Genomic DNA, 144179 nt, shown 5'->3' with positions numbered 1-144179 from the left:
AGGTATATACAATTTAAAAACAACGAAGTCAAACATTTATGATTAGGGGTAAACGGAGAGGTTGCACAACTCAAACAAACAAAGCTCCATCAAACAGCAAGATGTCCAGAGCAGGTCCCTGTAATTTAAATGTAAATGATCGAAGCCACATAGTACAACATCAAAGATCGCCCCCATCTACAATGACTGCCAGCACGCACGTGCCCTTTCATTACCTGTCTTCTGTAACCTCCTCCCCCTCCACCCAGGTTCACCCAAACCCAACCCCGGAAACTAATTTGTATCCCTCCGCAACCAAACACGGTTTCTGTGTGCTTGCAAGACTCTCCTTTGCACTGAACCTGAAAATCCAATGCAGGACGAAAACGTGGAACTTGTCGGTTACAAATTGGTTTGGCAGTGTTTGGGAGGCCAAGACTTTCTGTTATTCCCAGGGCTTCAGCCCTTCCTCTGGCGAGGCTTACCGGGGATGTTTGGGAAACTCAGGCATCGCTACACCCATCGCTCGAACCTTCCCACTGATTTAAAGATAATTTCAGATTTGTTTTGGAACCGAGGGCTATTTTGGGGCACTTTAACCTGTTCGGCACGATACGACTCTCTGGCACGCGTCAAATGAATCACCAAGCAAGGGACGCCAAGCGGGAAATGGTTAAAGAAAACTGGAAATACTTTTCTGAATCCTGCTTAAAACTAAAGCTAAGGAAATATATTTTATTTAATTAAAAAAAAAAAAAAAACAACGTGTGTTTGAGTGGCGCGTCAATCTTGGATGAGAACTGAATTTTTTTATATAAATAAGATTCTCCATCAACCTTCCTGGTCCAAGAAATAATTTTGTAGCAAGAAGCTCGTGGCTTAAAGTGTTACCATCATTATTCACTCGTACACCTGCTGTTCTTGTTTCTTATCTAATGGCAGGTTTTAGTTCTCCTGGTATAACTGTATTTTTCAGAAAGTGTAGTAGTGGACATGTTTGTAGTCAAGGGAAAACAATTGTCACAGTCTACCCACCACTCCATAACCTTTTCTCTCTTTGTTCTTTAACTCTCCTAGTTCAGCACACTTAGGAAAATCATCTGATGATCTGAAAAACACGAGTGTAAATGTTAATGATTGACAGGAAGTTGGTCTAGGTATACCACAACCCCTCGTGTCCAAAATTTTCAGTAGGTTCCATTGCAGCAGGAAAGATGCTAGTCAAAGTCCGAAAGAAGACAAGAAATTTTTTTTTTAAAAAAAGAAAAAAAAAAGAAAAAGAAAAAGAAAAAAAGAAAAAAAAATGAAAAAAGAAAAAAAAAAAAGAAAAAAAGAAAAAAAAGAAGAAAAAAGATAAACAACTTTTTTTTTCTAAAGAATGTCCAAGAGAAAGCTTTGGAAGTTTCTGAGATTTTTAAATGTCTTGGCCTCAGCGGCAGGCCTTCTGAAGCTGGCAACTCACAGGAAGGAAGGACACCTCAATGCCTGGTTATAAGGCCAACCGATTCTCTTAGTTTGTTGAATGCGGCGGCGCAGACACTGACAGTGTTACTGTCACAACAAACGCTGATGGATCTACGGCAAAAACCCGCAGACCTGCAGACACGGGTACAACAAAAGTCGGGTGTCAGCGCCCTTAATGATTTTTCCTGCTTCTGTGAAAGTCTTTCCCCTGCAACTTCCGGTTGCCGCCATGTTTCTCCTAACTACTCCTGCCTCCCCCTTGTGACTAAACGTCTACGGCCCCTTCCCGCTCACGTTCAAAACCCGGCAGACAAAAGATTTTTTTTTTTTTTTAACTGAGTGGAATGCCATCAAAGACTGAGACATAGCACACAGGTAAATATTCCTGCTTTGAAGGACAACCCGCCAAAGAGTTTTTCTGTGTTCAAAAGAATACCTCAGTCGATAATAAAATTTTATTATGAGTACAATCCTTCTTTTTCTCTCTCTCTAAAAGTATGCTTTGAAGATTTCTTGCAATTATTGTCAAAGTTACCACTGACAATTGGTTCCACTCACAAAATCGCCTCCCTTGATTTCCTTTCTTTTCTTATTACTGAGATGTAATTATCTCCCCATATTAATCAGACAGCGTTCTCTCGCTGTCTACACAATCCAAAATCTAGAAAATTATCACATTTGTCTTACATCCGGGTTCATTTCTCTCCTAATTCTCATCTCTACCTTCAGGCACTACCCTCCTCCCGTCCCCAAGGTCCTGAGTTCAATTTGTTCATATAAATTTTAATTAAATTTACTTTCATTATGATATTGTTTACGGGTTATGAATGACAGGGATATTCAATTTTGTTGACCTCGCCAAAACTGTTACGCCAAGTCTGCACGTGCGTATCCGTAACATGACGTAGCACTGACGAAGCAGCAGGCCCGTTGGTTCCCCCGACTCCCTCCCAACCAAGCCCTCCAGTCATTTTGTCAGCTGTCGGGCACGGATCGCTCATCCTGCCGAAGCTGGTGAAGGGAAAACTAACAATCCTTTTGACAGTGTACCCAAGAATATAAGTTTTATTTAATTAAGTTTGGGGGATGTTTCCCTCCACCCACCCATCCTTTTGCGGGGAAGGGGTATAGGGGTATGGAAACGGTAATGACACACGGATGAGTTTAGAAAGAGAGGATAGTTTTGTCATCATTTGTGATCTCGCAAATTTAATAATAATAATAATAATAATAATAATAATAATAATAATAATAATAATAATAATAATAATAATAATAATAATAATAGGCAAAAATTGTGACTACCCGAGTTGCGATCTTCTACTCGCGGAGTGACAACAATACACAAAGCAGTCGCACAATCATCAGGGAGTGAATACATTTTGTTAACCTTTGGTCAAAGATTTTTCTTTCGTCATTTTAAATTTCAATACTGATTAAAACAACAAAAACACAGCAGCGCACCACTCAACCCGGAAGCTGTCTTGCATTTTTAGTGCCGAGGGCAACAGAGGAGAACAGATGGAGTAGATGTGATGTTGGTTAACACGCTCCATCAATGTTGATTTCGTCTGGGATTCGATACAATATTGAATATTTTACAAAAAAAATTTAAAATGGAGTAAGTTTCACGTTTTTCAAATTGTCGTCCTAATCATGAGCTATGCGATTTCTTCCTCCAAACCACACACATACATGCTCCTCTCAAAACTCCTTGTCAAAGTAACCATCAACCCTTCCATCCTTGTACATATCCTATTTTTTCTCTTTAATCTTCTTTTATTGTAACACCTATGTTTTGTAGTAAAGTAGTGCCTCAGTTTGTTAGCTCAAAAAAGCTGAACTTTTGCTTATTCTGTTACTCTGGTAAATAAAGATTTGGTATGTGTCATTTGTCTCTCTCCCCCACACACACACATTTCACTCCCCTGACCGAAGTAGTCGCTCGTCCTTGTCGATCTGATATCATTCTAACCACTCGTTGAATAGAGAACTGGACCAAGGAGTCGTGCACACCAGCGCCACCTGAGCTGAAGGGGAGATCACTCTGTGTACAGCAAGCAGTTCCGAAGGGTCCAAGACGACTGTGCGAGACAAGACAGACGGCGGGTGAGGCAAGGAGCGGGAGTTGCAGGTGTAGGCCTCGTGTTCCTGATGTTCCCAGACCCAAGATTTATGACCCGCTCGTCTTGCCATAGTCGACTTACAGACAGTTAACATGCGCGGACGGCCTGTAAGTACAGACGGCAGAACAGCTAGGGGAGGAAGAAGAAGAAAAGAGAGGAATAGAAAAGGAGGGAGAAGGGAAGAGAAATTCAACTTAAACCTGTCAGACAGCACACAGGAAGTGCCTTCTGGTGGCAGGGTTTTTTTTGTTGTTTTTTGATGTTGTTTTTTTTTAATTTTGTTTGTTTGGGTTTTTTTTTCTTTTTGTTTGTTTGTGTCTTGTTTTTTGTTTTGTTTTGTTTTTGGTTTTTGGGGTTTTTTTTTTTGTTTTGTTTTGTTTTTCTTGTTTTTTTGTTTTTGGTACCCCAGCAGTCTTAACCTCGAGGTTCTGACTCCCACTGTGCGTGAGCAGAGTTCAACAATTTCAAGTCCTGCCAGGGTTTTCCTTCTCACCCTACCCACGCATCTTTACCGAGTTCTCGGGCTTCGACAGAAAAATCTCAGGTTTCACATTGAAAACGAAGAGGAGGTCTGTCCGGTCACCATGGAGACTCTTCGCAATCATCTGTTGCACCGACCGTCCTCAGCTCCCGTCTGCTAGCGACTCACCATCTTCCGAGGCAGTGGCATCAACTGTCCTGTCATCTCGCAAAATGACGGCGGTTATCGCAGGCGGGTGCGAGAATGACAATATTATCTACCACCATCTTCATCCTGCTCACGTGTGCAAAACTTTCTGAAAGGGCGGGGATGGGAAGTGTGTGGGGGGGGGAAAGGGATGCTAGACCAGTCTGCAATCAAAGCTATGTATCCTCTGATTGTTTAGATATAGGTAGTCCTGCACGTGATAGAAGAACCTCCTTTGCTTTTTTTCCTTCCAGGTGGTGTGACACGAACGTTAATTGACAGAAGGGTCAAGGAAAGGGAGTGAAAAGGAAAAAGCAGATGAGAGATGTTTGTGCGAGCATGTGACCACACGTGCAGATCAACACAACACCGTCACAGCCCTTCTCCACCATTATTTCCGAACTCCACCCTAGTAAAACGCTAAGTGAACGGGGAAAGATATGTAACGGAAGATTAACCCTTTCATGCTTCTGCGGTTCAAAGGTTAACATTTTTTTTCAGAGGGGCGTTGTAACAAAAAATTCTTACGACGACAGAACAAATCCCTCCTACCCATACATTCATCAGCTGAATGCTTGACCTGCTTAATGTCAAACTCTGAAAGACGTTAAACATTTGAGCGTGACAAGGTCTTAAAGTACAGTTGTGACGTCACATGAAAGACAATACTGACCCCACCGTCTTTCACGCTGACGTCATCGTTTGGTGGAGGGATGTTTGTGTTCCTGAATATAAAATTTCGTTTTCTTTTAATCACTTCATTAGCTATGTCAGTGCATAGAGCAGTGAAGTAACTAAGGGAGAGAATGAGGAAAGGGAGAAAACCGACCTGGTCTGAGAAGAGGTGCTTTGGCAGGAAGAACTCTCCGAGACTATGATGCATGGTCTACGGGTGCCCACTACTTGATGTCGTTAACGCCTTCACCCCTCCCATCCCCGTCTCTTTTTCCAGCCGACGATTTATTTTCACACTGACGAAACAACCTCCATCAGCGGATGGCGAGGGTAGCATCATCGCTGCGGCCTATTGCCGAGGGAAGGGGACAGCTGGCACAAGATAATAATGACTTCATTTAGACGATGTTTGGCGAAACCACCATGACTCGATTTCCTGTTACCATTAAGCCACTCCACCCACGTACCCTCCACCACCACGACGACGCACACGTCCATGTACCCGCCGCCACCACGACTCCCAGCAAGGCAAGCCCTCGACTGGAATGCCGCCCCGACATACAGAAGTGGTTCAGATGAGAACCGGAGCTCACCCACAAGACCGAGCTACCCGTGCGAAATCTGAACGGCTCACAACAGCCTCTTGTAGTGTCGTTTCTAAGTTTTGTAGTTATCTCGAGAAGCTTCTAGCCATGTTGTGTCTTCGTTTTTAGTGTTTGCTATTTTTCATATTATCCTCTCCCTTTGTTTTTTTACCCCCTTATCTTTCTTTCCTTCGTTTGGAAACGGAGAACCATAATCTACCATATCCTTCAGGTGATATAAAAAAAAAACCTCTTCTTTCTAAACAATTATAGTATTTTTTTTTTAATATTCCCAACAACAGATCAGGGAGCCAGACTTCTAAATTGAGAGAATGAGAGGAAACAGAGGGGATAGGTAGTAGCTAGTGTCGTGCCGATACAAGATTTTTCTCTTGTGCCCTCCCTTGATGAAATATTAGTGTGACGACCTATGTCCAGAAAATGGTTACCCAAAGGAACGATTTGTTTCACCTGTATGAAATTTATTTTGGGGAGTTTGTAGATGTCAAATATAACTGAGGGACGTTTGCATGTAGAGGTCTTCAGGCCACGTGACTGGAAGAAGGTGAGAAAAAGATGATGACGATGGGTGTGGTCTCGTCATCGCCGACGAAGAAAAGGGGGGAATTGGTGTCTTACACCGAGCCAGGAACTAAAGTTATATCACGGCAAACAGATGCCACATGCAGAGAAAGAACAACGTGCCGGAGACGAGAGCTGAACCCAGGACAGCCAACCTTCACTGTGTTGGTGACAGGCGGCAATGCTATCCCTGAAGGTAACTATATCAATTCTCTAGTGTTTCTACGCATTCATTGATTCTGTAGAGGGTAGAAAAAATTATTCCTCGAAAAGCAAGCATTGGCACGAGAAAGATCCCAAGCACCTGTTAAAGACGTGTTGAAGACGTATTGAGGACGTGTTAAAGACGTTTATCCTTTCCACATCATTGTCACGGCGTAATCATGACACTGAGGATGAGAGAAGGAATGAAAAAAGAAATGAAAGAGAGATGGTAGACTGTGCAAGCAACCTTTGATCAAAGGAAAAACTTCAATCATATGCTAATGAGGTGTTACCCAATCAGCAAACCGACAGTTGTGACATCACAAGAAATAACGTCTTGACCCTTTTGAAAACCCAGGCGAGAACTGAAATATTCTCGTAATTTGAATAGAAAAATTCAATCGGATTTAGAGAAATTGTGTATTTTAATAACAGAACCCAGTCAACTGGAAATAATTTTCAACCTGGACTAGCTCTTTATTTAAAGAAAAGGAAACAACATGGAGGCGTCAAAATGATGCAGAACCCAGCAAAAGGTCTTCTCCATCCAACCCTTACCCTGACAGGCTTACTGACAACCCACGATAAAATTTCCGCGTCTGTAGCTGTCCCAACAGATCCCAAACCTCCATTCCTTTCAACCAGACATTTTGCCAAACATTGTCAGCTGCTGAAACAAGAGGCTGTCTTTGTGAGCCACACGGAGGGTAGTATCTCGCGGTCACAGAACAAGTCCCACATTAATCAGGCGTGACCCCACTTGGGGGGTCGGGACCAGTCGACGCTGAGAGCAAGAACATTCTTTGCTTATGTAAGGGGGAAGGTGGTGCCAGCCTCCTACTTCTGTTACCTCTTTGCCCATTTGCCATTTCAGCACCAGGCGTCCTGATTGGTCCGTAACAAACGACGATTCTGGAGCTGAGAAATAAGTCTTTCTTTCTCTCTTTCTCTCTTTCTCTCTCTCTCTCTGACATGCGCGCACACACACACACAACAGAGTGAGCACCTTTCTTCAAGAATGGGGGTTTCTTGTTGATGCACAAATGTGAAACTGATATCATATTTGCTAAGCATCATATCTCCAATTACCCAGTGGACATGGCGGCAGTCAAGTGAGCAGATGCAGGAAAGTTCGAGCGTGGAAGGCGAGAAGAAGAGATGAAATCTTGTCTTATCCAAAACAAAACATGGCGCAGCCTCGCTAATAATTGCAAACATTTGGATACCGGTGAATGACTGACAAACACTTCTTTCACCGCCGACTGTAAGTCGTCGAGTGCAATTATTCTGATTTGTTTTGATAAGGAACTGGGACACTACCATGGGTATCCCTATTGCATACCTACTGGCGGTGTACCCCTTCATGACACCTTTTTATATATATTTTTTTTTGTCTCTCTCTCTTGCTGGTGTTTGTTCAAGGAAAGGATGCAAACTGTATGTCTACTGTCTGAGGTAGAACAGTCGACAGTCTTGAATCAGAATCAGTTAATACCCTCGGACAAACCTTTTCCGTCTGTTCGTGATTCAGTCTACATACACGGATAGGAGTGAGCAAATTTCACCGCACATTGTATAGGAAATAAGGATCAGGGTACTGAGGTGAGAGAAGGGACCTATAACATACGAACACATCGAACTAACTGGAAAAAATAAATATAAAGAAATAAGGGAAATGAATACTCGGGAATTTATTCAAGTTCAGCAGTTTTTAATATGCTTATTTTCTTCCGTACTACATTCATACCTTTTTCCCATTCTTTATTTCTCTTATTTCTCCAGTTCACCACTACACCATTGTTCACTGATTCATAAAATTCTGCAGAACCAGAAATATAGTATTACAGTAAAATACAGAAGCAATGTTACAATAGTAATGTTACCATCACACTACAATAGTAATGTTAGAAATGTTACAGCAGGAATATTATGATAGCAATGTTAAAATACTAATGTTATGCCTCCCTTCGCCACTCACTTCTTTTCTCTATCTTTCCTCCTTTACATCCGCTGAAATCCCGAAACACAAAAAACTTCGGTGCTGCAACAGCTTGATTGACGGAGACACTCTCCAGAATCTCCATTTTTCACACAATGCCTGTTTTTAACATTTCCTGGAAAATCGACAGCAGGCTTCAACAATTTTTGATGATTTTAATTTTTCGGAGTTTCATTTAATCAGCAAGGGAGGAAACACAGTTGTGGAGGGAAAAGTGCTGCCCCCTTTATTCAGTTCCTGGGTGATAGTTGGTGGTCCTGTCCCACGATCTTGTCTGATTCCATTGTTAGAAATTCGCTTGGATGATAATTATTACTTTAAAAAAAGAATTGGTTGATGGAATGGGGACAGGGACATCCGGTTGGAATGCCTGACAACAAATATGTCGACAACAAGACTGCAGTAAACAACAACATTGTCCAGTAGACATGATGACCAAACATCGGCTTTCTTGTCTTTCGTGATGAGTACTACGACCTAAATTCTTCCAGACCCCTGACCCTCGACCCCAGATAACCCCCGACCCCAGTTTTCTTTACATAATTCGGAGCTCATCCTCCTGATTTACTGTGCGTTGTAAAACTCTGTTGGTAACGAGAGGAAGAGGGCCTTGCAGACTGAGGCAAAGAAAGATTATTGAAAAAAGATGAACTGATGAAGGAAAGAAGCCGTATTGTGTCTTTCTTTCTTATTTTCTGTCTTTCTTTTTCTTTTTCTTTCTTTCCTTCTTTCAGAGAAAGAGAGAGAGCTTGTTAAACAGATCAATCAATCAACGCAGGCCACATTTGAGGGAAAACTCCGGGAGGCGGGTTTTGCTTAAAACACACGTTGCGCGGCAGTTCTTGGTAAGCGCAGGGAACTACCCTGTCACCCGAGCCAGGAACAATAAACGGTCGGGTGTTAGTCGCCGGAATCTACCGCAAAGCTCCCTTCTCGCCCTCCCAACCCCTCCCAACACGAATCCATCCCCTCCTCCAAGCCCTTGGGGGGGAAGTAACTCAGGGGGGCGTGAAAAGAGGAAGGCGATGGAAGCTGGCGAACCTCCAGGGTTGGGGGTTGACTGTGGTTGGGGTACAGGTCTCGCCTGCTTGCTTGGTATGTTACCCAAATATAAGGCACCATCGTCGAAAATATTGACTCGCTCAAGTCCTTCCCCTTTGCCAGCTGCGCCTTACTCGATAGCTGTAATGTTTCCCGAAAAACAAACACAGCCCCGCAGCCCCACAAATACATCAATATCCCTTGCCGTCCCTCCCAGGCCTGTTGCCGTTTTGATAATATGCATAAAGGGGCTGTCTAGAACCCATGAGAAATGCACGGATTCTTTCCAGCACAAAGGAGGCCAATTTCTCAACCACAAAGGAAGGATTGGAGCACTTGCAGTAACTTAGACAATATTCATCCACCCACATTTTCCGCTCTCCTCCGACAATTATGAAATGATGCGCTCGCTCACTCCATTTTTTTTCCAATGTCTAGAAATCAGTACTATGTTTGCAAAAAAAAGGGTAGATACTCTAATCTGTTTGACTGTCCTCGTGGAGTCAAACAAGGATGTATTCTATGTCCCTTGTTTTTTCGGTTTTTTTTTTTAAATTAACGAGCTAGTTATTGAAATAACTCTTACAGGTAAACATGGTCTTTGATGGCACTGGAGGCAACCGAATTGTTGGATACTTTGTGCGGATGACAGTATTGTTGTTCAGAACAACAAAAATCAGTCTGCAAAACCTGTTATGTAACTTATAAGAGGATACAATCGACTACAAATAGTAGCTATTGTTTTTCAATTCCAGGTCATGAACTCACCTCCCTCCCACTGCGAATGAGCAGACGATAAGATGTCTTGACAATTGTCAATATCTATTGATATGTTTATAAGTGAGCACATGAGCACCACATGTCAAGAATAATATTGTAATCACTCATTATCTTGATTTGTATATGTCAAAAAATAAAATATACCAATGTCCCCCACTCTCTTTCCTTCTTTCTAAAACACATGAAGTGGACGAGTGATACATTGATAAATGCAGAAAGGAAAGCACCATCTTTATTGGGTGACTAATCAAAACATGTTTCCTAGCGGTAAGACAGACACACTTCTGGAAAAATTAGAATTTGCTTCTGAACCTCCAAATCAATCCCTCTTTGATTGGCATGCAATCAGTCGGTTTCCTAAAAAAAAAAAAAAAAAAAAAAAAAAAAAAAAACAGAAAGGAAACACAATTCAAAAGATTAAACAACGGAAAAAAAAAGTTCAAAAGGTGAAACAGCTTTTATTTTAGGAAAAATGTTTAAATCAGACATGCAAGTTTCCTCAAAGTTAGACGAAGACAGTTAGAGCCCTCCCCACTCCCTGACTTACACTCGCGCTCACTCAGTTGTTTACTGGCTGATTTTTTTTTTTTTTTTTACGGTTTAATTATTTAGAAAAGTAATTTAATTATTGGGAAAACACTTAACTTCTGTATGAAAAAGTCATTGGAAGGTTAGGCAGTTAATTGTCGCACCAGTGTTTACAACCTGCGGCCACAAATGTACTTTAGTTATTAAGCCATCCACTCGTCCGTCCACATTCCACACGGTTCATCGGCAAGAATTAATCCACAGACTGACAATATCAAACGCGCAAAAGCGCCCTCTAGAAACCAGAGTCTGACAAGACTTGGAGAAGATGGAAGGACAGCGTCATCTGGACCGTAGGACGTCAGCCCTCGACCATCTGGACGTCCTGAGCGTCAGAGTCTGGTGACCCTGCAGGAATGAGCGCAGCGTCACGTGTCTGTTTGCAGAGCTGGCGCTTCCCAACTCCTCCCACCGCTGAGAAGACGTGCACGAGGAATCCCATAATCTTCTGCTGCTCACGTGTTGCCCGCGACCTGCAAGAAATGGGCGACGGAAGTAAAGAGGAAAACCTGTGAGGTGCCAGTTGAAACAACAGACCGATGAAAACAGAAGGACCAGGTAGCCAGACGCACAAGACGGACATGAACAAAGAAAGAGAAGAATACGAGCTTGGCAATAGAGTCAAGCACACTTAATGAAAAGAGGAAAAAAAGAAGAAAAGTAATGCATAGTGTGTAGAAATCATCAATCAATATTCAATCAATCATATTCATTATTTTTTTTCTTCTTCTGCCAATTACTTTATTCATCCTGCTTCTGGTGCTACTTCTGCTGCTTTCTTTTTTTGAATATATACCAGTGTTTGCACATCTTTCTGATGGCAGTAGGAGGGGAAGGGGAGGGCAGCCCACTTGTTTCCGTTGTACTCAAGGGGGAGCACTCACAGTATGTCACGTGCCTGACGTACCATTGACCTCCAGGGCCCTAATGCAGATACGGCCACCCACCTCGAATAAGGATCACAAGAAGTGCTTTGAAGATGCCGGAGTTATTCCCGAGTTGCACAATGAGTTCCGTCCCTTTTGTAAAGAAGAGCACGCCCTCGTGCAGGGTCTCTCTCTCTTGGTGTGCGACATGGTGGTATAAAATATAAGTATTAACTGGCGAGGAGTGGGCATGATTTGAAGCTGTCCTCTCCAAATTAAGGAATTATATCCCGAGAATACTGGGAATATTTCTAACCAGAACAATTTCTGTATAAATACATCTTTCGCCAGCAAAAAAAGAAAACAAACAAACAAAACAAAAAACAAACAAAAAACAAAACACACAAACAACAAAAAAAAAAAAAAACCAACAGAAGTAGGGGGAGAAAGAAAATGGATAGAAAACACTCCAGGGTATACATGACAAATACACTTTGTTATACCAATGAGATACCTACCCTGAATATAACTCGTGTTTCAGTTACTATGGAGACTAGACCGTTTCTCTCTGCACGTGGAACAAGAAATCTTCCCAGACTCTGATTCTGTCAGCTCCATTGCTAAAAACTCTGTATTCACAACTCCATTCCGCTCTTCAATATCCATCAAAAGGTTTGGTGTGGTGGAAGATGACGAAAGGAGATTTCCTCGGCTTTTGACTGGCGTTTCCCCACTTCCTGTGCCAGGAGGTCAGCAGGTCACGCGTGTCTCTCGCCCTGTCATTGGCGGCTCTGTGATGTGATTGGTTAGTTTCTCGAGCTCAAAGATTACGACATCAAATGTTTGCAGATAGCTTTCTTTGCCGGCGTACCCGTCTGACATGGACAATTCGCTTGAACAGCCTTTATTATCTACCCTTGTTGAGCACGAGACCAATACTCGGCATTATTTCTCTCAAAGCTTTCTGCACGAGGTGCTGCATCTTCCTTCCGCCACCATCTCTGATCATACACACGAAAAGTCACTCCTTGTACATTATTAATTTGTTTTATAATTTTTTTTTTTCAAAGGTCAATTGTACCTCCACGCTATTCCAGAAATTGTTATTCTCAAATGAGAGACTTTTTAATTATTACTCATTAATTATCACTCATCAGCTTGACTCCAGCTGCATTTCAAAGACTTTCTTCTCTCTTTTATTTGTGTGTGTGGATAAACTAGAAGGAGCGATCGACGGAAGGATGAATAGAGATCAAGGAAACATGTTGAGCGTATGACGGGCTCAGCCAGGTAGTCACGTGACCTGTATGTCCCGCTGGCCAAACTAAACAAGAAGCCGAGTTGGTACAGTTGCTACAGCCATCATCTGCCTTCCTGCTGAAGAGCGCACGTGAAGTCACCCACAGACTATGGAGCCCAGAGATGCCGAGAACAGCAGTACCCGGAACCCCCCAAGTTGACGAGGGTCTAGTTACACAAAGGAAATCATTTGCAGATGTATGAACTTAGAAGAACCAAGATTACTTATTTAACAATGAGTAACGTGGTTAATTAGAAAAAAATGTCCGTGGAAAAATGCATCAGTCCGGAGATGAATGTCTTCCCCAGGACCAAAGTTAGTCCACAGATTTCTTCGCCAGCGGGAAACCACGCGGGTTGTCTGTAAGTCTTCCTACCAAGTAGGTAACAAGTCGTCGAACCACAACAAAGAAACATCTTTATTGTCAGTAAACAGACAACAGTTGAATTTCTGCCGAGCATGCGTACCAGGTCTTAAAGTGCGTGACCCTGATGACAAGGGAGGTTGGAGCAGACCTCAACAAGCTGGTAATGAACATCAGCTCGCGAGTGTGGATACCTGGCTCACCTTGTCTTCAGACCCTCTCAAGCTGTAGTAGTGGTGGGGTGGGGTAGGGGAGTGAATCGTTTGATGTCGTTCAACAGACCATTCTAGAAGCCTTGACTACAAGACTGCCAGATCGCTCAGCCACCCAGATACCCAGACCTTTCTCATCTTTGACTTTGGGTGATCCGTGTGGGGTGGGATGGGCTCCACCTGCGCGACCGGGTGATGTCGGGGTGGGGGATCTACATCTGCACAGTCCTCGCTTTCGTCATCAGATAAGACAGCAATGTACTTAGCTAAGTAGACAGGGAAAAGCTGGCTGGCAGCAGGCTGTAGCAAAGTGGGGGCTCAGCGAAGACGATAAGAGATGGATGCCACTCGTCTGCCCGCTAATCAGGACACGGCTTTCATGCGTCCTCTCCTCTTGTCTTGGACCTGCCCTCGTGTCAGCCTTTTCTAGAATTCCTCCATGTGGAGCACAGCTTATCATCTGGATTAGTCCCTGGTCAAACTGAAGCTGTTGGAGTTAATCCTCGACACCGAGGTAGGCATGGGAAAGCTTCGCGAAAGAATATTCCAGCCTCGCTTTCGCTTGTTCTGGAAACAAATGGTCATCGGTGATGCGTGACCTTTATGGTGATTCCGTGGGTTTGTTTGTTTGTTGGTTGGTTGGTTTGTTGGTTGTTTGGTTCATTTGTTGGTTTGTTTGTTTGTTGGTTTGTTTGTTGGTTGGTTGGTTGGTTGTTTGGTTGATTGGTTGGTTGGTTGGTTTGTTTGTTTGTTTGTTTGTTTGTTTGTTTTTGCTTCATAACGTGATCCGATTTTTCTGGATACGAACATTGGCTATAAAAGTGTGGTCTCATTGTCGACTGTCGACTACGAGAAGTTCCCTGAAAGTATTTGGAAAGTATTACTTATCAATACATAACAATTCACAGTCATAAACCTGAAGGTGCGGCAAGAATTTTTCTCTACACTGAACTTTTCTATCAAGTAGATGTAAACTTTTCTGGTTTGTTCTAGTTGTTTCAGGTCAATCACCATTTGTAAAATAGATGAATAAACTTGCACTGCTCGGACCTATCGACTAACCCACTGCAAGACGCGATGTAGCTCTGTGCTGCCATGGATTTATGGCCGAACAACACTGCAGTTGCATGTAGGGACGAGCGTTGGCGAGCAGAAGGCAGACAATCTGGCTCGATAGGTGATGTGTGGGGCGCGATGACAAGCTCCACCGTCCTGGCTGTGGGCAGATTCTCTCCCCCCTCGACTTCTAATCTGCTCCCTCACTCACGAAATGCCTTCCCGAACACAAAGCACGGGTCTGGCCAAGATGGGTGTCGCTTCTGTGCCGGAGCCCCGTTCATGGGGCTATCATCACCATGCCAGCACACCCGGAGTTGCGCCGCCCGTCTACTGCGGGTTCGACCCTTGGTATTTGCCGTCTGACTGCGATACGTCGCGCGCACATGGCCGGGTACCCGCGCGATAGCTGCCCCGGCACTCGCTTTTCGCCGGCCTTTCACCCGTGTTCCACCCATTACCCCACCCTACCCCATACCCCCCACGTCAGCTCCCCCTGTGGTAGAGGTCTGTGGGCGCGAGGTTTGACACGCTGACCTTTAGCGACAACCGCACTGGGTGAGCTGTTGATGTTGATGAAGTGTTCTTCTGTCCAGGACCAGGCGTTCATTGCTAGTGTCCAGTTACATTGTCCTCAGTTTATATTTAATTGTAAGAAAAAATATCAGCACCTACTGTTGTATTTTTTTTTTTTATCTCGAGGTTCAGCTTTAGGAAGGCGGCTGCACTTTTGCAGTAAAGAAGGAGGAGAACAGATGTGATAGATAGAGGAACATGTCAAGCAGCGGTCGACAGACTCCTGTACAACAAAGCCACTCAAAGAACCTGCAAAAAAATATAAAAATTAAAATTAAATCCCGCGAGAAAAACACAAAAGCTTAAGCCTGTATTAACAGCTTCTTGTCCTTCTACAAGTGTCATATCTTCGTTCTCTCTCTGTCTCTGTCGGATTTTTAGTTTTCTAACCACCAGGTCCACATTGCAATGAGGAATCTATGTTAACTGATTGTGTAACATGAATCAGGTGTGTAGTGTAGTGGTTTCTGACTTTTTTTAATTTGTTATTAGCACCACACAACTTCCGGCTTAAATAGCTGAGAAGTTTTCACCGTATCTTGATTAGTTTAGTTTTCGGATGAAAAACAAGTGGACAGACCAGCCTGGAATGCATGAGAACTGAGATCGATTCCCCTCACATGACGAAGATGGTTTCCTGGAAAATCGTTAAAGGGCCATTCAACGGTCTTTTGTGATATCGAACTCGTCCGCCACACGTATTTTTTATATTTTCCCTCATCGAATACAACGAAGATGCGAGTTTTTTCTTCCATTTTAAACCGACACCACCTGTTTGAAACTATTTCACTTCTGTCCTTTGATACACTGACGACAGTTTCTCCAGCAGACAAAAACCTTTTTGCACAGACTGAATGGAAGAATGTGGTTTGTGAAGGTTTTCTGTTGGCTGGTCATTGCCCGACCCCACCTGCCCCTTGCCGACCTCACATGATACCCGTTGCCATGGGAAACTGTGTCTGCAACCAGGTCGGTGACACATACCAGGAATATTTTGTTATAATGGAAATTTTGTTCCCTTTGGAATTGAATTTAAATTCATTGCATTAAAAAACCGTTATATTAAATTTGTGATTCCTTTTAAACTGAGATTTTTGGGGGAATTCGCCAGGACTTGGGGAAAAAAATTTGTATTGTAAAAATTCATTACATCGGAATTTGCTATATCGAGATTACTTGGAGTCTAGCAACTCCTGTCATGGCTACCGGTTTCTAAGGTTATCATATCTCCTACTACTTATAAGTATTTCTTCCTGCTTTATACATCCACAGTTTTATATGTCCCATAATTATAAGGACCAAGTGATGAAACGAACGTTCGGGGGAGTTATTCTAACAGAAATTTCCCTCTGCCCGTGCAAGACGATCATGGGACAACCTTCAGACCATGAACTTGTTCCTTCATGCTACAGAAGTGTTCGTGGGGGATGGAAACTCGACCTTCCAGTTAACAAAAGGCATTAAAGCATATCCTCCCTGCTGGTAATTCCAGTAACACGATATTACAGTTACACGTGACACCTGAACGGTCCCCTGTGCGGCTCTTGTTAAAAATTCTTTTAAATCATCGATCAACGTTTCTTTATTTTTTTATTTTATTTCCATTTTTCAGATTTTGATTAAAAATTCAATGGAGGTAACTGCTTGGCGGTGTAGGGGGCGGGTAGGTGAGGAAGGGGTGTAGATGGGAGATTGGCGTGCGCACCCCACCGATCACCCCACCTCGCCCGAGAGTGAAGATCGATCAGCATCGCATGAGAGGCTCTAAATTTTTGTTCCTCAGTTTGGCGGCGCATACGTAATAACGCAATGTCTGCGCGACCTTTGACCCGCTGTCAGTTCGCCCGCAACGTGAAGGGCGCTGTGCGATGAGAAACGGTCCGCTCTTCACCTTTGAACCGGAAGTCGGTCCGGGCGCTGATTTCTTGGTTATGCGGCGTCACGACTCTAGGGTCCCGAGGAAGGCGACAGGAAGCGAGTGTGACGCGCATGCGTGTTGGCGGGGATGTTGCCAGAACCTAGAAACCTACCCCGAACTCTTAACATGTTAAGACGCTATGCGTGTTTCCCATTACGGACCTGCGAGCCGGGGGTAAGTGTCAGACGTTTGGGGAATAACTGAGAAAATAAAATAAAAAAAAAGAAAGGAAAAGAGGGTGGGGCGAATGAAAAACCCGAACACCGGTAGGAACCGACGATATTATCGACGTTTCTCCCAAACTCCTGAGATCACCGAGGAAGGGTTGATTCATTTCCTGCAAGATGTAATCTGCTTGATTCAGCTACAATAAACTGGTGCCAGATGGTGTAATCTGGTTTGTTTTGGGAGCGAGGTGACGCCATCTTAGCTTTCTTGTTCCTTAGTTTGTTTGTTTTGTTAGTTTTTTTCCCCAGCCCATTTTCTGCAATTCCAGAGAACTTACGTTCATAATTCTGAAAATAAGAAATGCAAAGATTTATTTAACTAATTGCTTTTTGAGGTTCGATAAGTAAGATTTCTGTTCCAATAGTATATACGTTGTCTGTTTTAGGCAGAAGGGGGGAATAGTTTGGAAAAACCAACCCCGACATTCTTATTTACAAACCAGGTCAGGTCCTTCTCAGTGGTAATTGTCACCAAATTCACTACAGAGCTGATTTCAAGAGAGGCTCGCCCCTACTTTTTGTAAGTGTGGATTCTCCGCCATCAATCGCCGACTGTCTTTGAAATAAACGAACGCTCCCTTCCCCAAACATGTGCTCACCTGCCTTCTTTGTCCGTCTGTAGCGACCTCCGACCTCTGACCCCTGACCCCTGCTAAGTAGGCAAACTCCGACTACAAACAAGCCAATTTGGCAGTGCATTGTGGGAGGTTTCCCAAGTCCACGCGCAGGACAAAGAGGTTCCGTGACTTCAGTGGGAAACTGCGGCTCACGTGGACAATGCGCTCGGCGGTGGCGTCCGTCCATCAAAACCTCCCAACCGGGAGCCTGACCCACACCAGTTCTCTAGTTTCATTCAAGCCGTACGAGATCCTATAGTCCCATAAGAAAGATCCACTTTTCAAATAATAAAAAGGAAAAATAAAATAAGTTCGTTATTAGCATATCATTCACCTTTCCTCTTCAAACCCTCATAGCCAAGTTCACAAACCCAACAATGACTTTTAATTAAAACTTTAAAAAAAACAGCGATGGAGTCGGGGGATAGGTGTACTTTTTACAATCGCTTTTATGCTAAATATTATGTAGCGATTGTGTCGCTATTTTGAATTGTTAACCTCGATTTTATGCAATCAAAATGCATAAAAGTATGAAAGCAATGGCGGGAGGGATAAGTGTTTCTGGACACGTACGACCTGCAAACTATCGGTGCAGGAAATCTCTTGCGAGCAACCTGATTTCCATGTCCACCCTTCCTGCTTCCTGCTTCCGGTGGCTTACCTTCATGCAGACCACGTTCGCAAAACTTGCCAACTCAAAGCTGGTTGACCTTCTGACCTCATCGATGAACGACGAAGTGTGCATCCTATGTTGCTAATAGCTGCATTGCCGTGGAATAAATCTGCCGAGGATAAAAACAGGGTCATGAGAAATGTCAACATCGACATCCCCGTTCTCTTCACGGCCCTTCAGCATTTCGTTCCTCTCCCTCATTCCCCCTCTCCACTTGCCAGTCCATTTCTACTTTTCCTGCCAAATCCATCTTTAGCGGGCATTAGGTTGGAGCTGAAGGGATATAATGGCCCGATGGCGTCCTTCCTCGTATAAGCTGCATCCGCTGGAACTTCCAGAACTGTCTTTTTCTTGGAAATACGGTGAAGCAGATTTACACCACCATTAAGTCCGCGCATTGCTATTTCGTCTCAAGAATATTACATTTTGACCAAAGCGCAGTGCTTTGTCATCCTTCTTTTGTCTCAGTTCCCATTGTTTCCGTGTTAGCCACTTCAGGAAAACAACATTACTGCGATTCTCGAATGGCTACAGCTTTAAAAAAAAATGTAAAACTATCGTTAGGATCCGTCATTCATGAATATTTAACATGAAATGTCATTGGATATAAAAATTATTCAATTAGGCATTAAATGTGTTTGAGACCAGATCGTAAGGTCAGACCATGATCAGCAACCTCCAACTGAGTTCTTCACCAAACAAGACTTTTTCTATGCTTCAGCCTATAAGGCTAGTGGAAGTTAGCGGGCGAGAGTATGCGAGGAACGCTAAAGCACTTGTATCTGTGACTGGCCAAACAAAGCGGCTAACTGGAGGTAGTCATTAGCGGCGCTCATCACTACATGATTTGCTTACCGAGGTTTAAGCACTTATCTATTTTAGGATCAGGCTTCGCTTCTCCTGTTCCGCATCTTCGCTTTCAAAACGTAATTTTCTCTCGCACGTGCGTCACGGAGCTTCAGAAGCGGCTGACTTGATAGATACGTTACCCGCGGCACGCACACGTAACCCGGCTTCTTCTCCACCCCGCCACCCCGCCACCCCAACACCCTCTTTTGCGCAGTTCGTACCCGGGCAGTGGTGACGAGTGCCACGTGCACCAACAGCGATAAATCACAATGAAGTCTGCGCAGCGCTGCAGATGCTATCTACACATCTACTTCTGTGTTTGCCTGAGTAGAAGGTGCTGAGCTACTCTTTGGAGAGGAGTTGAGTTTTGATGAGCTTGACTGTCTTGTGGACTTCCTGGGTGAGCTTGACTGGCTCATGGACTTTCTGGGTGAGCTTGACTGGCTCATGGACTTTCTGGCTGATCTTGACTGTCTTGTGGACTTCCTGGCTGAGCTTGACTGCCTTGTGGACTTTCTGGGCGAGCTTGACTGTCTTGTGGAGTTCCTGGTTGAGCTTGACTGTCTTGTGATTTTTCTGGATGAGCTTGACTGTCTTGTGGACTTTCTGGGTGAGCTTGACTGTCTTGTGATTTTTCTGGATGAGCTTGACTGCCTTGTGGACTTTCTGGGTGAGCTTGACTGTCTTGTGAACTTTCTGGATGAGCTTGACTGCCTTGTGGACTTTCTGGGGGAGCTTGAGTGCTCGACGGACTAGCTGAACTTCCCAGCTTCCTTTTCGTCTCCAGCACTGACGACTGCCTTGTGACATCCTGTCTTCGCCACTCCACTTCAACCTCCTCATCCCCTTCACTTTGTGATTCCTGAGCTGCTCTCCGGAAGTTACAAGCTGATCAAATGATTCCCACAGGGCGGTCAGTGTCTATCTAGTTTACTGACTGTGACCGACGGTGTGATATTCTTCTCAACCTCTCCCACTCTCACCTGAAGACCTCTGGGACTTTGTTTTGATGGCATCTGAGCCAGTCAGACGCTGAGATAGTACTCTTATCCTCTGACCGCCCACCTTTCGGTCCCCAGCGGGTCCTGATCAAGGAGGAGGGAAGCAAAATATTTAGATGATCTTTGGGCAAGTTTGTCGTCCTACCGTGCGCATGCGCTGTCTGAGGGTTCTCCTTACCAGCGGGCAGTTGCTGTGTTCCTCATATTTATTTCAATGTCTGTCTTTAGAGGAAAATTCTTAGGAGTTTCTCTGGGTGGCAGTGGAGTTGAACCGCAGGACTCCGAGATTTCTTCTTCATTAGAAGACAGAAAGACAGACCGACTATGAGACAGAGGGAAGGACGATTGGGAGCTGACAACAAATAATTATTTTTGAACCACTTTACATGCAGACTCGCCTATAAATAATATTATTACAGCAAGCACTCATCCATAAAAGATGACTGGCACCATTGTTTCACCATTATCTTTTCTCGATAATGACTCGGTCTTTGAGAGACAGAGACAATACCACCATGACAGCCAACAGCTAACGGCTGTCGATGTCTTCCCGTCCAACCAACCGCACAACTGGCTCTTGCCGAGAATTAACTGAGAGAAGAAGAAGAAAAAAAAGAATAACAAGAGTAACCACTTCTTCCTCCTTGCACAAACATTCGTTTGCTCATTAAAATCCATGTCGCACTAAACAATAAAAAATTCCTGACATTAACGACAAAACAAATACAGTTAAACGATTTCCTGACAATCTTTTACCCCATTGGCTTGATATCGATGGCAGTTATAGCCTTTATTAATCTCTTTAGAAACGAGCATTCTGCTGATGAAGTAACAGTGAGTCATTGTTTGTATTCATGTCGACTTTGTCTTCAAATCAGTGATTGACGAGAAGATAGGATGCAGATAACTTAGGGTCTATCTTACAGGCATTTAAATATAAGCATCTGCTACCAAAAAACAAAAAACAAAAAAAATTAACAGCATTTTCATACTTAAACATATCCTTTTATTGTTTTTGTGGCCATGTCCAAGGGAAAAAAGTATAAAAGTCGGGAGAAGAACGATGGGATACGAATCAGACTGAACCATGTTTCTCATTTTTTTCTGTAGGATGTTGAAATATTCTTTAAGGATGCATCCCAAGACTCCGCCAGTACCGGGTTCTGAGCCCTTGGGACTACCCCACGACGGAGCGAGATTTTAGGGCTAAAAGAAAGAAAAACGAAGACGACATTCGATCCCACGTGATTCTCGTTCGCACGCGAGACGAAAGAGAGAATGGGAGTCTCACTGGTTAGCTCTCTCGATCTCTGTCCGTCGGGCGATACGGGTGTTTGTGCAAGCTTCAGACATCAAAAGCAGCAAATAGGAGCCAGCCTGCCTGCGGAAGAGGTTGCTTCGGTCCTGACTGCAGTATGGCAACATGTGATCTCAGCTCACCCCAGCTCACCCAACCTCTGCTCCCCAACCTCAGACCTGTTATTGCATAAATCGCTGCCAGAACCCGTCCTCGCCGTCCTCGTCAGCTGGGTGCACTCGCTAGAGCTCGTCTCCAACCCTCGGTCCCTTGCAAACCTCGGTCTTAAGTTGTTTTGCACTTTAGGGTGTTTGTTGTTCTTTAAATCCCTAAGAGGCAGGGGATCTCGAGGCGCGAGTTGGATTTCCGTGGACTGATAACTCTGATGATAGAGGGCATTGTTGTCGTCGTGGGGTGCTGAATGTTATCTCCCTTGGGACAAATCCTGTCAGCCAATGGAGACTGATGAGCAAGTTTTGAAGTGAAGGAGAAGAAGAAGACCGTTTGTTTGTAGAGGAATATAATCCATCGACATCGACATCTATGATGACAATGGCAGTGGCTCCAGCATCCACACACACACACACAGAGGAATGGATAGACACGCGTGAAGTGCCTGTGTGTGTGTGTGTGTGTTTTAACGCTCTTTGCAAAGATTAAACGATAATATTTTTGCGAAATATTCCTGCACACGTCAATCAACATTACCAAAGAAAGCTGAGAAGTGTTCACAAAACCCAAACCGAATTTCTTTGGAACAAAGAGACCAGAGAGTTAAAAGCCAGGAACATCTGGAGAAAGTAGACATTGTCTAACATTTTTTAAAAGGCTAAAAACAAAACAAACAGAGCAACAAACAGCAAAACATCTGCGAACAACATCCAATTTTTAACTGCATTTTCAGGTCTTTGCAAAAAGACTTCCTTTCACTCTGATACAGACTAACCCTGACACTCACCTTAATTTTTTGTGAAGCTGTTAGTCTGTCAAAGTCATAACAAGATGTGTAAGTGTGTGTGTCTGTGTGTGTGTGTGTTTTCACTTTGTCACCTTTGTTCACAGTTCACACGTACTTCCCATCCACGGGTCACAGCGACACACTCAGGACAACAGATAAAATTTCTTGCAGTCGACACTGGAAACAGCGGCAAGAGGAGATAAGCTGATGGAATGAGACAACCACGTTGGAAACACATTAAGTTCACTCCTCCTGCCCCACCCCATCATCCCCACCCTCACAAACGATCATTCAGTTGGTTTCTTGGTGTCTTACGCAAGCATCACCCAACTGTCATGTTTGGGGGAAAAAATGGGAGACAACCTGGAGGCTGCGGGTAACAGGCAGGACAGATGCTGCCCTCCAGTCGACGATTCCCTTTAAGATTAACAAAGTAATTTCATTTACAGAAGCTGGCTCTTCGTGGCTTTCTACATCTCTGTATTGTTCCAGTCACAAACTGTCAGAGGTTATTATTCCGTGCGAACTGGAAGAATCCTTTTGTACGGTTAGAAACTTTTTGTTTGTGTACCATGTTTACATTACTTTGGTGCGATCAAATTTGTTAAAAACCAAATAACATTTTTATATATAATAAAATATTGAACATTCTCACTGAAAAATAGAAGAAAAACAATGTAAAGGAATACAGAAAAATTCTTAATCAGAGCTGCTCAATGTCGAGAGAGAGAGAAGCTAACTCTGACAAGAGAAACACACCAAAGGTCACAGGTCACAGCCTGGGGAATGGAATCCACTGGTCTGTAATATCTATGAGAAACACTGAGCAATAATTTTGATATTTTGTATAAAATGGTCACGTATATCTAGTTTGAATAATACAAAAAGAAATTCAATCGTGGTCCAGGAAAATAAACATGGCGCATGGACAGAAAATGAAATGTAAGAACCTCTTCATTGATAGTAACTACTCCCCTACTTCCCCGCGTATTATTTATTTTGTATAATCTTTATATCATCTTTATATATTGATCAATGGATAGCTGATTATTTATACATCCAAACATACTAAGGAGTTCTTACATATGAATAAAGCCATCTACATCTAATACACCATGGCCGCAGTTTCAAGCAACTGCCAGATGCTGGGATCAAAGCTTCACAGCTTAAATATATCAGAAGAGGCACTTCCGGTTGAGGCTGTTTGTTAGTCCAGCGGCAGATTCCAGTCTGACAGATCTATGCGCACAGATACAGAGCTGCTTAGTCTTGTCTCCAAGCCAGTTAACCGCTCCAACGTCCGCACGAGTCCGCGTGTATACAGGGAAAGTAGCTCAGACATACATCACACCCATCAGGCCCGCGTGCTGCGCGCGCATGTCAAACAAAGAACGCGCTCACTTCACCTCAAAACCAACTTTCTTCAATTTACGACGCAAGGGAGTCGCAGGAAGCCCATGTGTTTACTCCCGCTAAACAACCTTTTCCCAAGGCCTGCCCCTCCAGGGACTTCACTACCAGCCCCGAGATGAGACGCTGGGTTCATTCCGAGAATTACGGGACATACTTGTTTCCTCCCATATGGAAACAGATACGGCACATGTAGACATGGCCTGTCCCCCCGGCGCAGACGACTTCCAATCGCTGGCAGCGAGACAAAGTAGTGTCTATTCATCCTTCTTCAATCTCCACCGGCGGACGCATATACGAACACGTATTATTTATATATTTATACACGCAATATCACATTAAGTGGAATTTCTTGCTGTGTCGGACAAAGGTTGGATTGATTCTCTGTATCCCTTATTCATTAACAGAAAAATAACAGTTTCATCCGACTTTTCCCGTTTATTTATTTATTTTTATCCTTTCTCAATCACCTTCTGGAGAAAGACTAGCGATATGTATCTTTGGAAGCTTTGTTTATTGGTCCCAAGACATAAACAAGTGCAAAAAAGGAAAACTTCAGGTTAAACACAAACAGTTGAAGGAATGTGATTGGTGTTTTACGCCGAGCCAGCAGCTAAGACAAGACAACAAGCACACAAACAGTTTAACACTTGCTATAAGTGTATACTACTTGAGTAAGTAGTGGGGCCGGTAGGGGAAGAATTCACTGCAGTCACCATCACCCAGTAAAAATAATAACCCACCTACCAATCAAAAAAAAAAAAAAAGTAGGAAAGGTTGGGATTTGAATCCAACAAGAACTGAGTTAACAAGAGTTAACCGCAGCCACCATCACGCCAAAGAACAGTAAAAATAATAACCCACCTACCAACCAAAAAAAAAAAAAAAACTAGGAAAGGTTGGGATTCGAATCAAAGAAGAACTGACAAGACGCTACTACTATCACACTGGCCAAGGATGGGTGAAGATCACACTGCTCCCACTGTTGAAGCAAATTAAAAGCCGACACCTCATCTTGTCAAAAGGTCAGAAATCAAAAGTAGACACCACAGGTCATCATGGCTTGGTACAAAGTGACCGCACATCAATTTTCCAACCATTCCCCTCCAAAGAAGTGTCCAGGTTCTAACTCCAACGGAAAAACTCAACAACGAATGCTACAATGTAAAACCGATGCCAAACATCGCCAAACCATTTCACGGACGATCTGACAGAAAGATAGGTAGCAACAGGTACGTCCACCCAGAGGTAAGGCGATACAGGAGGAATGCCAAGTACTAAGCGGGGGAGGGCTGCAGCAGTTTTTATCAGACTTTCCCCCCCAAGCCGGGGCTGCGGAATGTCAGAAAGCCTTTGATGTGATGCGTGTGGTTGATACCTGTAGTGGCGGGCACTGCTAACTAAGTTACCTAAGTAACCGTGCCACTCTACACCCCGCCTCTCCACAGAGCACGTGGTCGTGGCCAAGAGACCCTCCTCCACTACCTAATAAGATTAGTGGTATCTTGTACTTATGTTTAAGTAATGCCTTACTCCACAAAAATGAGTGGTTAGCATGGACAGGGGAAAAAATCTCCGAAGGGAGACTATCAACCTCTAGGCTGTGGGTAGCTCATGGCTCTGTATTCCCTGTTGAGGACCTTACAAAGAAACTAAAATATGAATAAATATTAATGAATAATATAATAAATATAAATAATAATAAATACACAGGTCTAGCGGACAGGTGGTATAGCCGAGTGACCATTGACCTAAGGCAGATGGCTGATATGTAAATGTATAGACTATACATGGTTCCCACCTGTGGAAAGCTCCCCTTACTCACCCAGCAGGTGCAGGAGTATGGACATTAATGACTCGTAGTTCTTCAGTCTTTTCAAAACGAGGCTTCAAGTGCCACGAGCTATCAGGAACGGTAAGGCTCTGCCTGCCAAATGAGGACATGCCTCTGTCCTGGACACGATGAGCCACTTTAGCTCTCCTCGTTGCCTCAGAGCAACGATTTGTCCCCCCGCTTCATAGCTACGGCCCCTGGAGGTAACCGTGAAAAGCAAAGGAGTAAGTCTGGGGACAAATCTTTAACTTGTTGACAAGCTGATTATTTAAATAAGTCAACATTTGTGCTGCTAGGCCTCGATCATGTAGCTCCGATGAAATCAAAGAAAATTAAATTTAGTTTAAAATAAAACAACGGGAGAGATTAAGGAAAGAATGTTTTTTCTGGAATGAACATCTCAAGAGTTCTTTCAAATTTCAAATTGACAAATTTCTTATTAATTTCAATTATCGCATGACAGCTGGTGAAGGTGGCAAGGACGGGGTTTTGAAGTAAATGTCGTTCACCCGATAACTAAATGGCGAAGTCAAGGTGTTAAATTCGCAAAGAAAATAAAACGGAAAACAAACGTGCGTTCGACTTCTTGTAGCGAAGTGCACGAGCACTAGTGTAATATCATCGTTGGTGTATTTTTCTGTGTGCTTGTGAACATTAAGGTCCGTGAAATTTAAGAGGAAGATTGCTTTTTGCCCCTACCTTACTCCCTGCTCCCATGTCTCTCTCCTCTAGTGCGTCAGTCCCGAAGACATAATGAGAAGGACATCAACATGTAATGAAGACTGAGGTCAGTGTCTTACTTTTTAGTTGTTTGTGGGGGAAGAGATTTTGCATGGTCATAGTTGAAGAGGTCGCACGTTCTCGCACTTGATGGTTTTCTCGACCTTCCAAATCTTCCATTCAAGACTCCCTCCCCCCTCTCCAGTACATTAGCCCTGAAGACATCATCAGAAGGACATCAACATGCAATCAAGACTGGGGTCAGTTCGTACATTTTTAGTCGTCTATGGGAGAAGAGATTTTGCATGGTCATAGTTGAAATGTACTCCCTCGTACTCAGTATCTATTTCCGAGGGCGGATTTTGCCCTCCTCGTGTAATGGACATTTATTCCTTGTCATTTTTTTTTTGGCACGCGGCACACAACAATAAGAAGTATCGAAAATGTTGCACAGTCATAGTTGAAGAGGTTGCACGTTCTTGCTCTTGATTGTTCGCTCGACCTTGCAAATCATCCATTCAAAGCTGATTTTTACTGAGGATACCTGTGTCTTACTTATTCAGTTTTGGGACAACGTGTCTTTGACAATCTGAGGTATTGTTACAGCATTGCTCTCGTGTTTGGACAAATTGTCATGTAAGGAGTTGGGCCCGGGTGCAGGTGTCCACACTGACTGGATGACCGGTGTCACTTAAACCCGCTCATACAGTATATCTAACAGTTTCATTGACTTACTATGCACCTTGCACCATTATCACCAGGCAAACACCTTGAGTTGTGAATAATAATAATAATGATGATGATGATGATGATTGATGATGATAAGAATTGTCGTAATTCAGAATATATGTACTTCGGATTTTAACTACAGTCAATGTACACAGCAGTCCATGTTTCTTAGCTGTATAATTTCCCACGAAAATCGTTTTCTTTGAGAAGTTGTTACTAATTACTTTCCTTTCTGTCTTCTTTCCTTTTTTAAGGGGAAATAAGCGACGACACACAATCACACCCTATCTGTTTCATTGTTCTAGCTAAGGAGGATTTTACCCTTCACCGTGTGAGGATATTCTACACCTGGTGCACCTGCTCGTATCTGAAATCCAAGAGGAAGTGAGGTTGTTTTTTAGCTCAGAATTATCAACGAAGAAGTAATGAGAAGGACATCAGGTTGCAAGTGTCGCTTGTGACAGGATTTGTGTTGCACTTGTTTCTTTTGTTTAAAATCTTGCACAGTCATAGTCGGTATGACAGACAGACAAACATTGGTTTGTTGTTTCCATCTTGTCATGGACGTCTTTACCTGCTAGTCTGAGTTTTGAAGGAGGAAAAAATAATGACGAGGAAATCAATCCCAAATGTCAAACCCCAACAATTTTTATCCCATGGTAGGAGGGTGGAGGTAAAAACATTTTCCTATTCATCGTTAAAATAGGGAAACAAGAATTTTCTGCTCCTCTCTCTCGGCCTTGAGATATATCACATTTCAAAAAGATTTTCAAATGATAGAGTACATCAGATATTTATTTATTTACTAGACAATGTCAATGTGTCTTTGAAGTTACGGAGACCTCTCCCAACAGTGATTACACATGTTTCGTTTTCATTGTTGAAGTTCAACAATATCTACATTATAGATGGTCTACAAGAATACACTCCGACAAAGCTTGTTACCATCGTCAACAAGGACCATAACTCACAAGATGGCGCAAGACCCCGAGTAAGTCTTCACCGGCATCCGAAGAACCGTTATCAGAAGCCCTATACTCAGGGACTCAGTCAGGAGACAATACAAACTGTCTGCTACATTGTCTCGACTTGCTTATCACCGAGGTGCTTCTATTTCCCCCCGTTGCCCAGAGCAAGGAGTCAATGGCCACTTGATCCTAACTGCTGGTAGAAAGCCGGCTTATCACAGGACAATAACATTCAGAAAAGTTCATCAATATATCAGGCTGTCCTCACGCGCATCTCTTGAGTGCTTGATGGGTGGAATGAAACCTTTTATTGTCCTTTGACTTTCTGGAGGAATATGAATGTTCTCACCACACGAAAGCAATACGAACGCGTAGTTAATAATAATAATAATAATAATAATAATAATAATAATAATAATAATAATAATAATAATAATAATAATAATAATAATAATAATAATAAATAATAATAATAAAAAAATAAAAAAATAAATAAATAAATAAAAATAATTAATAATAAAAATAAAATGAATAATAATAAAATAATTAATAATAAAAATAAAATGAATAATAATAAAATAATTAATAATAAAAATAAAATGAATAATAATAAAATAATTAACAATAAAAATAAAATGAATAATAATAAAATAATTAATAATAAAAATAAAATGAATAATAATAAAATAATTAAAAATAAAATTAATAATAAGAGTAACCAGTGGATTAGGGTGCACGTGCAGGAATCAACAAGATAGGCCAGTCGGGTACAAGCTCAGTATCACCTGTTCACCAGGTATGAGAGGTCGATGCCAGGCAGTCTGTGCATTGTTTACATCGGTGCCAGAGCAGGCAGGACCGCAGTTCTGTGCCAGCTGCTATCTCACAGACGGTCTGTGCATTAAATGTCAGGAAGTGTTGCAGCATCCCCAAGTGCGACAGCCCCCATAATTGTCGGGTGGGAGAGCTTTCTGCACCTACCCGAGGGCTTGGGCTTGTCATACACAAGATTGCACAAGGTATCTCCCTTCTCCCAGCGACATTTTTACATGACAACTGAATAGCTCGCTACCCCGGGCCTGACTGGTGCTCGTGCAGGGTGTGGGATGGCTGCTGATGTTGTCTTCTCTTCGGATTATGAAGCCTGTTCCATCTTCTTTTATAAGGTGTTATGATTTGCCGTCTGCTTGTGGAGGAAACACATCAAAGAAAGTGCAGAGAACATAAATGTGAGTAAATGTGACAGTTGTGGCTTTGACTCGGTGTTCGTGAAAAGATTCTTCCTCTGGTTCTGTGTGTGTGTGTGTGTCCGTGTGTGTGTCCGTGTGTGTGTCCGTGTGTGTGTCCGTGTGTGTGTGTGTGTGTGTGTGTGTGTGTGTGTGTGTGTGTGTGCGTGTGTGTGTGTGTCCGTGTGTGTTGTTTGTGCCTCTCCTGAACCAGTGATACAGAAATCCCTGCGTTTCCCTAGCGAATCAACAGCTGAGGGTTCCAGACCTGTAAGTATACAACAGATAGCGGTGGAGGGCAATGACAGTTATTACTGACTGGTAAAACATCCAGCTGCCCGTTACCACGTCTGGTAACATCGACTACACCAACCCCAAGAAGAAACACTATCCTTGTGAGGTCGGGTACTGCACATCCGACTTCGGAACTCAAGCTGCAGGCAGTCGTCTTGAGAACCCTTGTTTTTTCTTTGCTCTTGTTACTCTGGAGACACTTTGGCAAATGCGGAGGATGGCAGACGAATCCAGGTCCTGACATCGGAGTGCACAGTCCGATGCCATCTCAGAGTTGTCGCCATTCGTTGATAGTTTGCCAGGTGAGCTGCTCAAGCAGGTTGGGGAAGATTCTACAAAGGCCCTCATTGGTCTGCGCCAAAGAGTCTGGGAACGCAAACAATGACCCCAAAAAAAAAAAAAATGGACGCAGTCACTAGTCATACTCGTCCCTCCTTTAAAACAAGGAAACAGCGAACGGTGCTAGAACTGCAGAACCAGAAACCTTATCAACCAGCAAAGCAAAGTCATTCTAACGGTCACACGGAACGGCATCAGCAAGACCTCAGAAGAATTGCTAGCGGAAGAACAGGCTGGCTTCAGACCATGTAGAAGCACAGTTGAGCAGATCTTCACTGTCGCATCCTTATAGAAACACGATTGCCACACTCGTAGGACACCAGGAACGTCTTGCAACAGTCAAGAGATGTAAGCTGGTCTTCTTTGGTCATGTGACCCGGCGAGACACCCTGTGGAAGACTATCAAGGCACCTTGGAGGGAAGTCGACACCGGGGTGGTCAGAGGAAGAACTGGTTTAGGAAGGTCAAAGACTGGACTGGTCGACATGCCTGTTACCTGCCGCGTCTATCCATGTCCTCTTGACAGGTACCGGTCAAGGGACGACTGACTGATTGACAAGGGCGGGGGAGAAGTTACGGAGGAGAGGTCACCGCCAGGGTTACACAAACGTCTTGTGATTGAAGCAGGCGCCTGACTTTCTAGCGGTCTACAAGACCAAATGTCCACAGTAGGTTTGATAGCCATGTAGGTGTAGGGGAAGTGGGTCAAAGTAAAACAGAAATACTGTTGTACCTCTTTGTCACAATCACAACCCAGAGACCAAATCGTCTGCTGCGGTCACATGACAGGAAGTGTGAGTGTAGACTTTGTGTTATTGCTGTGTACACAAATATTCCAGCATACATGACTTCTACGGTACTTTGTTTGCTTACATTCATTTGCTAGCATCCTAATTAGTTGGAACTGATGAAACTCGTCAGGATGCAGTAAGCCACGAGAGGGCGCCGCTGGTCAGCCACGAGGGTAAACACAACCTGCCAACTGTCCATTAACCGACCCTCCCACCTGAGCGCCACTCCCCCCAGGTCGTGGTGGAGGTAGAAAGGGGAGGGATAAAACAGACCAGGAGGAGGGGGTAATGAGATGTGACTGGGGGTGAGCAGGATGGGGGAGCCACCATGCGCATGCGTGCGTGTGTGCGTGACGTGGCGAGCTGTATGGTGTGTAGCTGTGTGTCTGTGTGATGAATAACACCGCAGCCTCCACAACCGCTGTCAAGCACCTACAAACGCCATCACACGCGCGTGCTCACATTTACTCTCGCCAAGCCGCATCCACCTGGCTCAAACACAGCAAAATCGTTCGAGAAAGACAAGATGAGGGGAAGAGGGAAAGTCTGATAAATGATGTCGGTTACTCATGTCTTCACGCCATCTTTTTCGCCGTATCCCTCCCCGGACCGCAAAGTTAAGATTTCCAGTTTCTTACCTTCCTCCCATTCCCTTCCCTCCTTTTTTTTTCGTCTTTCTCCACCATTTTTTTTTTCGGTCATAATGCTCAGTTGTCGTTCCTGCCTTTGTGGCTTACTCGGTCGTCGTTGTTGCCTTTGTGGTGCAACGCTCAGCTGTCGTCGGGGAAAAAGAGGCCGTGAATTCCACCCATGCCAGCGAGCCAGGTGTTGTGCATGGTCTGCTAGTCACCAGAATAGAAAAACGTGTAGAACAAACAGAGAAGATTCTTGCCATACATCCAGTAATACGGGTAGCTAATCCACCCCCTCCTCGCCTCTCCAAGCACGGAACTCCACTCTTTTCTCCTTCACCCCCACCATCCCCACCACCACCACCACCACCATCACCCAATCTTTTTCGCTTCTACCAGTTGACATCATGCAATGATTTCATTTCTAAGTAGGTAAATGTAGCAGTAGTTGTCGTTGTAGTAGCTGTAGTCAAAGTATTTGTAAATCGCATACCCCTCCCCAACTGACGGGAGGAGGAGAGGAATGGCGTTGACAAAGTGCAAACAATATACTTCTACACCTCTGACTGTCTGACATGAAATACTTGTCATACATTCCAACACAGAAGAGCCAGTCCTCACACTCAGTCCCTATATATCTCTCTAACAGCCAGCCAGCCAACCGACCCACAACAGATGTCATACAGACAAACAATGAAACTACACGGACATTAATTGTAAGTAATAAAAGTATACTTTCGGTTTCCAAGGAAGCGGGGGACTGGTATACAAAGATAAAAAATTAGTTTGAAAAGACCTTTTGAGGCTTTATCTGGATGTCAGATGGTGAAAAGGTTTCAAACTTCAAGACTGATGTCAAAGTTTTGGGGTTTGTTTGTTTTGTTTCGTGTTTTATTTTTTTTTTGAGTCGAGGAATCAGAGAAGATCAGATGAAGATCGCAGATTATTCATACTTTGGAATAGCTTCAAAAGATAACAGTATTTTCACACTGCAAATGCTGCACCCAGGGGTCAAACAGCATCATCTTTCACATAAAGTGCTGCTAACTCGACTTGAAAGACAAACCGAGATTTTTTTGTTTATTTGTTATTTTTTGCCCATCCATATCGCAATTCAACACTCTAGAAACTCTGTGACCCGGGGTGTCAGGGCAACGACAAAGAACGTTTTGTCAAGCACAGAAAATTTCATTTTTGATTGGCTGCACCACATTTTGCACCCAAGGGTACCCGTGAAGATAAGAAAGCATCGTGCGCAGGCTGTTACAGTAAAAAGTCAGCTGTGCTCACCTGTCCACCCTTCTCGTCCTCCCTGTCTTCACCTGTCCACCCTCCTCGTCCTCCCTGTCCTCAGTCGCTGTCTGTGAACCGTAGGACGAGTACTTGTCGTCAGTCCACGCAGTCTCTGGCCCGTCGATCATCATTTCAGTCATTAATTCCCTCATTGTTTCAAGTAATAATTTGTCATTTTCACTGTCATTATTTTACTTATTGTTTTACAATACCCGTAGTAATTTCGGTCATTATTTCAGTAATCATTTCAGTCATTACTTCAGTATTACTTCAGTCATAATTTAATTCCTTATTTCAGTAATGATTTCAGTCATCATTTCTGTCATTACTTAGGTAATAATTTAATTCCTTATTTCAGTAATTATTCTAGTGATAGTTCCAGTCATTATTTCAGTAATAATTTCAGTAATTATTCTAGTAATATAGTTCCAGTCATTATTTCAGTAATAATTTCAGTAATTATTCTAGTAATAGTTCCAGCCATTATTTCAGTAATAAATTGTAGCCATTATTGAAATCATTATTTCCGTCAATATTTCAATAATAATTGAAATTAGAGTTGACCTCGTACAGTCTCGCTGTGAGCGAGCTTCTCGTGATGCCATGTTACTTGTACGACAATAACATGCAGGCACTGTGTTGCCATGGAAACAACAATTGAGAGTAGCTAATACAGCAGGCCTGATAGCCTTGAGGTTACTACTCTCCCTTGAAACAGAAGGTCGGAGATTCCAGTCACTGTGAACATCAACCGTTCAGTCCACATATCATGTACCTAACTCCGAACATGGACTGGAAAACCGTTCAGTGCACACACCTGTGTAGGTAACTGACTGAACGGTGGCGGAGCGGATGTCGAGGGGAGAGGTGAAAGGTCAGCGGGTGGGGGAGACAACAATACTGGAGGCTTTCAAGAGTGTGCCCTAGTCACGATGAATCACTTAAGCTCGCTTTCCTTCTGGGCACGTGACACCTTTATCTTCTTGACTAATACGGACAAGTAAATCCAGTTTGGGTACGGGGCCTGCTTCAAGGAACGCGCAAGACAGCGCAACCAGACCGTGACAGCCTTCCTCCCACCTCCTACCCATGTATTGTGCTTTGTTATTGCTAAAACCCGTTTCGAAGCCATGTGACAGGAAGTGACACCTTCATTCACAAGATCTGCTCAGCTGCAAAATGATGCACCGCAGGGCTGATCCCTCTCCCGTTGTCTTTTGCCTGCTTCAAATCCGGGCTTAGCTTGGACATAATCGCAAATCGAGTAAAATAAAAATGCTTGGAAACCATCACCAAAGGAACACCGTGCAATGTATTTAATGAAAGTGAGAAGTCCCTGTCCCCTTTTTTTCAGACTCGCAAAGAAGACACCTTGCCAGCAGAAAATGGGAGCAGACGCTGACAAGAATACCCCCGTAGTAGGACTTGGAGGTTTCCTCCCACCGATCTCTCCCCCGGTCGTCAACAAATTCCAAGTAGTTTCAGTTTGTGCAGTCACTCGGAAGGAGGTTCGTTAGATCCTTGAAGGGGTAGGGGGGTCTGGTATCAGTTTTCTGTCCAAATACTGTGCATCGCCCAAACAGCATGACAGGGCCCTGATGGCTGGTTGTCTCCCAGTCAGACAGGTCGCCAGGCCCCTGAGTGTGGACCCAGACCCTTTATTGTACCAGACACCCGTCGTGGTGACGGAGCGGAAAGGTGTGTGAATACGTGAGTTTACCTCCAGTCACAAGCTTTTGGCGGCTTTCCACTCAGTCGGAGATTGTTTTTGAGGGACGAGTTTTACCTGGCTTCCCCTTTCTGGAGCCGGTGAGTGAAGCCGTGGGGGTGACCAATGGGCGAGTCGGCCTTTGTCGTCCAAAGTCCTCCCTCAGAAGCCATTGTACCAAGGGAGGAGGACATGACTGCTGTAAAGGGGACAGTCCACTCAGAGCCATGATGCCATCGGGTGCTCTATAACCGTTCGAGCATACCCGGCTTAACAAAACCTGTGACGGATTGCTTCTCGCAGGTGTGAATACTACCCTTGATCAACGACACTATCACGATGTCTTCTGTATGTTTTTTTGTACTTTGCCTTTGTAAACATTTGTACGAAGTTCCTGTTATTAGCATCAGCCTGCAGCTGTGTGTGTGTGACATCCATCACTACGTTGCCATCACGTACAAGAGGTCAAAGGACGTGACCAATCACACATTCTTACCCGAAGACTCAAAGCGATGGCGTCTGACGAATCTCTCCCCTCGTGGAAAGCCGTTCGGCGTTAAAGACCCATCATTTGATATAAGTGCTTATAAGTGTTTCTCCACAGCACAAACACCCTATCCATAAGCGTAAAACACAAAACAGCGCAGCACCTCCAAAAAAAAAACCGTCAGGCCAGAAGGAAACCATTAAAGTTAATGTCAACGGAAGCCACCCCTCTGTTTCCCCTCCACCCAACTTTCTGGTTTTTCTCGGGTGTACTTGTGACACGATATCTGCTGCCACACAACGCCTGCTTCCTTATGGAGTGTGGGAAATACTCCAGCATCCTCTCCTTCTGTGCGTGCGTGTGTGTATGTGTGTATGTGTGTATGTGTGTGTATGTGTGTGTGCACGCATGCCTTTTGGTTGAAAGAGATTTTCACTCAGCTTCATTTTTTTTATCAATAATTATTGTACATAAAGACTATTCCAGAAATAATAATGCTAATATACTTACAGCTTTTTAAATACTAAAATACTTTATTCTAATTATTCTAATTTTATTTTTAATTATTTTTAATTTTTATTCTAATTTTATTCTAATTTCAAAATGGGTTTTGTCCTTTTGGGGGTAGAAACGAAAGAGTTGATACAGTCTGAGGACAAGTAAACAACAGAAGACTTTTAAAAAATAATTATCAAGAAAGTTTGGCAGACATCTCAATGCCAACTGATGAAAATAACCTGTGTGGTTGTAGGCGCTGGGTGGAGTGAAGAAGGGAGAGACAAAGTGAATGAAGGCGGTAATTAATGAAGAGGACCAATCTACATTTCCAAGACCTTGTTATCGGGTCTGTAAACCATCGAGTCTCCCTTATTCAGCCTTGCCTGCGGTCTTAATCTTGCAGACGACAGTGTTGGCAATAGGCATAAGCTATAAACCTCGTTTCATCGCTTTCCAGTTGGACAAGTAAGATGTTTTGTCTTATCTTCTCGTTTCTCGAGTGGATTTGGGGATCTTATCGTGATTTGTAGAGGAAACCGCGTCTGGAGCATCGTGCGGTTTGTAATTTTGGTGATGATAAGGATACCACCTGACAATTCTCTTTTTTTACCTGTAAGTCTTTACACAGACTGAGACCTCTGACCTCTGCTCATTGAGTTTATGTGTACGACGGTGTAGATGCGTGTATTCCGGAGAATATATTAGTGTGTGTGTGTGTGGGTGGGACGGAAAGAGAGGATAAAGTTAGACTAGAAGAACAGAAGAAATATAGAAAGAATAAAGAAATAACATGTTGGGGAGCTTGATCCCAGTCCTCGTGTTTCTCACCTTGCACGTGCAGCGAGTTCCTAAAGACTGTGTCTGTTCATGGTGATGAAACAAAATGTTAACGAAGGAAAGGAAGTAAACAGACTTACTTGAAAAATATGAATTCGCGGTAGAAAAAAAGAGGAAAAAAAAGAAGAAAAAAAAGAAGAAATACAATAATGCAGTAGGAAGAGAGAAGAAGGAAAAATAGGACAGACAAAAAAAGCTTGTTCATGTGCATGCTTCTTACATGCATCACGTGTTGCTTGTAAGCTTGGACAATCACCGTACAGTCACGTGTCCACTAAATCACGTGTCCACTAAATCACGTGTCCACTAAATCACGTGTCCACAATCACGTGTCCACTTGGACAATCATCGTACAATCACGTGTCCACAATCATATGTCCACTAAACTTTCGACACACAACTACATGTACACGTGTTAGCAGCTTTTCAGAATATCTACCTGCAATTTGTTACGGTGAGCCTCTCATGGCATTCAAGAAGCTGGACTGGGACAGAAGTGGAGACGAAGTTGACAGCAGCTGGCGACAAATGATCGCATCACGTGATCCCGACGGATGATGACTGGATGGGCTGACCGCCATGACTTGGACAAAGCTGTGTGATCAGTGTCAGCAGCTCGCGGCCAGGTGTCATACACGTCCATCTCTGTCTCTCCCTCCCCGTCTTCTCCACCCCTTACTTCCACAACGCTCATTCCACCCACCCATCCATCCATCCCACCACCACCCCAGCTGTTGAAGTGAAGGGGAGAAGGAGAAGGAGAAGGAGAATCAAGCCTCGTCTCGCATGAGCTCGAATACTTTTAATTTGTCAGCGTGGATTTTTCACGCTGGGCTGCTCTTGGGGCACGTAAGTAAATAAATATCTTGTTACAAAGAGGAGATTACTCATGTGTCAGGACCATCACGGCACATGTTACCCACAACACCCTAATCCGGGTCCTGTAGCGGGACTGCTCCCCGTTGACGCCAGTTAATTCCGGGGATACAGGGAGGGTGGGGTACATGTCCATGCCCGCTGTCGGTCCACTGGGTAGGTGGCAGGGACACATGGACCCCATCACCTCCCGGCCTGCACGGAGGCTTTGCTCCCAACTGTGTGACCCCAGACATGTCGACCTCACGTTACACAAGAGTAATAATGTAACACGAGCAAACTTTCTGGGTCGGGGGGCTCGGTCATAGGACTGGGGATGCCAGACCAGTCTCCTGTTATTTCTCTTTTTTTTTCAGAACGAGACACAAAAATTGTAGAAGAAGAAAGTTCAAAGGTCAGGTAATGGCCGCGGAAGCTGCTGGTGCCATTCAGACATAATTTCATTTACAGTTCCTTAGCTTGTACTCTCAGGGTCTGACGCAGGCTTGCGGGGCACAAATGTAATTTACTTCCAGCTTCATCGCTCGAGGTAGGCAGGATCACACTGGAAGGATAGGACCAACGGAGCACAAAATCTTTCCAACCATAAATCTGTGAGGAGGATGCTTCAGGTTCCCTGATTACTGCTCATCTGATTACCGGTCTCAGTGTTTGCTTCTGCTGGCGGCACACAGTGACAAGTGGAGGATGCTGATGACATCAAGCTTCTTCTGCCACCCTTCAGCGAACCCAACCGATGTTACCGCAGGAGAGGGAAGCCACACTAACCGACAAATCTTAGGAAAATGGTTCAAAACCCATAAAATCGGGTTTAAAAAAATTCCTGACTAGACTATCGGAGGGAGAAAAAATAAGGAAGATAACAAAGTCGCCAAACAAGACAGCCATCACATTTAGTCATGCTGCGACAGGACAGGCGCCATGAGATGAAATATGTTCTCTGGAGACTGGCAGCAAGATTAAATTCAAGCTTTCCATGTATCATGTCCATGCAATCTGCTCGAGGGCTGGGGCTGGCTGCACGCGCGTACATACACACACATACATGCACGCGCACGTGTCCCCGCGGCGCTTTGTCGCATGTTGGTCAGATCTGATGATCTCAGTTTGTAATGCCGAGTGTTGCTATCTCTGTCTCTCGTTTTCCTTTTACATTTCCATGACTCCTGTGGCTTCTGGTCTTGTTGATGGATCACGCGCCATCTTTGATGTCTGTGTGTGCGTGCGCGTGTTCATAAATTTTAACCTGTTTTGAATTCTACATTATCTGCAAATACGACATCTGTGAGCTTTCTGAGGTTTGAATAATATTAGTACATTATATTGCCTTTGTTTGTTTGTGTGTGTGTGTATCACTTGTTTGTTGTCTGGTTGTTAACAATAAGATGCAGACGTGCGCTGTGTTGGTTGAGGCTGCGCAAATCCAATAAAGAAGATTATCATTATAAATCAATTTAATGAGCACAATTTTTAAAAATTACAATTTACTCATGGCATGGTTAGAAAGACGAGATTATTTCGAACAAAATGGTCTAGTTTTGTTTTCGTTGACAGCTGGACATGCAACACAAACACAACTCCACAATCTATAGGTTCTTTAAACTTGAAGACAGTGATTATATAAAGAGGTAGAGAAAGGCTTAGTAGATAAAGATGGCTTGATAAATCACAACTTCAAACTGTTCTTTCTTTCTTTGTTTGTTTCTTTCTTTGTTTGTTTCTTTGTTTGTTTGTTTGTTTGTTTGTTTGTTTGTTTGTTTCTTTGTTTGTTTGTTTGTTTCTTTCTTTCTTTCTTTCTTTGTTTCTTTCTTTCTTTGTTTCTTTCTTTGTTTGTTTGTTTCTTTCTTTTTTTCTTTCTTTCTTTCTATGTTTGCGTGCGTGCGTGCATTAAGATTCATGTCTTCGCCTGGACCTCTTTGGTCTCAAGACTGATGTCGTCCAACCTCTTTCCTCCTCTTCCATTCTCCACTGGTCTGTCAAGACTGGGCAGTGCCAAGACCTGAAGTGCTGATCCAGCTTCCAGACCTCACAGGTCCCCCCTATGACTGTATCCTGACGCGGCCAGCAGACGGGGGTCCCGAGAAAATACTCCGACCCTGACCCTGCCGAGGGTAAATTAGCCTCGTTCTCACTATCTCCGGCACACCCTACCTCCTATCGCCAGTCTTCACGGTTATTGGCCATTGTCGACGATGTGGAGACGAGGGGAGATGATAAACTCGAGATCTCCTGACGTGGCATCGATAACCTCCCCCCTTGTAAAGGGGGAGGAAACACGAACCTCGGTTCTCTCCCCTTGCATGTAAGTATTTCTTTTGTACTGTGTGATGGAGGAGGAGCTTGGTGATGAGGGCGGAAGACTTGGAAAGAAACCAACAAAAGAGTGTCAAGACGGTTCCATGGAAAGAAAATGTGGGTAAAATTGGTAAAATATCTGCAGCATGCTTCTAGCGACCGGATATGACGCTGAGCAATGCCCACATTACAGCTGAGATGCACAATCGGTCTGCTGGAAAGCTTTGGCCAAATTGATAACAAACGGCCTGCCAAGAGGCACGCGGGGAGACGCAAGCCAGTGCCACGCCGCAGTGATTGGATTAAGTGCAGTCTCCTCCTAATTGCTGCGGCGTTAAAACGACGGTAGGGCCGGGTGGAAACGGGGTGGGAGGAGTGGGGAAAAATTGGTTGTGTGGAGGGGGGAGTAGGTGGAAAGGGTCTGAGGAAAGGGCGGAGGTCGGGTGTCGGAGGAAGCGCAGGCACCAAGCACCGAGCTGATTGAGAGTGGAAGCTCGAGCCTCCTTCTCTGTTGAGAACTGAACAAGAAAGCTGATGGAGGGGAAAGGTCACCGGATATTGGTGTCGCTACTCGTGTAGCTGGCTAACGACGACAGGCTCGTAAAATGCCTCACCTGCCTTGGTTTATCTGACCGGTAGCTCTCGGTAATTCGTTTGTTGTCCCCTGCTGACCTTCTTTAAAACACACACAAACAAACAAACACACAAACATATAAACTGGAAAAATCTTTTTCCTCAAAAAGTCCCACAATTTCAATCTTTTTTTCCTTTTTTCTTGAAGATAATAATATTTCCTTGGCTTCATCGCCTTCTGGTCTGCTGAAATGCCGGTTGGTCCACAAGAATGAAGAACGCGCGAGGAAGATGAGAAGAACAGCTGCTGTCGCACGAGGATGGATTGCACGAGCGTCACGCATGACCTGACGACGGGAATACAGCTCAATACAACATCAGTGGAGGGTGTGTTGCCACGACGAGGGAGCGGAGCCGTTGGTTGCCCTGACGGCAGGTCGTAAAAATGGCGCTAACTAGCTGCACACTGAGCACAGGTATAAATGTCACCGCTTTACGGCCTGCAATTAGTGTAGGTGGAGATGAAACACCGCCAGTAAAATTGCCTGATTTTATTCATCCACGGCGAACCCACACACCTTCTGGCTCGCTTTTCTCCTCCTACATTCTCTCTCTCCATTCTTCCTTTTATATATTCCTCCCTTCCTCATGTGCTGTCTTTCAAATGTACGTGTAAACCAAATACTCTTATGGGTGTTAAAAGTATAAAATCCTGTCAACTGTCAATCTGTACTTTGATGTGTATATCAGTATGTTCACATGTTGGTATCCGTACTACCGTGTACACAGAGTAGGACTGTTGTGGGAGAGAGAGAGAGAGAGAAAGAAAAAAAATAAGCCAAAGGGTGTAATAAATACTGACCAGATGCCACCATCCAGAGTAGTTACAGAAATGTCCCTACGGAGATATAATTGTGTGAGTCGATAGGTCATCGTGGTAGGGATGCACAGAGAGGAGGATGCTGGGTATTTTATTTGCCGGTGAGACAAGAAGACAGGAAATTATTTTCTACTATTTCCGGAAGTGACCGGAAATAGACTGAGGTCAGCTTTGTATTTATTCCCAGACCGTGGCAGTGACCAACAACCTTCTGTGTCCAGTCGGTCTCGGAAAAATATTTTTGGAGAGAAAAGTGCGCTTAGCCACAAGACAATACCTACCTGACCCTTGTGGTCACGTGCACCCCGTTATAGTACCGTGCGCACACAGACATGCACGTGAGTGCAGGTACGTATCAAACACAAAGGTACAGACAAAAATCCTCCCTCCTACATATTCCAATGGTACCTAAATTTTTAAAAACAACTAATGACCTGTTGTGTGTCTTGCAAACACCAACAGGACAGGAGAGCGATGAGAGGTGGAAGACGGTCTGAAAGGACATGCGTGTGTGATGCTAGCACACCCGTATTAACTTACATTTACTGGCCCAGGGAACCACCATCCTCTCGGCACTAACTTTGCAAAGTGCCAAGCTTCCCATGAGTCACTAGCCTATTAGCGGAGGAGATAAGGATTTCTCTAACAGCAGCAAACAATTACTACCAAGGCATTCAGCTCGGAACATTCTTTGCAACCTGCAGTCTCCCCGAACAGACGGCAGCAACTTCTTTTTGGCCTGGAGGACCATGTATGATGATGACTCATGGTGACCTGTACAGACCTGTTCAGATGATGAACAGGTTCGCTTGGACATCAAAGGTGTGGTTATTGTTAGTTCACTGTTCAAACAATCTGGAGCAACGGCTTGCTACAAAATTATGGTCGACGACTGAATTTGTTGGGCAAAAACAACTTCTTCAATCATTAATGATACTGTCTCCTCTTGAAAGTTTTGAGATACGGGTGTGAGTTGTTAGCTCCAGCCTAATCACTCAGATATTTTCTGTCTCACCATTTTATGGAGAGGGTGGGCGGAGTGTGTGTGTGGATCGCTAGCTTTACATTCACTACAAATGCAACAGTAAATATATTTTTTGAAAACCTTAATATTTTCTCATTCCAAGCTATTTACAAATTACAAAATCAAAAAGAAAAATGTACCTTTGATGAAAATATGTTCTTACAACTTTGGTTTTCTCTGATAACCACAAACAAAGTCAAGTTCGTCAATTTATTTCCCGTTTTCGTGAACAAGACCTTAGTTTCATAATTGAAACATCGAATATTTTAGCATCCATGGTTTCACCGACTGAACCATTTCTCTATTCCGAAGTAAAACTTTTCAGTTTACAAAATAAGAAGCTTGTAAAGACTGAAAAAATTGTTTCGAGGAATGAAAGCTAGTACAACAAATATACACTGGAAATGCTTACAGCAAAACACATGTTGGTGAATATCATTGAATAATCTCGGATCATTGCAAAAGGATTTAGGGTGGACACGTTCTCCAACACAACCATCTCTCCATCATAAACAGTTTTTGTGATGAGAAGAGCACAATACCTTTAAATTGGCCTCGTTAAGTACAAGTGTTTAATAAGTCGAACCAAAACAACCCAAACCAGACCACGAACTCTCTTTGAGTTGAAAGGAGAAAGCCAATTTCTTCGAGAAGAAACTAAGAAAAAAAGAAATGCTTTTCTCATGGCATTCACCAGAATCCGCGAGGCACGAGAATCAGAGATCAAGGAACCGGCCTCGTCCACGGCTTACATGAAAAGCTGTCAGACAGACCAACCCTGACAGACACGGGCAATACTGTGATCAAATTGGAACTTTCTGGACCAAAAAACAAGACCAAGACCGGATGGCATCATGATTGGTATGTTAAGACATGCGAGATGTCGCTGCCTTCTTCTATTCAACCAGACCGGAGGAAAAAAAAACAAAAATAAGAAAACAAAAAATGAAGGAAGAAAACTGGGGAAAAGGAAAACATATTACACCTGTTCTCACAAAGGAAACAAAAAGATAAACCTATTCTAAACAGCTGCAGACTCGTCTCCTCGACTGTCTGGCCGGACGGATGAGATGTTTCAGCAGTCGCTGAGCGTGACACGTGCTCGAGGTCTAGAACTTTCTTAGCGAGACCTCGACAGGGTAGAGACATCGTCGACAACAAGACAAATTGGCCGCCCTCGTTCAACAACATGAAAATACCTTGGACAAAAATAAGACCCTGAAGATGCATGGGATGTTCTAAGATTTAGTATAAGCCTGTGAGGGAGATGTTTTGAGAGAGTTTTATCTCTGTTGGCGGGGTGGGTACAGAATCTCCGTCTGTCTCTCTCTCACATACCCACACATTGACACTAAGCCACCCTATTCCCTCAACGGGTGGATTTAAAGCTTTAAACGTTTTCCAAAATTAAACAGAATTTTAAAACAACAGCCACCCTGTGGTGAACCCTTAATTGCTCCCAATGGTGAGTCGATTCTCAACTAACTGCCTTTGAATGACTTGTGACAGTATCAGGGTTTGGTGTATGTATTTACTGGGAATAAGAATAGAAACCCCTTTTTTAATTACACATTTTAATTCTTTAATTATTTAAGTGAATTGCATTGTTACTTATAAAAACCAAGCATTGGCGCTAATTGCATGTACACATCTTCTGTTGGATGGCATGCAATATCCATATCACAAATATTGACAAGACTTATTTTATTTACTCTCCGAATATAAACGGGTGTAACATAACTTTGGGGCATCAAAGTTCTACCTTAATAAAGCTCGCTCAATAATTGTTCCACAACAAAACCAGTCCAATACACCCAAAGGTGGGTAGGCAGGAAGGTGAGTGAGTGCACAGATACAGCTGATGGAGGAGATGGGAAGAAAGTAAATGGCACGAGCCCATCTCTCACAGCACAAGTCACGGGCATTCCTGCTGCAGGAGGTCGTGGATGCTCGCTTGGCCTCACGCCTTCTGCGCACGCGGGGCACGAGACACTTTTTATGCCAGCACGTGCCTCCACGACACTAACGTCAGTCCCACACATTTTTAACGGGGTGGGAGAGCGGGTGGAAGGAAGGGGTTGGACGTGGATGCAGTCAGATCAGGAGTTTGTGGACAGTTGGTATCATCTGTAGCCTGACGACTACTCACCCTGCACCGACACAGGGCGTGCCATCGCGACAGAAAATGATGCTTTTCCTGAAAATAACACTTCATGGACTTTGTGGCGAGTAAAAGACAGAGGTAGGCGAGTCATTGCAACACATTGAAACGCCATTTACGATCAATCTTATTTCACCACATCTGCTGGTGAGCATCCGACACGATGCCACAGATACAGAAGAGGGGAAAAAATGGGGGAAAAAAGCTGAGCTGACTTGAAAGTATTTTCTCACTCAGGTATTAAACGTACGAAATGGGACGTTAAACTGCCGCAGATTAGTTTTCTTGTTTCGGATTTTCTTTTTCTTACCTTCAGACAGTGTAACGCCAGGTGAGAATCCAGGTAACACGGCGTCAAACGCTGAAGACATTTCGGGTGGGCGCCGAGCTTGGTGTCAGGCGACGAATTTTGTTTGTTTGTCAACATTTCTCTTACATCTTGTTCACGATTGCCAACCTTCCACTGATTGACAGAAAAGACCAGCAAGCTAAAGATTTGATCGAAGTAATAGCCATTGAAAGACAAGTGATAGGATGATTGTAACGGCGACAAGACAGAGATGAACGAGGGAATAAATAATTTTTTTTAAAGGCAGTGTAGCAGGTTTTATAAGAAACAATGACTGTTTCCCTTCCCACCCACCTCTTCCCCACGCCATTCTAAGAGACGGACTTTGAGACACTTGTCAGTGATGTTCTTCTGCCACAGTTTCCGACAGATGTCGGAGGCAGTGACGAACAACAGTCTCCTAGGGTAAAATGGCAGCAGCACGTGCACAAGCACGTGACCAAGGGAATGATTAGAAGTAATTAAGTGCTTCCTTTTCTCGCGGTCTTTGCCGTAAGTGCGAAAACCTTTGCGAGACAGAGTGCTTGGCAGGTTAAATGGGTGGCAACTCGGTGGTCGCACGATTCAGATGATCAAAGACCCAGTCAGGGGCTGCTGCCATCCTGCAGGGACATCAGTGCGTGTCTGGTTCTATGATTTTTGTTTTAAATTATTGAATCCGTCACTTTCACGAAATAAATTCAAATTCATAAGCAGAACAGCAATGAACATCATTCATTGAGCCATGGTGGACGACTGTCTTCATCTTCACTTTGGCCATGTCGACCTGTCCTGATGTAGCCTCGCCCTCTCTTCCAAACACAAAAGGAGAGCAGGATCTTATATCCTACCTAGACACACATAGCTTCTAAATCGTCGTCCTGCTTAGTCCGACATTCGTGTGCAGGGTTCTTCATATCCCCTTTGACCTGGATAATCTGATACCGACAGAAATAGCTCGAGTGTTTCAAGCCCAAGTAGGTGGGAAATTTACAGTTGTGAACTATGTCGACAGCCACATAAATACCTCTGGAAGCCATGGCGGGAGGGGCGAAACGAGCGGCAGATAAGGAATGGCGGAGAAGAATTAAAGGGAAACATTCTCCTCCCATCGTGGAACGGTGTAGAAAGAAAACGTGGAACCATGAGAATAAGCTCTCCGAAAAAAAATGTACAAAATATACAATATTTCATGGTGCACAGAACGACTCCGGAGTATAGAATCGGAGACGGAACAAGAAGCTGAGGTCATCCACAATAAGGAGAATTAATTTCTTTCCACTCACTACCCCACCACTACCACGACTGAAATAAGGAAAGAAAGAGGAGAAACAACGAGACAGTAGAAAGGAGTGAAGATAGTCAGAGGAAGTTGCCACTACGAAATATTTTGGAACCATGGGTGATATACGGTGTTGTTCAGGGGAGTTGGTGTTAGATTATAGTCCTGGGTATTTTTGTAGGGTGTTTTTATTGCTTGTACCCCATTATTGAACTAAAAGCCTACGTTCTGTCTTCTCCCTCAAACGGACCCAGAGGAAAGCATTGGGTGCGCAGGGAGCGAGTGAAGGATGGGTCTCTCACAACTGTCCGACGGTCTGCTGGGTGTGACTGAATGGTCTGGCTACATATACTCCAGTTGAGCTAAACAGTCCAGGGCAGTCCCCCCACAAACCCCACAGTTTGGAGGTTCTAGAACTCTGTCCACACTCGAGATCATCATGTCACAACCTTGCAGCACACTTCACACTCATGACAGACCAAAACAAACCGGAAACAGACTAACGGGACAAAGTTTGCTGTGTCCACAGTCCACCATTATGATCCAGACTTTCTTAACATGAACCTTTGCAAAAAAAAAAAAAAAAGGAACGGAGGGAGAAAAAAGGTCTAGCACAGAAGGGAGGTCGATTTGGGGAATCTGGGGGTCAATTCCATTCACATTAATTCAATTCCATTCAGAAGAACTTCATTTATCCGTGACATGGTTATTCCTTCCGGATGAGACGAAAAGCAAACCTTGTGGCGAGGACAGACGGCGGTGCTCACCAGACAGGGGACAAAACCCCAGACAAAACATTGCAGGCGGGTGATGCGATATGGCAGGTGAACTGGCGAAGGGGATGGAGAGAAAGAGAAAGAGGTGGGGTGGGGACGGGGACGCGTAATGCACCCGGGAGAAGTTTCTAGGTCTCATAAAGAAGAAACGAGCCTCCGAGGTCCCTTTTCTCGTGTCACTCGCGGGTGGGTGTAAAGTCGGTGGAACCCAAGGCCGGCTGTCCCGTAAGTTCCGCGGCCAATGGCGGGTGGAATATGTAACCAGGAGTCGAGGCCAGGCGGGAGAGGCTGTCGCTCGCAGACCTGCACTTAAACGACACTAAAGTAGCACTTGGGTTGGCAAAGCACGGCGAGGTGACTACGTGCGGGATACACTGCCCTTGCCGGGTGCAGGGGAGGAAACCACAACCTCCACCGGACCCACCCGGTAGCAGTCATGTGACAAGGTATAAACTCTCCCTTCCTCCTCTTCTCCTCCCCTCCCCACCCACCATCCCCACCCACCCTTCTTGCATCTAATCACTCCATCCCCTACAATCTCTCTCCTCATTGTAAAGCCATCAAGATACCCGACTTGAAAATTTCTTACGATTTCCACAAAAATAATATTCCTGTATCGAGAAGGCACACCAAATATCACAGGTATATCTCAAACTATTCTTCTGTTATCAACAACATATGTAAGACAAACATTAACTACACCTGGGGATGATTCTGAAGCTGCAAGAGACAAACATATTTTTTTTCTATAAACCAAATGTCTGTCACTGTTTAAATAATAAAAACATCACATTAAGATCTCTTCTTTTTTCCTCTCTTTTTACATCCTCTCTTTATTATATCCCTTGGTTGTGTTCCTCAAAAAAAGCTCCTTTTCTCATTTCCTGAGCAACTCCAGACACGTGCTGGTTTAAAAACACCCCAAACCCCTTTAAAAAAAAGGGATGGTAGGGGTGTAAGCAATAAGAACTATCTCCTTAAAGTTGCTTCCACAGTATTAATTTTATCGTCTTTGCAAGAATATAAGTATGTGGAGTTTGAATGAGCGGTTGACCGAATGCAGCTACAACCAAAAACGAGAAGATGGATGAGCGGGTACCCTGTGAGAAAATATCAGACATCAAACAGCTCCTCACACCCTTTTTTGTTCCATAACCGTGAAATAAGAAGCAAAGAGATTGAGGTTGCCCCCAGAGTGACTCGAGAATCGAAAAGAAAACCTCAACTAACACTCAAAAAAAAAGGTAATAGTAGAAGCTAAAATAATTACGACCGATAACCAGCGTCAAAGTTCGAGGAAGCTGAACCCTGAAGTATTTAGGAAAAAATAAATCTTGGAATGAAGGTTTTAGGAATCAGATATGGGAAGAAAGAAACTGTTTTGGGCGAGGACCCCGAGCGATGGGAGCTCACCTGAGGCCAGAGACGCTTTAAACGACAAAGAGGATAATGGGGTGGCCTCCTGCAAAAACCTCTTTCCGACTTTCAGAGCAGTTGTGTTCACACCCTCGGTTCTGAGCTCAGTACTCAAATGTTTTTGAGCATTCTGTGTTAAAACACGGGGACGACCAAAGCCGTGATTGCCAGAAAAATATTTCCACATTACTGGTGATTGAATGGGTGTGCACGTGCGATGACAATCACGATGAAGAAGTAATTTAAAAAGGAAAAAAACAATGGTAAATAAAACGGAGACTGTAACAGGTAAGGATAATTAAAAAAAGATGATGGAGGTGAAGACATCGCGAAATAAATAAAGGGACTTAAATTTTTCCACTTTCAATTTCTAAAAATGGAAATGATATGACACAGATGTAAATGATTGTATGCAATTAAAGGGTTAAAATAGGGGTTGGAGCACCCACCCTCTCTCTCTCTCACACACACACAAACACACTGTATAAGAGAAAGGTGGGCAAGTATTGCACGTGCAGCCCATGCGTGCGTGCGTCAAAATTCCGTTACATTCTGCTCTCACGTGATTGCACGCAGGTGCGCACTGTTTATTTGCAAACATCGAGGAAACATAATCCAGAAAAGATTTATCTCCAAGATAAAGACTTTCACACGCCGCCATATCTCAGATCTCCAAGCGATTTATCGCAACTGCCAAGCGAAACACATTTCCTGTCATTATTTTGTTTCTGTTATCGACGATCATCGATGACCATGATGGCGATGGGTGTAACGGCCGTGTCATCGCGTTACGCCCGTTGCCTGCCGCCTGCTGCCTCCTTCTTTGTTCTCACCTCAAGGAACCGTGTCAACGGTCACTAATTTCTCCAAGACTGGCTTCAGTGGAACAGAACAGATACAGAATCCATGTCTGGACAGAAGGAAACCTCAAAGTCTGTAACAGCTGTCTTTGCAAAGTCGACCATCGCAGCTCTTTCTCTCTCTCTCTCTCACACACACACTTGACATATAGTTTAGTTATATTTAATATTACACAACAGATGACCACAGTGTCTCTCTCCCTATCACTCTCACTAACTCTCTAATGTATTTTAATTTCTATGTCAGTAAACGGGTGGGTTAGTGAGAGGATATACAGAAAAGACCACCCTAAAGGCTCGTGAGATCGGAGAGACAGATGTCAGCGTTTCTGTTCAACTAAAGACATCAAAGGAAAAAAAATCTTAGCCGCTACCAAAAACCAATTGGATTTTTTTTTTTTTTTTTTTGCTCGCTCTCTCGCTTGCTGGGTATGAAAAAAAAACCAACCCCACTCGACCACCACTGTCTCTGATATCTCGATAGTCTTAGCTAACTTCCTTCTCTCGTCCCTCCTTACTTAGGTAAATTTGTAGAAAATCCTGGCATGTGACATATCAAAGATAGTCGGTGAAGGGAACCGTGAAGATGTCAGCAGAACTGAAAGTCGCTGAATCGAAGTCCGCAGGAGCCAGGGGGAAGGGGAGGGAGGGCCAGGGGGGTCGAGGGAAGGGGATGGGGAGTATCTGTAAGGCCCATGTCTTGCGAGGGCCGACGTGTGTATCCAAACTCCGTACATCGCGAGCCAGCACCGTGTCTCGCCATCACACAAGACAAATAAATGTACGTCGTCGTCGTCGGCTTTGGCGAAGGTGTAATCGCCACAGCGAGGCGGGGCGGGTCGGCCGGCGGGACAAGATGGCGCCCCCGATAGTGTCGTGTGCAAGCGATGGATCAGCGCCCCCTGCTGGCTGTGTCGGGCTCACTTTCAGACCGAGTCGAGGACGGGATGTTCGCCAACTGCTTCTTTACATCTTGTATTGATTGTTACAATTCTCTTCACACTTATTGACTTGAAAGTAGGCAACTCCATGTAATTAACACATCATCATCATCATCATCATCATCATCATCATCATCTTTTTTTCTCTGAACCATTGTATACAAAGATTTTTAGTGTGGGTCTGTCTTGAGACAGTTATTCCTCATGCCCTCAGTGCCGCTAACCGTTTCCGGTGAAGAGGAGATAACTAGGTTTTTCATGCCGCTCTCTCTCGACGATATCTCCATTCAAATTGTCTTTCATTTCATCCACCCCACATAATAATGATTAATAATCTTCATCATCATCAGAAGAAGAAGAAGAAGAAAGAAGAAAGAAGAAAAAAGAAGAAGGAAGAAAGAAGAAAGAAGAAGAAGAAGAAGAAAGAAGAGAAAGAAAGAAGAAAGAAAGAAAGAAGAAAGAAAGAAGAAAGAAGAAAAGAGGAAGAACAAGAAAAAAGAAGAAGGAAGAAAGAAGAAGAAGAGGAAAGAAGAGAAAGAAAGAAGAAAGAAAGAAGAAAGAAGAAAACAAGAAGAACAAGAACAACAAGAAGAACAAGAACAACAAGAACAACAAGAACAACAAGAAGAACAAGAACACGAAGAAGAACAAGAAGAACAAGAACAAGAAGAAGAAGAACAACAAGAAGAAGAAGAAGAAGAAGAAGAACAAGAAGAAGAACAAGAAGAAGAAGAACAAGAAGAAGAACAAGAAGAAGAAGAACAAGAAGAACGAGAAGAAGAACAAGAAGAACAAGAAGAAGAAGAACGAAAAGACCGAGGTTTGTGATGGTGGCAGCAAAATCCAAAGACTCTCTATCCTCCTCTTGCCTTGCGTGCACTTTGCAATCATCGTGTATCAAGGGGGTGTAGGGTAGGTAGGGAGAGAGAGAAGGGAGCCCCAACCCTCCCTGTACAGGAGGATTCGGTGGTCGGCCACAATAACGAAAAGGGTTCTCGACTCGGCGGTGTGTTATTTACGTGAATTGCTTACAGCTGCTACATCTCCACAGCTCCTCACAGGATGCTCAGAAAGAAATTTCGCTTTTAATTTAAGCACCACCGGCCATGCTGCAAAAATATAAAGTCGTTTGTCGACAGCCGCGTCTATACATTCATTAATCTTGTTCACTATATATAAAAGCTGTGAGGTAATCTCACTTAGGCAACAATCGTTGCGAGGAAAATGTTTACAAACAACAAATTGTGCATGACTGGGACCGTGGAGAAGAGGAGGAAAAAACTGGAGGAAAACTCGCGGGGGAAGAAGTGTTGCGGGTGTTTTGAAGTTGTTTCCGTTGCGTTCCGTGTCCAATTGAGCCTGAACTCACTAAAGTAGGCTCTTGTAAATTTGATAAGCATGTTGAATAGTTGTTTGCAGAAGTGACAGAAAGAGATTATTGCCCGCCATGTAAAAACGGAAGCAATATTTTTGCATGAAAAAAATTTGTCTAAATGGCTTTCAGATGCATGAATGATGAGCTGTGTGAAGAAAGTAAAAAATAAGTAAATGCTGTCAACAGAAAAGAAATGTTTGAAGTAATGCATTTCACGTGTCGGGGGATAACTCACAAAAGAAACAACAAGCCAAGAAAATATAGAAAACTAAATTCAATAACTCAACAGACATCCTTTCTGATACATCAGGAAGGATGAACAAAACAAAGCTGGTTAAGTTGTTAGACAAGTTTTATTGATGGCAGATGTTTACTTGTAATTCTCTGCACACCTTGTCACTAATGTTACAACATCTCACTGCGCATGACTGTAAGAATGGATGTAGAGTAAGGAAAGGAAGAAAAGAGAAGTGTAACGAATAACATGTGCCCGTCTGTTGGATGTTAGGTGTGTAAGAGAAGGAAAGGAGGAACAGCAGACACAGTTGCCAGTCATAGAGGGATGAGAATAGGGAATATCCGCCCAGCAGCTCAGGTAATTGTTGGAAAATAATTCCCAGAATTTTTGTGAAACTTTTTTTTTAACCTTCTTTCAAATAGTCTTTATATTACATATTCTTATTTTTTCACACGCCATAACAAAAATAATGTAGTAAACATCTAGAAAGAATGAACAAAGAAGAAGGAAAGAAAGAAAAAAATAAAGGAAAGTAAGAGCGGTCAACGTGAATGAAAAGAGAGCGGTCAATGCGAATGAAAAGAAAGGGAGAAAAGAAGTAAACGAGAGTTAAACGAGATCGCACAATTTTATCTCGAAAGACTGAAAGAAGAAAACTTTAAAAATAAAGATTGAGCATGATTTATTGCAACTTGAAATGCTGTCCAAATTAAACAAATGGGCCAATTTCCAAGATCAGACCAGCCGCAGCAGAGATTGATCAGCTCAGGAGAAAAACCGTGATCAAGTTCTGACATTCACCTGCAAGCATTAATTTAGCGATGGCGAGGCTCAGATAAAAATCTCATTGCCCTTCTCTCCGGTCACCGCGCAACAAGCATCTCGCCATGGCGCCCTCCGCATCCCAAGTGCAGAGACGAGAGTTTCCAGCTCATTCCTCTTGATGTGCTCGCGAGTACAACCGTGACGTGTCATGCCGGGCGCAGATTAGTCGAGGGTCACGTGTCCTTCGTGACATCTTCTATGTCACCCGGGGTCAACCCTCTTCTGGAACAGGGAAAGTGGATGCTGAGGGAGTTAGGGGTAGTACTTAGAGGTTTCCGTTTCTCTTTAATAATTGTGGTTAATTTTTAAATATAACGTGGCTTTTTATTTATTTTTAATTTTTTAAAATATTTTTATTTATTTATTTTATTTTTATTTTTATTTTGTGTGTGTGTGTGTGTGTTTATTTCGGTTTTTCATTCATGAGTCAGCCACGATCTTTCTCCAGTCCCCAGATAATTTTTTTTCTGTGTGGGTGGGTGGGTGCGTGTGTACGCGCGTGTATACGTTTGCGTGCGCGTGCGATGTGTGCACGTGCACGTCTGTCAGCTCAAGTGCCTGGACACGTGTGTGCCCGTGCATGTTTACTCCCAGGAAAGCGTTTGTTATTCCCTGAATGGCGCATGGTGCAGAGCTTGGACGCCGCACACCCCACGTGGAGGATGGAGCCTGGCGCAGCAACCTCCGCACAAAGAAGTCCACACGTCATCGTGGCGCCTCAATATTTCCTGCAACCGCATTTGTCGTTGGCAGGAACATCTGCACTGACGATGATCTCCTCTAGATGTGAGCCAACGCCCTCCCCCTCAGGTCTGCTTCGTCCAAAGTGCGCTTCATTTTTTTTTCAGAGAAATGAAATAACAAACACAGAAGAGTAAGCAGGTATCAGTCGTTCCTGTAAACATCCATTCTGTTTTCTCTTTATCCTCTGTATTGTGTTGATTATGGTGGTTTCCGTTTACCGATCTTTTTGTAAATGTCCTGCAGTTTTCGATTAACTTTTCTTGTAAACTACATGCAACAAATTTTTTTAAAAAATTGTCTTTCAATTACAATGGAGCTCAGAAGTTAAGGTGAGGAGGAATAAAGATAGGGTAGGGGGGAGAGGAAGACAAAGTTAAAGAAAGATTCCGAGTTTAACAGCCACAACTATTCAGACGGGTATTTTTTTTTCCAACTCCAAGCAGATTTGAATAACAGAGGAAGACTATTCCCACCATCGCTACCCTGGACCGCCAGCGACGATGAGACAATTGTAACAGCCATTGTGCATCCCTGAGTAAACACCGCGGGCGCCTGCAGGCTGGGATACCCGGGTGTGTGCACCCAGACTCCGCAACAGCACTGAAGATGCGCAACAAACATTTTTCTTTCAAAAAATAAATATAAAAACAATCCTTCCATTTTGAGGGTGTTACAGAGGACCAGCGTGGCTACTAACAAGTAGACAAAACATAAATCCAGAGGTGGGAGGATGTTACTTCAAGAATTTTAATTTCTAAATATTAATGTTCCTTATTGTCCAGTTGACTGCTGGGATTTCTCCTTTTGCGATTGATAGATGACTAGACCTCCCCATCCCTACAAACACAAAAGAAACTAGAATGAATATTACATATATTGGCAACAGGAAGGCGTTTAAAAACAGTTTACACTACAAATCAGTGTTTTTCGTAAATAAAGCCTGGAGCTTCGGGGTGGCAACAAGAAATGATGAAGACAATGGATTCCTGGGGTAGCAAGACCAGCGATGTGTGTGGTAAAACTGTCCGGTCGTCAAGCCAGCAGCTTCCGTTTGTGTAAAACAACAAAACATAAATAAGTGAGGTAGATACAGTCATGAAGCCAACAGTTTTAGTTCACTTCGGTTGGAGGAAGTGGAGGAGGGGTTCCATACCCTAGAGGTTAGTGCCCTCGACTAGGGACCAGAATGTTGTGAGTTCGAGGCCTGCTCAAGTTTGTAACCGAAAAACACCTGCTACATCGGCAGATGCTTGGCAAAAATGATAAAAACAAAAGGAGGGCTCGTGCTCCCCTTGTACTGCAATAGACACGATGAACCACTTACAATCACTGTGGCTATTAGGCTCTAGGATTCGGTTGTTGGTTTTTTTTTTTGTTGTTTTTTTTTTTTTTTTTCATTTCTGCTTAAACGACCATTTTGAAATTTAGAATGATGCAAATGAAATGTCAGCCTTCTGTCTGTCTGTCTGTCTGTCTGTCTGTCTGTCTGTCTGTCTGTCTGTCTGTCTGTCTGTCTGTCTGTCTGTCTGTCTGTCTGTCTGTCTGTCTGTCCCATTTCCTACCCTCCCCGCACGAGGCCCTCAGCTTAGCCTTATCGTCGGGCGTCGTTCATCATGTAAGATAGTGCGATAGATCACGCAACTGTCACGTGACAATTTCCCGAAGCCTCGCTCTGACTTGGCTGTTCCACATGGCTAATTCTACCCTGCGGTGCTGTCCACGAGGGCTTTAAATCACACCGAGATAGCGGGTTAAAGAGCGACTAAGTGGTCTCGAAAGCATTCACGGCGATAACCTGTGATAGCTTCAGCTCACGATTGTAACTCATCGGCGAGGTATGCAACCGGCCCTGCGAGTTGTCGTCCAACAAGGCTTCATAATCATCAACATCATTATCGCCGTCGTTTTGCTCCCATCCTACCCTTCCCCCTTCCTCCCATCACCCCCCGAAAAAAATCTTCATTTTTTTTAATTAAATGACGGAGCTACTTCACTGGGTTTTTTTTTCTTTCGTTCCTTACATCACCCTCCCCACACTCTCTCACTCCTCCCTCCTTATTTTATCCTGTTATGTAGGTAGAATACATGGCAGAAAATGTTGGCACTTAACTGATGGTTGCAGCACGCGCGATTCTTGTAGCACGCGGCGCGCTAACCTGAACCCCTTTCTTAGTGTGCTGATTCCATTTCTCTTTTTTAATGAACAGGAAGTGGGAAAAACTCCACAGGTCTCCCCCGCTGAGAAGGAGCGCTGACAAAACATTGGCACTGGTCTTCCAAACACCTGCGAAGGTTATTGTATCATCAAATCACGTGTCTGCTGCCTGTACTCCAGGGAACAGCCTCCTAGTGGCAAAAACAAAAAAAAAACAAAAAAAAACAAAAAAAAAATGAGGGGGGAGAGAGAGAGAACAAGAGGAGGGATGCCACTCTTATCAAAAACTAAAAAAAAAAAAGTCCGAACATCTCAGGAAATGTAACTTTACGCATTCGGTGGAACTAAAAAGAGTGTTGGTTTAAAAAATAAAGAAGGAAAGATAGAGAGACACGAAAAACAAAATGATACAGAGAAAAGAAATATGTTTTAATCTTCTGAGTTCGTTGCAGGTTAATTTGTGTTTTCTGACACAAAAACTGTTTCAGCAGAGTTCTCTGTTGTAGTGATTGCTGTGAAATGTTATTTTTCTATTGTGGAGACAGTCACAGGTGTTACTACAGGTGTGAAAGGTGTGGCGGTCTTAGCAGCTTTGACAAATTGAGTTTCTACTTTCTGGTTCATCCACTGGGGTTTTTTTTTTCTTCTTTCTCTCTACTGGGCAAAGGGTCTCAAGTGTGATGCCAGTTTAATACCTTCTACACAGTCTCGACCAGCGACCAACGAGCACCACGTGACCCTCCTTAGCCTCGCTCTGGTTGATGGACCAGAAACTCAATTAACCCTCAAGATGCTTTATTCTTTCACCCTCTCATGAGTATTGAGATCATATATATACACACATCCACATGCATTCCTCCCTATCTTTATATGGAATCTCTCTCTCTCACACACACCCACTGATCAGTTTGTAACAGCTAATACATTAAAAGCTATTTTTTTGCTTTACTCACTTCTTCCTTCCTTCTTTTAGACCTTTAAAGCACATCCCTTGTCACTGCAGGTGTTATCAAATAAAACAAAGTATATAAACGTGTGTGTGTGTGTGAAAGAGAGACACTAGGCAAGGAGTGAGAGACTTCATCACACCCATTTCACTCTTCGTCCCCCATCCCATTCCTATCCCCGTATATCCCTGACAATCAAACTACCTTTTCCTGTATTCGGTAAACAAAAAAAGCGAAATCCCTTTTAGAACCTTGCTTTCGCTGATTGGCTGCTAGTATTTCCTTTCATTATTAAATTTCAGAGGGTAAAAGGAGCTTGGTGGACAGTTTTCTGGTCTATCTGGTTACTAAAACTATCTAAGGGAGAAAACCCAGCTCATGAAAATTACACTCGAGGGACATATTGTATCAATATGGATATGGACGTGAAGGAAGTGAGCAGAGTAATAGATATCAACAATATGTAATTTATTATCGACACTCAACTGACACCGGCCAGACACGGAGCCAGTCCCCAGTACTTGTCGTCGGAGGGGAGATGGAAAGGGAGACAATAAGATGATGAAGGTGGAGTATCAGTGCCTGTCTTGAGCATCTTTGAGTTGGTCCCCCACCTGGCAGACTGTCCCCACTTTGATGTTTTCATCGTGATTTCTTTTGCTTAACCCGCCGACATCCACTTTCCGCGAAACTCTGAAGGACTGTCTGAGGTAGGGTGTCATTTCCCCAAAAATTTTTGTGATTCTTTTAAGAGATTCGGAGCAGTCAGAATTTAGTTTCGAATGCCTGGATCCTTCTGTCCAAGGTTTGCAAGATCCCAATTTTGCAACCGTACAGCATGATGGCAACGACTAATTGACAGTAAATTCTAATTATCTAGAACTAGCATTCATTCAGGACCTGGCACCCACACAACACGGTTTGCTCCAGGGTGTCTTGGTGTGGGTATGACTGTTCTCTAAGTATGTTTACTGTAGTATTTCTTTCTGTTTGCAATTTTCGCTTGTAAGGGATACATCACTGAAGCACTAACGGTACGCACAAATCGATGTTTTAAACAGAATATTTACCCCCCGCCAGATGTGCATGTCGCATACATCTACACAACATCCCCTAAAAACTTTGTTGTTTCAAGGATGTCGCAGACAAGACTCCCTGTGAAGAGCCGAGATAGCGATCGTCTCACAGCTGGCGACATGGTGCGAGACTTGTCCGAGACCCATTATCTCGGGTATCTACCCCGAACGCTGCTCACGTCGATATGATCGCCAAACATTTCTTTTTGTTTTGTTTTTTATTTTGTAGTCACTACACCTTGGACTGGCAAACTGAGTAACGAATTCTTACTTCACAGTGAAAATTCCATGTCCCTAGTGGATGAGTGTTGTTTTAGCATGGATCGCCTCATCCCCAAACACAAGCACCCACACATCCATCCATCCTCCTTGCCAGTTCCAACAACATATGTGCAGCTTTCCTTCTTCCCACCCCACCAACCCCACCCCACTCTGTACACGCTGCTCCACATGCCCACCGCCAAGCTGGTGGTGAAGCAGCATCTCAAGGCGATGTTGGGAGGCCCTCGACATTGTTCGGCTGGAATCTGCATGATTTGTGCGCCGCGTGCTGCCGGTCGCCAGCATACAAAGCTGGAGAAATAAATTGTCCGTTATCAGCCAGCACCACGTCGTGCACCATGCATTCCCTCCCTTGTCTGCCTCGAGCTTGTTGCGGGAGATAACCCCGGACGAGCTCGTGTGACCAACATGGCGAACGGCGAGAGGAAGGCTACAGGAGGGCTTTGCTTATCTCCCTTTGCAAGCACTCTCTGATGTCCCTGATGGAACGGTTTTGGCGTAGTACGCGAAAAGCCTCGCAGCCGATAGCATGTCAGTAGTTCATGTTTAATGAATTTAATTAAGGAAATAAGATCCCTGGCGCAGGATGGACTGATTTGTCTACCCGGCAGCAGCAATTGCCTGCGGACCGACAACACGGGGGCCGGTTAACGTGGGGAGATAGAACCAGTGTCATAGGATAAATCATGGTTTGACATGAAATTAATTGTCTTTCCGGAGCAGCCTCTCTCTTTCTCCGAGTGCTAACTCGCCCTTCATTCGCAACTCATTGCCGTCTCTTCGCAATTTTTTTTTATAATCCGGTTTTTAATTTTTATTTCCGCGGCTTTCCTGGTGGTCCAAGACTTTTCAAGCTGGGCGTGTTTTATCGAAATGTTCTCGAATGCTCTGCACCTCCATTTGGCAGGGAAAACTGAGCCAACGACTTCAATTGGACAAACCCCGTAGAACGTTCCAGAAGTGTTGGGTGTTAAGAGGATTCAGACCTCCACCCGGTGAGCGAGGGAAGAACTAATTAACTTCCTCGCCATGATGGCATCGCGCACACCGCCCCCTATCCCCTTCCCCAGGTCCCGATGACCTAATGACCTGGCTGGCTGCTGCGGCACATCACCGTGTGAAAGGTGTGGGTGTAGATCACCTGGCAGATAAAACTATACAGACATCCGCCTGACGGACGGGAGGTACTAACGAGCTGATCACTAAGAAAACCAGAAAGAGGCGAATCCCTGACACCTGCCCACAAAACCGTTGCTGTCATCGGACTGACAGGACAAAGTACTCAAGTCTTTAAAAAGTTGTTTTATCGTTGGTGGTAGTGAGCCGGGGGAAAGCTACCTCTCTGATTACCATCGTAAACATGGAGGACTTCCAGGTGAATAGTATTTTTTTCTCTTTAGACCAACAAAGCGACACTAGTCTTGTCTGGACATATACTCTCAAAATATTAATAAAATATTCTTCAAAAAATTAATAAGTTAAAAATACTAATAAAACATTAATTCATAAGATAGTTCATAGATAGTTCATAATACACGACTACGAAGCTTCCATGATCCTGTCATCAACCAGTCCTCGATAACAACGGGACAATTCCAGAAGTCTTTAAAAATAATTATAAAAGAACTGTGGAAGAACTGTCGAATCAGGGTGGCTTCAAGCAAATTTCTCTTTTATTGTTGCTGTTCAAGATGGTGGCCTCAGCATCCAGAGCAACAGAAACCTTCAGCAGCCGCGCAGTGTCACACTAATCACTTCTGTAACAAGACCTTCAAAGAATTTTTTCATCCGATAGAAAAAAAATGTCCATGAAAACGCACGCGCCAGAAATGTTTGAGGGAAGAAGGGGAGAGGGAGGAAGCAGGGTGTGCGGGAAGGAGTTGCCGTTATTATAAACGTTGTCATAGTGGATTGTGTGGTATGTATCCCGGCAGCCAACAGCATATACCTGTCCGTACCTTGTGGGGAGCACTTGCTTACACAACAGGCCACACACCGTGCTTACATAAAAAAGGAAGAACATAATGAAGTGTCAGACAAACATACAAAAAAGGGGGACAAAAAGCTGGACGGGTAGTGACGGGTAATTTAGGGGTGCCTGGGATTCGGAATCCATTCCATCCTAAAGGAAACTTTTCTGTGACATTCTATTTTGCGTCCGTGTCAACAGACCCGGAATCTGAAGGGAATCTGGGATGCACTTGTGCTTTGAAGCTAATAATTCCTGCAGAGGGATGAGTCTTTGGCCAGAAGCATGTCAGAGCATGTTCAGATCACGTGGGTACAGGTGAACAGCCACACGCAAGTGCAGGTGCGGATCAACGAACGGGTAAACCGCACACCAAGACATTTTCCAGAAGAAAACACTCACGAGGGGACTGGTACTCAAGATGAAGACACTAAGCAAATTGTCAGAGAGATATACCAGAAAATGGTGTTTCTCAGACTGTTTGGTTGAAACTCAGAAACTCCAGGTATCGGTGTACCAGCATTTCTTTTCTCCTTAAATTTCAGGGAATGAATGAGCAAGTGTGTGTAACAAAAAAGATATGAACTCTCTTAGTTTAAAAAAAAATATGTGATTCTTTTATTGAGATTGTCAGAAACGTCAAACTGTTGCGAAGTTTACTCCGGAATATTTGTTCTTTTAAAAAATGAACAACAAAGTCTCGTTAAATGATTTCGAGAAACAACCAGGCATACAGAGGATAGACAGACAAAGTGAAGACAGACGACACAAGCAAAGAGAGAAAAAAAAAGATGAATTGAAAAGGGAGTAGAGAGAAAAAGAACAGAAACATTTTTTCTTTTCTTTTTTTTCAGCGGGGACTAAATTAGAGAGAAACGGGGTTGGGAAGAAATCATGACAGGATAAGGAGGTCACTGGTGGAGCGTCTATGTATCATCGCCATGATCCATCACCAGCAGCGCCGAGGCTGACAAAGCTAAGAACATGGCTCTCTCAGCCCCGGAGAGAAGTTCTCATTGCCGATGCCGTTGCTGCAATCCTCGAGGATCACACAATTATCACGAGGGCTGCAGGCAAAGGACCCCGCATACCTGCCGTCCAACGCGCTCTTGTTTCTGAAGAAGACTCAAGGGGCAACAAATGAACCCTCGCGCGCAGATGGCGCTGCCAACGCTGCAACGAGAGATGGAGTCGGTGAGGGGTTACACTATTATGCAGGCTTGTGAAAAAAATAATGAAGTGAAAAGAGTGGAGATGTTAGTCGTCTACTTCACCTGCTGATGTTCTAACCTCAAAACATTTTTTGAAGCCTTTCAAAGGAACCTACATGAATTTTTTTGTCGCCAAGTAACACAATGTCTTTGAAAAGAGTTTTGCCATTTTGTCCTGGATTTACTTGTTCAGATATTACGAACATCTCTCTCTTACCCACATCATGCTGACTGGCATGTATCAGTTTTCTGTCATACTTTTGTGTGTCGATTCTAAACTATAAATCTTACATCAACTGCTAAACAATCAATCGACGTCTCCTGACATCCGCCATCGTCACTCACACTCTCAATAATAATGCAGATGGGATACAACTGATCACTGGACCAGTGGTTCTGGGGACCGGGGATGAGAATGAAGACAGTGACTGATATGTTCCGTCTACCGAGACAGACATGTCCGTATGCTGATGTTGGTAGAAAAAGTAGTCCCGTGACCTTACGGTGGGTCAATGTGCTACGACCATCAACTATTACGAAGACATCTTTTGTCGGGGACAATACCCATCTCCTCTCCCTCACTGCTCTACCTTCCCCAACCCTTTACGGAGTCGGGTACTCACTCCACAGGTGGACAAACTCAAGTAAGATCCAAACCAAAGAAAAGAAACTCTCGTAAAATCTCGTCCCTTCGGTAACATCAGTACCTCGTTGATAATAAGACACTAACCCTCCTCTGACTGTTTGCATGCGTGCGTGCGCGTGTTTGTGCGTGTGTATGTCATTCATCAAGACTGTTTTGGAAGATGCGTGCATCGTGCGATTGCTCTGCCAGCAGCGCCGCGTGGGTAGTTGTGTGCGGACTGTTTTCTCAGCGAAATAACACATGGCTGGAGGTTGGCTGCCGGCCGACCAGCACACAAAAGGGAGGTGAACAGTCCCAGGACCGAGCCTCTGTTCCTCACTTCATTTTTCTCCCGTTTACTACTAATTTTTCGAGATTCGCTCGGTTCAGCACACGCAGCCAACAAGTCAAGGCATGCTGGGATACAGAGACGACTGTCTGGAGGTCTCGAGACAAATTTCTTTGTTGTCTTAGCATGCAATTCGTGGTCGTGTTTTCCTATTTGCTGTCCAGGCAAATTTTGTGTGATGTGTAGACTCTGGATATAACAGTTGAAATGTATAAATCATCAATATCACAGACTCTTGTTGTGAATGTCTCAATATCCTATCACCTCATTATGTATATGTTGGTGTATGTATTGATTTCGATATCTCAATCAGGATTTATTCACTCAGATGTGGGGAACTGTATCGCAACAAACTTTCTATGCAAATAACAGAGGAAAAAGATTCACAAAGGAAGGAGCGAGGACAGCCATGAATAAAATAAAGAAATAAATACAAATTGAAGCGATAAGAACACACACAAATAACATATATATGTATAGATGCTATTTTTCATGTGAAATATTAGTATGATGAGAGCTAGGGAAAGAGAGAGAGAGAAAAAAAAAGATGAACTCCCGACTGTTTAATGCAGCATGAGATGGTACACAACCCCGAGGCCCAGAAGTTTGTCTTTTGATACAAAGCAGACAGCTCTTCACAACACTAGACTTGGCGCCAGCTCGTGAACAAAAGTAGTTTAGCTGTTGCTCGTCCTGTGAACACCACACATCGGATGTTCACTACACAAGTGCAGGCGCACTCCAATCCAAGCAATGAATTTTTTTGTTGCTGTTGTTTTCCGGGGTAAAAAAAAAAATGAAGGCACAGCGGTGAGCTGAGAGAGAGAGAAGGCGTGCGAGAAAGAAGAAGACAAGATGGGAAAGAACAGACGAGAGGAGAAATCGAAAGTAAAAAAAGAAAAGATGAAGGGAGACATAGCTATCAAGAGCAGACAAGAGAACGAAAACTGGAGAGACCTGGAATGACAAAAGTGATAGAGCGAACATGAGACGAGAGCAGACGAATGAAGAAAAGGTATGAGATATTTTTAACCCCATCTTAAAGATAATCTGGATGAAAAAAAAAATTGTCAAAAAAATGGTAAAAGAAAAGAATCAAAGAAGAAAAATGAAAAAAGAACTAAAAATGACGGCGAAAACATGGACAAGGGAAGACGAAAGGAAAAATGAGATGCTTTGTGCTTTCAAGTGACCTCTTGTACTTACAATCCTCCCACTTCATTGTCAAAGATGGCTTGTGGCAGGGTTGGCACTATAAATGACATAACACAGGCAATAACTGAATGTTGGTGAAGAGGTTCGTGTCCTCATTGATTCCCAGGCCGCTCTTCTGCTTTTGTGGCTGTGGATGCCGATGGGGAAAGGGTTTCTGCTGTCTGCATTCCTCCCCTGATGCCAGTCAGTTGAAAACGAACGCTTGAGTTTGCTGGCAATCTCATTACACTTGCAACTTCGGGAAACATGGACGATGAAAGAAGTGGTATTCACATTATGATTAGTGATGAAGAAGCAAACAATTTTCCTTCCTTTTCTCTCTCTTTCTTTCTTTCCTTCTATTCTTTTTTTTTTTACTTCATAGTGCAGTAAAACGAAAATATACTGCTATGGTTATCACATCTGAACAATAATATCATAATGTATTACAATAAAAGATTTTAATGCCAGGCTTTTATCTTTATGTGGAGCATTGCAATGTTTTACTTGTTCCTTCGCGTGTGCGGTGAGTTCTGGGGTTTAAGAATGCATTTCCATCTCAGAATATTTATTTCCATGGTCTGTGAGTGCAAAACCGACAACAACAAAAAATATGTCCTAAGAACTTATATTTTAATAGAAAGTGCCTTGCTGATACAGGAAGATTGCGTTTTCGGAGAATATTCTGGAAGGAAGGAATGTGTGTCGGCGGCAGAGATGATGGTGGAAGAAGGACGAGAAACTCTTTCTCAATTTGTCGCTTCCATGAACAAAGGGACGGCGAAAACCATAACAAGATTAGTCACTTTGCCATCATTCAACTCGCTGCTATATCCTCCTCCTCCTCCCGTCTTTCGTCCATCCCACGGAACTGCTCCAGAAGAAATGAAGCTATGGACAGATACCTGACCTTGTGACCCCTCATTACGGATGCTCTGTCACCGACCCTCCCTCCCTGCCCAGGCCAGCTTAGTGATGATGATAACCCACGTGTGACCGAAGTCTCCAACATCGATTGTTTTTCCACATGAATGGAGGAAGTAGCGGGCTGCTGTTATAGTTCGATCTTGTACCTCAGTGCCGATCAGTTCCGGGTCGTCGACCCTATGACCCAGTCGAAGCTCGATCATTAAAGACTCACGAAGTTGTCGTAGGGTGAAGCAAAGATTGTGGTCGTCAGCAGCAAGTAATTACTTTCCTGATAAGCGAGAAAATTACAGGTTCGATCTGTCATCTGTGTCATGCCACTCTTGAGTTTAAAAAATAATCACAATCGCCCTGGAGAAAAAAAATGACGATCGTCCTGAGTGTCTACGATATGTTTAAGAAGTGTTTTGAAGGAATAAAAGCGATGGAGTAGACTAGACATTATTTTACAGGTTTTTTCCACAAACATTAAGTTGCACAGATTTCATAGGTTTATGTATCTTTAAATTTAAAAACAAAACAGATAAATACTTACATATACAGGTGCGCACACACACTATATACATATACAAACACAATGTATGCAAAGTATACAAAATTTCAAACTGTTTATTTGTCTTTAACAAGCGACAGTGTTTCTGCTACTTCAGTCCCCATCATGTACCTGTCAGTTGGCTGCAAGAGGTGAAAAGGTCATTCCGATAATTCTCTCTGCTGGGATGAAACAGGTAAACCTCCCAAATTACTCCAGTCCCTCCTCCTCCTCCATCACCCTCCACACCCTACCTCGGTAAGCTTTGTGAACACCACCGACGGCTGCAGCGACAAGCTTGGCTACTACTAGGATGTCGCTAGGTGCTTCAGCTTCTGGACCCTTCTGCGCGCGCACCTTTGTCGGCATCTCTCCGCGCAGCCCCTTTCCGTCTCTCCATCCCACGCCGTCCGCGGTGGCGTTGGTGGCGCCGTAAACCCTACAGGGCACGAGGGCACGGGGCACGGCACGGAGGGAAGACGTTTACGGGCACAAACGCTGCCCCTCCTCTGGAACTGAAACCAGGGGATGGGCAAACGGGTCCGTCAAGTCGTTTAAAATACCGCCATGCTTTCCGAAAATCTTGTAGGGAAGGCCCGGGCTTTGTTGACGTCGAAGGAATTTTATAAACGTTGATGCTCACCCCGACCCGCTGTCCCATGTCTTTCAACGGCCTTCTGATGGTTACTACAAGTGTCCCCCGTCGTTAAATGGACCTTTCAAAGCAGCGCCTTATCGGGTAGCCCTGTCCTTAATATAAGCTTTACGCTCATAAAGACGATAACACCTATAAAGAATACGGGAAAGCAGCCTGGCAGACTACTGGCACAGTTTCAACTTCTACACGTGGGCCGTTTTTATCTTGCAGTTTGCGGGGCTGCAGATTTATCTCCCCACAAACTGATGTTCGTACAACGCACAGACAACGTTTCCGCATTGTTTACCTTCCCTGACGGCTGATGGTCTTACGACATCTTTCTCTTCAACCACCAAGAAAAAATTGCGATATTCGGGAGAGTGGCAAAGTCGCTTAGTATTTATTTTTTAATCTGTATTTTTGTTGACATGTTAAAATGACATATTGCCATTGCCTCCATATCACTGTTGTTGGTGGTCATGGCATTTCGTCGCAAAGAATGATTCCACGCTGTTATTCCACCATCCATGACTACAGTCCAGTCATAGAGACAGTCCTTCCCTCCCCTCCCGAGCCAAAATACTGTACAGACTCGCTGCCACTCTTCCTGTGAACATCATGTTAACGTTCGCTCAAAAGTCGATGACCTCTCATGCTTGACCTGACAGGAGTAGGTCATCTTCTGGCTTTGGACGTTAGCATCCATTCGTGGTCTGCCATCATCAATTCGCCACTCAAATGAATTCCGCTTCGGCACAGACATCCATTCCCAGGACCATCTGATGAGTACCTTTGGCTTCAGTGGCTAAGCATGAGGTAGTTGACCGGAAGGAGAAGCTAAGATGATGGCAATGGTCCTGACTGTCTAGAAAGGCAAGTAAAACACTAAATATCCTCAATAATTTATCCATGTAAAAATTAGGATTCACCTCAAGTTTTGTGACTAGAAGGTCGTCTACTTTATTCCCCTCACCTTTCCCATGCCCCTTCCTCCCGAGCATCCCCCAACTGACTCGTTCTCCCACGTTTCCCTGCATAAGCCGTAAGTCAGACGCGCGCAAACAAATACTGCAAGCGGCACCGGGCTGTGGCCTGGGTTCTAATTAGGATCGAGGCGACTTTTTGTGGTAAAGAAAACTACTGATGACACAGTCGCTTCATTAACTTGTCAAGACACAATGCTTTCCGATCCCTCAACACTGCGCTTTGCCTGCCAAACGCCAGCAGCTCCCTCCAGCATCCTTTGTACAAAAGGTGCCGCCCAATGTGTTGTCCTTGCTTCAGGCTTTCGTGGGGATGGATGCAGGAAAATGTCTTATCTGCAGCAGTCAGGAGGCAGAGGCTGGAAGGAATCCCATGAAACTCTAAAGTGCTCGACTTTCAAGTCATACATTTCACAACAGAGCTGGTCGAACTGACATACAGAGTAACAACACTCACGTGAAACTTATTGAAAATATATGATTCAAAGTGATTTAAGAATAGGAGGTGAGTATTCTAAGAGGAAGAGATGAGAAAAGGCTCACATCAGAGAACGTGTGTGAGTGAAGGGAGTAAAGGGAGAAGTCTTTTCTCTGGCTACAATTAAAGTGGTGGCAAGGTCTAATCCCAGCAACTGAAGAAGTCAGTGGAGTAAATGCACTATGGAGGGAAGAGCTCCGAAAAAGCTGCTTTTGCAGCGCATATGTAGGCAGCAAATGAGAAGAAACATTCAGATAGAAATCATCCACCCCCACAGGGATTTTATCGCTGCAGATGGAGACATAAGATAGTTTTATGTCTAGTTGTATTTTCAATTCCGAGTGAAGATCCTTTGTAGCAGACTTACATTCTTGGAAACAATGTCACATGGCATTTGTAGTTTGTAAAGGAGTTTATTATTCTTATTTTTACGCTCATTTAACTCTATTATTCTGAAAACATTTTCCCCATTTAATTTAGATGTTAAGTGTTAGTCTGCCTGAATTTGAGTAAGCTAAAACTTCAACAATGGAGAGCGCAGTTTCTATTTGTTATCGTTAGAAAATGTACATGGATCCTAATTTCATTGGTGGAACTGATTTTGTCTTTAATCTTCCATCGTAAATGTAACCGAGCTGTTCTGTGGCCGTGTGGGTCTATGGGGTGGTGGGAATGTTTGGAAAGAACTCAATAATTTGCAGAAGGCTTCTGTCACAGTTCTATTTTTTTTTTTTTCATTTGAACATATCAAGCTCTTCCCTGTGCGGTTCTTGCTTTTTATTAAACAAGCTGCAACGCTCACAATTTTGCAGCACTTAGTGTAAGTATACCTCCGCCTGGAGACCCCACGGAGAATACTTGTCAAAGGCACTTTTTCCTGACTCCATCACAAAGTGCACCGGTCAAGGCTCATTTATCCCCACTTGTATCCTGTATCTCAACAAATGTCGCAGTATCCACGAAGGATAATAACTAGAATTCTCTGATGACACTGAACAAGTTATCTTGTGATTGCACGAGGGTCTGTCTAGTGGCCCGGATATGAATGCCTTGTGATATTGTTGTTATTGTGAAGGTTTTAACCCTTGCTTTCCTATAAAGCTGATTGCTACCAATTGCTAGTCAGGGATAAATAAACTTCCATCTTCCACTGAACAGTAGGTTTTCCGCAGTGTCAGGGTGGCCCGAAAGTTTGCGACATTCCTTAATTTTTTTCTCACTTTTCATTCATCTGTATACAACCATCTAGGGAACTTCATTTATTCAAGATCGTAAATATTTAATATTAGGGGCTGCGGTGAGCTTGCAAATGGACATCGTGCACCAGACTGGCAACGTGTTCCTTTTTCTGATTTTTTGTTTCATTGATATATGACGAGTTCCCAAAACAAGGAACCCTGAGGACTGTATGAGCTGTGTTCATTAAAAATTGAAACTGTCAAAGGCTTTACGTGTACAGTGTATGTACCTACACACAAATACACAAGAGTCGCAAGCACACGAAAAATAAATAAAACAAAAAATAAAATAAAAAACCACACACACACACAAAAGGCAAAAACAAAATGTGAGAGAGGGAGGTGGTCAATCAGAAGCCCAAATAATTTCCCCATCAGCTTTTCGACAGCAGGTTTTAAAAACATTCTCACATAAACAACATGTTCCTATCCCCAGCACGTGGAACTGAACGAATGCATGTGCAGAAACGCAATGCACCTGCTAAAACGCGTCTGCTGGGCCTAAATGCACGGCACCTGCACAGCGAGTTCAGTTGACCTGTGAACTGCGCGAGGTTTGCATCCATGCCACGTGTGAAAGCTATGTGCTCAGGTTCGGGACATGGGTCTTAACATCAATCTGACATTTTCAAATGCCAATGAAATCATCTAGAGCGCTGCTGACCTCTGACACGACACGGAACTGGGAGTCACGAGGGAATGCTTTCCAATTTCCCTCCCAACAAATTTTATCGATGAGCCCCAGCATGGGGTTACGTCATGTTTCTTTAACCATCCCGACCGATGGCCAATAGAACCGTTTTTTTATTAAAAAAAAGGAGAAAGGACCTTTTTAAAGTCGTGTGAAAGCAAGGGGTGTGCTCGGCCCGTTTCAATCAAATCTTTCCGCTATAGTACTGCCTGTCAAAGCACGGAACGAATGTAATAATCTTTTAAAGGTCGTTTCACTGATAAAGAAGATAGAAATCTTTGTAAACTGCCTGTGTGAGCAATGAAGAGAATGTGTGTCCGTAACAAAAGAAAGCCCCACAACCACCAAAACATAAAAGATCCACGGGAGACAGTCCAAACAATAAAGCCATAAAATGTGTTCACCTCGTAAATTGCGTCCCTTTCCTTGGCGAGTATTACAAACTTGCAGCTCATTTCTGTGCATTTTTTTTTTTTTGCTATGAAGTTAAGCACCTCTAGCGCTATGAACCAATGTCAAATGAACAGTGAACAAAAGGCTTAACACAATAGAAATTTCTAAATCACATCATCAAACGATTTTTCTCTTGAATACAAAGTATCCCAGTAGCATTACAAAGTCTATCAAACTTACAGTTTGCAAACTTTTATACTGCTATTCAACAGTTAAACATACAAGAAACGAAAAAACAAAACAAACAAACAAATAAAAGCTAAGCCCTTGGTCTTTATCTCACAATGTCATCTTTATTTACAAAAGTTTTCTTGAAACATCACTGAACTCCAATACAAAAGATGCTGTTTGAGTGCATGCCTAGAGATGGTACAGTGCATGGTTGTATTATCTCCCTGCAGCTAGAGGGTTTAGCTTACAGCAAGAGACGCTATGTCTTGCTCAAGGCTCTCAGAAGGGTGTGACATTTTTCCTGTAGTGTCCGTATAGCCTCACTCATCAACACCTCAGGACCCAGGGCTCCCGTTGATTCCACTAAAACTGTAATTTTATCATGACATGTACATGACACTTAATATTCAAGATTTGCATAACCTTATCTAATGTGTTCTAGGATGTTTGGAAAGATATTTAGTTTCTTCTTCATGCTGTACCAGATGAACCGACTTTGTGGAAATACTCTACTAGCTACCAACAATTCCAGCTGTTCGCTCCAAAACCAACAGGGAATACACACCTTCTCTGGACAGTGAATTCAACTCTCCAGTTTTACATGGTGACTGTAAAGGGAACCACAGTAGGGAGGAAGAAGGGAACTAGCGGTCAGGTCATCTGGTAAGTACTCAAAGAAAGAAATTCTTCTAGCAAAAATGGTATTTATTCTTGATACTCTACCAGATAACATGACTATGTAGAGAATGAATAACAGGCAGAGAGTGTGGTAGTATGTCAGAAACGAGGCTACTACTCCTGAAGAAAGATTTAAAACACCTCTCAATTCCAGCCTGGCTGTAGTTCCATACTGAGATATGAGTCAATAGAAACAGGGTAGGCCAAACAAGTCATTTTATGCAATATGCTGAGCTGCCAACAAGCAGAGTGACTTCTCTAGGACCCCATCCTATTCTTAGCCCAAAAACCTGGGTGTTCGAGAAGGTCAAGTCTGAAGAAAAAGCATGAATCGCTAAAACATAAGCAAAAACGTGAAGGGAAAAAAAAGGTCTTCCAAGTAAGCAGTTTAAAAAGAGCACAGGACAAGAGCTCCCAGGCACTATTGAAAGGATTTCAGAAAGGTGAGTACCTACTCAAGTTTCTAAGAGGAAAGCAGTGAGCACATTGGTAGTGCATGGGACAGCTGGACAGGTCAGATAAATCTGATCCCACAACCCCAAATGGACAAATGGAATTGGAGAGCATAGCTCTATAGCCTTTAAAATAATGTGTCCCATTCACATCAAAGAGCTAAAGGTAAAAGTCTACCACATGAGTCAAGGCCTTGGATAGCTCTCCATTGGTCGAAAACCTACACTTACCCTCATAAACTGCCAAAGTGGAGAACCTTCGAACAGTAGTGATGTGTGACACTGCATCATGCAAGAACATTCAACTAGTGACCCCGTTCCTAATGCCTTGACATAATGGTTTGGACATTTTGAGCCTGGATAAAGGATTTAGGGGTGCAACTGGCGAAGTAAAGTAGATGTAGACAGCTTGCGAGTAATAGTTGTGGACTGGTCTTCCAGAGAGCAGCTCCAAGAACAACTCCAGTTGAGTAAGGAAGCCAGCAGACAGACCGTGACTCTTGACTTTTGCCAGACCTTTGGGTAGAAGGACTTTGAAAGGAAACATAAGCAATGAGACCCTCCTACTGTATGATACAGTCACAAAACATTCACTACCCATACTAATGGGTCTGGAACTGGGGACACAAAGGTTGCAAGTTTGTTGTTCTAGTACGTGGCGTCTGAAACATGACCATCTCCATCAAAGCAGACCAAAAACAACAACAAATAGAGAGGGGAACTCATGAATTAGATGGGATGTGGTGTCATTTTTGACTAATCAGGTGGACAGCTGGAATCATAGTAGGGTGATTTCCACATAGACATGTCATCTGGGATCATAGTTATAAAGCAAAAGTTATACATTGCCCTGAGCGAAATTGCAGAATTCAAGGACAAGCGTATCCAGATCTTGAGGATGTTGTTTTACTCGGGAAGCCATAGTAACAAAGAGGTGGCAAAAGTGTCCTAGTGAAAAGAACTGCCAAGTAATGTCTGTGGAGCCTAGATATCACTTTACAACTTCAGAAACAACAGATGCTTCTCCTTGAATTGCCTGTTTTGCCCTGAAGACTTACTCTCACTTTATAACTACAGCCCCTAGTAGAGCATTAAGAGGAAACTAAAATGATATGAAAAGAATGAAAATGTTAAGGAGATATAAAAGTTAAAGATATACAACACAGGTGTAACCAAAGGAAGACTGTGCACATCTTGATTTCAAGTTTGTAATTCTCTACGCCAATAGTGCATATTAAAAGTGAAAGTATGAATGGCTGTATGACATTGTAAAAAAATAATAATAATAATAATTAACTTACATATAAAATGATCCCGAACTCGTGTAAGCTTTACTGCATTTTTCAGGTCATCGTGTCGGAACACTTCTCGGCTGCACGTGTCTCGTCTTGCATCAGCTACATATGCTTGTTTACTCCCTTAAAAACACAAAGTGAAGACACAAATACACTTAAAAAAAGTAAAAATGCTAAAAACAAAGAACTGACTACTTAAAAGAGATCTGACCTCCTGAAATGTCTCTTAACACATAATAATGACTGGGAGAAGACCGTGTTAGATACACAACAAGAAAACCGTTATATAACCTGTATGTTTGTTATGCAAAAGTCCAATAACACCAGGTGAAAAACATTTCTGCAATCGCTCTGCAGATTCGCCTTCTATTTCTCGCAGCAACTTTATTTCTGGCAGAAGACGATATGTTGCTGTGGCTGAAAAAGATGTTAATATTATGAATTACCAAAATGTATCAGCATGACTGCCATAAAAAACTAAAAGCCTAAAATTTGTTACAATGGCTCTTGTCTTTGTAAATGTTATACACTTTATGACAGAAGTCTCATGCTGTCCACAACAGCATACTGAATGATGCTTACAAAATATTTAACACTTTAAGTCCAGGCTCCGAACATTGGATCTCATACTCAGGTCTTAATGAAGGTTCAAAAAGAAATAATAAAAAATAAAATAAATATGAGAGTAAAATAAATCAAAATTATAATTAAAGTTCAAAGTTGGGAGAAAGAACCTGCTTCTACCTCATTTCATTGTGAAATAGCATTTTCTTGTAAATCCAAAGGAAATTAGGTACATCAAATTCAGATTCTGAATAGTGCATGCCCTGTGGTTTATTTTGAAAGAGTAATAAATAACCATGCCAACAGAAAAAAAATACAAAAAAACTTGCAACCATAAGAGTGGGAAGAAGGACTCACCAACAGGAGAAAATTTTGCATGATCTTTCCCTATGCCTTTTACACAAAACATCCGAACATCAATTTCCTGTTAAAAATCGTAAAAAAAGAAACATTACATTTCACTCAAATCACACATGGCAGCTTAACAAATCTATGCAAATGTTTGATATATCTATCAAAATGCTCAGCAATAAAATGAAAATTTCTCTTTGACTGGTTCAACAACATTAATTCAATGCATTAGACAAATTATTTTACCAATCACTGGATGAATCAACTTTGTATGAAATCCACTGAGAACAAATAACATGCAAATAAAAGAAAGAAAGATAATCTCAAATGATTTAAGGAGCAGCTTTGAATGGGCTGCACTGTCTTAAAATACCTGTCCTGGCCTTAGTTTGGCAAGAAGAATGTCATCATGAACTGGCCCAATATTACCCTACAACACACAGTAAACAGTCATTCCATATATACATATACGTAGATATATTACCCTAAAATACACAGTAACACACACACAAAACTTTTTTTTTAGACAGTCTTTTTTTTTAGGTTCCTGACATTTAAGATTTATCAAATTCAATTCACAAAGAAATAAAAAGAATGATTAAAATCTTGCATCAAATATAAAATAATGAATGTTAATACCAGTATAGCCAAAAGCCACACTGTTAGCCAAATATCTACTCCTCAAAATACTCTTTAAAAAAGTTCTGAGTGTATGCACATCTGATGAACTGATAAAGCAAAGTTCAAGGACTTATTTATTTACAGTGCTGTGACAAAGAAACTTTCTTGTCTTAAAGTCAAACAAAATCTAGCCTGGAAAAAAACCTTGATAAGTGAACATTTTTTGGTTGCTGTGTAGAGCACTTAATGCACTAAATAAGAACAGCTTACCCCAACAAGGGGTATCATGTTATTGTCTAGCTGAAACTCACCAGATTCACTTGGTTTCCTTTAGGTATCCATTCCATTTGCTTTGTAAGGACTGAAAGTTAAAAATGAAAAATTTACAGAAAGTAATAAGATGAGGAAGCATATTTAACAATGTAAAACTTGCATACCTATGCTAAACAATGTTTCAATGATATTCAACGGAAAAATATCAACAACAGAAGCACTTGCAATCAAGGTTATACAGGTAAATGTAAATTCCAAAACAAAAGGAAGAAATTTAAGTTAACACTACAAGTTAAGCATATAGAAATATCCTAGCCAACTACAATTAGCTCTTCATTTAAAAAACAAATTGGAAAAAAAAAACAACTAAAATCCAACCTTCCTCTAAGATCCACTGGCAATGCTTTCTTTTTCAAGCTGCCCTAGCATAATCAGATCGTTGTAAATGAATAGCATCAAATACAGATCACAAACACATTCTAGCTACATTACTGCAGTACAGTAAGAATTTTCGGTTATATAAGATTTCTTTTACCTTTGTGGTTGACATACATCTGATTAGGATCAGTGGTGTCTTGAGCTTTGACATTTTTGGTACACCGCACCTTAAGATGAAGCTCAAGAGTGTCTTGCTCTGTGCCTTCATCATCTTGTCCTGTGAAGTTAATAGTTATGTTTAAAATTCTGCCAGTCCAACTTTCTGTTCTTGCTATTATTTCACCATAAATGTTACACCATAATTTCTGAACACAGCTAACAGAACCCTTACAAATACTGCATACATGTATGCACTAGTACCTTTTCTTTCTTTAAAACACACATTCTGAAAAGGTACCCTTTGCATAAAAACGAAGGGCAAGACACACTTGTAATGTAGGTGTGACACTGCGCCCCCCGATTTGAAATTGCTGTCCGCTTGTATATTATCGACGATCTCCAGGATGTCATTACACTGAAATCTTAATCGTTGATAGAGTTCTGTTGTCCCATGAATCAATGGGATAAGTTCGATCGCGAAATATTATGTTTCTGCAAAGATTTCTTTCCGCTTCATACAGCATTAAGTATGCAGCAGCCATCTTTAGCAAGCCTTATGCGAGTTAGAGGCAGGGAGGACCATCTCTACATTTACGGGTGGATTGGCTGGCTACAGCAACCGAAACTTGACACGATTCGACCTTTGCTGAACACAAAGGCTGGTCCGACCTTTGACGACCCCTAAGCGGCCTTGCAGTGCGATGAAACTTCGGCCTCTGATCTATACATCACACATTTCTTGTAAAAAGTGGTGTTTACAATAAGAAAAATAAGTTTAAATCCTAATCTGACCAAGTTAAGCTAAACAACAGTATTGTATACAACCAATTAGTATACAATGAACTCTAGGCACAGTTGGAAATTTTTACTTGCACGAGTTCATTTACATAAATATTTATAAACAGACTATTTGCAAAACAATGCATCTAAAAACTCAGTTGTTTGTCACTTGTCCTAGCAAAAGTAAATAATCAACAGATTTATTATACCCTGCATAAGACTATATGGAAGCAACACACTGACTGAGCAAAGCACGCTGTCATCCTGTCAAGTCTAGCCTCACAGAAAGTAATAGAAATAATTGAGATAAAAATAGTGATGTATTTCAAGACTAGTTGGGGTAAGAGAATGAGACAGATATAATTCATCATCATCATCATTAACAGCTATTATCATCTAACATCATAAGAGAGTACACAAAAGGTGGAGAATCCTTTTTCTTATTATGTGTGACAAAATACAGGGTTGGTGTGATAACAATGAAGGTGAATGAGCAGGTGTGAGACTAACTCATACCTGGCTGCTTGTATTCAAAAAGCCGTGGATCTGCTCGAATAGGAACAAGTCCCAGACGATGTGCTAGAACTTCATCTTGAATAATGGATGTATTGTTGTACACATGCACTTTCTCCACAGCCATGGAGGGCACCTACAAAAACCAATCAATAGTTACCATCAAAAACAGATATGAATATCTCACTAGATACAAAGAGCAGGTGTTAAAAAGACTTAGCTTTTCATTTTTATTACCCTACATTCTCTTAAAAAAGATTTAAAAATTTTTTTGCATTAGTGATTAAAAGAATTTATAACAAACAGGGGTTTCATCATTAAGTAATTTTCCAGTATTTCAACTTTTTACTTCAGACAGACTGATTTTTTTTAAAAAGAAAATTGTGAAATGCAAGATGTGCTAAAAGTGTGGGTGGGTTGGAATGGGGGGATGGGAGAGGAGAGAGAGAAAAAAAGCTGATGGTGAAAATGAGGGAAAAAAGCATATTGCCTCACAATACTTACCTCTGCCAGAAGAATTCTTCGAAAAGCATTGGCTATGGCAGCATCAACACCAATCATGTCAAACTCCAACTCATCACCTTGCAACTTAATAATCTCAACCTTGAATTTCTGCAATAGGTAAAATCATTTCTGCAAATCCCATGAGTTATCTACGGAGTCCATTTAAAAATAAAAAAAGATTCACAAGTTCTGTGAAAGAACTAATTCTTACAATAAATTCTAACAGAAACATACAATAGTAAGAGGAAAACCTTCATAACCATCCTTGAATAAAGTTTCATCGGTTATACTTAGACAAGAATTTAGCAGGGGTCCCTCGCAACAAGGCAAAAACCATTCTTTCAGCAGATGGTACAAGCAAAAACATTGTGTTGTATAGCTCAAGGATGTCGGTCTATTTTAAATAAATGTACCAAAATAAAGTTTTGATTTTCGTAATGAATAACAATAAAAATGAATTTCTAAAACTGAATTACCATGATACCCAAGTATGATTTGTAAATATATTATTTTTAATAATAATAATAATAAATTGACTTTTAAATTGTTAGCATTTCACTGTGACACCTTACCTTTTCAAACTTCTTCTGGTCCCAAGCATCATCATATCCTTCATAGTTGCCGGGGAAATCTGAACTGTGAACCTTAAAACACAAATACACTAGATACAATACATGTATTAATTTAGGTATCTCGAACTTCAAGCACTCAACATCATGGACATCGGATCGGTCTGTGAGCTTTACGTTGATTTAATATTTATTTCTTTACAAAAGTTTAACAAGCAAGCTCAAGTAAGAAAAAATAAATTTCTAATTAGCCACTTACATTTGTCACGCCGAACTCCGTTATAGTAACCCTTTCTCGTATTTCGTCAATGCTTTCCATGTTTCTTCGTTTGAGCAAAGCGTTTGCAGTTAACCTAGAACACGTTTATAATCGTTTGGCGGAGTGATGCGCCCTTCAAGGGAAGCTTACTCTGAGTTACGGGAATTCATTTGTGTAGTAACTTCCCTTGAAAAATAAAAATAAAATGTTGGTTTTCGTTTTCATCGGTTGGTGTGGGTCACAACACCATCAGGAAGACATGCAGATGCTGTAGAATTTAGGGTTTTTTGGTCACCGTAGACATCCTTTAAAAAATAACCATCATTGAGAATGTATTCTATATAGAAGTTATTATGAAAGCCTTTCAGCAGGTAGCCATGAAAATATGAGATGTTTAAAGTCAAAGACTGAAAGAGCTGTTGCTCCCGTTTGTTTCCAACCTGCCTCATTGTGGCATTTGTTTCAGCAACTAAATCATCCCCCCCAGAAACTTCACTGTTTCAGGCAAGTTAGCAAAAGTTGTAGGAGCAAGAACTCGATGTTGATGTCTGGAAGGAAACGTACAATACTTGTTAAAGAAAAAAAAATACTGATTTTGGATTGACACCTAGAAAATAAGTCCAAAGAACAGGTGAAAAACCGAAATAGTCAGGAAATGTAAACGTTGTTATGGGCATCATTGATCTGATCCGCCATGCAAAGGAAAATGCAGAAAGGTGTGCAACAGGGTGAAAATTAGGTATGTGATATATTGCTGTACGGTTGAACACACTTGAGTAGAGCTAAGTAGCTCCAACTGAGGGACCAAAAAAACATGTATTATTATTCAAGGCAACTATCTATCTGTCAAAGAAAAGGAATATCAGAAGATACACTACCCAGTAAAGCTCCATTTTTGGGAAATGTGTTCTTTTCTTGAATGATTATGTGCATGCAGGTATGAAGAGCAACATAAAGGTACCACCAGTGTAACATAAATTTTAAAACCAGTCTCTTGTTTTTTGAGTCTATATCATGATTGTTTGAAAGAGCTAGCACATTATTAAAATGGCATCAAAAACAAAATATTCATAATCTGTTGCATAGAGGAAATAATTTTTTTTTCTAGCTACACAATGCACAGGCATCAGGATTGTACACCAATGTTTTGGGGTCAGGCTTTAGCTAATGGGCTGAACTGAACTCGTATTAATTAGGCACATCATATGCGACCTCATGTTCAACCTTTTTCTTTGCATGCTGGTGATATTTTTAAGAATGCATCTCAAAAATGGAAAAGGGGTATTTATCCGGAAATAGCATATTGTGCTGAACTTTACCCATTTAAGAGACAAAAATTGCATTCTTGTAGACCTTTAGACATATCTTAAGATGTTATCAAGTTCATTTAAACATAAGGCTGAAAAGCATCGTTTACTTGTGAATGAGCCAGACTGACACTATTAAAGTTAAACACACATTTAAAAAATTTGATCTTACAATGTTTGTGTTAAGTACACAACTATTTTGTAGCAGTACAGGCACTTTGGATGGGTATATGCTCATTGATGTTTATCAAATGCAGAAATACTCTGTACACTGACCAGAAATTCTACCTTATCACAAATTTAAACATTTGCACAGGCATATGCATGCACACAAATACCAGAAACAAAGACCCAGATGTTTTTCATCAGTATATTTGTCTTATCCTTGCTCTGAACTGTTTAGTTAAAACTGCACCCCTGCTGTGGTGAGAGGGCTGGCTATGATGACCTACACATTCATACAGACAGCATGCTAACTGGGAGGTATACTGACAGAAATGACTTCTGAACAAGATAGTTTATCCTCACGCTGAAAAAGAAATGAATAACACAGATGAACATCATCATACACATAAACATTATGCACAAGACAAAATAGCAAAAAAGATGCGTTTAGATATTAAATATCAAAAAAATGTTTAAGCTAAAAATCTTTAAAAACGTTTTAAAAGTGTAGCATCAGCCATTTCCATTGATTGCTCTGGACAGTTTGATTAAGATGTGCTATTTAGATCTTCTGTTATTAACTATCTGCATTCTGACAGGAGCTCTATTAAGCCTGAGTATGGCAGATATGCAGCTTTGTACGACTTGCAGTAGAATATTTGCTACATTCTGCTGTTTGAAAAATTATCTTACAAGAAAAGCATTAGTTTAATTTTTATTGGTTATGCTCTCTTTCATGTCCCCATGCAGTCAATTCATTCACTCTATGGGGTCATTGGCATAAGATTGCACAAGATGGTCTTTACCTGCTAAAGACTAAGAGTTATAATGAGGATCAAATGGCAAAGTCTGTAATTATACTTAAAAAGCATTTATATCTGGTGAAATATCAAAGCTGTAGGAAAAGAATAGATCCTGTTGTGGCAATAGATGTGTATTTCATTTAACCACCTATAAAGATCAAACTAAATGGAGAAGAGATTGAGGAAGTTGACAGTTTCACCTATCTTGGGTCCAAAATGTCAAACACCAGGGACGCGGAGGTGGTGATCTGAGCCTGACTGGCAAAAGCCAGCCAGGCCTTCGCCTCACTCGGGAGCACAAGGAAGGCAAATAACATCAGTCAGAAGATCAAGCTGAGAATCTTCAAGTCAAATGTGATCAGCACCCTCCTTTACAGAGCAGAATCATGGAAGACGACCAAAACCATCAGTAACAGGCTTGACGTCTTCCAAATCAGATGCCTCAGGCGCATACTTAGCATCTTTTGGCCAAATACCATCACCACCAAAGAACTGAAACCAAGTCCATCACCATGCAGTTTCAACAAAGGCATTGGCGATGGATTGGACATGTGCTCCGCATGCAGACAGCAGACTTCTCTAGAGTCGCCCTAAGAAAACGAGGCCACCCAAAGGAAACTTGGAGAAGAACAGTGGAAAGGGAGATGAAAGGAAAGGGCTGGACATGGGGTCACCTGGAGCGGTTTTCAGCTCGGTGGAGGACTCTGGTTAGGGCCTTATGTGCAACCTGATGCACGAAGAGGAATAGACCTATAAAGAAGGCAAGAATTTCTGTAAAGTAGGAAATTTCTGAGGTGTGGAAATGTTCACATATTTCTGTCTTGAACTGTCCTGAAGTAGACATTATTTTAACCTGCTCTTTTAATAAAAAGGAAGTGTGGAGTATACATGCATATATACTTTACAGAAACCCATGAACAGATGTTTGGCTTAGTGTGGTGATTAAGTCTTTGAAAGAGCAATGTGTTGAATCATGGTGAATAGCAGACATACTTTGTTTCACTCAGGGTAGATGCAATTGGTTTTTTAATTTGGTGGGAGGGAAGAAGAAATGTGCACAAAATGGCTGTGCTTAGGTGATGTTTTATGCCAAAAGATTGGTGATTTTTGTAATAAATTCAACTTTCTTAAACAAAGAGTGTCAGAAACCAGGGACTGTCACCAAGTTTGCATGTAAGCTTTATGTGTCCCCTGTTATCAGGAAATGTGTGTGAAAAGGGGATCCCTATCAACTGCTTGAGTAACGCTCACTCAGAACTTCAATGAAAATGTTGTAACATGTAAACTGATCTAGGCTAACAGATTTTCATTTGTATAGTAAACACATGCAACAAACTGCAAAAAATGTAACCAGTTAAAAAAAAAAAAGAGGAATGCTAAAACAACTATTTAACTGCATCTGGACTTGCCAACATGCTTGTGCAAAAATTGAATGAAAAGATTTCATAATTTTTCCATTCTCTTCAACAGTAAACACAACAGAAGATTAGTCCCTTAATGTTGCATGCTTCTCATACTACAGACAAGGGAAATATAAATTCAAAGTAAATAGGACTGTTTTCAGCAACTGCAGTTGCCATGCAAATTCTGATAATAAGAAGCATTGATTGCAAATGGTTATCACTGACTAATAAGTTGGTAGTGTTAGGAAAAGTGGACAATGCAGAAAGAGTGTTTAAACATGAGGATAGTTCAAGGACACTAGCCTGTAGTATGGAAACTGCAAGAAAAAAGGAAAGAAAAGTAAAAAAACAACAAAACAAAACAAAACAAAACAAAAAAGCTGAGGTCACAAAAATCTTAAAAGTTTGTAAATAAATTAAATAATACCAACAAATAAATTTGCACATATTGGAAGAATTGGGGAGGTGGTGATGGGGTGGGGTCGGGGAGGTATAGTTGGGGCACACTAAGTGCAAAACCAGAGACTTTTTATTTGAATTGTGTCCAACCTTTTGCACAGAAAGCTATACTATTCCAATGTAGTCTCATAAAGACTGAGCAGCTTTTGTGTGTTTAAGAGAGGAAGTGCAACCTCTTGCTGTGCAATGTTTTTATCTTTCAGCAGGATAGAACATCACTTGTTTGTTGGGAGAACTTGCTATCAATACATACATAATCAACAGCATGTGCTTCCTAAATCACAAATGGATGCCCATCATATTGATGGTTATAATTTGTTTTACTGCCAGCAACTCTTCCAGTTGTCCTCACTTAACTGAGAACTGCCAAATAAAGGACGCACACTATAGCTTCTATGGCCTTTACTTTTTTTTTTTTTAACATTGATTGTACAGGAATAACACAAATTGTGTCTAACTCAGAATAAATTGCTAGTTTGTCCTTTTATCGTTGATTGATAATTTGAAGAAAATATCATTAAAATTACAGAGAGCTTCCCTTCACAACAAGTACACTGTAATAAGAAATATAAAAATACATGCCTGCTTGTGATTTAAATAGCAATAAAAGTAAAAGATTTTGAAAAAATTAGCTGTCTTTTATAAATGCCACTATTCTTGTAGTTTGCATTACTCTTCCAAGCGAAATGGTGCAGATGCTGACTGGAAAACCAAACAGTGCCACATGACTAGCCAAACCATGGAATGCTGCCTTCCAATATTAATCTAACTGCAGGTAGCTCACAGCACGCATTTAAGGGATCACCACAATGAGATAAACATGTAGAGATTCTGAAAGCCTTACACAGGAATAGATATTACATGAAAGTATTGCATGAAATAACTTAAAATGTACTGGTTATCAAATATCTTTTAGGCCTACAGCACAAAATAGCATCAGCTATGTCTCCTTAAATAGCAGTTTAGATATTCTTTGCTGAATTTGAATAATGAAGAGCTAAAGTTCAGCAGCCCTACAAATTATGTATGTGAGAATAAATAATTCTGACAATCACCTATTAGCATCCATGACTGTTAGCAAAGTTTAGAAAACTCTCTAGGAACATATCATCTGTCACTAAATGATACAACTGTGCAAAGACTAGTTGATGGGACATACCGTATTTTGCTGAACAGTGCATTGTGCGACAACAGTAATAGCTGAATGGCACAACAGTAATAGACAGTAATAAACGATAAATATCTGTTACTGAATGGCGCGATTGTGCAAAGACTGTAGTAAGCAGCACAAGCCTCATGCAGGCTGGACCTCCAATATTATGGCCAAGAGAAGTTTTAACCCCTCAAATTCATCAGAATCTCCACCCAGTTAAAAAAAATCTCTGAGGCACAGCTTTAGGAAATAAGCTGCTTTCCATAAAAACCTCTGCAAACCTTTTGACCTAATAGCTTCAAAACACATTCATTTAAATGTATTTCAAATTTACACATTGTTGGCTATTACACATTTATTAAGATCAGTAAGTACAAATGTCTACTGCATTATTTTGTATGATGATGAAATGTATCTGCCCTGTTTTCCATAATACCTGTAGGGTACTCATCAGGTTTGAAGTGTGCATGCAACTTTGGTTTAGGTTCTTGTGTTTGTGCATACTACAAAACGACCAGTCGGAAGAGATAAACCTGCACATCTGCCCTCACCTGTTTTGTTTTCCCAGGCTATCAACAATTACCAGGAAAAAAAGGTTATAGCATATAACCATCACCATGTTGAAATCTAGAAAGCAGGTTATCCACGTACGGCAAAAATAAAATGCAACCATCAACAGTAAATACTACTCTCTACTGTCCTGTGGGAAATTTAGACAGATATGTGCTAAAAGGGAACAAGAACGTATGCATTTGAAATCCCCCACCCCCAAAACAATCTTTTTTTCTCATGAAATAATTGATTATGCCCCTTTCATCTGAATCTCAATATGCTACCCATTCTTTTTCACTCAGATTCTCTGAATTCAGGCATTCACCATAATCCTGTAAAAATACATCACTGACACAAGTTTGGCTTTGAATAAACTTGGGAAATGCTTGAGAGCAACACACAGGCAAAAGAGAAAGAAAAAAATGTTTAAATCAATCAGAAGAGCCACATCTATGGCATACATCAAAGTGAGCATCACAGACCATAGCAAGTCCAAGGAAGCAAAATCATTCATGCTGGCTGCCTAATACACAGCACTTTCATAAAAGTTCTACCTTACGTTTAATTTAGTCTACCCAGAAAACATACTGCTAGCAGTGTAGACATACTTGCACATCATTAATGTAAGCATTTCTTTTATACATCCTTATCAAAGGTTTTACATAATGATCTTTGAAGTTAAGGCTCATATAACATCTGAAGTATTTATGCATGTTTAATTTGATTCAGTGGAGAATTACTGAAAACATGTCTTTACTTAACTGCATGGTTTGGATAAAAGAATACCAAACTAACAAAAATCAAAATAAGTATACATCCAGCAAAATGCAGCAACTGTCTTTTGAAATAAAAATATCAGCTTCAACAACATATTGCTTCAAAGTGAGCATAAACACATGGACACATCATTGATAAAGGCATGACTACAGCCAATTGTCAGTTGTCAACAATAATATTTTGGAGAGGAGGGAAAAGTTAATTGGGCAAAATCAACATTGACCTCTTTAAGTAAACATTAGAAGGTCAAGGTAATTCCCCAACCTTTTCTGGTTGTTTGGGAATGAGGAAAGACTACCCTTTTCTTAGGGCCATTTTTTTTTTTTGTGAGGGAAGTACCCATCTCCACTTTCTCACTGGCTTATCTCCCCCAATCCTTGATGGAGTCAGGTACCCATTCATGACAGCTGGGTTGACAGGGGAAGTTCACTGAATCAAATGGGTATATAACCAGCATGCCTTTGGATTCAAATGCCAGTGCTCTGCTCTAACCACTCGGTTATCTGCTTCCACAAAGATTATAGCTTAGGGGATGTAAAGCCTCCCTCAGTAAGTAGCTCTCGTCACTGCAGAATATGTTGAGAACGGTTCATAACAGAAACATGTTGAAAACATATGTTACTTAAAGAAAATGCAAAACATAAACAACTTTGTAGGAAAGGATATATAAAAACACAACCAAGGGGTGGAAAAATTTTATATAGACATAAGTATTTTTGTAAAGTATTTGGAGAGAATATTGTAACATCACAGACAGGTGTTACTCAAAATAAGAGGAGGTAAGATGACGAGAGGATGAAAGGGGAAACAAAACAATGGCTGGATGGGGGAAGGGGCTGTTTGTTTGCATTTCAAACAGTACGAAATGCAGACAAAGTGTTGTAAAGGCTGCCTGAAAATTGTCACGAACTATAACCCAATTACAATTGCAAATCAAATTTAGAAAATACTGGCAGTACATACAGGATTCAACTATGTGGCAAAGTCACTAAGAGACTTCTTGAACAAAAGCAATAATATACATGCACAATGTTTATGCATGCACATCCATGTGTGTGTGTGTAACTGTAGGTGAGAGACTGGCATGTGGATATTTAAGAGCATGAATTACAAGTCCAACATTACTAAACATGACTGTACTCCTTTTCAAATCTCAACAAATGTGGCATATTTTCAGCTCTCATCTAACTATCAGAGATTCATTCAGGAAGTTATCTGCTAAAGAGTATACGAGACAGAAAACTGGAAAGGAACCCTAATGTTCAAAAATGAAGTACACAGATGGGTGCTGCAAAAACTTATATAAAGATAAATGGTTTATAGTAATAAAAGAAGAAATATATCATGATACTGTAAAAATGACTTTCTCCAGAAAGTCACAATTCACACACTATAACACAGGAAAAAACTTGGATAAAGTTCCTTATGTTTGCAGCCAGCTTGGGTGTACGGAGAACCTGGTTTAGCCAAAGATCATAGCTAGACAATTGAGAGAAAAAGTGAATTTTTAATGGAGTAAAGACCAAATAAAAAAAAATGACCTTGGTCACATTTCAAGTAAAGACATTTTTTTACAGTAGACATGCTACAAATTGAAAGTTTCCAGAACAGTAGTAAATTATTAAATTAGACATGGTTTCTTGCATTATTATAGTTCAGTAATTGATTACACAGCAATATGAATCAAGTTCTATTTTTCTTAAAAAAGATATGACATAAAATAGATTTCTAGCAGACAATTCTCATTTCTGTATGCAATCAGTTCTTTGCAGAGCATGCTTAAATTCTCACTCACAAATCTGTGCAACAGCACACCTTAGTATGATTACAATATAAAACACAAATAGAAATAGTGCAATTAGCATCTCACTATTTCTGCAACATTAACCACATTTTAAGAAAGACTACATGTTTCAAGAAATGCTATCATGATTTCTCTAACCTTACAAACACACATGTTGGCAGTACAGTTTAAATGACTGAAAACACCGATCTGGAATATCCAAACTGGGAATGAGCTTTTAAAATTAGATTGTCTCAAAGCAATAATATTAAAATGATCTAATATTGATATCAATAGCAACAGTATAGCTCTGCAAGATCTCAAGAAAAGCTTTTGGAATATATTACAAAATTCATCACATATTACTGCCACATCTTGTCAAAGATATGCTGGAAAATTCTAACATATTAAACAGACATATATAGAGATGGTCTAATGTCCTATGTGATAAAATAAAGTTACAATATCATTATTTCTATAAACATGTGTTGACATGCTCTTATGTTTATTTAAAAAAACACCACTAAAAAAAGCTACCCCCTGTTTTCCTTTTTAAAATTTTTTTATCCCTTTGGTTTAGGACTGCATATTGGGTCTAAGAGAAACCTAGTAGTACTGCAATCTTCTCCTTACATATAGTCTTTCAAGTTCTTGCTGGTATATATAGCAGCTGTAATGATCAATCAGTTCATGCAAATTTCAGAGCCCCGTTTCAACAGAAATGAAAGGCCTGACACAGAAAAATATGGGATAAAATGACAGGTACAGCAATGGATGAAAATATAATTGTGGAGACAATGACTGCTGAACATGGCACCTTCCATACCAACCTATCCCCCAAGAAATATTGCTGCAAGCATCCCACACCATTGTGCACTGTTTAGCTACACTGTGATCACACTTCCCTCTCAATATAGTTAAACAGTAACGATGAACAGATCTTCAAAATATCAATATCAACAGTTTAAGAAGCACACCAAAATGTCTTCACAGTGCAAAAGCAATTAACTAATGAATAATGTAACAATACTGGTGTCTTCAATGTCATTATTAATAGTCTTTAATTTTAAAAAAAATAGGGTGGAGGAACTAAAATATATGAAGTTCTTGCACATCCCCGTAAAAATTGTGAAAAAATCATGCAATAGAAAAAAGCAACAAATCACACAACTGTTTCTGGTTTAGTCGCCAGTTTTGCTTCTTCATGAGCCATCTCTGCCATCTCCATCGCCTGAACAAACAATAATACTGTCAAACTTATGGTGAATGCCATGACAGAAGAAAGACAATCATGAGGATGACCATAACTATCTGCCATTGTATCAGCCACTAATGGCAAAGAAAGTGAGGGAAAAATTATTCTTCATTGTTTTTATAATTGCAAAAAATAATGACTCATTTAAACCCTTTATTCAAAATAAATGTCTAAGCCACCTGTGGAGAAAATGAAATTAATCTAACAAACAGTAAGTCCCAGTGACTTCAAATTACGCAAATCAACCATTTTGCTCGAGGAAGCTAGGTAGGTTGTTTATTTATTTTTTTGCTTAAATGAATGAAATAAATGGACAAAGCCAGACAAGGCCAAATGAATACAACAGTGAAATTTAATATTTGTAAACTATATTTATAATTAAATCTATATATTTAACTAACTGATATTTTACTTCACTTTGTTTCTGAAGTTGACAATAATAAGAAGCTAACCAGTTTATCATTAAATTTAACAAGCTAATTTCAAAGGAAAAGGCAAGTTAATAAATTTAGGCTTAAGTGGTAAAGCATCTATACATGTATGTGAGAATCAATAGATGTGAGAGTTTTACCAAGAGGAGGTTTGTTCTGTTACACAATAACATTCTTTTACTTTTGATAAAAAAAGGTCATTGGCATGACAATGTTACTCTTAAAAAAGAGCACTTCATGCTGTCTTTTCCTCTATATCTAGTATCCTCCACAAACCAGCTCTTTATCACTGTATTCTGCTTTAAATTTGTAAGGCATAATTCTGTGACCTACAATACAAGCATTTTGATGACCACTCTAAGCCTGAAATTGCTCATGTCTTTGCACATTATGTCACATCACACAAAAAAATGACTTGTCTTTCCCTTTAACATACAGAGTTTGAAAACAATGATTAAGTGGGACTGAGATTTCCACTGTCATTGAGCATAAGCATTTCCCTGCTGAACTGAAGTTTCCAATGTATATCTTTTTTTTCTCTCCTTTAACATCTATAGCCTGTCCTGTTTTTGTTCTCCAGATCTACCTTAAAAAAAAAAGAAAAGCTGTAATTGGTTACTCACCTTTTCATTATCTTTCATCAACTTCTCCATTTGTTCTGAGTGTGACTTCTTAAGACTTTCTGCCTGTCGCGAGTGTCGGACTGCATACCGCTTCCGTTCATCAATAAACTTCTTCATGTTATTTTCTTTCAGTTCACGGATTCGTCTGCAATTACAAGCACAAACATTATGGTTTTTAGTATTTCTACCACAAGCATCAAACTTTCAAGATATGCATGAAAAAGGCAGTCATCACACTCTACACATCCTCTATGGTACAAAATATATAAAAAATGTTCAGTTTCCTCTACAAGAAAGAACCAGGATACAAATAAAGCTAGCAGCCCTACCTGTCTCTCTCAGCTTTGTTCTTGATAGTTTTGTCATTCTGCACAGCCTTACTGGAGTCCATGGAGTGTTTCGCTTGTGCAGTTTTCAGCTCTTTGTTTTCCCTGAAACAACAAAAATATCACTGATGGTCTCCTGAATGTGAGTTTTTGCCATGTACTCTGTAACACATGCATGCCACACTTCTCATTAATAACTTAATTAAATCCAAGTATTAAGGACCCATGAAAATAAAATCACATCTTCATACTTTTTAAATGGTAAAATGTATCATTATAATGATCATACAACTTTCTGCAATAGCTTAATTTCTTGGGACAATGATCACTTCTTCATGATAAAAACGACAAATCAAAGTACTCTGTATTTCTAAAAAAGAGGAGATAACTTAAAAGTTTTTATAGTTTATTTTCCTTTAAATGTGATATTCTTCCACAGAGTCAACAGCTCATCTACAAATACTGACCTTTCCTGCCGAGCTTCTAGCTCTGTGAGTTGCAGCTGGTGAGCCTCTTCAATCAGTTTGACCAGCAGCTCATTCTGCTGTCGTACGTGTTCCTTCATCAGCTCATGCTCTTCTGTCACCTGACGTACAACAAGGTCTGACCACTCTCTTGTCTGGTCACACACCAGCTCCTTCACCTATGATTATGTACATGAATGAACACTAACATTTTTCTTCAAAAACAACATACAATGGATTTCCATGATAATATATTAAAAACACATTCAATGTTTAACATAACACATCCCAAAATTACTCAAAATATGATTAATTAAAATAATTAAAATTAAAATAATTCTATAATGTGAATACCCAAACTCAAATGTTATTAAGTAAAGAAGGGAGATTGTTAACAAGGACAAAAAGAAAGGTAAGGGGCATCCCAGCCTGCCTGTTGTGGGGACAGTGAGCTATAGGTGGTTCACCATGTCAAGGGCAGACCATGTAGTGTCCATCTATTCAGTGTTGCTAGGAATCACAGGTCTGGACAAGACTTCAAACAGTGATTTTCTGCTGTAAAGTGATACACTAGCCATCCATCTATGGAGCTTCCCCATCATGATAAATGGAATAGAGAGAAAAATGAGAAATTTGCTGAAGAACACCTGAAGGCTGCTCACCTTTGCCTTGTGGTCGGTAACTAGATTTAGAACAGCTCCTTCAGATTGCGATTTGAGGTCAGTGCTGCTGTCCCTAAGGCCAAAGAAAGAAGATGTTATGATCAAGGTTACTACAGTTCTATAAGTTCTATAAGTTGAAGCTTCAAATGACTAATGAAAAATAAATCAAGTTACAGAAGGTTTGAGTTAAGGAAGTTCATTGAAAAAAAATTTGTTCACTGTGGATGTTTAATTTTAACCAAATGTTCATTTATTGTCATTATTTTAAAGACACTCTGGCACCCTGTGGAGAAGAAATTGAGCTTATCGCACATGTGTTTCCTGTACAGAAAGGAGAATATGGGAGCACAGGGTCGATGGGGGAGGAGTGCATGATTTTTACACTTTCTCACATATTTTCAAATGGTTTCAGCATGCTTAAAATTATTTAAGTTGTAGAAGTTTTTGACTTTGTGATCTGACAGCCAAACAACAAAAAGTACTTTTCCCTGACTGACAACTAAAACAAAGTCACAAAAAAAAAATCTCCACAAAATTTGCATAGCTGAAATACAAATGTAGCAATGCATCTCTTACTCTCATACTTGGGAAGGTTAACAAGAGAATTATTGATCTTAAAAATTCATCCCCTAACCTTTTCAGGTCACTGGGGGATGAGGTGTTAGTAGAGACTTCAATTTTCTTGGGGTCAGCTTTACATGAGGGAGGTCTCCTCTCCCTTGCTGCCTTACCTTCTTCAACCCTTTTCTCAGGTACCCATTCCCACCAGTTGGGTCAACTGGGGTAAGTTTGCTGTGCTAATCAGGCACTGAACCAGTGCGCTTTCAGTTCGGATGCCAGCACTCTAACCATTCGGCATACGTTTTCCCATTTATATCACCTATTCTTTTTACCTCACCTGTTCTTTTTCAGCTTCTTCTCAACAGACTTCTCTGTAGCTGTCTTCTCCTTGTCGTGTGTTGCTACTAGTTTGTCTACAACTGTGCAGTGTGCTCGCTGCATCAAGCCACGCTCCTTCTGATGTCGTTTCTTCATGAGCTCCACATCCTTCTGCTGTTTGCGTAGCAACTTCAGGAACAGCTTTTCTTGGCATAGTTTATCCCGGGTCACTACCTCGAATTTGATGTCCTCTACTGCAACAGGGCCAATGTAAGAAACACATAATGTTTCACTTTCAAGATTTTTCATCATTATAATTGTCTGGGCTTTGATAGCACACATCCATAACATAACGAAAGATTGATTCCAATTACACACATGTAACTAACAAAAAAGTATGAGCTTTAGTGGAATCAAAGATAGAAGTCTACTTAGGGAAAAAACTATCTTCACACATTACCACTGGCCTAAAAGAAGTAAGATATTACTTCATCACAGAAAAATATGTGTAAATAGAGAATTTCGGACTTGTTCGTTTTGGTCATTTAAAACTACATTTTTGTCTCAAATCTTCCAAAAATCAACAATTCCTGAGGGTATTTAGCACATGGTAAAAAAAAAAAGAAAATGTCAGAAAAATAATAACATATTTCTGGATGATTTATTTACCAAAAATTTAACCGTGTAATATTACCCCCATTTTCCTCCCTGATTTCTTCCCCTATACCTCTCTCACCTTTCCTATCATCTTTCTTGGCACCACCGGAGCTGTTGGCAGGAAGCTGTTGACTTTGGGAGATCTGGCCATTGGATGCTTTCTCATGATGCTTGCGTATCACCGGCACATCAGAGATGTCCTTTTCATCAATACCCATGTCCTTCATCTGCTTCTCTCTTTTCTCTGCCATTGACAAAGCTTGGATCGGAGCAGACAGCGCATCCACAAACTCTGCACATATCAAGACCACAGCACTGTTATGATGAAAATGCACACAAAGGTTGATATTTCTTTTAATGTGACTAAGTTTTTAGGGCTCCCCCTCCCCCCCCCCAAAAAAAAAACCACCACAATACAAGGCAAATGTACCTCTGAACTCCTGCTTGACATATGTCTTAAGAATGATGCGGCAGAACAAGGTTGGCAGTGACAAGGGAAAGTTGCTTTCAGTCCTAAGCGATATATGTCGATAGCCTGCAACAGAAAGCATATGTCAAGTATACTGTATTGCACTGTTTTGCAATCACGTGGACAGAAAATGTACTGTGTGATGTACCTCATTGCACTATCATGTGCACAATTTGAAAAATGTAAATTAGCTGGTAGAGAATGTAGCACTCTAGTAGTGTATTAAGTATTTCTTTGTTTTGTAGAGAGTATGGGTCGAATGGCTCCCAGGACTGTCCCTTTCTCACGCTTACTGCATACAAAACAGCCGGCCTTGAACTGTCCACCCATGGCTACTGGCTACTGAACCCATTGTTATACCTGAAGTTATGAACTCGTCTGATCCACTTGGGAAGGCCATGACCAGACAGTGCGGGATAAGGGTGACCACTACCCTCACAAACGGAAAGGGGGTAGGAAAAGGTCGTGACCAAGAAGGGAAAAAAGGGGGTAGGATGGTTGCTGGAACATTTGATGGGGATAGGATAAGTAGTGTAGGTTTAAAGCTGAAAGGGTCTTTTTGATTTTGGAAGTGTGAGTGGAGAGATGGCAGGTCAGCTGCCGAGTGAAATCTACAGTTATGTGGCAATTCCATCTTTGTTGTGTTCTTGTCTGACTAGCCCACCCCTACGTAGCCATTGGGGACTGACGTGTTGGTTACAAGAACTGCAAAGAGGCTAACACTTATCCCAATGACATGTCAGGAAAAGGCCAGTTACTTTGTAAAATCACAGAAATTTAAATAAAGATTTTATTGTTCAGTGTTTTATATTAGAAATTGTATGTCTATAAATAAAATCATACAAGTGTATGCATGTGTGTGCACTCTCACACACACCTTACACACAGAGGGATACATGGAGTGCAGAACACTAAGGACAAAGGGAACTAACCTGCCTGCAGACCATCAAGAGGCAGAATGCGCTGCCCTATTAGCTTGCTTGTATCTTCATACACTGCTACCCTCAATACTGCCAACTCTGGCAATACAACCTTTCACACAGAAAGTTACCAGATACAACCAGTTGTATCCATACAAGCACCAACTCACTAATGCACAGGAATACATGCAGTAAGTCTTCATTTTTATACCTATAGAACTGTCACTCTCTCCTCTGGATGCACACGCAGGATAAAATTAGCAAGAATATAAAAAAAGGAATTTAAAACCATCCTGACACAGCATTATCTTACAAATTCAAACAAAGTTACGTATACCATATAGACATTAAAAAATATTTTTCTAAGTCAATTTGTCATAATGATCTTCACCAGCCATGTGCTCAACACTGATTGTGTTTTGTGTTTATTCCTTGAGGAACATAGCGGCGCAACAACACCTCACCACCACACCTGGCTTTAGGAAACCCCTTCAGTTGGGCCCATGTGGTCCCAACGTCCTTTGCCTCGCTCTCTACTGTTCTTTTTCAAGTCTGCTTTGGTCTCCAAACTATCCTCTTCCCCTGAGAGTTCTAGTCAAGTGTCTGCCTGCTGATAGTGTCAGCTGGTTTGCAAAGGGCATGTCCTATCCAGTCCCATTTGCACTTTTTGAAGTCTTGGCTAGTGGCATTCTGGTTGGTTCTTTTCCACAGGCTGTTGTTAGAGATCTTTTCAAGCCATCTTATTCCCAGAATATGCCATAGAAATTGGTTGGTAAAGGTCTGGAGCTTGTTGTTGATGGTGTTTGTCATGGTGTTTCAGTGTCTCTAAGCTAACAATGCTACCATGAGTCATCTTGATGCATGTCTTAATATCTCAAGAAATGGACATCCACAAAAATTATAATTTTCTATAAAAAGTAATGCAAGTCTATTCCAATAAAAATAAATTACTGAATATGGTGCACATACATTCTTCCCACTGTACTTGAAGGCTGATGACACAAACACTTCTGGCATTCCTTGCTCCAGTTACAATGTCAAAATAGACTAAAAACTTGTTAGTGTTTGCAAGGTTTATTTTACTGATCCTAAAGAACTGAATTCACAAGCCTTACCTTTCGAAAGACAAAAGGCTCCTCGTTGTAGACTGGATTCAGTCCATTATTAGGTACTACTCGCGTGCGGAATTCACGGCGAATAGTATCCGTTGGCAAACCATACATATCAACTTCCACATATGTGCCAATCTTCTTATCTGACAAAAACTGGCCTGATATCACCTGTAAATGATTTACAGCAAGGTCAGCAAGTGTGGTCAGGTGAGGTTTTTTGCTTTATTGTCAATATGGGCTATTTGCATCTAAAACTTACTATCACCGCTATTTCTCTTTTAAAAAAAAAGGAAAAGAAAAGAAAAAGGAGACCCGATGGTATCTGGGCAAATGTCTTCTGTCATCATATCTTATCTGAATCTTGTTCACAAACCTGGACTGAGCAGTATGCAGCAATTACACCATCCACAGGGCTTTCAGAAAAGGGATCAAAGGTGCGGTCCGGCCGCCGCATAAAATCTGGTTTCAGCAGATAGCTAGGATGGAAAACAAGTAGAGGTTATATGCATATATTGCCCTAAAACATTTAAAGACCATGCCAAATAGTTCACACTGGGAAAATATATCTACTCTGTAAATTATGGCAGCTCTCACACAGCTGTTACTGAAATGATCCCAAAGTACACGTTTAGCACTTTTAATCAAGGTGTGGCACCAAATTCTGCTTGAACACTAGAAAGTGGTGTTACATCACTCTAGTGTACATGCTGTTTGTTGTTGTTATCAGGCGCATGATGGTCAGATAATCTTTACTTTTCAATGTCCAGAATGTAAATAATCAGTAATAGTTTTAGTGACAAAAGAGTCTTTTTATAGCCATAAAGCTATTAAACTTAATGTATAAAATATGTCATATTCTTTGAGAAACCAAAGCATCACAATGAGCAACGAGGTTATGAAAAAAACTTTGATTCACTATAGTCAAATGATGTGAAAAAAGTTATATCTGACTGGATGCTAGAACAAAACTTTAACAGAATTTCTTCAGGTGTAAACAGATATTGTACTTCTTGAGTCATTTTATTGTCAATGTTGTACCTACAGCTTCATTTGAGTCAACATCATTAACTGATGTGTGCTGCCTGTGTAGTGAAATAGGTGCAATAATACGAGGGATATTCTATTTCTGCCTAGACTTCAATATTTCATGCGCTTTCAGTGAGTGCAGACCATGTGGACTCGACAGAGTGATTCTTTAGGTTGTTTCTACATCTTTTCATAATTTTTTCCTCTCCTAGCTTTCTCAGGATGGAGAGGAGAAGATAGTTGATGCACCCTCCACTGAGTGATCCACTAGTGCCATCAGCATGTTGCATCACTTTTGGTATGATGTTTGGGCTGTTGACAGTTTGCAGGAGTTGAAAAAAACTTATGGCGATTATGCTCCATCTAAAATGACTGTCACAGACTTTTCGGTTTCGGTGATTAGGCAGTGCTCATTACAGCTGTGATGACAAACATCGCGAACCAAGGCCTAGGACATCACAAGATCCAGACAATGTCAACAAAGTTCATGAATTTCAGAAGTTTTTTGCTGCTATTGTCAGAGGTTACTGCAAAACCCTCAAAAGTCAGTGGCTCCATCATGACAACGCTCCTGCCCACACAGCCAATATCACATTGGAGTTTCTTGCACAATCAGGTGTAAAGGTTTTGAAACCTCCCTACTCACCAGACCTTGCCCGGTGTGATTTTTGGTTGTTCCTGAAGCTGAAAGAACCCCTGCATGGAATAAACTTTGAAGCCTGAGAGGAACTCATTGCTTGAGTGAGGGAACAGCTAAAATTGATGCCAAATTGGCATTTATGAAGTGTTTTCAAAAATGGATACCTAGGGCAAAAAAATGTGTTGCAATTGGCAGCGACTATGTTGAAAAAGTTTTTAAAGAGTTGAAGAATAAGAGAAAAATGTAAAAAAATTCTGGTTCATTTTATTGCCAAGTCAGGGTGGAAGTGGAACATCTCTTGTATACCTGTGATCAAGTAATAATAATAATGGATAATGGTTTTGTTTCATAAAGCACATGATATATGTAAAGTGACTGCTCCCAATTCTAATATTCAAAATAACCAAGTAAGATAAGACAGTAACAGTGGGAAAAAACTACAACAAGAGGTAAACAAAACAGCTCTACTTGGAAGTGAAAAAAGGGTCAGCAGACAGAAAGAATAAATATCAATACTGATGTAATTTTAAGACACCAGAGTCAACTGACAGTAAAAGGAAGACACAGACACAGCAGCAACTGGAAAATAGGTAGGTAAGCATTTCTTTTTAAAAAGTCCAGCTTTAAAGTGAATTTTGAGCACTGCTGCTGTTTAAATATGTGTCTGTGCTTTGGATGTCCTTTTGTTAATTGGCTAAAGATATGGAAATTCTATCTCAATTAATGTTGAATGTGTATACTGCCTTAACCAGGGATCTTACATTTTAGATTTTTGATTTGCTCTAGTTTAGTTCTGCAGTTTTTCCCTCTTGTGTGTATAACCATGTATATACAACCGACAACCTATAGACCATAGTGCTATTCTTTCTGCTACCATTGATGCTCTGATGGATCATAATGATCGTTGTTGTTGTATCACAAGTTAATTTTATTTTTCACATTCCACACTCCAGTCTATTAAGATGATAATATGAAGATCTTTATGCTGATTGTTGTTGTTCACTGAAATGGGCTCAGGCCTATTTAACAGATCAAGTAGACGCTCTCTCTTGTAGGTGTCACAGACATGGAAAAAAAAAATGATGTCAACATTCGCGTTTGCCAAAAAGCGCGCTCTTAATTTTCCCTCAACAATGCAATGCAGAAAGTTTAACCTGCACAATTTGGTCATGTGGCCATCACCTGGATATAATTTATCTTGGGCTTTACTCAGAAACCTGTTTATTCTTCTACAACAAATTTCTTACTATGCCAAACACTCTAGCGCAAACTACTGATTAAGACTGAGTTTTGGGCAGTATACTACAACTCTCATCTTCTCAGTAACACATAAAATGTACACATTCATTGGGAAATAATTTAAACTTAGGTTTTTTGCATCCAGTAATACCACAGTTATGTTCTCTTTGCCTGTGCTTTTGACAGAGGTTTTCTGTTACAATACTCTTCGCTGTATAAAGTATAGTGTAAAGCACAGGCAACTAGTTGCACATTAAACTGATGTCAGCCACTCTACTTTAATTACAGCAGCTTCTGAACAGGTGATACAAGGCATATTTCTTAAATTATTAAAATTGAGTTTAAGCATTAGTGCTCTGAATTGCTTTTGCATTTAGTATGGTCTTTAAGATGATGTCTGTATCTTCTGCAAACATAGTTACCTGTATTGGCTACACCATGCCACAAAAGCTATGAAACTGATGTGATAATAAATCAAACAAAAGAGACAGAGATAAGGATGAGTGTAAAAATATGCAGAGGGGGAGGAAGTTTGAAGTGAAGAGATCAGCGTACACTTACCCACAGTTACTATTATATTCAAACTTGCCCTGGTTTAGTTGCATGGCCAGATCAGGTGTCTGGAAGTTAAGTGCTACCATTTGGCAGCCTGCATTCCAGAAAATCTGCACACATATAAACAGTACGTACAATATTAGGTGACCAGTGAGAATGCTCTGCTGCTGATGTTCAATTTAAACCTAAAGACCACAACAGTTGTTACTGAATGTGTTATCATTGGTTGGTTTGGGATGGCGTGGAGGGCTGAGTGTGGGTGCAGCCTATGTCGTTTGTCTAAGATGCAAAACAGCCAAGGACCAGACTTGCATTCATTCACTCACTTATTCATTCCCTCACCAACTCTCTCTCACACACTCATACATTTGGACAAATGTTGAGATTGCTATGCACTTGATCATATGCAAACAGGCTGACTGAGATAAAAATTGACTCAAAACTTAAAAACCAGTTCATGTAAATGTCATCCAACAGATTAACAATTCGTCACCCAATGATGTGAATGACACAGCCACTGACCTGAGGAAGAAAGTTGCTGGAGTCCACTCGCCCACCTTTGGGGTAAATTCTGCTGTTTTGCCTCTTGTTGTAGCTAACTGCAGTTAAGGACTAAATACAGTCAAAATTCTCCCTAACTCGAATTTTAAGCATCAACTGGTTGGTTTCCCATTAATGCAATGCATATTCAACTTCCATAGCACGAATTGGCCTAGCCAAAAACTTCCACGTCTCCAATAATTTTAAGCCAGTCAACATGTTGAAACCATTTGAAAATAGAGTTGTTTTTTTTATTGGTCCCTTGAAGCTTTGACCTATAGAAGTTCAACTGTAGTGCATTTTAAGACAGTGTCTTTGTCTACCATGGTAAATGTGTATTGACCAATAGCTCCTACCTGTAGAATTAGCTCCCCAATAAATCTTGAGTAAAGCATAACAATGGCATAATACACATGACCAATGAAAGCAAAAACAACCCCTTGTTATGATATGGATTTTAAAAGCATTATTTGAACATTTTAATAAAGGAGCTTCAATTTATAGTTGTTTGAATAAAAGCAGACTGCTTGATCTTTCGACTATGGATCCTCTCACTTACTTTGGATTTTGCTGGGTTTTAACAAGTCTCGATGGCACTCATACTTCATTTCAAATAGATCAAAATAAATCATTGTCCATATTTGCCCTCTATAACCCTCACACACCCAGTCTCTTTTTTGATGATTCTCCCCCTTTTTTTAAAAATAAAGTTTTCTCACATCTTAGCCAAATTGTTTAGTGCTAAAGACAAAGACAGCATAGCATTACTGTACAAAATCATACAAGAATATACAATAGCAACAGAGAGAAATGAGTGGAACACAACACAGAAGACACTGAGCAAAAAATGGCCAATGAAAACATGCCAACACATTAGAATAAAAGCATAGGCCATGGATCGTGCAGTACAAGGATACTCCACAAACTCCATACAACTATGTTTGATGAGACTGTAGGCGGCAGTTTCACTGAAGGAGGACATGCAGTAATACAGTCGGCTAGCTAGCGGGAACAGAAAACATGCAGTCAACAACACATGCAACATCAAATCAAAGCTTTTAGTAAATGATGTGCACCATAAACAGCATCACTACTCCTTTTGTTTCCAATCTCTCAGATCAATAAATTAATAAACTTCAGCACACCCTAACTTTTCCTCTGGCTTTCTTTAACTGAACTTAACATTCTTTCAATAAATTAAATCTATTCAATCGCTCAAGAACTGAAGAGGCAAAAAGGTGAAAAGCAGGTTTGCGGAGTACAAAGACTAATAACAATAACTATGTTCCTTGGATTAGGGGAAATAAGGCAATGTGCAATGCACCATGAAAACACAAGAATTAGTTACAGCGATATTTGTGTGTAAAAAAGTGGACAGTGTTAGAGCACTGGCATCCGAACTCAGGAGGTGCACAAATTTCACTCATGTAGTGCAGCAAACTTCTTTCTAGTCAACCCTGTTGACAGGAATATGTACTTGGCTTCAAAGGGAATTAGGGGAGGGAAAGCAGCCAGAGAGAGAAGAGATAAACACTATCCTCACAAAAAATGGGCCTCACAAAAAGTAGGGTCTTTAACACTATTCCCTAACGATGCTTAAAAAAGGGTTAGAGAATGTTTTTACCTCTTTATCTTATTACTGAAAGCCATTACAGAACATATAAGCATCTTGCAATTTCTTATACCATTTTCACTGACCAGACAACAACCATGATGCATATACAAAACTAGACATAGTCACCAAATCAGGTGAACTCTAGACTGCACATCTGATGTGTCAAACAGTATTAAGTATAGAATGTGTGCCAAAGACATCACACTATGAAAAGCCACGACAAACATATAATATATAACATATATATAATATTTTCAAAATTACAAAGCATATTTTTAGACAACAAATTAATAAGGTCATAATAATCATGGATGGGTAGACTTGATGTTTGAAGCTCTATCTAAAACATCAGGTCTATCCTGCCATGATCATTATGACATCAGTTACAGTCTTTTCAGAAATGTTTCTCTCTAATAATCAAGAAAAGCACAAGGAGCGACAAAAATATACAATTACTCAATTAACTGTCAAACAAGAACTGCAGCAACGATACTAAAAATTGAGTTAAGACATTTCTATCCATTGGAGATTAGTCTGAATTAAAAGTTCATAAAACACCCATACATAATGAGGATGTGTTTGCATGCACACATGAACGCTAGGGCAAGATGTTTCTTTTATAGCTTTGCTCCTGAAAATTGCTAGAAGCAGGGTTAGAGCCTTCAACCTTTCAGGAATGTAATTTGATCCCTCAAAGTCACCAAGCCATTCCCCTGTTAATACCAAAGCCTGCATTAATGGGACTGATAATAAAACTGGTGTGAAACGACAAGCCTATCTGGCAAGGGAATTTATACAGTTCACTATATGGCATTTATTTGGTCTTAATGACGTCAAAGGCAGCAATGTCAATAACTAGGTGAAATGGTAGTGCACTCAAAAACAAAAAATGATCATGCAGCAGTGAGAAAGATGCTTCTAATAAATCAACAGCCAACTTTGTTTTACTTGTTTCTAACAATATTTTCAGAAGTGATGCCAGTTTCAGTCAACACACTATTGGAAAGCAGAAAAGCCAATGATTTTGCAAAAGAACAGATGAAAGGGTAGTGAAACAGACACTCTCTCTCATTTGGTACATCAACCCATGCTCACCACTGCTGGCATATGTACAAATGTACATCAACCCATGCTCACAACTGTTGGCATAGCTACAAACATACATCAAAGCCTAAGAAATGCTTGTTCATGTACATTCTCTCTCACCTCTCTCTCACACATACACACACAATGTGCATATGTGCACAGTTCACACAAGCACATGCATCCGAATGTTAATATTTGTACGTAAAATGGACATGTGCACATGTATACCTAAATGTGCACATCTTTGTAAACATTAACACACATACGCACATGCTTGTCACTCTCAATATCTAACACACACACACATATGCATCAAATATGTACACACAAATAATATGTACACACATGCATCAAATAGACATGTATTCATGTGTGCATATGTATACATAGATGCACTGCACAAAAACATGCATGCACAGCTGCACACGTCATGTACACAGAGGTAGACAAACTTGTGCACACATACACAGACACACACATGCATGTACACACAAACAATTGTCAAAGAAATGTTAGTCTTGGAACAGAAAGCAGCATGGGAGAAAGAGCAATATGCAACATGAGAGGAAGGATACTTAACAAATTCTATAGCCTGGGTTTTGAGGTAACCCAAGCCTGTGTTTTCGTTGAACGAAGACATGTGGTACTGTATGTTGCGCTCTGCAAACAGAGGTTACTTCCCATGGTTACCGAGGCCTCACACAATCCCTTTCTGTGGCCTTACAAACCAACCTTAGTACATTCTTGGTATTGGTTTACAACTGACAGATTATTTATATCTTTTTTCCAAAACACTCTTGAGTATTACTAAATCCTATCAGTGTTAGAGTGACAAGTGAAATTTAAGTAAATTTAAGGACACAAACATGCACATTCTGCAATGCAAAGTGATATGCGAAGTGTTTATAAAAGTAATTTACAAAATGAATCCATACATCAAAAGCCCTTTAATGTTTAGATATGTCCAATGAACCTTACATCATCTCAGATTTACACCATGTATTAAAATCTTCTTTCAACAAAGAAGCTTAAAAAAAAAAAATTAGGGACGTTGGAGCTGTTTTCAAGCTTTATTTAAAATGTTACTGACAAGCAGGCCAAAGGAATATCATTATTGCTTGTGAAGTCCATGAAGGAAACAAGTGCAAGAAGTTTACAGATCAAAATTCAATAACAGAGACTAAAAACTGCCAGCATTGATGAAAAAAATGTATGAATATGGTCTGTAAATAAAAAAAAATATGCTCTGTAAATAAATTTTTTAAAATACAGTCTGTATTTACAGACTTTTGTAAACAAAAGAAAGAAACCAAAAGAGAATACTTCAAAAGCTGAATCACCTGAATTTCTATTAACAAAAATATGAAATGATTAAAAATGGTTTACAGAACAGAACTAAAATGAAAGAGCCCTTCAATATTGAAATCAGCTGCACGTACATAATACTCAATGTATATCATTATGGTACATGTCTGCTACTGTCTTTCAAAGAATACAATTTCTGCACAAAATAGATTCATTTTTCCTGCATCTAGCCTGTCAATGGATATTTTAACCAAAACAAAATGATTAAATGTTAAAACAAGACTTGCAAAAAATCTGAATTAAGTCATGCACCAAAATAATAAGGATGAATACATGCCTTCTGCCACATCAAAGCCTTGGAACTTGACTGGCTGGGCATAGTTGATCATGGCTGACAGGTAAGGATGGATGTTAGTAGTAGCACCCGTGTAGTGGTATGAAGAGTACAACATCATTTCTTCATCTGCTGTCAGACTTCCCTCAGGGACATCTTCCTTCAGCATATCCTCCATCTGAGGGTGTTCAAAAATCAAAGGTATATTCATCATGAGCAGAATCCAACGTTCAACCATCTCAAAACATATGTGACCCAGCACCACGAAATGTGTCTTAAGTTGCACAGAGCTGTTTTGTAGTAGAGGCTCAGAAAGGTGATTAGAGTCAACTTTGTCCCATGACACACTTCAAACTTTTATAACTCCCTCAATTTTGGGACTAGAAGAACATGTTTAGTATCAAAACCTGTACATTTTAAAAATATACAATCTGAAAATCTCAAATTTCCAACTTAAGACTCATTCTGTGGTGGCGGGTCACATATCTACTTGAAAGGGCCACAGACTTCCTGATAATCATTCATGCATTTATAATTTTAAAAATCTTAAATCCATAGAATTACATAATTTATTTTTGCACATGAGTCATGTAACTGAAAAGAATGACAAACAAAAAAAAAAATGCTGGTGAAGTGGGGCAGATATCCCATGTTGGCAGCTGTAAGCATCTTCCTCTTTACCTTTCCCCATCATACCACACAATGTTCAATGGTAGAATGGCAGCCTGTCACCCGACACAGACTTTCACAGAAATTGCTGTCACACAGCAACACTGAAGGTTACCTTCTTATTTGAGATCTTAATGCTTGTTTTCTTGACCTCTGCATCAGCATCAATGATGATTGCATCTGTTTTGCCAATGACAAGTTCTGGGTGGGCTTCTGTATCTACATTTGCACCTGTTGGGTCAAGGTCTGAAAGTAAAAGAGTTCAATGAACAAATAAAACTTTCTTTTTTTTCCCTCTTCATTTTCACCATAATATCAATATTATGTATCATAAAACCTTGTGACATCAGCTGACTGGAAGCATTATTAAAGTAATATTATACTGTAAAAAAAAAGCATAAAAGTGGTTGACTAACAAATGTGCATTTATCATAAGATGTAAAACTGATTTTTTTTAATCTACTATTAATTTTTCTTTTTTTTCTGGATTGTTGTCTGTTTGGACATTCATGAGAATTTCTGTTCAACATAAAATGTCATGAATACCACTATCAACATCATACATTTCAACAAAGAAGAAAAAATGGGCATGTATTTAATGTAACTATTCCTGTTTTTTGACTGTCAGTGATTTAAAAGGTAATATGTAAAATTAATCAAGACAACCTTAACAACTACCAAGAAAAAAAAAGCAAAGCTGACTTTTGTGGACAGTGTTATAAGACGCAAAACATTTTTGGAAGAAATCTGAGACAATGATAGGGGAATATCAGCAACACAAAAGGAAAATTCTGCATTATACACATACTACAGAAAGACTGGCTTGAACATGCACTTCAACAAGGATCTCCTCTAATGATGAACCCTGATAAAAAAAATAAGATGCTGGAACTAAACAAAAAGCTGTAAGCACATCTAAATATTTCTATCATAGCATTTTAAAATGATTTTTTGGGGGATCTGCGTGAAGAAAGTGTAATAATTTATATATATATCAAAATGACTCCAAAAGGTAACATTAAGCATAATCATATATTTCCACTAGGTTAGTGCTTGCCTCACTCATATGAACAAGCACAAAAGCATGTTTTAACTTCTGATTCTTAACATTACATTCAATTTCATCAAGAAAAAATCACATTGCAACTTAATAGCAGTTTTACAGACTTCAGAAATTATTGCTCTAAACAAGCATAAATACAATCTTATAGTCTAAAAAAACAAAGATAAATAAAGATCTGACATTATGTTCTTTTCTCCTCTAAAGTTCAACCAGGGCTACCTAAATACAAGGCCATCTGTTGTGACTACCATGTGTCTCTCTCAATACAAAAAAAGTGTATCAACAGCTTGTTTCCAAAACTGGTCAGAAAAGCACATGAAAATCTAATAATACTGCAAACAAAAATCAATAAACAGCTGAGAGTCACTAATCAAGCCTTTATGTCAGTTTCAGATTCTCACATCAGTTTTGCCCTAATGCAGAAATGGAGATACCTGTAGAAAAAAAGTTCCAGGTAAACAAACAGATAATAGTGATCAGATTTTGAGGCAGAAAATCAGTGTGCAAAGATGAAATACAAATTTTTTTTTTCTCTGCAATACCAGATAACGCTACATTAGAATGTACTTGCCTGGTTGGAATTTTATAGGAAAGGTCTTCCAAATGACATATCACTTGGTATAGTTTAAAGAAGTCTTCATGCACACAGTGTGACAACCATAAGATCTGTGAAAGATCTGGGCTTATTATGTTCTTCCTCAGGTAAACTAGGAAATATCTACAGAATAGAAGGGACTCCTATAGAGTAGCTTGACATAAGATGAGTTTGATAATAGTAGTAAGCTGATTTCTCTACAGACAGCGATGAAGAAAACAATTTGCAAATCACAATCTCTTCATTCAAAAGTCAAGATAGCCAACAATCTCAAAGACATATATAAGCCATAAAACTTCACTGAATTACATGAATTTGCAATGTCTAACAATTCTTTTCTCTTATGTTTTTACCACAACAGTTTGTTGTCGTTCCAAAACATGGATGAGATACAATGGTCAAAGACAATTTTCTTCCTCTATAAACTTCATTCCAAGTCTTATCAGTTTGGGCTCAATACCCTGCAGATGAGATTCATTTTTATCAGAATATTTTACCCACATTGTGGGTACAACATACAGTTGTTCAAACTGGTGTTTAAATCCACATCTATTGCAGACCAGTTAAACAAAATATAGAACAAGAAAAAGAACAACAGGAAGTTCATAACCTTCCCATAAGGCATAAGCAATGGTAGGCATCTAGTCAGGGGTATCTATAAGTTATACTTGAATGACTGAGCACCATAAGTTTAATTCTTCCTAGGTGAGTTCCACAGAAGCACAATACAAATGCTGATTACTGTGCATTTTTGCATGAGTGCAGCATTTCCAGAAGCTGCTTCATGATCTCTGTTGTTAAGTCACACCTGAACATGAATAAGTATCTTGCAAATTGATTGCGCACACCCACACGATGTACCAGCAATGGGCTGCAAGGTGAAACATGCATTAGTTGAACATGCTGAAGCAAATCCCTGTCAACAAATCACTGCATATCATAGATCAACATAATGCAGCAAGGGACTAAATGAAAACAAATTAAACATACAATGTGTAAATAAAATGACTGCATGCTTACAAAAAAAACATGCATGAAGCTTTTGAGCACAAAGGCAAAGAAGAATATAAAACAGGAGATGAGAGTAGCATATACTAGCAGATCAAGCACAAGAAATAAAAAAAAAATAAAAGAGAAAATATGGAAATAACAGTTTTGTCAAAGAAATAAGCTTGTCTGGAAAAAAGCAGGATGACATTTTTGCATATGGATTTGTTATGAGCACAGCGTAAAATAAGAAAAAAAAGGAGAAAACGAAAAAAGTAGGTCAAGCATAGAAGATGTGCCAGGGGTTTTGATGGAAATGCTGTGGAAAAAGATAGTTTTAGGCTTATATACAGACTGCTGCAAGCAAAAGATACTTCTACGCAAGTGAACACGCAATTTGTCTTTTAAGTTTTAGCTCGCAGTCATGAGTTGCCAATATGAACTGCTACTAAAAATTAATCATATTTTCAACTTGTTTATTAAAGAACTCAAGACACTATTACTTCAATATATTAACAGTTTTCTTTAGATGATGCACTTTTTATTTTCATATATTTATAATATATATTTATATTTTTAATAATCTGTAAATGGAGAATGTCAAGCCTTCCAAATCAAAATCATGTTGCTAGTGTGGATCCATAAATATTGCTAACTTTATAACTACATTAAAAGACAATATGAAATTGAATGCCTGTAATCATTATCTCTTTAGCAATCTTACAAAATTAATTATCAAAACAAAAAAAATGATAAAATACTTTTTTTAATGGCTCAGTGTTCAAACACTGCAAAGAAATGGTCAGAGCAAATTGTGTGGCCACCCATGACTACTGCTACGCACAGCGAGTAATGAACAACGTCACAGTATGACATGGATTAGATGTAGGTCAGCTACAAGCTAAACTTTAAATCCCATACTAGATCCGGGGAGCGAAGATACCGCGGCCACAGCAGCAGCTGCTGCCTCATCGTCTAACTGGCCAGAATCGCTACTAGAGCTTGAGCTTTCATTGTCCGCATCTGAGAAGAGAAGAAAAACAATGGGTGGTCAGGACATCCAGGTCAACATGTGCAGCAGTCTGACGACATAAGACAGAAGAAAGCTGGCAGCAGTGGCAGCAATGTCCATGATGTTGGTCATGGAAGTGGTGTGGAGTGCATGGTGACATCAGACAAACAGAAGCATTCTGAGAAAAGGGCCTTGGGTGAGGGGTGGTGATGTCTGGAGTGGGGCAGGGGTTGGAAAAGATACTGTGAAGTGCACCGGAAATGTGTGTGCAGCAGGCAGAGCACTAAAAAGAAGACACAGACAGTAAATATGATGATAAGTCTTACAAACATCATATGGCAGATGTGTGAAAAATGTACCTCTGCTTTGTCTGTGTGCCTGCTGGATGCATATGTGTTGATATAGTCATTTTAAATTGGTAAACACTATATCAAAGCTTGGTGATACAGACTGGGGTGTATGCACAACTAATGGTGTAGAATCATGTATTTATGTACCTACACTCTGCTAGTACATGTTTTTAAAGTGTTTCTTAATAAGGACGAGAAAGTGAGAAATGAGAAACTAAAGATATATTGTGCTACTGTTGCTTAATACTGTCTTTTAAGTAAAGTATTAAGAATGCAGCGATAACTTAGGCTAGAATCAACTACTTTTTAATTCTGTTATTACACAGCACAATAAAGCTATTATTCTTTTTTAAAAAAAAAGCCAAAAACATGGTTGGTTCTTAGATGCATATCTGCCAACTGCAGAGACCAGTGTGAAAAAAGAGTTCAGGTTGGGACAAAACTGAGGATTCTGCAGAAAACAAAATGTGCATAAAAAGACAGTGAAAATGTCAGGCTGGCCTATTTGGGGACCAAATTATAGTCCCTATGTCCATCAATATGGTTCAAGATGTGATGAGGAATCAGTAAGTTCGTGTGGGTGTACACACATCAACTTGCAACATGCGTGTAAGTGAGCCTTGTAATCAACTGTCATCTAACACGCTAATGTGAGATGTGACAACATTTTAAAAGACAAAGTTAGCTGCAAAGATTAAAAAAAGAAAGGAACACATTCCTCATTTGCTCACATGAAGTTACAAATGCCAAAACAGATGTTTACCAATATTTCAGCCAACACATTTCTAAAACAACACTTCCTGGCTTATGGCCTTCCAAAAAGTGACTTTTTTCAACATTAGGCCATGAGCATAACAAATGTTTCATATTAATAACTTTAAAGACAGAAATTGTCATCATTCAGAAACAGACAAGGAAATAAATGACACTGCTTTTTCTCCATAGAAGTTAATAGAGATGGAAAAAAGAAAATTATTTCATCATTTCAGATTCCATTTGAGTGAACGACAAGAAGAAGATACAGTTGCTTTGCCCAACTTTATGAGAAAGTATGCATCTGTGTGTGCCTGTGTAAATACAAATGTGTCTAATTAAAATCAAATACTTCTTTAAAAATCACCTCAATGCTACATTGCCCTTCTGACATACAGTTCTGATGTTCTTTTTCTAAGCATATTAAACAAACCTTAATCTGCTCTTGAATTTCTAGCAAGTTTATTGATGGACTAGTCAAAATACTATTCTTATTTTCTAATTTTGTATCAGCAATCTTTCCATGCACATGCTGTATTTGGCAAGTCAGTCAAAGGGGTGGTAAATATAGACATACTAATGAAACCTTACCCTCTGACCTCATTTTCTCCTCCCAGACAAGAAAGAAAGAAACACAGTTTTAAGAGGAATAATCAGTTGCAAATTTTTTTGTAAGAATGCCAATGCTGGATTAGAACACATATAAACAATTGGCAACATTGGTGCACAAGGCTGTAGAGGAGAGAAAAGATTTTGTCTTAATTTACTAAACCCCTTCAGGGCTTCTGCTAAGGCTAAGTTCTTTGGGGTCCCAGGGACCCATTCTTCAGATTTTTAAGGGGTCCCTGTTCTTTGCCCAAATTTGAAGGGGACCCCATCGACTAAAATTGAAGGGGTCCTCCGAACTTTTAATGCATACTGTACGCAATTTTTTGCGTAAGCAGAAGCCCTGCCCTTATTTTCAATGAGGCAAAATACACACACTCTCTCTCACTCTTACCAAACAATCAACCAGTGACACAAAAGCAGGAATGACAAATGAGCGCTGACCATTCAGAGGGCCCTCCTCACCATCCACGTTGGCTGGCAAGATGCTTGGGTCATCACCTAGTTCATTGTCTTCGGTGCTCACCTCACTAATGCCCTTCTGAAAGAGCTCCAGCTGTCCTGCATCACACAGTAAAGCAAAGAATTGGTTTATGATATATTGCTTTGGACAAACAAAGCAATGCAGGAAAGACCTCAAGAAATAACTGTTACTGTACTTTACAATTACAACTCTTGGTCTTAACAGCATTTACCATTAAGGTAACAAGCTGTGACTCTTCCTTGCAGGTCTAACAGACATGGCATAGCATTGACAGCTGTGTACAACCAGTGTTTGGGTATAACAATGAGTGTGTCTGGTAACAGTGAGGCACTATAATCTGTCAATCTGCCTCATGCTCGAGCACAGTGAAATTCCAAGTGTGGTCAGAAATGTGCTTTGTGTCATCTTTACTACGGTTATTATTGTTGTCAGTGGTGATGTTAATGGTGGTTGGGTGGTGGAAGAGCTTATGAAAGTGAAATGTGAAAAATGTTAGCTGTTAGAGAACAGGGTGTGGAATCAGACACTTACTCTTCTCCACTTCTGGCTTCAAGCGTTTGTTCTTGATCAAGATCTTACGTTTGAGCTGATTAGGTGAAGGGAGTGGAATGCCAGGTTCTAGCTGTTGTAATCAGTGGATGAAAAACAATTTGTTATTAAAGAAATGACAAGATGAAAATTACTTTTCACTGAGTTACTACAATTCAATTACTAAAATTATGCAGCTGCTTTATCATCAACCACATCTTGAGGTGATAAGCAGAATATGTTTCTATTGTGACATACATCTAGAATAAAAATATGAGGCAAAGGATAACAAGATTACCAAGTAAACTTTTGCACCAAGAAATGTTTGAGCAATGGATGCAGATTTATGGAGGTTTTTTTTTTTAATTGGTGGCTATGTGACTGACCTGTTATCCTGAGATTATTTATACAAATTAATGCTGCTATGTTACCAATGAAATTTAAAAAAATACTTTTTACTGTTCATTGAAAAAAATTACAAAAGGGCTTTACCTGATGTCCTTCAATAGGTCTTTTCAGGAGCAGGTCACCCAAAATATCTTCACAATACTTGGCCATTTTGTACTGCTGAAATTTGCTGAACAATAAAAAAAAAAAAAAGTTTTCCACCAACACCTGACTTTTTCTCAATATATGTGTTCTTCAAAGTGTGAGATAATCAAAAAAGACTGCATTAAAAAAAGGAAGTTGTCATGGACCACGTCACTAACCCAGTTCCCCAGTGCAACTATTTTGTTAGTGAAGTGTTAACAAAGTAGGATGGAAGCTGGACAGCAACTGGCTCTCAGAGAAGTGTCAGGTATTTCTGTGATGAAGACTTAAATGAAGTTGTTTGATTCAGTTATACTAAGCATTTACGTAAGAGAATGGAAGGCCACCAGAGAGTATCCTCTGCTAAACTGTCATCAGTATGAGAGTGTTGCCTGCATGTCTGTACATCCGTGCGCGCTATCTTGGTATTTGTGTTTTTCACTGAGGAGCAAATATTTGTTCTTTGACTACCATTCTGTTGTGACTGTGTTTGTACAGAAATAAAAGATTACAGAAATAATTTTAATGCGAAATTGAGCTTGATATGGTATTATAGAAAGTGATATCCAGTTTATATTTCAGAGTGGATTTTATACCCTTTCAGCTTTAACACAGTTAGGCAAAATGAATGCAAACCTGATAGAAAGACATGAAAATATAAAAAGTGATACATGAAGTACATTGATGGGTCACTATGAAACAGCACTCGCAGACTATCAAGATGTGATTAATCAGTTAAAGCCAGTCACTTCTCTAAGTTTATAGATCCAACACAACAGCATTAGCAGGGCATCTCTCAGAGGTATGAGCAAGTGACTGTCACCAGTAACTCTGCCAATTAAAATCAGACTTTACTAACTCAGACCTATGACAGTTACAATTCTAACAAAACTGGCTGCTTGGCATACAATGCTGACAATCTGTTTCACAGCCATGACACAAGCTTATAAACACTTCAGAAACCAATCCCATGAAGCAATTTTTAGTATAAGTAACAACACAGATTCTACAACAACAACAATGCAAACCTGCAGTGATTCTCAAAAGATAGGATGACAGGGTACTCTGAAGTGACAAATGCAGTTTCTTTGATTGCCTGGATCGCATCCTGCAAAAAAAACATCAAAGTTCTTGACAACAGATCCCATAAAGCAAGCCACTTTTGTATTCTCTCTTGTTTTCTGAAAGGTTCTGTTTCTTTAATGTTGCCTCCCATAAACTGAGACTATTCAATTGAGAGGAATAATTCATAATAAAAGCTCATTCACAATAAAATTTCCCCGACAAATAAAAACAACAAATGTTAATGTCACCTTGAATAAAATGTCTGTGCACATGGCCTTGCCATGAGTGATAATGGGCTCCTGGTCTTCATTACGACCATCCCAGCAGTCCAGCTCCACACACCTAGAAACAACAAAACTGATGATACAAGGTGCAGAAGGGTGGATATGATAATGGGGCGGCTGTTCACACCTCAGTTATAAGGACTGGGGCTTAAACTGTTCACAGTGAAGAGACAGCTTCATATATCAAGACTTTTGATGATACAAATTCCAAATGAGAAACGGGATTCATTAATAATGATTACACTGTGAAAAGATATTCATACATTAAGAATGTTGGTGCATTGTGATATAAATTCTAAATGAAAACAGGATTAACAATGATGTGCACTTTTAATCAATACTGCGAATGATTGATAAATTTCAAAGACAAATAACAACCCAGACTGCTCTAACAGACAAAGATAAGTGTGACTACTCACACTCTTTAAGCTCTATTGTGATAAATTCTATTGTTTCAGGTCAGTTGAAACAGAAAAAGAATGTAAGCACACATCTTTGACTAACAAATGAACACCAAAATGTTATACTTGTATATAGATGGCATTCACTTTACCTGCAGCCAGCCAAAAGCACCTGTCGGTACATTTCAACAGAGGACCGGCCACCAAACTGTCGGCCAGTGAGGTAGGTATTGTGTGAAGAGTTGATGAAATAGTGCGGCAGGGGTTGGTCCATGTCCATGTAGATGTCCAGTCGGTCAAGGAACACTGGAGCGTTCTCGTCAGACATTAAGTATCGACAAAAACCATCCATGCTCAGCCATTCTGAAAAGTAAAAACTTTACAAATTAAATAAAACACGAAATTCAAATGCAAAAACTTAAAGAAGTATCATGTAAATTAGTAGAATTTACCTGTTTCCTCTAGATTTGTCTCATGATTATTTTTTGAGATATTACAGCAATATTATAAAGCAGTCTTTACACTGGACTAAGGAACAAGAATAAAACATGAATTACTCAAATATATACACATTCAGAAGCTAAGAATATTAAGACTCTTTATTCATACCCTTCTCAACATACTCCGAATTCTGCTCATACACTTGGATGATCTGAAGAATGCGACTGCGGTTGTAGAAAGGAAAGAGAATTTCATTCAATCTTGGATCTCTCTGTCTCTGAAAGAGAGCATGAAAAGGATTAATCAGGTTAATATATCTAGCAACACCAAAATACTTAAAACTGCATGCCATAGTTTCCAGTGAAAGGGAAAAAAAGGGCTTTTTTCCCCCCATGCTCTTTTAACTCTTTACAGCTCAGTATTTTTTGCTCAGCCACCATATAAACTATGGTGTTAAGCTTTGTCACAAAATTTAACTGGCCTTAAGCAAAGACCAAAAGAGTTATCTTTCATTCTCTTCTGAACATGCAGTCACTATGCAGTTTCAAGAGACAGGATTAATTTAATTAAGAAGGAAAAGGGTAATTACAGTTAGTGAGCTATTCTTTAAGCTGACATTACCCTTTTAGTACCTATTTACAAGACAATTCAAATCCTTTTCAATGAAAACAGCTATTGCAAAAAAAAAAAACAAAAGCTTACTTCATTAAAGAAATCTATTAGATGTTGAATAGTGACATAAGACTTGTCACTTGATCTGTAATGAGAAATAGAATGCACACAGCATAAAAAAAAACAAACCACATCTCAAATGGAAATGTAAAGCAACCAACACTGGTTACATAATGTTTTCATTATATTTTTCAAATATGTATGGCACAAGCAGATTTAACATCTTTATCAATAACTACTCGTTGATGGATGCATCCATACATGTACACAGAGTATTGTGTATCTTTAATCATACATGTGCACAACTGCACACATATATACATATACACACATGCGTGTGAACATGCACAAAGATGTTCATATTCATTCACACAAATGCATAAAATAATACTTCTACAAATCTGTAACTCTACACTTAAAGCAGTGATGGAAAAAATTTTTAATTCTTTATTCTGTGCACTGCACACCTACATTTCTTTAAACAGCTCTTCAATGTCTGAGCGTGGACAGATTTTGTGATACAGTTCGTAGAATTTGTCAAAGGTAAATGCAGAGGGTTCAATTTCATCAAACTGGAAAAAAAGAAACAAATCATTATTAATCCATTAGTCATGCTTTGTATAAGCAACCAGAAGCACAGACTGTTTAGCTTGTGCAAAAAGCACACGTTACTTCTTTTCCCAAGAACTTTATTTCAAGTATTTTTTAAAAGAAGTGTGGTCTTAATGTTTTGAGCTAAATATATCACACATCTTTTAAAGAGACAGCATAACAAGCTGATTACAGCTAGATTATATTAAAAATCACCTTAGATTCAAAAGAAAACAATCCATCCTCTTATTCTAACACCTCCATCCCTTTATTACATAAAATCCACGTTATTCACATAAAATAAACATGTTCTCTCCCACATATATAATTTCAGATACACACTAAAATAAACTCTCTCTCACAGACACACACACCCATATACACATACTTACTTTTCCACTTGGAAGCCCAAGGTCCTTCAAACATGTCATAATCATTTTCTCTGTTTTTCCAGAAGCAAAAGTTCGTGTGATGCTGAAAAATAATTCTTTCTTGTAAACACAACAGTTTCAATGTGGTAAACATATTTTGTTCTCTATTTTATAATCCAAAGGGATTAACTGTGTCTAAGCACATTAAGCAATAAGAAATACCTTCTGACTGGAATCTTTCCACTTGGATTGACCATAAAACAGAGTTTCATCCAACTGGAAAAAACAAATGAATGTCTGTATTTAAAATATTACCAATTCAGATTGCATTAAAACTATTTTATACCACTTACTGAAGATCAGCAAATAAAAAATAAAAATACTGTGCATTCAATGACTTATGAGAGGTTAACAGGAGCAATTAGCTCAAGATTACTTTATAAGCTGAAAGAAGATAATAAATGTTTAACATACTGTTTTTTCAGCTGAGTCATTGGGCATACGTTATTGGCCTTTGTATTAAGAGTGATCTTCCTAAGTCCTTCAAACCATGTCTGTCAAAACAAATCCAACAGACACAGTCACTTCTTCTGCTGAAAGATTAGGCAAGTGGTTTTAAAAATCTTTTACACATATCCAGGGCTTCTGCTAAGGCTAAATTCTTTAGGGTCCCAGGGACCCCTTCTTCAGATTTTTAAGGGGTCCCTGTTTTTCGCCTGAATTTGAATGGGACCCCACTGACGAAAATTGAAGGGGTCCTCCGAACTTTTAATGCGTACAGTACGCAATTTTTTGCGTAAGCAGAAGCCCTGACATATCCATAACAATCTTTCTTGAAAGCAACATGCATACTGAAAATTCAAAATTGTAAAAAAAAAAAAAAAAAAAAAAGGTATTTATATGCATAAGATTTCTTGGGGTTTTAAAATCTTCACACTGATATTTTCCTTTATGTAGTGAATACTCTTTCAACAATTCAGAAGACATGAGGATCTCCATTCACTTTGAAGAAACAGATGGGCCAGTTAAAGGAGATGTACAATAAAACTGAGAAAACTGAGATTTTATGGATTTATATGAACAACTGGATTCAACTAAACATCTCAATAATCCTGTAAGTCCTATAAAGTGACCTTGGCAGTTTCAGGGTCACGCCCAACCATGGGTGTGTATGTAATGTTAACAAGGTCAAGGCCACTGCAGATGGTGACAGTTCGCTGATCAATGCTGTATTCACTCTTCTCCTGCAACTCAGCCAAGATCTTGGGATCCTGTACAGAAAAATAGTTGGTGTCACTATATTATAATTGATACTTCATCCCAAAACCGAGCAAACACAACATTTTTCTCCCCTTCCAGAATCTTCCAAGCCAGGACAATTATTGCAGACCATCTAACTATTAAAAGACTAAAAAAATGCATGCTTACTGTGATCTTAAGAACCATTCCCAGCCGAATGTCATTGACCTGAGAACATTCCAGGACTTGTCCCTCCTGTTGGTAAGAATCTTTTATTTATTCAATAACTATTTAAAACTCTATTATTTCATAACTATTTCATAGAGTTGAAAAAAATAATAACAGAATAAAAATGTACAGATAAAAATAAAAGCACCCTAACCATATACTCTAAAAGTATGTATGATGATCAAATCTATTTACATAATCTTAGCTAAACTTTTACTGTAAACAAATGAGAATACATGCACACTTAGACAAACATAAAAATGTACACACAAGCACCCATGTCCACAAAAAAAAAGTCATTTTCAAATATTGTTACTAACCCTTCCTTCACTCTTCCAGTAAATAAAGAATCCATATTCATCAACTTTGACAAGACAGTTTGGTTCAAAGGCACCACATTCCTAAAAAAAAAGGAAAAAATATTCTGTTATACACCTGCTAAACAATTTTTGCCATCATATAAAAAGGCCACTTTTAAAGAATTATTAAAGAATTGTTGAGCATCTGTAGACAGTCCGTGTAGAGGGTTAGTCAAAATTATGTTAACACTAATCGGTGGCATAGAAAGATGCTCAGCTTTTGGTGGGGGCAAACTTCATGCTGACAGTGAAGAACTTTCACATTCTTGCTTCCTCAGTATCTTTTTTGAGTGGGTAGCTGCCCCCCTAGTTTTTATGCCACTACTAATGGATTATTTCTACCATTTAAGATTTAAAATATTTTTGACTAATCCTGTGTGTGTGTATATAGAGCAGCGTATGGCGATGTTTGTGTGTGGTGTGTGTGTGGGAACACCCACTGAAACGTCATTAAATCTACATTGTTTGTGCAATCTTTATCAAATCTGGCAAGCATCTTTGTATGTGTGCGTGTAGTACCCACTGAAACTTCATCAAATCAACAACATCACTTGGGAAATTCCCACCCAATTAGGCAAGCATATTTGTGCGTGTGTGTGGCACACAATGAAACTTTATCAAATCCACATCGTTTGGGCAATCCCCACCAAATCTGGCAAATATCTTTGTTTTGATTACAGCTTAGTAGGGACTATGTTTGGCCAGCATCTGTTGCCCTGGAGAATGTTAATTTTTATCAGTGGATCCAGATGAAATCACAATATGCAAAAGAAATTGCAACATATATCTTGCACAAAATAAAGGTGGACAATATTGTCATTTGAGATGGCACTGATGACTTCAAGTGAAGGGGATGGATGGGATGAGAGAGCAAGCAAACTATAGCCATGTATAGAAAGAGAAGATTGGAGGAGAGAAGTTAGCAAAAGAGTAACACAGAAAGGGAAGGGGAAATGGCAGGGGAGAGGATAGGGAGGGGAAGAAAAAGTTGAAGCTTCAAAAGCTCCTTGCTGTCAAATAAGGTAAGAAACATATCAAGAGTATAAGTTTTTCACAGTTTTGCAACACTGATGCTACAGGTGAACCAGCTTGACTCAAATAAAGTAACAAACTGAAAGTTGACAATGAATAATGCACTTGGAAGAGTCAGTGACTGATATTGACCTGGGTGAAACCATATACATATACTCTAAAAATTGCTAAAAGCCTCACCTCATCCCAACAGTCAAAGTAGTCCCCAGTCTGCAGTGGTTCTGGCACTGGTATCCGCCAGTTGAATTCAAACTGCTTGGTCATCAGAGGCAGCCTTCAATTCCAACAGGCCCTTTCCAGCAAAACAATAACTCTACAATGAGATGTGTTGCAATACCCTGGCCCATGACATATAGAACAAGGTGTCACAGTTTTCAAAACTATGAATATAATTTATATTTCACTATGCTTTATTCTTTACTTTGAAGTGCCTACAATTTGAGGCTTCCAGGATCTGACATGTTCTTGCTCCATAAGGCCATGAACTAACGCTACTTTCTGCAATCTTGTTCACTCTACAATTCACTGACAAAATATCTGTCCCCCAAACACCTCTTTAGATGTCAAGCTTTGGGAATCTGGGACAGGGGAGTTCAATGCCTGCACCAAACAAATGATATAAGGCGCATGAGGTCAAAAGTGGAAGAAGAACTGACACTTTTTATGGCCAAAATTATTCCATGTTCTTTTTTCCTTTAGAGCAACAGACATAGTATGCATTTAGACTTTAAAGAATAACTTAGGGGCAAACTCCTTTTTAATTGAAAGAGTGGGCTTAGTTATTTATAAGATGTTAATATACAATTGAGCTGTTCATACTCAGCCCTAATATTTTTGTGAAATATAAATAAACTTTTGCATCAGTTCGATATTTTCGAAAGAGATAAAATTACCTGTTGCCTCACTAAAAAGAAGAAATAACTTACAATGCATTTTTGTGGCAAACCAGTGACAGTGCTAACCTGTCATGGTTGACTGAAGTCTGTCTCAAGTTCTGTAAGTTCTGACACATCGTGCCCAGTCTTCTCATGCAAAGTTAGTCTTCCATGTTATCTGGATATTTGTTTTGTGGTGTGTACATGCTTATATTAGAAGAATCCCTATTTTTACATCAACTCAGATGATTCAATCTTCAGTGTCTGTTTAAATAAATGGGAGGAAAGCAAGTGGGGGTTTTGGAAAGCTATAAATAAATCTTAATAATAAAACTTCAGTATTCATGGGCTTTATCTTCGCTTCTATTTATTAGCAGAATAAAAGAGCCAAAACTAGTTAATGCAGTAGTGCTGACTGCATAACACATGCACGATAGCTGGGTGGATTCCGACTTTGGCACTGCTTTATCTTCATGGATTATAGCCTAAACATTCTCTGTGGAGAATCTAAACATCCTGCTAGATAAGCACAAAGACAGTTTATAAACAAGAAGCAAAACATTTTAATAATAACAACAATTATTATAAGGCTGAAGAAAATTTATAATGCATTTAGCTCTCCCTGATTGGGGAACTCATGGTATCTGGAAAAAAGAAAGCCCTTCAAAGCACATACACATGCACACACATTTATTACACTCAAAGGCAACACGCTTCTGTGCAATCAATGAGTCACCTAAAGCATAACTCATACATTTGAACATTAACCAAAAAGGTGTCCCTGCCAGTCGCTCTATACAGATAAAAGATACATTTTAATCCTACAAAAAGATCAAAAATATCTAAATATTATTTGATTCTCACTCTTGAATTCTCCAGCTTCTAAAGCAGCTTTCAAATTGCATTTAAATTTGTTTTTCAATTATGACATGACACAAACAGAGGGATGCATCCAATTTTGCATAAAACTTCACACTATTCATTATATATATATTTACACCATGTCTATTTAAAGAACCTGATAATAGTGAGGGAGAAAAGTTGACCATTTTAGGCACACATCTAAAAAATGAAACTCTGGTGTATAAATCAGGGGTGTCCAACCTATGGCCCACGGGCCGCATCCGGCCTGCAAAGGTGCCTTATCCAGACCATTCATAATTTAATTTTTAACATCATGAATCTGGCAAAACCACAATGTTCTGGCCTGTGAGATGTTATATCATGTCCAGTCTGGCCCTCGGGCGAGAAAAGCTATGGTATACTACTAGTACAAATCTTTCTATCACTGGTATCACGAACTTGTATTGCTGGACTGCTGGCAGAAAATTTTTCCCAGTTAACTACTAAAACGATGCAGGAGTGTACAAAACTTCCGGTTTATTCACGTTTCAGATTAACTACTAAAACGAGGCAGGAGTGTTCGAAGCTTCTGGTTTAGTAACATTCACTGTTTAGGCTTGCCGAGCTGAACTTCGCAAGAGGCTAAGCGTTGGTCTCAGCAAACAGACAGCAATCCACCTATACACATCAGTGCTGGCTTAGATGTAAAAGCACATATACCTGTGTATGCCTATGAAAACACACACACTACTCACACTGCTGTGAAAGGGCATATTATGGGCAGCAATCACGAAAATCCTAGTTATCAACTTGATTATAGACTAATAATTACAAATAACAAGGACTCAACGTTGTGCTGACATTTTACAAAATCCTATCATTGTCAAATTATTTGTGAACTATGCTGTAGCAAGTAGACATTAAGAACATGGATTACAGACATGGATAACAACAGTAATATGAAATATTCAAAGCAAGAAATCTGATCCATTTGAACAACTCTGGCAGCAAACTAGTTTGAATTCTTCTATTCACGATTCTGTCTTCTTAATTATACTAGAAAAAAAGAAGAAACCAATATCTAAATTAGCTGAGAACAGATCTACAAGTACAATTCAACAATGAAGTCTTATTCAAAAATGACCTTAGCATGTTTGTAAAACACATAAGCATTATGCTATATTTAAATCAACTTGATACGGGATGTGTCAGCATGTACCTGCTCAGATTGAAATGCAAAAGGTTTCTTTCAATTTCACTCGGAGTGGTGTTTCAAACTGAACGCCAGCAATAAACAATAGCAATGCTTTCAAACCGTCAGCCATATGATAACCTGCTGCCTTCAACTTTAAAGTTTAAAGTTGTCGACCATAAGAATGTCTGAGGCCTGGCATATCCTCTGCACCAAATGGTTCACATGCCTGTGCTAGAAGGACATGTCACATACATTCTACTTTTTGTTTGGTGCCTCAACCAACCTTTCCACCATGCATAGTTTCAACTCACAGGTCTAAACTTGCCAAAATATTTGTGCATCATCATAAGCCAGCAGTCTTAAACAAATGTGTTCTCAACTCACCACAGATGAGTCACTGGATGAATGGCAAGATTTTTTTGTTTTTGGAAAGCAAGTAAAACTTCATATAGCTACAGGAAATAAGAATGTACCTAAATCACAAGAAGTTATTTCTTTCATGACAAAACCATTTTGCACTATATTGTACTAATATCTAAGAAAATCTCAGTGACACTTATTTCAACACCAGACAAAGACCTATCTTAAAAAGCAAGACATCAATAACATTTCCTGTATGTTTTCACATTCTTGATGTTAAAGACCAAAATACCTGTTTCTTAAAACACACTATATCCTAGTAAAGTTTGCTTAAAATGCTAAAGTCATGCAACCAAAACCAGCTCTGCTCAAGCAAAGTAACAAGTGAATATTCTGATTTAAAGAATCCCACAATACATATTGCTCATCAGATATGATGCATTCATGCTTATTTTCTCTCATAATGAGTTCTTTGTCCAGATAATTAAGTATGTTTATTAAGTGTGTTCCATAAATATTTCTGCTAAGAGAGTATATAATGATATTCCACTTGCTTGTTTGTATTCTGAATAAGGAACACATATAAAATAAAGTCTTTCATTTATTCCTGACATAATTTTATGGGAAGGGTTTAATTAAAAGAAAATCTAACATGGACACAGAAGACTTTTCCCATGACCTCTCACTCTCGTCCCCAAACATTCATTTCCTCTTTCTCTGTAATTTCTCTCAATTATCAAATAGTTCTTCATCTATTTCCAATGGATGTCTTAACTTTTTTTTCTTAAACATAGCAGAAGACTTTAATTGATTTGTGACATTGCTTTCTATCTTAAGTTTACTACATTCCTCATACAATGATAACATCAAGTTTTTTCACTGCTGTAATTAGAACTAATTAGAACTAAGTATAGGCAATATATGCTTTAGAACTGTTCTATGTGCCTATACGTACCCACTGTCCACTGTTATTTTTTTATTTATCATTATTGGTCTGCACAGAGATTGCAATCTATCTTGGTCGTGATGCTGCACGTTTTAAGTTACAATTATTATTATTACATGTGTAAAGAAAACACTGTCTGATATAACACTGAAACATTGTATGTGAAAAGAAATCAACTGAAAAGTAAGAATACACTGAAAATGCATTGCCCCACCCATGTAGCACATTTCATACATTATAATGATCCAAGGATTATTCTAAATAGGATGTTTTCTAGAAGTTAAGGAGGTCACAGTCTGCTTGTAAATAACCACATTTAAAAGGTTAAATTGAAAACCCCCAAGATCTTTCAAAACAACTGATTCTGGATTCCAGACTCTAAAAACTACGCTAGGAATTTGAATCTGTAGTCCAAATTGTTGAAGAACATATAAAAGATTGCTAAAATATTTCAAATCTGACATCAAATGATCTGATTTTGTATTATTTTTATGCACCTATTCATATATTGAATTTTTTAAAATAGATCTATTCTATGTTGAAACTTTTGCACCATTAACCTTTTGACAAATGTTAGATGCTTTAACATTTTCATTATCATTAAAATAAATCTATCTTTTGCCAGTATATTGGTAACCAAAACTAGCTTTTGTGACTTAAAGCACAAAAACCACACTAAAATACACACATATATGCACACATACAGATATGTGTGCATATATATGTATATCTGTGTGAGCAAAGTCATTGTATATACTACATGTATGATTACTGTCACCATTTAAATCACATTTAGAACACCTAACTAAATGCACAGCCCACAACCCATTTAAAGAATAACAATACCAAATATGCCGAGATACTGAGTAGGTATTATCAGTTTTGTTTTAATTAGTGCAAATAAATTTATGCACAACTTTGTGGTAGTCCAATAATTTGGGAATGCTACTGTGATAATACAGCAGTTTTGTGTTGGCTGACCAATTTATCAGTCATTTGAAGTCCAACGAGGAATTGAATGCTTTTCAAAACTCTTTATCATTTTTATTTTTTTATTTGCATTTACTGTGCAGGAAGAAGTCACAAATGTGCAAATGCACAGGAACTAGGAAAATCGCCATAAATGTGAACTGGACCAACCTACGATGTGGAGGGCGATCAATAACTCCTCCCCTTCCCTCCTCCTTTGATCGCTCTGTAAGTCTATGCGTCTGATGTCCGTCTTAAATTTTACCTATGAATATGGCAGTCTGGTGCGCTATCTGAGCCGTACGACTTACTTTACCCTTAACTCTCGGTGCTAGAGTTTTTCGGCATCCAAAAACGTTCATGGCATTACACTTACTATGTTCAGCAGACGCTGTTCATTTCGTTAAGTACCCGTAATTTTACACGTTATACACACATCCAACGCCAAAATAACACATATAAATAATCTTGAGAAAGCAAGAGTCAATTATGAACGAAAAATCTTTGGTAAATTTCATGACATTAGCATCGACCCGAAGACATGCCGAAATATGACTAAGAGTAAGAATATGACTATGAGATGAGGAGGTGGAGAGAGAGGGGGGGGGGTCATTCTGTTCTCTAAGAGCATCTCGCAGCGTATTCAAGCCACAATCTTGTGCAGTCATGCATAGCACAGAAAGGTTTGCTTAACTCACCTATGAAATCAGTGTCATCGCAATAAGAAAATGATAGACAGCATCTCAATTTCAAGAAACGTACTCCACAAGACGTTTACATCTGCAGCCTGCCATTTTACTTTTCCGGTTTAATGTTGACATCGGAGGCCAATCAAAGCGCGCCTAGCGATCACATGACCTTGTTTCCTCTGAACAAGCTCCTCCACACCACCACCGGCGGCAGCAGCAGCATTGGCAGAGAGAACTAGTTCACAGAAACGTTAACTGTTTGATCAAGAGCGTGCCCTGAATGACGCACGTGCAAAAGGATCAATTATGTATGTCCACAATATCGTTAAGCCAGAGTATATTCGTCATATAGGACCTGGAAATAAAACTAAGACTATAGCTATATAGTCTTATATATAACATCAGCAACTGATATACGTGTACTGTATATGCGTTCCAGCAAGCATACTCGATGAAAAACGGGCATGGCAATTTTGCTTCGCTTCTATGTCCATTGTAATTTTTACAATAATTTAATAATGAACAGTAGGAAATATTAGGGTAAAATTCGAAAACATCGGAATTCTGCCAAGTAGTGTTGATGTCTGGATGGTGTTGATTAGAGCTGATGAGGCCTGACACCTTCAATGAAAATAATTAATTCTTTATTGATTGAAGTATTTTCAAGTACTGACGCTTTTGTCACATAGCATGCCGTTTGTCGTGAAATGCGTAAATTAGGAAATCTGTCGATCAGGGGAAGTGACCTACTTAGCTTTTCAGAACAGTCGCATATGTTTGTGCTGTGGCGAACAGACATGTACACGTTCATGACTGTTCAAACGCGAATTACATGCACTAGAGGGAAAGGGATTGTTTTTATGAAGGTTAATGACATTCATCTATCGTTCGTTTCCGCTCAGCAACTAAACGATCACTCCAGGGAGTATTCCTATTATATTTCCATACTGAAAACGGTGTCCTGACACTTCGGACAGCTAATGGGGAAAAAATAAGACAAATAGCATGGGTATGGGAGAGTATCTTTTACGTTCAGGATTTTATTTTGAGCTCTAGCTCAAGAACAAAGCTTATAGAACTACGCGATGCTGTAAAGTTCGATTGTGAGAGTGTGTGTTCATATCTTAGATGAAACATGTCGAGCATCAGTTGAAGGTGTTTATTCTTATGAGCTAAGGGAACACAGGCTTCTCTTGTGATTTTGTGGAGGCACTTATAGGAGCCATCCAGACGGTATTTAATCTATACACATTCATGTTCTGGACAGCGTGCCACAGCATGTGAGCGAAGAACAGGTTGAACAAAACTGGGGCAAGAACACATTTCAGTTTCCCGCCGTCCACGATGGCGTATGCTTCCAAGAGATCATTGCTGCAGAGGATCTGACCTGTCATGTCCAGATGGAGCAACCGTATCATTTTCACAAACTTGGGTTGACAACCGTTTTTTTCCAGCATAATCCAGAAGGCCTCTCTGTTAACAGAGTCAAAATCTTTTATGTCTATGAAGATTGCGTATAGGTCTTTGTTCTGATGGTATATATCCAACACCCCATCCCAATCCCCTATAATTTCTGCAGTCGCCTTCTCTTCCCTTACTAGCTTAGAAACGATTAGAAAGTCACGAAAATTCCTGTGCATGTTCTTTATCCATATGCTTTGTAATATATCTTGGAAGACCCTTCAAACTCGATGACCTGTTGCTTTGTAGACCACCTGGGATGCCGACTTTCCCTGAAGGCCTCCCGGAATTAATGAAGGCGATAGTTTTTGCTATCTCATTGAGGGTAGAGGGCATGTTTAGTTCTTCCAGGAGAGACCTTTGTGGTATCTGCTGGAGTGATGTTAAATCAACTGTTGAAGGCTGATTGAGCAAGGTAGAGAAATATTCAGCCCAGAGTTCTTCCTGGTCTTTGATCAGGTTTGATCCATTTGAATCCAGCAGCAGATAGCAGCGCCATCTTGTTAGACCATAAACGTGCTTTAGGGTACCCAAGAACTTCCTGTATTTCTCTCAGATTTTTTTCAATTTGCCTGCAAGGTTTTTTATTAACTTATCTTTCTTTGACCCGGACATCAGATGATTTTGCCACTCAGCAAATGCTTTGTTTTTACATGAAAGGCAGGTTTGATGACTACGTGACTCTCATCAAACAAGTCTGAGTTGCTAAGAAATCTGGGTTCTAGCACCTCCTTGCAATGGCTGGCTGCATTTTTGTAACTGCGCCCATTTGTCTTGACAGGATCCCGTGAGACAGGTGTTTTGGGGAAATTACTCCTCTAATGCCTTTTAGAAGCTATGAAGACAGGATGGATTCATCAGCTTTGCCGTGTTAAAATACGCCACCACAACTTTTGGGGTCCTGCAGTGCTGGGAAGCAATATACAAGCTTAAGACTTCCATGACTGGATTTCTCCAGTATTCTGATCCTTGCATTACATCCACCAGATCGCGTTGATGTGCAACGACAAAGTCATTAAAGTGCAGATGTTTAGTTCTGTGGAGTATCGAAGGGTTTGTTGGTATTTGTCTGCAAGACGGAACATAGTGTTAGGGATGCACATATAGCTTTGAGAAGATTTGTTTAGGAATAACAGTCTGCTGCTGTTCATTCCCCCCCCCAGCCTAGTCGTCCAAGCACACCCATCCACATCCGATAATCCCACCCAGCTCTGGCGTTGAAGTCGCTCAGGATTACCAGCTTGTCGCTGGCCGGGTGGAACTAGTGATGTGGTCTTGATCTTCATAGAAACTCCCTTCTGATTCTCCAGAGCTTGCAAGAGATGGCAATATCTTTACATTCGGATGAACTGTGGGTCTGCATGCTATTTTTCATGGAAATTATAATAAAAGAAGGAAGGCATAACAGAAGGGATGGCGAGAAAGGCAAAATAGATGGAGAAGGTAAGTGCTGAGATGTCAAGACAAAGACAACAACAACAACAAAAAAAAAATAATAAATAAATAAATAACAAAAGCAGGAAGAAATGCAGTAAATAAAATAATGGCGCTCATCATGCAGGTGAACAATGTTCACATCAAAGAAAGAAACACTATTTCTCTTTGTTTGTTCGATTCCTCCATCAAATCTTTTTTCTGGCTCTTTACTCTTCACAGCTCTTTGTTTTTAACAAGCTATTAATCTGGTTCCACGTGTACATTATTCCATATGCTGAATCCCAGGTAATTGTGCAGAGTGGACAGCAGATGTGATACCTGGACACGCCCTTTATGTCTGCACCCGTCTGTCACTCTGCCTTTCGCTGGATCGTCGCCTGCACAGGCTTGCCATATATGGTCATCACTGGGTGGTCATCATCTACGGCATCACGGTGTGACACAGTCTTCAAGAACCGGCTAATTCCCTCAGACCTAGGGCAACGGTAATGTAGGAGAAAGAATTTCTCATCGGGTGTGGACAGGTAGGGGGGTGAGTGGGGGGAAATAGGAGGTGAAGAGAACTTATCTATAGTCGGGTAACACGAGAAACAGGAAATGTACTCTGTGTATGGTTTTGTTTAAAGGGATTGTAAAGGAAAGATAAAGCTCCTTAGAATCTCGTAAAGAGTGGGATCAGTTTGAAACTTTTCTATTTTCGTGTCTGTTCATGTGGGAAAAGATGAATGTTTTACAGGATGTTGTGTTTAATTAGAGAAATTACACGGGACTCTTTCGGGTCTCGTCCTCCGATGATGTCAACTCGATCCGAGTGTGAGCTGAGGCAATGATATGGTTGGACGTTGCTCATAGCCATCTTGATTGTTATCACTAATACATATCACTAATCCAATTAACGACACACCACCGGTCACTTGAGTTCAAATCCTAAAGATGACCTCTGACCTCTCCCTCGCTGACGTCACACAGCACACCACAGCCTTACCACCGCCGTCACAGCATTTACTATACCTTTCAAATCCCCATCTCTCTCTCTCACTCACACACACACACATATACTCACGCACGCTCACACACACATTCCCCATCCTCCACATATGAAAACACTCAGGAGAACACAGCTTGTCTCCCGTGTTTCATATTCCTCCCGTTTTTTTCTGGAATGAGCCGCCATAATTTAAGGTAATTTGCAACCAGATTCTGCGAAGACTGATCGATCCGTGTAGATCAGTTAAGGTTGTTTTTTTTTTTTTTTTTTTTAATGTCGTCACCTTAGGTCCTTGATTAACTGGAGTCCTACCTCTATGGTGGAAAGAAACCAAGATAAAGGAACAGGATTGGGCAGTAATCTCCTACTGATATTTAACGTCGTGGAGGCTTACAATTTATTTGCATACTCAAAATTACTATGCACTCTGCATGTACATACATATACAGTCATTCAGACAGCTACAAACCTGATTCTGGGGACACTCGGAGTAAATAGAAAGACGTGGGCGGACGTGGGAGTTTATGAGTTTGCACCTATCATGCGACCAAAATTTATTTGATGCAACGTCGCCATTAATTTTCTTACGTGTTTTTTAAATTCAATATTTTGCTTCAGTAATATTCCTTTCTATAACTGTTTTGTATGGTACTTTAGGGATGTCATTTCTACTAAATTCTATCCATGTGATATTAAGAACTCTAATCTTACCCCAAAGAATTTGAAGAAAAGATCTTTAAAAGAAGAGGTTTTTTTTTTTAATGTGGAAGGTAAACGACGATGAACAACGGAAGCTAAGTTACTCGCCACAAAACTAGGTTTGATAGGCGAAACAATTATCAGATTCGTAGCGGAGGAGTTAAGAGATCGTCGCCAGTAAGAGAGGAACAAAAAGAAAGAAAAAAAGGCTTCTACTGGAGGAAGAGAAACAAAGGAAATTCAGTTAGAAGAGGAAGTGAGGCAAGAAAAACTTCAATTAGAAGAGGAAAACAGTCCAGGAAAATGAGTTTTTAACAAGAGAATGGATTGATAGAACAAAGTGAAAGAAAGTTTGAATTAGAGTAGGATAGAAAAAGAGAAGCTCCTCACCAACGGTTTGAGAAAGGAGTTGACTCCCCCCCCCCCTCCCCACTTCCTCTTCAGACCCGTGAATGAGTAGTTATCGAGTTATCTTTCATTTTTTGATGAAGATGTTGAAGATCTTGAGTCTTTTTTTTTTTTTTTTTTTTTTGAGGGCGCTTTGAGTGCTTAGCTGTTGTAGAACCGGAATGAGAATCGTTGGGAAGTGTGGTGCTTGGTGGTCAGCAGATACTTGACGGTTGCAGATGCCGAAGAACATCATTACGTTTAAAGTGACATCGAAGGAAGCTCTTCAACCTGCTTCTGTGTCATACATGCGACAGATAGAAAGGCACGGCGATGTGGCAAGAAAACGTTTTCGTAGATCGTGACAAGACTGACCCGCCATGTAGAAAGACGGTTTAACTTATCTTGGGAGAAAAAATACAAAATGTATGAAGTCTTGATTGATTTAGCTTTGCAAGAACGGGTGTTTGAAGTAGTAGCAGGGGAGATGGCAATCTATCTGTTCCAGTCTTCCATGAAGACAGTAAACGAAGTCTGGTTTAGCAGAACGCTAAAGGTGAGAGGGTTAGTGAAAGGTAAGCTGATAGGTAGTGGAGGCTGCACTTTAAGTTCATTTTAAGTGCGATTTGAACTGCTGTAGCAGGAGTGGGCACTTTTTATTATTATTATTATTATTCACTGCCGTATAACAATGGTCAATAAGAGCGAGGTTCACTCTTCCCCTACTACATTAGTGCGATTGAAGTCCATTTTGCTATGTATAGCTGCTGTAGTCACCCATATGGTGGTGCCTCTCCTCTTAGGAAATATCGGACTGAAGTCGGGTATTAGTTGACCCTCCAATGGTCCCACCCACGGTTGTAGCTGTTACTCGTGCACAAGCAGCTAGAGATGAACAAGGTCTTCGTCTTCCAAAACCTCTCAAAATGATTGGTTCTTTGTTCGGAAACGTGGCCAGAGAAGAGTGAGTCGGAAAGAAAGCCCAAGAAGGAATAATAGAAGACTCATAGAAGACAGGATCTGATCAGTTTATATGGGAAGCGTGGTGCAACGATGCACCAGTACACTTGTAATAAACGTGTCTATCACCATGTGTGTACCAGACGACTTACAAGATGGATTACTTGATGACGTAGATGATGATTTACATGATGTAAATGATTATCTGATGTATTAATGGCACGATATCTAGAATGAACAAGCTGCTCGAAATTAAAGGTCAATGAATCGTCATCAACCTCAATGCAATGGACTGGGGTAAAAATTCTTTGGACATGAGCATGCTGCGAAGACTGTCAAGAACGGTGAAAACACTGGGGTAGATTGCTTCCCACTCTTAACTGGTCTTCCTCAAGAAAGGCTGAGATTTTCGCTATTCGAGTTGCTTCATGACTGAACTGTGAGAGGACCCTTGGAGATTCTGAAAGAATTGTGGATGATACATACTTCACAAGATGTGAAGACCACTACTCACTACGTCGGCTGTCTAAGAGAATATCTGAATATAATTAACCTTAGTTGTGGCCCAGAAAAACCCAGCCAAAGAGCCCAAGGATGTGTACAAGTGACATTGAAAACTCCGAGATGTTCCAGTTGGAAATAAAGGGCTGTTACTGCTGCCAACAAAAACAAATAAACTGGCGATGGAATAGCGAGGGCTGTACGGAGTACGAGAGGAAATGAAAAGAAAATTTAAAAGTGAGAGTAAATGGAATAAATAACAGGATCCAAGTAGGAGATAAAATAGGGATGTGTTATGTTAAACAGGTAAAAGCTTATAAGGAAACAAAACTCATCCACTCTAAGACAGTTCAAGCTTCTTGCGATTCAAGTAGTAGCGAAAACAGAGTTGTCGTAGAAGAGAAAGGAACTGGAGCAGACCCTAAGAATAGACTCTCCTCTGCTGTTCCTAACAGCGGAAGTGGTACCTGACGATTTGAAAAAAAAAAAATTGGAAAGGGCTGACTGACAACACAAGAGGTGACTGGCTGAGATTTGCCATAATTAAGGCCATTGTCTGGCTGGCTGGCTGGCTGGCTGGCTGCTTGGCTGGTAGGTTCGTTCGTTTGTTCGTTTGTTCGTTCGTTCGTTTGTTCACACATAATGGTTTCCAAAGTTGATCTGGCCAAGAATACCAAAAGACAGCAGCCCCTCTGAAGACAGTCAAAAAACTTTCGGAAAATACACCTGGAACCAAAACTGGCAAAGAATGTTCGAGACTCATAGCGATCGCATTTTCTTTGATGAAAAGGCGTCAGTGATGGACTATAAGAGTATTTAATGCGTGTGAGGGATGGGGAGGGGAAGGTTAACGATGAGACCAGTCAGTCATTTTTCTTTTGTTTGGTGTTTAATCGATCTCAAGTTGACCCTTTGACCGGGGCGGGGGACCTGATGGTTGACCTCACTGTCGTCGCCCACTAAGTCCTGAGAAGATTTCCCAAAACAACGCATTCTATTGACATGAAAACCTGTTGTGGTGAGTTTGTGAATCTGTAAATTTTTTTGAGTTCGTATTCAAATTATTGTACATCTATGTTGTTTGATGTAAATTAAATTAGGCACATTTTGGTGTGCAATACCATTAAGTTTGTAGATGAATGAATTTTCAGATATTAATTAAAATTATTAATTAGGATTTTCTGTCTAGGTTTTTTAAATTTCTTTTTCATGTCGGTGGGTCGGAACTTGCTGTGAATTCAAGAAGGGAGACAACTTCAAGAAAGGCTGTTTCATCTGTTTCTCATTTTTCATATTGACTTCATCTTAAAGTTCTTTTCCATCAGCACTGTTTCAATGAACGCTCATTGAACAAATAAGAGTTGATCGTGACGAAAGCAATGTGTTTCCCAATGGTTTGTTTATCGATGGTTTTTGCAAGAGCTTTTCCTGTCACACAAAGACAGTTTCGAGACAGGAGACAGGAACAGACTGCGCCCTTTGGTGACATTTTCGCGCCACGCCGACGCAAACGTGTTCGCCATCGATGAATGATGAAACAGGAACTGCGCATGTCACACCGCTCCAGCCATCGAGTGCTGCTTCTCGTGCATCCGCGTGGAGAAATTCTTCATTCCTCGAAACTTCCATGCAGCAGCTTAAGACCGGAAATGGTTCTTATTACATTTATTTGGCGCTTCCTTTGTTGTTGGTTTTTTTTTTTCCTGTGCGCTTGCATGTGCAGTCTACAGGAGCCTCGGTCTGCAGGAAGTTTAAATAAATACAGTAACGGTTTTTACCAGAACAACACATATATACAAGGCGTTTGGTTATTGCAAGAGAGTTTTTAATATAAACTGTTATATTATTTCTGGTAGTTTCGTTCATTTCAAGTAATACGTTGCGTATATAAGTTGTATATATCGGCTTTAAATTTATATGCAAAGGTGGGAGGCTTTCCACAAGAGTGCCTGATACTGCTCAGCAACCGTTCTTGGTCTTCATTGTCGTGTGGATGATTGAGCAGATGAGTGGGGTGTACTCTCGCTGACACTCCGCCTCACCCGCCTCGCACGTGACATTCGGGGTAGCAGTGGTAGTGCGGGGTGGGTGCAGGGTGGAGCAGCTTATTATAAGCGAACACGCCAACTGATCACGATGTTCGACTACGCAAAGAACCAGATTCGAGCCTAAAATAGCATCCCCGTAAATGTCAGCTAAAATATCTACATTGTGAGTCGGTAAGTCATGCTGACAAACGACCTTTTTTTTACATTTTGGTTTGGCCGTTGCTCATTGTCTAGCACTGGTGACAGTCTGTAACAAATGTTGTGCAAACGTATGCACGCGGGGAGACGTGAGGGTGGGAGGTCGGTGGTGAAATGAAGAGGGAAAGGAAAATGGTGAACGAAAGAGAATCTTGAACTAGTGTCTTCTCTGATGTATTGTTATGCTGATAAGTTTAATGTAGAATATGGCTTTGAGGAGAAGATGGGGTCTGTAAATTGATAGAAAACATGGCCAACGAAATATACCGGATCGATCAACAACAGGGTTCACAATAATCTCAAGCTACAGGGAGGGAGGATCAAAAGTGTGCAACTGGAGCCAAAGGAACGGAAAAGCTCTCAAAGAAAGAACTTCAATTTAAACGTTGGAGGTTCGCGCATTACATCAGTGATGCAAGGTGAGAGACTTTCCCATGAGGCATTTTGAAAGTAGGGGAGGTCAGATGGCCAGGCTGGGGAACCATTGACAGGTGGAGGGCATAGGATATGGTACAGCCGAGAAGAAACATGAGTGTAGCAATTAGTCCTTGTAGGGTCAAGACGTGGTCAGATCCTTCATTATCTGTGCACTAATGACTGTCTAATTTCCATCCGTATCTTCACCAGGTCTCACAATGTTACTGTTGTCCAAAGCTAAGCTTCGGATTTCTTCAACGACGTGAAAATAATTTACGATCATCTGGGTTTTAAAAAAAATCGTAAAAACAGTACCAAAGAAGAACATTGTAGTCGCAGTCGGGGATTGACTGTAACAGTAAGCAAATTAGTCCTGGGAGAAACAAACGACAAAAAGCTAAAGACTTCTAGAGTGCACACAGGGCCACAGACTCTGACCTTTGCCCTACCCACAAGGAATGGAGGACGGCTCCTCATCACTCTCCAGACGGTTTTGTCCAGGACCAAATCAGTGGAAGGTCAATATGCGACCTGCGTTTTGCACAGATTGATCGGATGGCAGAAACATTGTAAAAACGAACAGCAATGCATTACGAACAGACTAACTGACAGACTGGGAATATTCATTATGACATGACAGCAGCACTAGACAGCGCAGTGTTGTGGTTAACACCAACAGCGACAACAGTTGAGTAGAAATGTCCATGAATGGAGCACAGCCCGAAGAAGTAAACAGCTTCAAGTACTTGTACCTTTTCCCAACGGCAGAAATCCACATCCGCAACAACAGCAACGACCAGGGTGAACAGGATATGGAGCAGCATTACCATCAATTTTGCTGCCCTTTAAAGACTGCAAGTCCATCGCAGTTTCCCTCCTGCTGTACGGGTGTGAGAGCTGGACTCTGGTGCTGGCACGCAAGAAAATAATCAAGTGAAAATTATTCCGAATTTTCTGGAACATGGAACACAATACCAACGAACATGTATGAAGTAAGGGCTACCAAGAACTCCTTCTAGCAGCTGTGAAACGACGCAAGCTGATCTGATTCAGACATTTCAATCGCCATGACACCCTGAAAAAGATTGTCATTCAGGGTACAGTGGAGGGTGATCGACAGATTAAATTTGGTAACGGAGAAAAATTGGCAGGCTAACATAAAAGAATGGACTGGCCATAGAGACCGGCCGGGTCATTCAGGACTTTCTTATCATCTCTCGAGGCAGACCAAAGCGGCAAGCTTTGTCAGATGCTGTTTTTATCTATCTCTCCCTCCCCGACTTGCCGATGATTGGTACCAGTAAACCAGCATCTTGCACCAGTCAAGGAGTGGATGAACAAAAATAGAAATCTTGCAAATATCACCACAAGCAGAAAGAGGTCAGCAACACTGACGTCAGAATTGTACATGGATACCTTTATGTTGTGTAAGCCTCGCTCATCGTGAGAGTTGGGACTGTATGTCAATTAGGCGTATCTGTGTCACATCTTAAAATGGACCTCTTTATGTACCTATTGATGTTTAAAGGGATGTATCTCGAGATCAAAGACAAAGAAAAAAAAGAAATTTCACTGTTATCCAAAAATAAACTCTTGCATTAAGCTTTAACTAAACTTTAGAGAAAAAAAATGCATCCCAGGGGTACTTTAAGCCTTTTTCTGTTCAGTTGATGAGCCTGGGACAAGAACTGCTGCAGGTCGGGTCGTCGGCACCAAAGGTATAGAGTGTTATCTCTGCAAGCGATTCGTCATAGAAATGGGAGACATGGATTAATTATTATTTTGTGTGTGTGTTTGTTTGTTGTTGTTGTTTTTGTTTTTTTTTTGTTTTGTTTTGTTTGTTTGTTTGTTTGTTTTTTGTTTTTGTTTTCTGGGGTTTTTTTTTTACAATTTCAAGTGACACTTTACCATGAAAACAGTGTTCTTGAAGAAGAGTATATATTTTGGTGATTGCCATGAATGCTGTACTAATTCCATAACGAGTCCTGTACATCGTTTGCACTCAGCATCTGTTAGTGCGCAGACCTGTGCACGTTTGAAGCCAGACCTGTGCCGAGATCGTTTTCAAGCGTGAAATGGGCGGCGGAAATAGCAGGTAATTGGAGGATGGGGCGAGGTGTAATTCAGTGTTTTCAGCAGAGACGACGTGCACCGGTTGGAGAGTCCATTGATCTGCCGGCAAGAAAAAAAAGAACTTTCTTTGTCAGCGCATCTCGAACGCAGAGAGAGGTTAGGCGGGGGGGAAAAAAAACCAAACGAACAAACAAAAGGAGACGAGGTGGGAATCCCCCTTTCCGCTCCACCAGCCAGACGTAACAGCTTTCGCCACGGTTACTGTTTCGTGTCACCTCTTCCCACATCCCCCTTCACCTCTTCCAGACGACAAAAATAGCTCTGATGACGACATCAGGGCCCTAGACACGACTCAGATTAAAACAAAAATTATTGACGACTCCATCGTCTGACGTCATCGGTGTCAAGGTGGAGTGTCCTTGACCCTGCGCTGTTAGGGTCGAGACCTGGGTCTTTTCTCTACGACAAAGAGTCGGGAGCTTTGTGGGTTTTTTTTTCAACGACTGTGCTGATTGCATCTTCTCTTCGTGATACTGAAAAATAACGTTTTTCCAGAGGGTAATGCAGATCGGACTGGGGAGATTGATTTGATTGGGAGGAAGAGGAAATGAAGAGACACTTCGGGGGGAATGGTGTCATGCCCAGCTAGCTGCATGAGCCGACGGAGAGAAACGTGTGTACTCGACCAGAGAACTGAACCCTGGGCCGTTCGATTCTCTATGCAGTGGCAATAAGCGTCTTAGTACCTTCTGTGCAGACGGACACGCTTTCAGGTTTTAGGGATGGATGCATCACATCCTCTTCAGCTAAAGTATCATCTTCCTTAGTCCGAGTGAATAACCTTATGCTCTCGAGCCACGTCACGGAAAAAAAGTTACATCCGAGATAGTGTCTAGCGCCCTCGGAAACGCCCACTGGTTGGCCCAGCTCTACGTACTGGTCTACCTGTACATTCGTGACGTACATTTTCCCTCTCTCTGCTCATGTCGGTGAGAAGAGGCTTATTCACTCGATCAGATGTTAGGGAACAATAAAAAAAAAGCACTTTAGTGGATCTTTAGTAACACATCCCTACTTCTACGAAAGATGGTGTCGACAGAACCGTTAGCCTGGCTGTTTAAACTACATCTGCCACCATTCCCTAGCAGAACGTGCCGCTGGTGCAGTGGGCTAAGACAATAACTACATCGATGAAAGAAGGCGCAGCAAGGAACTATTTATAGAAACACGGCGTTCAAACACCGCGCGGCTCGTGTGAACGTCGGCCCACGCTGTGGGTTCAGACGAGCTACGGGTTGGCTGTCACCTGAACGAGACACGTGACCAGTTGCGGCTCGTCGTGGGTCATGACCTCCCCGCTCGCTTGCGTTTGACCAGTGCAGTTTGATGCTGCGTTATTTCCAGGACGGAAGTTCGATAAATGCTCTTGAGGTAAAATTTGGATGTGCCAAATGGCCCGGTTTCTCGTAATCGCAGATCTGATGCAGGGCGGCAGGAACAGGTGGAAGCCATGTGACTGATAAACAGTTTATTTGTATCTTCAAGAAGAATGTTAATAACAAACGTATGGGAAGCTTTAAAACTTTTTTTGTGGATCTGAGTCTTTTACCTTCAACTCTCCTTGATCTCTCTCTGGGTTACAGTGCCCTCCTACAGTATTTTCACACTAAGCTCATTTGTATGTATTATGGGCGGTTGGTGGCGCAGTGGATATAAAGCGCCTGTTACCATGACAGCGAGAATCAGGTGTCATGAGTTCGAATCTCGGCGTATGTCATGATTTTATTGATGGGGAAGGAATTTGTAAGACTTATTTGATCCCCACTGATCTACCCCCCCCTCTCTCTTTTCATTAGATCGAGGGCTAGATGTAACAAAGTAAAACTTTTCTTATTCTTTTACCCTCGCAAATAAAGATTTGTCATTTCTCTCTCTCTCCCACGTGATTACCCAGCTTTACAAAAATGCTGAAAGCGCAACGCATTGTGTGCCAGAGAGAGGGAGAGGGAGGGTAGAGGTTGGGGTGAGGGTGGGGTGTGAGGGTGGGGGCAGATAGTGCCGATATGCAAATGTCAAGAGAAATGTATACCTCGAAAGGCTACAGTTTTCGACCGACGTTTAGGCTGTAGATAATGCAGGTTACTTTGTCAACTTCGCCACGTTGGCATATTCTACAGTCGACTGCTTTAAATGCAGCAGGAAAATGGACGCAGGGGATAAATATCCTGACCACCCAAAGGCGGAAATGTCACGAAATCTAAGAGGGGAAATTTTTATAGGAGAAAAATTGGCCACCAACGGTGCGAAAAGCCGGGATCAATGGCGGCAGGATTACAGCCTCAGTAAAGAAGATTTTTCTCGGCGCAATGGCGGACCGGCGTGGACGTCGCTCCTGCAATAACTCAGCATCTGAGGTCTGATCGTACGAGTCGGAAAAATAAAGCCAGATTTGTTCTTTAGGTTTAGGAGAAATGGAGGTAACGTTGAGGCTGTCTGTCTGTCTGTCTGTCTATTTTTTTAGGGTTGCTATCACAAAGAAATGGGTTGGTTGCATGTAGAACAGCTTTCCGTCCTTCTTTCTATTGTGTAACGGAGGTGCGTTCTCCCGGTGCGACAGGTCGAGCGGTCTCTAGATATTTTGGGCATGGGTGTCTTGGAGAGCTAATCCCGGCACGGTAGGAGCGTCCCCCGTTGTATATGGATGAATAAGGAAAAAGAATACCGATTATGATCCTACAGATAACAATTTTTCACTCGTTCACTCATAGACAAACGTGCATATGGGCGTGTACGCGTGTGAAACTTTCATCGCGAAATATGAAAAGAATGAAAACTGTTATTACTATCAACGTGTTCCTTTGACAATATTATTGGATGTTAAAGTATGCTATTGATAAATTCTCGAACCTTGTCAAACCTGTTGTAGAGTTTGTAGCCTGGTGGTTTCCCCAACAGGTTTGGGCAGAAATTTAATAAATATTTAACACAAGCTTTAAATACACCAAAATTTCCTAAATCTCCCCTTTGGGATAAATAAAGTGTTATCTTATCTAAAAACAGTATTATGCTTACATTTTTTTCTATGAAGAAAATGAAAACAGTTCAAAAACTATTTTGTGTACTTTTCATTTCTAAGTGTTTATTCTTGTATATTATGAATGGTTACTACATATGCGGCCTTTTTGGTTGTGATTTATTCTGGACACGTAAATTACATTTATATAAAATTTAAGTATCAGCAATGGTATTAAAGATCTAAACATCAGTGTAAGTATTGACTGTACAGTTCAAAAAACCTAGGAGAAAAATGTAAGCAATATTTTCTGTGCAAATAACAGTATAGTAATTCAATTTTCCGTTATTTCATTCAATTTCTATACCCATGACTTTTTTGTCGAAGATATAATTATTGATACTTTGTAGCCTGGTGGCTAGTGCATTCAAATTTAAACACGAAGTTGCTATGACCCTTACCCCTCTTATTTTAACCTTTGACACTGAATAAGCCTAAATAAACTGGTTCCTCTGGCAAAACCTCCCTCTAGTTTGTTTAGGTTTATTCCGTGTCAAAGGTTAAATAAAAGGAGTAAGGGTCACATTAACCTTGTGCTTTAAAGTTGAATGCCTTTATTTTTGCGAAATCAGATAATTTTTTCAGTCACTGTCCCCTCTTTATCATTTTTTTAATTCTTACGTGTCATCTAATAGACAAGCAATTACGTCAATCGAAACAAAATATTTGCTGATTAAACGTTGCACGCTGAATGCACTGTTGACACAGCCATCCTCCGACATTCCTCTTATCGCCAATCGAAGGAACCGTACAAGCCGAGAGTTGCGGCCCTTATCAGACGTGGCGACGTTATGTAGACAAGATGGCGCCGTCTCTACGTGTCTTTTGGCTTGTGAGACCTGAGATAAACATCCACATGCATTTTTTTTTTTTTTTTTTTTTTGTCCACAACGTGATCCTAATCTTCGTCTTGGAAAAGAGAGGAGGACTCCATGCCATAGAGGTTTTTACTGCTTACGTAAGCAGGACTGAGCAGGGGTCAGGCTTGTGTATTATTTGTACACTAGTTGGTGACTAGCATTGTAAAAGGAGTCTGCGACTGAAGATTATGGTGTGAGAGTGAATAATACTTTTGATAGGTCGAGTGAGATCGAGGCTTATGGGTGTGTCTGGACGGGCCTCTCCATGTTGATGGCGTGTGAACGAGGCTTTAGTTTTGTGCTAATCCTCCGCTTGCTGCCTGAAGCCTGCTTCACACGGTCCAATGAAACGGTCAAGAAAAACCCTGTCCAAAGGTCTAAATACTATTTCATTTTTTTTTTATGGTCATGGTCAGAATAGTTCTGGTCGTTTCCTGCGGATGACGACATGCACTAAGTCGTGAGGTTGAGGAAATTGGATAAGAGGGAAAGGGCAGTTGGTGATTGGATGGGCGGTCAAGTTATTAAGACCTTGAGCTGCGTGACGAACTAGTCCACTTCCTGATGCTAGATTCTGCTGGGAAAGAAGACTCAATTCTTACTTATCTCTTAATAACTTATGAGACAGTAACTTGTTGCCCGTTGAGAACGACTCCTTGACAAGTTATGGAGTTAAGAATAGCAATTCATGGATATAGTACTTCCCCTTGATGAATGCGAAGTCTAAGCAAAATTTAACAAATTTAAGTAGACATCGTGTAGATTTTTTTAATGAAAAATAGTTATGTGGTATTATTTATACAAACATTTTATTTTTAAAAAAATTCTTCAGACCTCTTTTCTCCGTCGCCCCTAGGTTTCAGCTAAATAAGAGCTAATTAGAGCTAAAGAAGCACATTGAACAACTGCGCCGTCCTCAGCCAATGTCACCAAATACAGAAGGTGATAGCAGACTCCCGAGGTGTGGACACTGTTCACCTACAGAGCTTGTTATTACTTGTTATTATTTATGATAAATAGGAGACTGATTACAAGAAACCCTGATGGATAACGGAAGACAATATAGAGCAGATGAGGAAGAAAGGAAGACAAAATCAGAACAGAAAAAAAAGGAAAGAAACAGACAAAAGATAGGAAAGATGAAGACTGTGCGATGAAGCTGAGTCTGGGTGGGAGAAGATGAACAGGAAATGTATCTGAAGGGAACATTTTTATTTTCGATTCTCAACGCGTTATTTGGAGAGAAATAAATAAACATTGAACAGGCGTCATTAACATACTCTCTATTGAATATTTTTACCCTGATACTGAATGCTGAATGTAGTGTAGAAATTGAATATCAATGTAAAATAAATGGTAATTAATGAAATTAAGTACACAAAGGAGGTTATTACGAGACTCAGACAGTTTCCAGGAACTGAAAAACACATACGGTAATTACATAAGCGCCTCGCTTCAGTCTGCCACTCAGCCAGACATACATCAATAGCTTTCTGGCTGTCAGTTCTCATATCTCCTTTGCGGAAAACTCCTCTCGCCTCCTGTCGTTGCTATGGAAATTAGATCGCAGCTAGTGAATTACCGACAAGATGGCCATCACTAACGGTACACGTCAGGCTGGTTTCCAATATCGCAGAAATCTGCACAAATCTTCCAGCCTTGGCCACACCAGGGGGATATCTAAAAGCTGTATATTACAACACGAGGAAGGACAGGAGATGTGTGCCCGTGTAACCTGTCATCCTCTTGCCATTTACTCACTTTTCCATATTTTTGCCAGTCGCTCACTCTCAGGTCCTTACTCCGTCTTCAAGCTTCTTCGCAGTAATTCCTTTTCCACTGCAGTGCGAGGTGCTAGTGGTTAAAGGACTAGTTTGAGGCAAAGTGTTTCTACTGATGGGGTTAAGTTCAATGCAAGATAAGTCTTTTTCGCACATCCGGGTGAGTACATCTGCCAGATACACACAAACATCGCCATGCACAGAAATTTCAAAACCACTGACGTCAGGATTGTACATGGATACGCTTACGTTGCGAAAGCTTTAGCCAATGAGAGAGTTAAGATCCTATGTTAATTAGGTGTATGTGTACAAAAGTGATGCCATGCTTTTCACCTCTTTTGGAATATTTGTTCTTTAAAATGTGTAATATGTATTTGTAGGAAGGAGGATCAAGGTGGTGGTGGTAGTATATCTTGATCTCGATACCAAACATGACTGTGAAGTCAAGACAGGGCGATAGAAAATCAACATATCATCTCTAGAACAGGCGCGAGACTCCCAAAACAGATTCGATAGAAGATGTGGTCCAGAAAAGTTGTCCAACATACCAGGGTACTGGACAGAGTGCAGGTCACCAATGTTCAAAGCGTCAGTACAAATCAGTATGGCTCCTTCCGGACAAACGTGGGTGAATGTTTGACAAAGTTTGACAAAGCTTCTACATAATCGTCATTTAAAAACTTTGCCAAACTTGCGCATTTTCATCCACTTAAGAACGGACTGATGATGACTAATTTGTTTAAAGCCGTTCCGCTAGTTTCTGGAATTAGACATTGTTGGGTTTTTTCTTTCATTAATTTTCTCTCTCTATTTCTCTCTCTCTCTCTCTCTCTCTCTCTCACACACACACACACACACACAAGCACGCACACACCCACACACACACACACTTCGATTCCTGCAAATGACGTGTTTTAGTCATGAAGAGGCAAAGAGGCGAAATCGATTTTTTAAAAAGCTCAAAGTGATGAAAAATAATGGACAAAGTTTCAAAACAACAAAGAGTAATGGACATACATTTTTTTAAATAGCTCAAGAAACCCATAAACAAAGCAAAAATCGACAGAGCTTGAAACAGCATCGACAATGGCCCCCAGAATAACCGGCACTAACACGTCGTGACATAGTGGGTCAGCTGCTACCTCCTCCTCTCTTAGTTGTCCTTTTCTGCGCACAGTAGGTAACAGCCATGAAACTGTTTTCAGCCGTAATTCAGTTTTTTAATGATATTTAAATGAAATTTTCTCGACTAAAAATAAACCTACTAAAAGTAAAGCTACTTACGGAAGACTAAAAATAAGGTTCTTATTAAAGCTCTCTCCATGAGGCGCGCCTCTCAGTACAGGGAGCCTCGTCAGCAGGGTCGGGGGAGGTCACGTGAGAATAATTAAAACCTAGACATTACAAACTGATGTGATTCTTTCTGTGTGTGTGTGTGTGTGTGTGTGTGTGTGTGTGTGTGTGTGTGTGTGTGTGTGTGTGTGTGTGTGTGTGTGTGTGTGTGTGTTTGATTGTGTATAAAACTTGGACATTATAGTTACAGATTCACATAATAGTCTCTCTCTCTCGGATGTTTATCTCTGTTAATAGAAGAGGTGTTTACAGAAGTCTAACTGGTTTTGTTTATAACTGGATTAAGTTTACAGTAGTTTTAAGATGTGTGTTTATTCTGACAGATGCTAACACCTTTGCTGGAGCTATGATCTTGAATCATTCAATCAATCTCTTTTTCTATGCTTGCATGAGTGTATAAAACATGGAAATATGTCTTCTCCCTAATTTTATCACAAATTACACAATTGTAAAAATATAACGCTGATTTACGAATTGCAGATCCGAAATTTAAATTTACCCTTGTTTGGACTATAAGAAGCTATATTATATTGGACAATATGGATTCTCCGTTCACAAGACAATGAAATTCGGCTCTTCTCATATTTATTACACTCTGCTGTATTGCATGTTTTTGTGTTAAAGCGGGCAAGATATATGGTCAGAGAGTCTTCTTCTGTTTTGTAAGCTCACAGAGCCTTATTCATAATGGGAGAAATTACCTTTACAAATCCTCTAATGTTGTTGTTGTTGTCAAAAAACGAAATTCTTTCTTATTACTGTATGGTCAGAACAAGTGAGATTGCTGAGATGATGTTTGTTAAGAATCTTTGTTCGGAGTCACATTAATATCAGGTTATACAATGTTACCATTAGTTCCATTTATTAACACAAATACTTTCAAAGAGAGAAACATTAGCAGACTTTTCGTACAGAGTAAGGGAAGTATGTCCAAGTTCGGTCGACATTACTGCGATCCATTGTTCACAGGGGAGTGAGGAATAGGCCGTGGAGTTGTGTACCCTTGATGAACCGGATGATGGGGATATTTTAGTTTTTCGCGTCGGTTTAAATTAGCAGCCGTTGTGAAGTTGTGTGCCGTTAATGGGCTGCCTTTAATGAACCGAGGGATATGGACATTTTAGGGTTTTTTTTTAAATTATTTTTTTGTGTCTGACTGAGCAGACGACAGAAGCGGAGTGACGTCACAGGATATAGCTCCGCCTTCACGTAGGCTATTTTTGTCATGAACCTCCACGAACTTGTATAACTGGACTGCTGGCAGACGATTTTTTTCCAGTTTACTAAAACGAGGCATGAGACTACAAAGCTTCCGGTTTAGTCACATTCTTTTTTTAGGCTCGCCGAGACTAACAGCGGAGAACTTCGCAAGAGGCTAAGCGTTGGTCTTGGTAGACAGACACAATCCACCTATACCCGTCCATGGACCATCGACTGTTACTATAAGAAAGCTAAGACTAAATATTGTATCCGAGAAGAACGAAAACAAACACTCCACTTAATTATTTCCAACAAATAAGTTCGAGGCACCACATGTACAGAGCCCAAATATTTTCACTTTCTAAGATGATTACCAGGAGACTCGTTTTGAAAACTACACGCGCAGTGCAATGAAATGACTTGGAACAGGGTGAAACATGTCTTCTTGCAATATAACCGAAGAGAGAGAACCCCCTTGCCATGGGTCGTGGCAGCTTTACGTGGTCTGCACGGCAAGTAAATCGTTTGTTTGCTTTACAGTTACAGACTCATTTACACAACAAACAGGACGCGTGCACAGGATTCCCTGATCTCCAATTAAGAATAGGAACAGTTAATGAGCGCTTCTCTGAGTCCACACTGCAATCATGGTTGGATTTCTTGCCATATCCCTTTGTAATATACTTAAGTGTCTTTACGTTTACCTTACCTTTAATTTGGCTTCATGTGATACTAATTCAAGATTATACAAGTTTCAACGATAAATGCCGGAAATTGTATCCTTGATGAACATTTTATAACGATGTAAGTCCAATAACAAAAATCGTTAGGATTATATTGATGGGATGAACGAACAATCGTAGGAGTGAGGCAGTCCTTTCAAGTTTCTAGCACGCCAACTCACAATGTGGTTTTTTTTTTCTCTCTCTCTTCCTTTGCCAGCAGTCGTCTGAGTTCGGCGCTCTGCAGCCTTTGGTCTTGGGAATAGAATCGATTGAAGAATTCCCTTTGCCAGTGCTGCCCAGCATCGGCTGAACCTGGAAAAACACATTCATGGAAGAGGTTCGGAAATTTAAAAAAAATTAAAACCAGACTGATTCGAGTATTCATGCTGAGAATGAGCTGAAATTTTACGTGGCTGACAAACAAAAACAGAGATGATTGCCCGAAGCCTGTGCAAAATCAAGGTACCGAAGCTGATGGTCAGCCAGAGAATTAAGTCTACGTTAATGAGTTTAACAGCATAGTCTTTAAATGATGAGCAGGACGCAGGATTAATTCACGGTTCACTGCAATGCCGAAAAAATCCAACAGACTATCAAAAGATTCAGCGAGGTACAAGAGACTAGGAATATAAAAAGGTCGCATCTGTCTGTAAAAGGTTGACAGTTTCTATCATCTGAACAGAATACAGCTCAGACACAGGTTCATCGCCATCACCATGAAATCCCAATGACAAGAAGACGTGTTCCTGCATGCATAGGAAGACAGCAACGAGAAAAATGTAAATGTTAATTTGCAATGGCCCTGCGGACTGCTCAAAGATTACCCTCATAAAACTAGGATTTAGCCTTAGCTCCAATGCGAACAGCACGGTCTTCAAGACATCTGTTGTAGCTGGATGCGGAAAATGAAAAAGATTTATAAAATCCGAAAAGTGCTGGTTTCGAGTGAAGCAATAAAGAGACCAGAACACCTCCTGCTTCAACCGAATGTTGGGAATAAGATAAGTGTGGATAAAGCCGCAGGTTTCTCAAAAACATAGGTTCATCTTGCAACATGGCCGCTAAAAGGATGTCGCAAAAACACGGCTTCCTGCTAAATCACTTCGTGCCACATAGCCGCCACAGCAGGCTTAACTCTTCTTTTTCACAGGAAAAAAACCGTTCTTTAAGACTTGACTTGTTTGAATTCCTGGGAGTGAAATACGCCATCTCTTTTCTTTCTCCATCCCCTTTTAGGTGACAGGTTGGGATGGAGGGAAGAGGAACGAAGCCTATTCTTGCAATAACTTCGACTATTGATCGTGAGAAAGGCTGCGGATCGTCTGCCTCATCCACATCTTTGCAAGAGGTCTATGAGTGCGATGATGTATCTTGGAGATATTCGTTCTTGTTCTCTTCTTGCCTTGAATCAGTGTCTTTTGCCAGCTTACCTCGAAGACAAAGCTGCTGCTAAGCTCAGACGAACAAACGAGAAGCCTCCTCACCACACTATATCTTTTGTGATAATGATACTTTAATAATTAAAATGTCCTTTATCACTGGTTGTGTTCTACTCTACTATTCGTGCAATCTGCAAAAGTATCGCCCCTTTCCATCCACACCCCATACCTCTACCCCTTAGAGCAGCGGTTCTCAACCTTTTACATGTGACGACCCCCCTGACGAACATCGGTACGTCCGCGACCCCCCTTAGCCAGCTAGGTCGGTGGAAGAGCGGGGGGGGGGGGGGGGGGCCTTAGCTAACCTCGAACGCCGCGTCGAGGAAATCAACAACGGAAGAACAAAGTTCGTATCTGCAAGAAGTATAACTGTTAATGAAATTTTACTAAAGCAAATTCTGTGGTGCTAATAAATATTATTTTATTGGACACTCTCTTTGATTAATGAGAAGGTTGAGCCTGCTTGCTGTTGCATAGAGAAGCGAACCTGGGTGCGATGTTCGTACCCACTGCTATTCGCAGCTCAGCCTCTGCGTCCACACGATTTCTGTATTGAGACTTCAGTGCTGCCAATGCTGAAAATCCTTGCTCACACATATATGAAGTTGAAAATGCCAGCAGAACTTTCATTGCTTTCTCAGAAAGGAGAGGATATTCACCGTTGATGCTAATCCAGAATGTTGGCACTGGTGTTGTTTGGAAGACCATTTTCAGGGATTGGTCACTCGAAAGGTCGATGAGCTGCTCTTCTTCTTCTTCCGTGGACAACCCGCTTGTGCTAGGATCAGCCAGAAATGGATTACGAATCCAATCGTATTTAGTCACATCAATTTCAGCGAAATAATGCTGAAACCTTTCTTGCAGTCCGTTTATATGGGCAATAATTACATTCTTCACCTGATCAAGATTCAAGTTGTCAGCCTTGCACTTACACAAGCACGGAAACATATCAAAAATATTTTCTTGGCGTATCTTCTGCGTCCACAACGAAATGTTTCGGACGAAAGCATTCATCTTGTCAGTTGTTTGTAATATGGTGGTGTCTTTCCCTTGTCTGGTCATGGCCTTCTGTCAGGGACCTATAGAGTACTAGGACTGAGCACGTGCGACTGAAAGGGTGTGAATGATGGACGTTTCCTGAATGCGTGCCTTTTAGATGTTTAAAAAAAAAGAGAGAGGTGTGACTGGAGAGGGAGAGGGGAGTCAGCGATGAGAGATTGGGGAAGATAGAGGGCAAAAGGTGAGAGGAGGGAGATTGGAGGCTTAATTGTTGAGAGGGGGATTGTGTTTTGAGTTTTGGAAGTGAGAAGTCACTGCATTGCCGAGACAGTGTACTTGAATAGGGAGAAGAGATTTGGAGTTTGAGCCCCCGCACCACTCGGTTACACAATGTAAACTAATTTCACTAATACCAATATAAGAAACTTTTTTAAAAAATGACCACCTTCGCGACCCCCTTGTAGGCACGTCGCGACCCCCCAGGGGGTCGCGACCCACAGGTTGAGAACCGCTGCCTTAGAGTATACTCCTTAGAAGTGTGAGTATGCGCTTTACAAATTTTGCATTCTTCTTATTATTATTATTATTATTATTATTATTATTATTATGGGCGAATAAGATTTAT

General features: G+C 40.7%; 2 protein-coding genes across 4 annotated transcripts; both read right to left on the bottom strand.

Annotated features, from left to right (window-relative positions):
* Positions 1-68983: 68983 nt before the first annotated feature.
* On the bottom strand, positions 68984-76436 carry LOC112570686 (DNA-directed RNA polymerases I and III subunit RPAC1-like). The gene is made up of 11 exons (XM_025249251.1): positions 76278-76436; positions 76022-76093; positions 75450-75557; positions 74949-75081; positions 73651-73770; positions 73154-73203; positions 72595-72651; positions 72228-72294; positions 71598-71723; positions 71313-71429; positions 68984-69250 (listed from the first exon to the last, which is right to left on the bottom strand). The coding sequence occupies exons 1-11, from the start codon at positions 76335-76337 to the stop codon at positions 69141-69143; spliced, it is 1020 nt and encodes a 339-aa protein (XP_025105036.1). The 5' UTR covers positions 76338-76436; the 3' UTR covers positions 68984-69140.
* A 1504-nt stretch (positions 76437-77940) lies between these two features.
* On the bottom strand, positions 77941-121111 carry LOC112570683 (1-phosphatidylinositol 4,5-bisphosphate phosphodiesterase beta-4-like). Of its 3 annotated transcripts, none has more exons than XM_025249246.1 (34): positions 120965-121111; positions 115259-115370; positions 114008-114088; positions 113649-113714; positions 113354-113491; positions 112695-112774; positions 112443-112496; positions 112242-112323; positions 111730-111830; positions 111289-111343; positions 110755-110863; positions 110298-110508; positions 109709-109802; positions 109424-109503; positions 108357-108441; positions 107868-107958; positions 107297-107413; positions 105053-105154; positions 101602-101732; positions 100821-100995; positions 99754-99838; positions 96460-96532; positions 95944-96047; positions 92851-92953; positions 92481-92645; positions 91378-91477; positions 90407-90511; positions 90056-90268; positions 89339-89573; positions 88441-88513; positions 87782-87957; positions 87318-87419; positions 86989-87133; positions 77941-85910 (listed from the first exon to the last, which is right to left on the bottom strand). In XM_025249246.1, the coding sequence occupies exons 2-34, from the start codon at positions 115340-115342 to the stop codon at positions 85842-85844; spliced, it is 3684 nt and encodes a 1227-aa protein (XP_025105031.1). In that variant the 5' UTR covers positions 115343-115370; positions 120965-121111; the 3' UTR covers positions 77941-85841. The 3 variants fall into 3 exon arrangements, with proteins under 3 accessions (XP_025105031.1, XP_025105032.1, XP_025105033.1); XM_025249247.1 differs by lacking the exon at positions 99754-99838 and adding an exon at positions 97395-97479; XM_025249248.1 differs by lacking the exon at positions 105053-105154.
* Between the last annotated feature and the right edge of the window lie 23068 nt (positions 121112-144179).

This window comes from Pomacea canaliculata, linkage group LG8, assembly GCF_003073045.1.
Source record: "Pomacea canaliculata isolate SZHN2017 linkage group LG8, ASM307304v1, whole genome shotgun sequence".
Lineage (NCBI taxonomy): Eukaryota > Metazoa > Mollusca > Gastropoda > Architaenioglossa > Ampullariidae > Pomacea > Pomacea canaliculata.
Note: the sequence above shows the minus strand (reverse complement) of the source record. Positions and strands in the feature narration are given on the sequence as shown.

Coding starts and splice junctions, on each gene's coding strand:
- LOC112570686 (XM_025249251.1), bottom strand. CDS start 76,337: ATGGAAAGCATTGACGAAATACGAGAAAGGGTTACTATAACGGAGTTC. Junction 73,204..73,650: donor GATGTATGTCAACCACAAAG/GTAAAAGAAATC, acceptor TTTAACTTTCAG/TCCTTACAAAGCAAATGGAA. Junction 71,724..72,227: donor TGCAAAATTTTCTCCTGTTG/GTGAGTCCTTCT, acceptor CATCTTTTTCAG/CCACAGCAACATATCGTCTT.
- LOC112570683 (XM_025249246.1), bottom strand. CDS start 115,342: ATGACCAAGCAGTTTGAATTCAACTGGCGGATACCAGTGCCAGAACCA. Junction 109,504..109,708: donor GCACAGACATTTTATTCAAG/GTGACATTAACA, acceptor TTTTTTTTGCAG/GATGCGATCCAGGCAATCAA. Junction 87,420..87,781: donor CTAGAAGCTCGGCAGGAAAG/GTCAGTATTTGT, acceptor TTGTTGTTTCAG/GGAAAACAAAGAGCTGAAAA.